Genomic DNA, 144,179 nt, shown 5'->3' with positions numbered 1-144,179 from the left:
GTCCACCTGTCCTGGAATTTTGGGGTAGAGTATGTGAAGACCTGTCAAAGTGTCTGAAATGTCTTATCCCAACCACCCCCTCTCTTTGTTTACTGGGAAACCTGGACGATGTCCTGATTGAAACATCTTTGGCTCACGTGGTTCTGACTGCCATATGCATCGCTAAGAAAACTATCCTCTTGAATTGGAAAAATAGAGATACTCTTTGCATCAACCAGTATAGAATTCTTTTGTTAGATCATATTACACTTGATTTAGCCTCTGCTTCCACTTCAGATCAATCTCTCTGGGCTTCTTTGATCGGTTCCATCACATAGCGATGACGGGGGACCATTGATATTGTCCTGCAGGATGATGTGGGTGAGGGGGTGGAGGGTCTGAGTTTGGAGTATCTGGACGTTCCTTGGAGGTGGGTTCACTGGGGGTGTCTGGGACTGGAAGGCCATTGCCCCCCTCTGGAGGTGCTTGGGTTGCGTCGGGGGGTGGACTACTGGCGGTTGTGTGTGGGGCCCCTTGGAGGTCTTGGCAGTGGCCATGGGTTACTGCCCGGCGGCTGCATTGCGTCTGGGTGGGTCTGGGTGGGGGCCTGGGGGCTCGGGGTGTGGGGGTGGCCTGCCCCGTGTGGGGGATCTGGGCGGGGCCTTGGGGGTCGGGTCCTGACATGTATGCTGCCGGGGAGAAGGCAGGAACATGCAGCAATGCCTGACTTGGGTTCAGGGGCCTCAGGTAGACCTTGGCTCCTCTGCTGTCCCATCACAGGGGAGGGGGAAGTCCAGGAGGGGGAGGACCCAACCTTACCTGGATGTCCTATGTCTTTTATAGTCCAGAAGTTGTGCAAATGCAGGGATGGGCGTAGATATTCTGCTGGGGTGGGGCTGGGTTGGTGCCTTCGGACTCCGTCAGGCTCTGTGATGCTGCTGCTTTGGGTCCTGGCAGGATGGGCTGGGGTCTCCATGCTCTGGGTGGCATTTTGACAACAGAGGTGCCTATTGGGGTCAGTGGGGGAGCTGGCTCCCTGGAGGGCTAAGCCCAACAAGCCATTCCTCCCCATTCCCACACATTTATCTCCTCCTGCTCCCTCACATCATCAAGCAAACATGCACATAGGACCTTGGGGGGTGGACAAGTCAGGGAGTGTGGGTATGGATCCCATTTCCGCATTCCTGTGGCAACCTGCCGCCCAATTTTATCTGCACGTTAAACACTTCCACTAACGACATTCCATGCAAACACACACTTAGGGCCTTGGGAGTGAGCACATCCAACGGCATTTGGCAGGGGGATTTCTCAGCCTCCTCCCAAGTGCTGGTGCTCACTTCCAATTTTAAACTGCACTTAGACACTGAGGGCTATGGGTGCAAGTGGGGTGGTGTGGTGGCATCAGCTGGCATAGGCCAGACAATGCCCGCACTGCCTGCTCACCACAGCCATGGAATACACTTCATCAACACTCACTAACACCATATTAGAGCCGTTGGAGGGATACTAGGGGTCTTAGCACACCTCTGTTGTCGCTTGGCTTCCTGGGGCTGGAGGCTAGGAGGGAGGTCCGGCCGTCCGGTTGGGGTCTGGGGTGGTGGATTGCTGTGCTCAGCATTGGGCGGGGGAGCCTGCTCATCAGCACCCCAGCAGAAAGGGTCGAACTCTTGGAACCGGTAATGGTTGTACCCCATGTGCGGCAGTACCGGGACCAGACTAAATAGGGTGTGTATGGGGAGCATGAGTGGGTGTCCGACATGCATTTTACGTCTTTGGTTGTATATGTATGTGCGAGCATGAGGGAGGGAGTGTGACTGTGTTTGTGTATGACTGTATATGTCAGGTGGGGCCTTTGACTCCTCCCTTCTCCTGGGACTTCTTGTGATGATATAGATCTTTGTCTCCCCTCTCCCTGCCACACCTGGTGTGGAGTGCGGTGCCTTGGTCTGCCTGGGTCGTGGCTCCCGGGTCAGGGGGTTTAAGATTTTTGGCATTGGCCTGCCCGGTGGCTTCCTGGTAGGGTCTGGGTCCCTGGACTCTGCTGGGTCCCCAGCGGGGGTGGTCGCCCCTGGGTCCCGGGTCATTGGGTCCCGGGCTCGGCCGGCTAGGGGGTGGGAGGCAGCGGGCGGGCCTGTGGGCTTGCCGCCGATATCTGAGTGGACTCTGCCGGCTGCTGGTTGTGGCCCCCCCAGGGCGATCCTCTACGCCTCTCGAGGGGAGTGGGGGCTTTTCTCGTTGCAGTCTCCCTGGAGTTCCTGTGCTCTGGGGCAGCTCCTGGATCCCTGGGACTTGGAGCTCCCTCCATCTCCTGCACATCATTTGGGGGCAGATCTGTGGCCCCTCACACTCTCTATTGGACGCTCCTATAGAGAAACCTTACATAAACAAGCGCGTGTACACACACATGTGCTCACATGGTGCTCTCATAAGTATGGACTTGGGCACGTTCAACACAGGTCTTAAGGCTATGGTGGGCACTTAATGCAATGTGATTTATTATCGTGTGATTGTTCAGTTAAACAAATTCTTTTTCATTATATACCCCCCCCCCCCCCCCCCCCCCCACCTTTTGTCTCTTCCTTTTTCTGTCACCTCTGTCTCCGTGTCTGGTCGGAATTAAAAAGCATTCAAAAACAATAACAATAAAGTTTAAAGAATCAGGCATGACATTAAAAGCAGACGCTTTGATGCTCCACCTGAGAGTAAATCTGTAAGGCTTGTCACCAGCATTCAGACATCAATTCTGTTTGCTTCACAGCCAGACAGGACACACGAAAAAAAAAAACTGCATATGGGCCATTTCCAAAACAATGTTTGTCATCATTTGAATCTCTCTGATTTCTGCCTTTATGAGATAACTTGTAAACTGTTTGGAAGTATAACTAGAAATGAGACAGTCGCAGCTGATGTGACTCACGTTGGTTTTATTTTACCCTGTTGTTTCTTTATGGTGGTCACTTTGATCTATTGGTTTTGTTTATGTATTATTCAATATTTGTTACCCTTTTCCTTTTTGTCATGGAATGCCTTCAAGCACCTCTAGACTTCTCCAAGTATTTTGGTATTTGGTTTGGTTTTAATGTTTATCATATGCTTTATTTATCCTTAGATAGATCTTAGGTTCTATTCTATGTGTTGAGTTATAATTCAATTGTCTAGTTTCCTACTGGAAGTTTCAGTTTAACAGTACTCTTTTGCTCGGTGGTTCATGGTTGTGGTTATCTGTTCCCTTTTGGAATGTAAACACCAGCTCAGCTCGTGAAGACTCTGACTCGAGTTCTCGACTGAAATGATGTTGACAATCTAAGCTCCCAAGCCAAATAGTATTTGACTCTTTTTCATCTAACTGAACAGTTTGGCTGTTTCATAGCAACTTTAATTATTTTTCTTTCATTTATTGTTTTAATCTTTTAATCTTTGTTATTTCCTTTGGAGGATATGAGCAGACATTGTGAGGCCTATTTCCCATTATGCTCTTTTAAGATTTAAGTTGATTTCTTTTCTATATATTCCATTGTTTAGATGTATATTTTTACACTTTTGTTTCGGTGCTGGAATACAACACAACACAGTACAATCATGGTCTCCATCAACCAACAAACAACTACCTCAACCATCTTTTGTTCTGTTTTTATTACTTGTGTTTGTTTTGACCAAGCCCCCACAATGCAGCTCTAAAATTGGTCCCAACCCGGAAGTAAGAGAAATTGCAGTTCCACTCTCATCCACTAGGGGCTGGTGTCAGAAGCGAGCAAATCCTCAGTGACTCCCATGTTAAAAATACCAATTTCACAGCAGACATGAACATGTTTACAGCCTGGTACCAAAACATGTTTTTTGTCTAAATTATCTAGTTTACACTATGAGAACTCTGAGGGGGGTGAATTTTTTTCTCACTCTTCTGTTTAAGTGTATTGAAAGCCTAAAATTCTGTATAATTAATGAGCATCCGACACACGTGACCACAGAGCTAGCTCCGTGTAAAGGCCTCAGTAGAGCCTCGGTCTGGCTTGGAAACTGCTCCGGCATTTTGAGTCTGTGTGTTTGTGTATTCTGTTTTGGATATTATTTGTGCAATTGTTGGACAAAATGACTTGCAGTGGTATTACTTGCACTAATCGAGCGTCCAAGGAGTCTCCACATTTTTTTCGGTAAGTTAAATTAAATGTATGTATTTTAGGTCACTGCCGCCTTTAAACTAGCTGAATTTATCGAAGTAGCTAGCTAACTGTCATTTTAACCATGAAATTTAAATGTAAAATACGGTAAAATAATTAATACTGCAGCTCAATTCCCTACCTAAATGCAAAGTTTGAGAGATGTGGTTTACTTAGGTCTGCACTTCCTTCGGGCAAATTTGTCAAGTTCACAAAATGTGGAAAGGGATGTAAGGTTAGAGTCAGCGGCGAATCGGAACATATCTCGAAGCCCTGGCCGACGAAACGGTCCACATGACTATTACCGTCAGGCTCGGAGAAAATTCGGGTAGTTTTTGTGTCATCGGTAATTCTGCAACAGTGACTCTAACTAACACAGCACTAGTTTACAGACAGCATTACAGCATGAAATCCAGCACAGCGTGACCCGGTTCTGTAAGGAATTCTGTTCAGGAGGTCGCATTTCAGGCTCTCCACATCATATGCGACTGACTTTTACGTTATAATAACGACCACACACTAGCAGGGGTGGACCTTTAAAGCGCCCGAGCGCCAATGGCGCTAAATTTTCTCGTCGGGCGGTAAATACATGACGACTTACCGCCCGGGTGGCACCCAAGCTTTATTTGTCATTTACCCACTGGCTTTCACCTACATCATGGCCCCGCCCTGTAGGAAGCCGCCTTTTTCGTTTCGCGTGCGTGAACCTGCGCGCCTCTAGCCACGTACTGCACTTGTACGATTCGTGCACGTACTGCACAATTCTAGTTATAGTCACGTGAACTATAAGTTCACTATTAAAGACGAAGTGGAACCACGCTAGAAACACACAAGCACGCAGGGAGATGCCTCCGCCACAGGGATGGGATTTCTTGATGAAATCTTCAGCAAAACGCTTTAAAACTGGTGAGGAGAAGCGAGACAGTTCGAAACGGTATGAAGCAGAGAAGCATGTGCATCGGTGGAATGATTCTTGGCGGTTTAAAGAAGACGGGAGGCGCAGAGAATGGCCGTGTTGAGCAGCGCCTCGCCTGGAAAACAGACGAGAGCAGACGGAAGCAGCAGGGGGAGTGGCGTTTACGCCAGGGACACACCGGCCGCGGAAGCGCCGAGAAGTGAATCGCTCACGAAATCCGGCCGCTGCTCAGTTCGGATCAGACGCGCCCCAGTCGAGACGCGCCTCGGCTCAGCTGTAGTTTTTCCTCCATTTCCTCTGCCTTTTCTCAGCTCTTTTCCTCTGTGTGTGTGTGTGTGTGTGTGTGTGTGTGTGTGTGTGTGTGTGTGTGTGTGTGTGTGTGTGTGTGTGTGTGTGTGTGTGTGTGAGTGAGTGAGTGAGTGAGTGAGAGACTATGGTGTGAACCAGTTGTTTCTGCCAGTTGAATCTCTTGGATTTCCCTACATGTGTAGCTCGGGGGTGACGATGGCTGAAGATATCGCGTTAGCGTTCACACTTGTTCAATTTTCAATTTTAATTCTGGTGCCTATTAGCAGCTGAAACACATCCTCACTTGCTTGTGGATATCATATATTGTATATGAAAACATGACTGTAATAATAAGTAAAGGTTATCAGCTGTAGCTTCAGTGGGCTCATAGGAAACGTGACAAAAGAACACAAAACACATTTCTCTTTATGGCCTATATTGTTGTCATCATCAACATAACGTGATTTACAGAAAACATGTGACCAACTAACATTTTATGTTCTACCACCGGATGTTTGGATCAAAATATGAACCAATCAGATCTTAGATAAGGTGAGCGCCAGGCGTTTCCCGCCATCCCCTAGGTTTTGCAGCCGAGGGAGAGCAACTGCAGCGCCTTGCTCCAAAATCTGCGGCCGCCTTGATCTCACGAGGTTATCGTTGCCTACGTATGCATGATGTCAGAGCAAGTCGGCGTCAATTCGGTCACAAATCTAACCGGCATGCACTGCTCGCCGATCACCGCTGGTCTAATCTGCGCAGAACTGGCTCCTCTCGAACACAGCCGATGGCTCGAATACAGCAAAGCGGAGTTGGTGATGTACTGCGTTGTATGCCGGAAGTATGCGACGACAAAATTGAGTTTTGTTGAGGGAACAAACAAATTCAAACTTGAATACGTTATTATGTTTGTGAATGTGTACAAAATAAAGGTTTATTACATTTAAAACGGTTCAGTTGTTATTTTGACTCGTTTTGGCAGCTGACCAGCGGGGCCGGTAGATTCTTGGCGGGGCCGGTAGATATTCAGAGTTACCGGCCCGGCTGGCCGGTTGGTTTTGAAGTTAATGTCCACCCCTGACTTAATGTTATAAAGCGCCTATATCTGACAGTTTCTTTTTTATATTATCTGACTTTATAAACTCCAACAACAATGTGCTTCTATTTTTTTTTCCAGGCTAAATCTACCCAAGACATTAGCTGTCAGACTGATTTAGCTGCAAGAATGCACTTGTCCAGGCAGACGTGAAGTCTTACCCGTAGCAAAGGTGAATTATTTTTAATAATCTTCTATGTAAACATTTTATTATTACCTTCTAGTTTTAATCTGTTTTGCAGATTATTGTTACATGTGATTTTATGCTCTTTTAAACATTTATAAATGTGCTGTTTCTTTGTTTTTTACATAGCTACCTAGTTTAGAGCTCCCAGCTGCTGTGTGTCTGGTGACACAGGGACCATGACGGAAATTCATCTTCCAGAAAGTCTGGCTCATCATTTAGCCAGATTTCTAAGGTATAGGCCAAAAATGTTTAGGTTAGTTTTGATAAGGTCTGTGCATCTCTCATTTCATGACATGTCTGTCCCAGGTGGCAGCCAGGTGAGGGTGAGCGTGTTGGGGGGGGGGTGTGTGAGTGATGGTGAGGGTGGGTTACCTGGAGGTGTGGATGACGTTGGAGAGGCTGTGTGGGTGGGAGAAGGCTGTGGGGATGGGGGAGCCTGATGAGCCTGGGTGCGATGCAGGTGAGAGGGGACAGGGCAGAGGCCGGCTGGATGTGCAGCGGGCAGGGGGAAGCTTAAGCCTGGGTGGGTGGAGGTGGATCCAGGGCGGGCAGGGAGAGGTGAGACCTGGGCCTGGGCTGGTCATCAGCGGTGCGCCACAGGCAGCTGATGGCGGTGTGGAGGACCAGCAGTCTCCAGCAGATGAAGGCGGGGAGGAGGAATAGCCTTGCCCAGCAGGTGATGGCGGGGTGGAGGAGCAGGAGTGCCCAGCAGGTGATGGCGAAGGAGATGGCTGGAGAAGCAGCAGCAACAGTGGAGAGAGATCCGCGGCCAGAGACGCCAGGGCACAGAGCACAACACAGCAGGCAGGCAGAGTTACTCTGCCCCCGCGCGTAAGTAATTCATCAGTGCCTGGCAGTGTTAGAGTTGTTCTCTCTCTGTGAGTGGTCTGGTGCCGGGGACCTATTTACTGCCAGAGTTGTTGTGTGCCACAGGGGCCGGGCCGAGGAGGATTGGATCCAGAACGCACACTCGATTGAACGCTTTTTTTCCTTGCATCATCATCAGGGTTTTGTAATACATGTACCTTTTTAATTTGCTTTGGCTGTTGCACTGCTTGCCTTGTTTTCTTAGAACCTATTTTAATCCTTTTAATATTAGTGGCACCTTCCATTCCACCTGGATCGTGTCAGATACATAACCCAAACCAATCAGAATCAGAAAGAATTTTATTGCCAGCGCCCCAGCGATCCAGAGCATAGGAACTTGACTCCACAGTACAGCCTAACCAAGATTACACACACACATATAAACAGGACAGATACAGGCAGACCTCGAGAGCAGCCATAACGGCGCTCATTTCAGTAGATGAAGAGGGGATTACATGAGGAGAGTTCGGGGAGGGAGAAAAAGGCATTAACAGAGCTACGCCGGCAGGGTGTAGCTCTACTATGCAAAAAAACACCTCTACATACAAGCACGAACGTCACAGTTCACAACATGAGACCCGGTAGGTAGGGGGGATGGGCTGGGACCCTGGTTTCCTCAGCGGGAGCAGCCTGTGTGGCGCTCGGCCAACTGAATCCACAGGTGGGAGGGAGGTCACGGGAAAGCACAGAGCACAGTGAGTGCCTCCAACTTGATGACCTCGGTGCGGAGACCACAAACTGAAGGGGGGGGGGGGGGGGGGGTGTTACAGCATTTTTCTGCATTCCTTCCATCGTGGGGGTTTTTGCACACAACTCCAAGGCTGCTTATGGCGTCAGATTCGATAACAAGACTTTGTTTGGGTCAGGCAGAGATAATTTTCCTCTCTGCCTTAAAGTCTGTATTGATCATTCAAATCCTCCAGTGAAGCCAATTCGGTGATTAAACATCTCCACACCGTCCGGTGGCCCTCTCCGAGATGACATTCAATTTGCACACTAACACCGGTAACGCAGCTAAGACATTGTCCAGCTTGCGATTCACCTCGAGTAACGTCCCAGTCTGTGAGGTCTCCGCCCGAACGGTGCCGTCCATGGATGCGGGTCGCCCTCCAATCGCTCCCGTCATCCCAATTTTACGGAAAACCAGATATCCTCCCATTCCAATCAGAAGAAATCCAGTGATCATCAGGCCAAATATCCACACATCTTCGACATCCTCAAAGGATAGCTGAGAGAGACAGATGACATTCCACTTCTTCCAGGAATCGAGCATATATCCCGCTGCATGTGTCCCGTGAGGACAAGCGCGAGCCCCCTCCTCCGTTTTCATCGTAGAAAAAAATCTTATCAATCGCGTTGAATGACCAATTAATTAAATCCATTTCTGAAAAATAGTGATTTCCAGAGGAAATGCAGAGAAGCGCTCTGTAGGTAGACGGGACAAAAAGAGCCTTGGGAAAAAGCAGATAAGGGAGCAAAGCAGAAGCGACCGTACACAAAAGGCTCCTCTTGATAGAGCAAATCTGTTCAGCACATTCAGACAGACCACCTTTCTTCGGTCATGTTGCTGTACAGGACATTTTTAGAGTTTTTCTTTTTAAAGATAAATAGTATTACATTTAAAGAGCAATACTTTCAGATTATCATTTTCCCACACTTTCTGTATACCTGTATTTTATTGTTTTTCAATAAAGAATGACAAATTATTTGTTTGTTTTTTTAGCACACAAATATCTATCTGTAAAAAATATCTACAAAGCTAATATTTACATAACAAGTATGATTGGGTTTTGAAATACGGCACTCTGTTTATTTTAGTAAGATTTTTAAACCAAGTAAAGTTAGTAAAGAACACATTTCTATTGGCTGCTAGGAAACTGTTGGACTTAAAACGGGCCTGTTGTAGAAACAACTTGGCATAAATGATTCTTCCTTCCTATTTTTGTCTTAACTAAAGAAATTCCAGTAATTGAGCAAAAACATTTATTTTTTTACGTCACATTTTATAAAATAACAGGACACAAAGTGTCGGGACATTTAAAATATACTTAAATAATAAAAGGGGCCAGAGAGCTGCAGAGTGAGTGGAACATTGGGTTGTGAAGGAAGAACAGTTCTCAACAGTGTGATATGAGGGTGTAGAAGGTGAAGCCGGTGCAGGTCCTCCTTCTTCATGTTCACCAGCTTCACACTGCAGATCAGGAGCTGCTCTTCCATGTATGGAGTTGAAAAAGAAGGGGAGAAGGTCTTTCCACCTCAGTCCGCCCCAACCGAACCAGGAGACACCGACGTCAGGGAGGCCAAGGTTGTCTCAGAGGGTCTCTGCAGCTCTCTGGGCACCACGCCTCACTCAGCTGTCACAGATGATCCAAATGGCTATGGAGAAAAAAATAACAGGTTTGGCCTAGCTGTTTAAAGTACAAAATCATACATAAAGTGGTCAAGACAGGTATTTGGAACTTACACTTGCTGCATTGTGTAGCTGATGTTGAAGACACACAGGCTGCCATGGTGACCTTTTAACAGATCTAAGAAAAAAAATGTAATAAAAGAATGAAACTTAAAAACTCCCAGACCTCATTTCATGATTGCTAATCAGCTATGGCTGATTTATTGTTTGGATCACAGTGAGTTACACTAATTCTAATATATTTTTATTTATATTACACATACATACTTTTTTAACTGTTATTTTCACATGACTGTTATCAGGCTGTCTTGTTCTGGTTCTCATGATAATAATTCTGTTTCTTACAGTAAGTTATCTTGTGCTTACTTCATCTGTATAATGTCTCTTTACTTTTGGTGAATTGTACTGAGTCCAGAATAAAGGCTAGTTGGCTGTACAAGATACAAACAAGGATTACGTTTTGGAAATATATGAAATGTATTTAGCCTGCTAATTTCTCTCAAATACTAATAACTACAGCATTTTCCGGACTATAAATCGCACTTTTTTTTCATAGTCTGGCCGGTCCTGCTACTCTGGAGCGACTTATATAACAAAATATGTTGGCTACACCGCGCTGCTGCGGGCCGACTCCGACCCAAGAATGAGTTCCCCTGTCCCGCTGGGAGGGTTTCAAACACCGCCTTCCTCTGCTGGAGACCGTGGCGCGCTGCTGCGGCGCATTATTCGGTTATTGTTACCGGTACTTGTCTTGCAATGTGAAACGCTTGGTCTCAGATTTCGTAAGAAAAATAAAATTTCCCCCCAAAATACGACTTATATATGTTTTTTCTTCTTCATTATACATTTAATGGCTGGCGCAACTCAGGAGCGACTTAATAGTCTTGAAAATACGGTACGTGATAAATAGTGAAAACTTGCTCAAAGCAAAATATATTTTCATTATGGAAATAACTTAAAAACTTACCGATATAATATTTTTTATTCACAGAAAGGTACGTCTCATGAAAAAGCGCCACAAACCTCCACCTGAACTCCATGCGGTCGAGGGGTCCCTTACCAAAAAGAAGTACACTGAAGTATACTTGAAGTATACTAAAAATGAATACAGTATACTTCCAAGTTTACTTTCAATGTACTTATTAGAAGTATAGTTATCCGAGTACATTTTTTAAATACTACTAAGTATACTTTAATACATACTTACATTAAAGTTTACTTACATTTAGACTATACTTGTACTTGACTCTATCAGAAGTATATTTCACCAAGTAATGTATAAGTATACTTAATATATATATATATATATATATATATATATATATATATATATATATATATATATATATACTTATATATAATATATAAGTATATATATATACTTATATATAATATATAAGTATGTATATATATAAGTATATATGTATATATATATAAGTATATATATATATAAGTATATATGTATATATATATAAGTATATATATATATATATATATACATACAGTTGTGGTCAGAAGTTTACATACACTTGTAAAAAATATAATATAATGGCTCTACTGAGTGTCCCGTTATTTCTAAAACTCTGATTTTTCTCTGATAGAGTGATTGGAACAGATACTTCTTTGTCACAAAAAACATTCATGAAGTTCGGTTCTTTAATGTCTTTATTATATATATATATATATATATATATATATATATATATATATATATATATATATATAGATAGATAGATAGATAGATAGATAGATAGATAGATATAGATATATAGATATATATAGATATATATATTTGGAACTTTTTATTTTTGAATTAGAACAACAACATTTACATGGAGATGCATTTGAGTTTCTTCTTCCCTTCTCCAGGGCAGTGTTTCCCTGAACAAAGTTCAAATTTCCTTGTGGCCATAAGATCTATCCAACTTACCCAAGTCACCAATCAGTACATATAGTTCTGACAAGCTTTCTCTGTATTCATCGTATCTGCTCTCTTCTACATTCTACATTTTACTTTGATCTAGCTAAATAACTCACCCAAAAGACAAAAAAACATAAATAAAAAAAATAAAAATTAATAATAATAATTTTCACATGAGAGTACTATCTTTCTAACATTTGTTTTATTGGTTCCCAAATTTTTTCTAATTTCCCTAGTCCCAGTCATAGTCTTGCATTAATTTGTTCCATTTTGTAGACCTGTCTAACTCTGTCTCTCCACTGTGCCACCCTTGGTGGTTCTGTGTCCAGCCATAAAACTGTAATACACTTCTTGGCAGTCATAAGCAGAATTCTGATTACGTATGTCTCCATTATGTGTGTATGATTTTTGGTACAGCATTCCCAGTACAAACCATTTTAACTTAAATTGTAATTTCACCTTCCAGGTTCTTTCAATTTCTCCCTAACACCTTCCCAGAATGGTATGAATTTAGGGCAGTCCAAAAGTATATGTGAAAAGTCTCCCACTAGCCCGCATTTTCTCCTTATTTTCGCCTTATTTTGAAATAACTACTCTGTCTGTCTGTCCTAAATAACATATTAAGCATGAAATTACGAATTATTGTGAAATTACACGCACAGGAAGTGCTTTTATTTTGTAGCATTTGCTCAGTCAGTTCTCGAAGCTTCTCAGCAGACCGAGAAGAAGAGCGAGGGTCGGAGGAGCATTAACCGTCGGAGGTCCCGCTTTTGTTCTGCATCTGCACTTGACAGTCACTGGTTCTGCACCACTGAGCTAAATGTAAGTAGCTGCCGTAAAAGTTGCTTAAATGTTTTAAATGTTTTTAAGACGGACATGGTGAGTAATGTTGGCCATGTAGCAAGCTAATATGCTAAGTCATTGCATGAGTTAGCTGTGTTATTAACTTTGTGTGTGACTAAAGTCCGTTTATTTAATGAAATGAGCAGCACTATCTCATTATTAAAGGTTAGCATTACTTTAGATACTTTTTTATTAGACTTCTAGAGACTTATTCCCTCCATTTTTGTCCCCTCCATCATAATTTTTTAAACGTGACGTTCTGAGAAAAAAATAAAAGCGGGAGCTCAGCGCCACCAAGTCAAACTTAAACGTCCACTTATTAAAAGTAAATGAGCAGTGGTCTCTTGTACAGTGATGACAAAATCAGTCTGTGTTGTAAACTATTTCCCCATAGCACCTGTGCGATAGCTTTGCAAGCAGCCTGCTTTTTTTTAACCATATAAGAGGATTGTGACCGCAAGAGATGAAGAAGTGCTGTATCTCGATGCTATGTTCTATTTCGTCTAGTCTTAGCCCTTAAGCTAGCTGCTATTGGAAGGATGATCTCCGCATCAGCCAATCATGAAGAGCTTAAATGTACGCCCACCAATAGTGGGCCCCCTCGTGGTATATAACCGCAGTGACCCCACTGCTCACCTCCTTTTTCTCTTCATGCCAAGCTTGAGAGCTTTATTAAAGAGCAAATATTATCTCAAAAGAGCAAATTATCCGAAGACGACTTACCAGCCATGTCCAGCGACACCAGACCCTGCCCGACCTGCCAGACGGGCTCCATTTCCAGCGGCGACCTGCACGCTAAGTGTGAGGTCTGTCTCGGGGCTCACCACGCTGGCCTGGCCTTGACCCCGCAGGCCTCGTGCCCGTTCTGTGCCGCTCTGCCCGTGGCGGAGAAGATTCGCCGGGTCGAGTACTTCACTCCCGCCGCCGACGAAGAATTTCCGGTGGCTGACTCCTACCCGCTGGACAAGGCTTTGGTTTTCTTCGACGCCGGTCAGGAGCCGGCTGGCTTCAACCGGCTGGATGACGTCACTGACAGCGAAAACTACGATGAGGCGGCGTCCCTCCTAGACATAACGGAGGTCGACGAGCTTCGCTCAGCGGGTCCTTCTGCCCCAGTGGCTTCTCGCTCCTCCCTGCCAGCAGTAAGAGCACTGCTCCAGGAGCTGCCCGCCATCATTTCTGCGTCAGCAGCCCGCAAGGGGCTAGCTGTGCCAGAACCGGCCCTGCCTGAAGCGGATGATTTGGCGGGAATTTTCGGGGCAACTCAGACACGCTGTCCAGACCCTGTCTGGCCGCGCTTCCCCGCTGCTATGAGCTGCTGGTCTGCCGCCTTCTCCGAGCCTGCCAAGCTCAAGGCGCCAGTCTCCACATATGCGCCCATCACCAAGGTCGAGGGGTTTTCCGACCAAGGCTGGCCGTCCGTTCCTCCACTAGAGCCGGATTTGGCCTCGCTGTTCGGCGCCAAGAACCACCTCGCTGGCCCGCGAGCTGTTCCCGCTTCAAAACATGACCAGCTGCTGACGCGGCTCACCGACCTCGCACATCAGTGTGCCTTTCAGACCGGCGCTGCAGGGAATAACATCGCCCTTCTTGCCTTCGGCGTCTCCAAGATGATGGAGGAGCTGGAAGCTCCCGAGGAGTCGAAAGCCGTCATAACTAAGACTGCTGATGCCATCCTCAATCTGTGTGCTGCTGTGCTCACCGGTTCTGCTCGCATCGCTGCCTGGCAGACCCTCATCCAGCGAGCGATCTGGCTGAAGGCCCTGCCCTCCATTCCGGAACATCTGCAAAGGGAGATGCTGGATGGCCCCATCACCACCGATGTTCTGTTTGGTCCCCATCTTAGGGGCGTCATTGAGAGGGCTCAGAAGACGGCCAAACTATCGGCTACGGTGCGAGACCTGGTCCACCCTCGGTCAGCCTCGCACTCCGGCCGTTCAGCCAGAGGATGGGACGAACGGCGCGGAAGCTTCAGACGTCCAGCTGCACCGCCCGCTCCACGGAGCCGGCCTCCCGCTTCGGCTCCACATCAGCGGGACCAGCGAGATGGCAGACAACGGTTCCGGCGGGGCCAGCAGACGCCGTCTTGGCAGTCCCAGGTGCAGGAGCCTCGCCGAAAGCAGCCACGGAAGTGACTCTTTGTGGGGAATGTGTGTGTTACTGATTGTTCTGATGTTGTTGGTTTTGAAATAAAACCCAAAAAACGTCACTCAAAGAGCTCAATCCTACAGTCCTCCGCAGAATCCTCTGCCGAGTTTTCACACATGTTCCCCACACCAAGCACTGCTGCACGCACACATGTTCCTGCAGGTAGTCATAATACACGGCCAGCCGTAAGGGTGCGCTCCATTTGCGCTCTGGCCCCAGCATCCGGCCAGGCCCAACTCGTCCCGCTCTCCCCACGCCGTTGGGTGGGGCGGGATGTCATGTCGCTGTCTCGACCACGCGCGGCGGCACAGTGCGCAGCTCCATCCGCTTGCACTCTGTCGCCCCCGTGCACAGGCCCGGCTCCCACTTGTCCTTCACTCTCTGACTCCACGCTCCGTGGTGTGGACCAGCCTGTTCCAGCTGTTTCGCACTTGCCCTTTCGAGCGCAGCCCTCCATGGGTCGCCCCCAGTTCTCTGGTACGGGCGACGGCGGTAAGGGCGCATGCACAACCCTCAGATGTTGTTCACGTGACCGCGCACACGCGTCCATTGTCGGAACGCGCGCACGAGTGGCGCCGCCTTTGCATCATGAGCAAATGGATTTCGGACACCATTCATTGCGGTCACACACTTCATTTTGAGGCCACTCCACCTCCCTTCAATGGGATCGTGGAGACGACGTTCACATCGCAAGTACAGTCTCAGGCGCTAGAGCTGGAGCTGCGGGAACTTCTGTCCAAAGACGCTATTTCCCGAGTCCCTCGCGGACAAGAACTCTCGGGTTTCTACTCCCGCTACTTCGTATTACCGAAGAAGTCGGGAGGAATGAGGCCGATTCTCGACCTGTCCCTGTTCAACTGCTCCATAGCAGTAATGCATTTCCGCATGTTAACGATGAGACAAGTCCTGGAATATGTGCGCCCCGGGGATTGGTTCACGTCAATCGACCTGAAAGACGCATACTTCCACATACCAGTAGTTCCAAACCACCGGAAGTTTCTGCGTTTTTCGTTCAAGGGAGTTCAATATCAGTTCAATCGCCTCCCTTTCGGCTACTCGCTAGCCCCGCGCACTTTCTCCAAATGTCTGGAGACCGCGCTGCAGCCACTGCGCACGGAGGGAATGAGGGTCTTATTTTACCTGGACGATCTTCTCCTGTGCGCTCGGTCCGAGGACGAGGCGTCACAGCAAACCAGGAGGTTGACAGAGCATCTGTCAACCCTAGGGTTTTCTATAAACTGGGAAAAGAGCTCCATCCTTCCATCCCAGTCGATTGTGTATCTCGGGGTGGAGTTGGACGCCTCCCTAATGAGAGCACGTTTGTCGCCTGCAAGAGCGGCAGATCTCTCCACGGTGATCTCCCGTGTTCAACCCCGCAAGATCATGAGAGCCCGGTTAGTCATGAAACTCCTGGGCATGATGTCCGCAGCCCATTCAGTAGTGCCGCTAGGTTTGCTGCGCACGAGGCGCTTGCAACGCTGGTTCGTCCGCCTCCGGGTACATCCAATACGTCAGAAGAGACGTATGTTGAGGATTCCCCCTTCAGTGGGCGGGGACCTCGCTCACTGGGGGAACCCCTGCATCCTCTCACGCGGGGTTCCCATCGGACGTCCTGCGTCACACGTATCTGTGTTTACGGATGCGTCACTGTCGGGGTGGGGGGGCACGTGCTTGTCCCACACGGTGGCAGATCGTTGGCCCTCCCACACGCACGAGCACATAAATGTGTTGGAGCTTATGACAGTGAGGAATGTGATCAGACACTTCGCTGCCCTTCTCGAGGGCCGTCATGTCGAAGTTCACACAGACAACCGGGTAGCGGCAGCCTACATAAATCGCCAAGGGGGAGTTCGATCCCTCCCACTGTTGCGTGTCACCACAGATTTACTGTGTTGGACACATGTCCACCTGCTGTCCATCAGAGCCATCTACATTCCGGGGGTACTGAATGTAGCGGCAGACATCCTGTCGAGAGGGGGACCCCGCGACTCCGACTGGCGTCTACATCCTGCACTGATATCACAGATCTGGATCAGGTTCGGGGAACCGTCTGTGGATCTGTTCGCGGCTCGCGAAAACGCTCAGTGTCGCCTGTGGTTTTCCCTGAGTCCCCGGGACGGACCCCCGCTCGGGGCGGATGCCTTCTCACACCAGCCCTGGCCTCGAACGCTCCTTTACGCGTTTCCACCAGTCCCTCTGATTCCCCGTCTCCTGGACCGAATTCGGTCGGAACAGCTCTCGGTGATTCTGGTGGCTCCCAGGCGCGTGTCCGCGTCATGGTTTCCGGACCTGCAAGCGCTAGTGTCCGGCTCCCCGTGGAGGCTCCCGTGGAGGGCGGACGCCCTTCTCCAGGCGGATGGGATAATCAAACATCCTCCGGAAATAGGCCAACGGCTGTGGGTCTGGCCGCTGAGCGGTCACGCTTAGAGGCTTCTGGGCTGCCGCATGATGTGGTGGCCACGATTCAGAGTGCGCGGGCGCCCTCTACCATTGCCTCTTACGCTGCTAAATGGGCAGCTTTCCAGAACTGGTGCGCAGAACGGAATGTTCAAGCGCTCTCCTGCCAGCTGGCGGATGTCCTATCGTTTTTGCAGATACTGATGGACAGGGGCCTCGCATTCAGCACTGTTAAGACATATGCTGCAGCTATCTCATCATGTCATCAGGGTTTTGGAGATAGATCTGTTTTCAATCATCCCCTCACAAAACGTTTTCTAAAAGGTGTCAGAAGGAACAGACCTGTGTCCCGCCCGCTTTTTCCCCAATGGGATCTAACGGTGGTTCTGCACGGCTTATCTGAAGCTCCATTTGAACCCTTGGACCAGGTCTCACTCAAGTTCCTGTCGCTTAAAACTGCATTGCTGCTGGCGCTAGCATCAGTTAATAGAGTGAGTGACATAACCGCCCTCTCAGTGGCTCCCGCATGCCTCAGGATCCGGGAGGATGGCGGGTCTGCTGTTTTATGCCCCAACCCAGCCTTTGTGCCCAAAAGCATTAATGCTTCCTTCAAATCCAGGTCAATTTCATTGGCTGGACTTTTTCCTCCTCCCCATAATTCTGAGGAGGAGGCGGCTTCTCACCTTCTCTGCCCGGTGCGCGCGCTTGCACGATATGTGTCACGCACTTCAGGGATTCGTCGCTCACGAAACCTGTTTGTGCACTACAGGGAGTCTTCCCTTGGTCAGGTGCTGTCGGCCCAGCGCCTTTCACGCTGGCTGTGTGACGCCATTTCCCTCGCTTACACATCATCAGGGCGGGATCCCCCTGAGGCACTCGGGGCTCACTCGGCCAGAGGGATTTCCTCTTCGATGGCGCTCCTCAGTGGTGTGTCAATGGAAGACATTTGTCAGGCTGCTTCATGGGCTTCATCCTGTTCCTTTACTCGTTATTATTTACGAGATGTGTCTTCAGGTTCCATCACTCGTTCAGTGCTTGGACCCCAGCAGGCTAAATGAGTGCTTATGGCACCTCATTGGCCTTGCTGAGATGGATTTTATCCTCTTGTGGATGATGTTTTTTAGTGGGGGCCCCTCTCTTATCGTGCCTGCCTCAGTCGTTAGGCCTGGTCTGAGGCTGAACGTCCCCCACTAGAGGAGATTTGATTGGGTGTGTCCAGTGGTTGTGTTAACCAGTGGGGCGTAAACCCATCCAGCTGCGCTTTGTTCCAATAGCAGCTAGCTTAAGGGCTAAGACTAGACGAAATAGAACGTTGGTTACGTATTGTAACCCCAGATTCTATGAGTCTAGTCGCAGCCCTTAAGCCACTGGCCCCACTGGTTATGATGGGAAAAAGAGCCATTGGAGGTGAGCAGTGGGGTCACTGCGGTTATATACCACGAGGGGGCCCACTATTGGTGGGCGTACATTTAAGCTCTTCATGATTGGCTGATGCGGAGATCATCCTTCCAATAGCAGCTAGCTTAAGGGCTGCGACTAGACTCATAGAATCTGGGGTTACAATACGTAACCAAACCAACGTTCCCTCCTTCCCTCCATTTTTGTCCCCTCCATAGTTTTTTTAAATAGTGCTCAGTTGCACATATCTTGAACCGCAGAACGCTGTTTCTATTAATTTCACAGTATTTTAGTGTTGTAATTTTGTCCTTACTGTACACTGTTACTCCAGATTCTTAAATGTTATGTTTTTAGCTTTGTGTGGATAAGTCAAATTACACTTGATTCTCCTCACACACACACACACACACACACACACACACACACACACACACACACACACACACACACACACACACACACACACACACACACACACACACACACACACACACACACTCACACACACACACACACACACAATTTAGATGATTAATGATTTAGCTTCATATATATATATAGTGGAGGACTGCCTAAATTTTGCAGACTAACACAGATCTACCTTGTGATTCACAATGTTTTCTCTACTGATTATGCTTCCTGGTGTAGATGTGTAAATGTAGAGCGTCTGCGTTCCTATGAGCTGTCAGCCACACCGGGAAGCCTGTCTATGAATCTGCGGTCAGACTTCAATGATCCAACCCCACTCTCTGCACACAAGATTGATGGCATGCTGCTGTTGACCCCCAAGAGGTTCATACAAGTGAGACCACTGGTGAGTAATTCTCACAATCTGCATTTTTGATGACACATCCTAAATAACATGACTATATATGTATGTATGTATATATGTATACAGATTTGTCTTTTAAAACTGGTGAATATACAATTTACAGGTAATGCCTTTATGCTATGAGTATTAGAGCCACTGATGGAAAAAAAATATAGAATTCTGAGAAAATAAGTCATAAATCTGAGTTTAATCTCAGAGTTCTGACTGGTACCTAAAACAAAAAAAAGGGGGAAATTGGGGAAGATTATGAGGGGGGATCAGAATTCTGACTTAATCTTAAAATTCGGGCTTTTTTTTTGTTTTGATTTTTTTTAACAAAAACAATTCCTAAATAGTTTTTTGTTTGTTTGGTTTTAGGTTCATGAAAAAAGTCAGAATTCTGACTTTAATCCCAGAATTTTGAATTTATCTGACTTTTTTTTTCTCAATTCTTTTCTTTTTCTTCAGTGACTCTAATACTCTTAGGCAATAAGGCAGTATTAGGGCCACTGAAGGAAACAATTGAATACTGAGATAAATGTCAGAATTCTGACTTTATTTATTTTATTTATTTTCAGAATTTTTTCTTCTTCAGTGGCCCTAATACCCCTCCGTATTATGTAATGTTAAACAATTCAAATTAATTTTTGAATTCAGCAGTTTATCATTGGATTTAGATGCATATATCACTGTCTTGGAAAATTGGTCAGAGCAATTTGGTATTGAGTTTGATTAGTAAACTTGACAGTATTTACACTCTTAATCTTCTTAGGAATTACATGATGTCCACACAAGGCGTACCACTGTTCTCCATGCCCTTCCTGTCTATCTACGTGAGGAAACCTCTGGATTTTTGAGGACATGTGTGGTAAGTCCCAGTATTGTAAATTTGAACAAATCATTCTATTTATTTATGCATAAAGACAACACAAGGACAACGCACATGAACATTTTGGAAAAAGTGCCATTGTTTCAACTACAAACCTTTGGCAAGATGTTTAAGCCTGCCACACACGAGAGCAATCAGCTGAGCAAACGGCCTCGAAGGACTGTTTGCTCAGCAGATTGCTCGCCAAGTGCGCCTGATTTTCACTGAGTTTTCCGCCTCACGAGACGCTGAGGTGAATATCTGAGCAGTTAGATATTTTCTGCCTCACAGGGGTAAAAACTCGCTGTGTGTGCACTACTGAGCTGCTGGCTGAGCTGAAATATTCTAGTGGCCAATCAAAGCACTTTCTCCGCTCACATGACCCCAAGATGTATTCAGATACAGCCCCTTACCCTGTCTGCGTGTCTGAAAAATAAACAAAATGGTACCTTGCGGATCGATGGGCCCACTGTTTCCATTACCCTTTCGGAAGGATTCTGGGTCTTCCAGGTGCATCTCTTGGAGTAAATTGGCATAAACTCCTTGCCTGGTCCATCTTTCCAGCTACTGTACCCATATTTTCCTAACCTTGAAACGCCGGTGGCGGCGACGTTTCAACAAAAAAGGATAGGCATTTCCTCCGTTTCCAGCTCTGTCTCTGTGTTGTTTCTTTTCTGACATGCAGACAGGGGGCTGCCATCTTGGGGTCATGTGAGCGGAGAACGTGCTTTGGTTGGCCACTAGAATATTTCAGCTCAACCAGCAGCTCGGTAATGCGCACACGGCGAGTTTTTACCCCTGTGAGGCGGAAAATGTCTTAACTGGTCAGATATTCACCTCAGGGTCTCGTGAGGCGGAAAACTCTGTGAAAATCAGGCGCACATGGCGAGGTATCTGCTGAGCAAGCGGTCATTCGAGACCGTTTGCTCAGCAGATGGCCCTCATGTGTGGCAGGCTTTAAGGCACTGAGAAAAATCAACAATCACTGCAAAGAATTCAAGCAGCTTTCATTAGCATAACACTGGCACACACGGAAGCCATCTCACTTTATTCGTAAATGAGAGCACAAAGCAACAGAATGAACGGCAGTAGGGCTGGGCGATACGGCCTAAAATCAATATCACCATATATTGAAGATCTCACCTCGATAACGATAAGTAGACGATAACTACAGGAATGCGTAGCAACAATATTTGTCCACTAGATGGGGCTGTCTCGTGTATTACAATGACTAAAATTTTACATGACTCAAGGTGCTACAGCTTCTTAAAGGGACATAAATGTGGCCAACTTACACATCTTTTCATTTTTTTATTATCAAATTTATTGACATGGGAAAAATTATCTGGATGAGAGACAAGAAATTTGATAACGATAAATCTTTGATATGTTGCCCAGCCCTAAACAGGAGTCTTATCAGACTGCATTTATTGTTATTTACATGAAAATCTACTGAAATAAAAATGTCCACAGTCAGAGTTTCAGTTCAGATGTGATTAGTGTATGATCTCCCTTTCATTTTTGTAAGGATGATACCAATGAGCCGGACCTCAGGGATGCAGCAATTGTCCTCCTGACAACCATCACAGATGATGCCGAGAGTCCAGTTACGTACGACCCAGTGAGAATCTGTTATCCTAGAGGGTGATGTGATTGTCAACCTCTCCAGCCTTCCTGATGCCTTCCTGGTAATGTTCGGCCTCATCTATGCCTTACATCTAGATTATCCGAAGGGACTGACCAACACATTTGTGTTCACGCAGAAAATCTTACTTGGTCTTGATGAGTCTAAACTATCACCCAAGCTGCAGAGTCAAAAATGACCTGATGTTAGATGTGTAACTCAAAATCTGAAAGAGTGGTGGATTCAGATGGCTCACTCTGTTAGAGCATTGTCCACATCCACAATGTAATTTACTATTTGTCTGCTCTTTAATTGTTGATGTTAAAGTAACACACCACCATTTGGGCAAATATGTTCATTTTCCACTTCTCCTTGAGTTAACCCTCCCACTGTCCTAATGGGTAGGACCCCGCAAGGAAAGTTGACCATTGAGCAGGGTTGATGGTTTATCCCTTGAGGTCCACGAGGCAGGGGTGAGGTGGTGCTCACTCCTCACCCCGTCACGTGGACCTCAAGGGATAAACCATCAACTCTGCTCAATGGTCAACTTTCCTCTCGGGGTCACCCATGAAGACAGTGGGAGGAACAGTTGAGTTTTACCTTTTCTCTGTTCGTCCAGCCGTTCTGAGTCTGGCAACTCCATTTGTGGCTTTAGTTTAGCGTGAATAATTGAATCGGATTAGCCCATAGGCTAATCCGATTCAATACTCAACTAGTTTTATGCCAAATGGCATAAAGTACTCACTGACTTACTTGATAGTGGTTAGTGTAATTCATATTTTGTTAATGTTGAATCGATGTATATCCTGATGTTGCTTTAAACCACCTACTCAAAGAAAGACTACACACTGCTGTTGCCAAGTTTTCAAAAGTGTGCGTTTGTAATTGTTTCTTTCAAATTTTGTTTTATTTTCTGTTTGAGTTGGCTTAATCAGTAACTTTAATTTGATCATAATTTGAAAATATATTTAATATAAACTCCAAATATTTAAGTTTATTTATGGTCTGATATACTCAAATATCTGAGTTTATAAACTCAGAAAATATGAGGCAACTGATTGCCTTACATTTTTTGAGTTCTGCCTACTTATTCGGGTTTACAGTGTACGAACTGTAAAGATTTTGTGGTGTCAGAGTTCACCTAACAGTTCAAGTGTTCATTTTTTTGCTTTGTGTGTTCACAGGGCATGCTCAGTTGAAGTTTCCCTCTGCGCGTTCAAGATGTAAGAAAAATAACACGAAAGAAATGCAACAATGAAAACTTCAAAAAGGCATCAACAACCAAGCAAGTGGATCCATAAAATGGACTGATTTTTAAAGGCATTTTTAAAAAGTCTTTCAAAATGGACAGAATTAACGCGTCATGTTCAGAACAGTTTGCGTTCTCATCTTTGATTAATCCTGGTAAACAGGTCTGTTTTTGTTCTGTTCTAATTCTCTCTGTTTAATAAATTTAAACAAAATGACTTAGCTATTTTATTTACTTTTTTTCTCTGCATAAAGACGAAGTATCAGTAAATAGTGGAAAGTAAATGTATTGGTAGTAAGCAAATAGCAGATGTTAAATGTTACTTGCAGTATGTGTTTATAGAAAAAATAGAGATACTTAAATGTACTAAAAGAATATTACGTCAAGTTTACTGTAAAGTGTACTTTCAAAACTGTAAGTATACTCAATTATATAAGAAGTACACTACAAGTAAACATACATTATAACTTTAAGTATAATTTTAAGTATACATTCAAAGAGAAAAGTATACTCAATTATTTCAGAAGTACACTACAAGTAAACTTATAATGTTACTTAAAGTTTATTTTTAAGTATACTTTCAAGGGCAAAAGTTTACTCAATTTTATTAGAAGTAAACTTATACTGTTACTTTTAAGTATACTTTCAATGAGAAAAGTATACTCAACTATATCAGGAGTACACTACAAGTAAACTTATATTGTTACTTTTAAGTATACTTCCAAGGAGAAAAGTATACTCAATTATATCAGAAGTACACTACAAGTAAACTTATAAGTATACTTTCAAGGAGAAAAGTATACTCAACTATATCAGGAGTACACTACAAGTAAACTTATATTGTTACTTTTAAGTATACTTCCAAGAAGAAAAGTATACTCAATTATATCAGAAGTACACTACAAGTAAACTTATAAGTATACTTTCAAGGAGAAAAGTATACTCAACTATATCAGGAGTACACTACAAGTAAACTTATATTGTTACTTTTAAGTATACTTCCAAGGAGAAAAGTATACTCATTTATATCAGAAGTACACTACAAGTAAACTTATAAGTATACTTTCAAGGAGAAAAGTATACTCAATTATATCTGAAGTACACTCCAAGTACACTTGTGAGGTTACTTTAAGTATACTTTCAAAGAGAAAAGTTTACTCAATTATATCAGAAGTACACTACAAATAAACTTAAATTATTACTTTGAAGTATACTTGTAGTATACTTCAAGTATACTTTTAGCGGCCCAATTTAGTCCCAAGGAGTATACTTCTAAGTAAACTTTAAGAACAAGTATGCAAATAAACTTCTGTACACTTAAGTATACTTGAAATTAAATACTTAAAGTATACTTCTTTTTCGTAAGGGGTGTTCCACAGAGTTAGCTCCGGTTGTAGCTAGGTGGCTACATCCGTTAGCTCGGCTCCCAACTCCGCGTTAGCTTTGGGTTAGCTAGGGTTAGCTTCAGGTTAGCTTATAGGTAGTTCGACCGGGTGTCGTCAGTCGATCCCAGCCTTACAGCCCCACCCTCAGCTCCTCCTCTCTTCCCTTTTATGGAATTGTCTGGGCTGGACGGAACCTGTGACACGGTCAAAATGGCGGTGGTGGCCACCTCCCATTTTAGACAAAAAACTTGTTATTGGAGGCTATGGAAACCCATTGTCCAGTATATATGTTGATGGTTTTGACACAAATAACCTGGTAACTGGATAACGGCTGGTACGCATGTATTCAGTAGTACAGTTACAGATGAATTGGGCCTAAAGGGTCGTTTGTGGAAGTGTTTTTTTCTTGGATGGTTTGTTTTGATTGCTGCTGAGTAGAGGTGACCTGCCATTTTGTTATACTTTTTCACTTGTTTTCCTTTAGACAGGAGCTAGGTTTAGATACATGTCTTTATTTTACTGGTTTGTTCGTTTAGGGCTTAGTCAGTTTTCCTGGAGTATTAAGGTAGTTTGTTTTTGTTTTTTATTTTGGCCTTGGTTCACCTTGAAGCAAATGCAGTGTTTTAAGCTTGTTAGAAATAGATTAATCCTACCCTAACCAAGGTTCCTTGTTAAAACTATGTGGTTTTATAAGGTGTTCTTTTCTTTTGTTTTGTTGTTTTGATTGTTTACACATCATAATGAGGTTTGCTGTTGTTTGGAACACTAAGAGTTTGAATTGAAAGGCCATTAAAGATGAAAGTTTGGCCGGCATTGCAAATCTTTATGATCTCCTTTTGTTTTGATTTGATTTATTGTAGTTTTCTAAATTCTGGGTTAATGAGTTATTTTTGGGTTCAAACCATGCTGCACGACTCTGCCCCCTGTTGACGTGTTCTGGAAATTGCCAGTTCCTGTATATTGTCCTCACGTGTGTTGGGCCTGATTTTAGCATTGGGTGATACCATGTATGTTGATGCGTTCAGTTTCTGGTGACCCCTGCCTCCACAGTGGAGTGATGATTGGACTGATATTAGGTGCACACTCTTACTGGAAGGAATTACCTTAAATATTGGATGGTTGTTGCTGAAAACAAGTCAAATTCCACAGTGATCTCCCACAATTTTCTTGTGCTTTCTCGCCGCAGGCCGTGAAATAAGGAGGTTGGGTCCTGATGAAGGTGCTGATGCAAACAGATGAGGCAGCTGGAGGTCACTCCTCATCACTCCCGCTGCTGTGAAAATGCTGAGGGGCCACCTGGACTCAACTATCCCAGCGCAAGCTCACCGATGACAACAGATAAGTTAACGAACTGCTTTAAGCTTGCAGGGTCCACCACACAGCTGCTGATGATGGTGGTCGCACTCATGGCTCTGCCCTGGAATCGCCCCTCAGCACCTGACGGAACGATTGAGACAGCAGCAGTTGTGGGAGTACTGGAATAGGAACTGAATCAACAAATTGAGATTGAGGCTCCTCCTGAGCCCATCTACATGGTACCGTGACTTGCCTCCACCGAAGGCACCTGGACCTCAAGCACCAGTGCCCAAATCTCCCGACTGGTTTCATGGCTCCCCGACCATGATGACACGCCCTAACCATCCAAGCCATTAAGGAAAGTGCACCATCCCACACTGCCACAACATCAACAAAGTTGCTGGACACGCCCTTTCTTCAGCCTTGTAATGACTGGACGACCTTTACACCCCCCATGGAACACAAATGAACATGTTCTCGCAGTCCCCTCAGTCATGGGAACGGGACCCCTGAAGGATACATCTGGAAATGCGAAGGCTCTCTACCTGAACCTGCCACACAACTGGTGTGGAATTTGCAGCCTGGCTCGCCTGCACCCCGCCTCACATGAGGTCACAGAGGACAGGGCCGTCCTTACGAGGACATCAGAGCTGAAGTAAGAGAGTTTAAGTCTGTTATGACCAACCGCCCCTTCTCCACCGACGAAAGCCGCGCCCCTCACAACGACGGCCCCAAAGGACTCTTCTGCATCACCTTTCCCCACTCTGAAACCACAAAAATGCAACACCATCCTGAAGAGGACACTGTTTTGCTCAAGCTACAGTTTCCAGTCCACGGACAAGCCCTTAGACCTCCGCTCTGCCACAGTTAGAGCTGCGTACATTAACTTTCCCCCTCCAGCAACTTCCTGAAATCCAGAGAATCGACTGGAGGATCCTGAAACTAAATGGATTAGCTGACTACTGGTAGCTGGTATCAGCTCAGGTTCAAATGTCTTACACTGTTATTTTTATCCTAGTCATGATTTGCTTGGTTATAAGCTGTGTAATCCCTTGTCTGAAGAATATGGTAAAAAAGCTAATGACAACTGCTTTGGTTCAGTACACGCTGCAGCAAAGAGAGGAGCTGGAAGAAGAAAAAGAATACATTGCCTAATAAAGCTGGTTTCATTATGATTTCAACAATGTAAACTACAAATTCTGTAACCGTTGTTGATTGATGTCCTAGTTATCAGCTCAGTTGATTTTTTTTATCTTTTATCTTTTTACTTTATCATGATAATTACTATTATAATCATCCATTTTATTACAGCTTGCCACCTATTGATGCAGCCTTCTTTTGTTATCTTTTTGTGTGTTAGACTTTGATTTTTACAGCTACAAACATGCTTACCATAATCGTAGTATTGTTATTGTTGTTTTATTACTCTGCCAATTATAGAGGATGAATCTAACGTTTACAGGGAGGAATGTTAGATAAAAACTGATGTTAACATTATTGAACTAATATTAATGTCTTGACTGTTAAATATCTGGTGTCTTATTAAACGTAGCTTCATCCTTTTTCATCCTGTTGATAGATACCAGGCTCCAGTATGTCTTACAGGGAGGAGTAGATTTTACGAGGAGTATGACCTTGCCTTGGCACTGACCTTTATCAGTAAAACTCCCTTGAGAAAAGTCTAGCAATGGCTTTGTTGATTTAGGGTGCACCTGGAGAAAGTTTAGACTACCTTTTACAGCTTCCCGCCTGAGAGTCTAAGGAATGTCAAAATGTGTGTGCGTTAATCTTTGTGAGCTTAATAAATGCTTTCGGAGGACGTCAGTCTGATGAGAGTGAACTGAGACCCGTGCTCAGTATGTATTCATTTCCTCTCCACTTTGCAAAGTCTAAAATGATTGTTTATCATTGATATTGGTGTTGATTGATTGATTACTATAACCCCCTGTGCTTTGAACTTTCCCTAAGGTAATCTTGGATTGATAAAATTACCCATCACTACTCCCCCCATTTGTCCAGATCTGGGCTAATATCAGATTTTAACCATAGACCCTATCAAATAAAAATGTTTTAAGCCTAATCTTAAAAGTAGACAAGGTGTCTGCCTCACAGACTAAAGCTGGGAGCTGGTTCCACAAGAGAGGAGCCTGATAACTAAAAGATCTAACTCCCATCCTATTTTTAGATATTCTGGGAACCACCAGTAAACCTGCAGTCTGAGAGCGAAGTGCTCGGTTAGGAACGTATGGAACAATCAGGTCACTGATGTATGATGGAGCTTGATTGTTAAGAGCTTTATATGTGAGAAGGATTATCTTAAAATCTATTCTGAATTTAACAGGCAGCCAATGTAGGGAAGCTAAGACAGCAGAGATATGATCTCTCTTTTTAATTCTCATCTGAACTCTAGCTGCAGCATTTTGGACAAGGTGAAGACTTTTAATTACATTCTGTGGACTTCCTGAGAGTAATGAATTACAGTAATCCAGTCTTAATGTTATAAATGTATGAACTAGTTTTTCAGCATCACTCCTGGAAAGGATGCATCTAATCTTAGCAATATTCCGAAGGTGGAAAAAGAAAATCTTACAAATCTGTTTAACGTGGGATTTGAATGACATGTCCTGGTCAAAGATAATGCCAAGGTTCCTTACTTTGTTCTCGGAGACTAATTTAATGCCATTCAGGTCAGGTGATTGGCTAAGCAATTTCCTTTTCTGGATTTCTGGTCCAAAGATGAGAAATTCCGTCTTGTCTTGATTTAAAAGCAAAACGTTTAGAGTTATCCAATTTTTTATGTCCTCAAGACAAGCCTGTAATCTACCCAACCGATTAGGTTCATCAGGGTTAACGGATAGATAAAACTGAGTATTGTCAGCATAACAGTGGAAGTTTATCCCATGCTGTCTAATGATTTTACCAATTGGGAGCATATATATAGTAAAAAGAATTGGTCCAAGCACTGAACCCTGTGGTACTCCACAAGTAACCCTGGAGTATGAAGAAGATTTGTCATGTACATTTACAAAATGAAACCTGTCAGACAGGTAGGATTTAAACCAGCCTAACGCTGCTCCTTTGATCCCTACAACATGTTCAAGTCTTTCTAAAAGAACATTGTGATCAACTGTGTCAAAGGCAGCACTGAGATCTAACAAGACTAGAACAGACACAAGATTCTTATCTGAGGCCATGAAAATATAATTTGTAACTGTCACTAATGCAGTTTCAGTGCTGTGATACTCTCTAAAACCAGACTGAAATTCCTCAAACAGATCATTAGTGTTTAAATGCTCACATACTTGGATGGCCACTATTTTCTCCAGGACTTTGGATAAAAATGGAAGGTTAGATATTGGTCTATAATTCATTGGGTCATCTGGATCCAGAGAAGGCTTCTTATGTGAAGCCACGGCCGGCTAGGGGGTGGGAGGCTGCGGGCGGGCCTGTGGGCTTGCCGCTGATATCTCCAGGGACTCTGCCGGCTGCTGGTTGTGGCCCCCCGGGGCGATCCTCGGTGCCTCTCGAGGGGGGCGGGGGCTTTTCTGGTTGCAGTCTCCTTGGGGTTCCTGCATTCTGGGGCAACGCCTGGATCTCTGGGACTTGGAGCTCCCCCCGTCTCCTGCGCATCTTTGGGGGGCGGATCTGTGGTCCCTCACACTCTCTGTTGGACGCTCCTATAGAGAAACCTTAAATAAACAAGCGCGTGTACACACACAGGTGCTCACATGGTGCTCTCAAAAGTATGGGCTTGGGCACGTTCAACACATGTCTTAAGACTATGGTGGGCACTTAATGCATTGTGATTTATTATCGTGATTCTTCAGTTAAGCAATGTTGATTATATATATATATATATATATATTGTTTTTTTTTGTTTTTTTTTTTCATCAAGTTGACGCAGTGATAGATAGATCTTGTTGTATTGTTGTTGTGTCCCTTTTTTGTGTCCTTTTGTTTTTTTTTTGTCTTTTTCTGCAGGTTTAGAAGCAGACTCTTGTTCATTGTTTATTTTTTTGGAACCCCCCCCCCCCCCCCCCCCTCCTCTCTCTCCACCTTTTCTCTTCCTTTCTCTTTCACCTCTGTCTCCGTGTCTGGTCGGAATTACAAAGCATTCAACAACAATAACAATAAAGTTTTAAGTATCAGGCGTGACATTAAAAGCAAACGCTTTGATGCTCCACCTGAGAATAAATCTGTAAGGCTTGTCACCAGCATTCAGACATCAATTCTGCTTGCTTCACAGCCAGACAGGACACGGTAAAAAAAAAAAAAAAAAAAAGAAAACAAATCCAGGACAGTGTACAGTAATAACAATAATATGTGGTGTTGCTCACCTTATGTGCTCTTATAGAGTATTAATTTGTGCCTGCCTCATGGTGTAGAGTCCATATTTTGCTTAGTGTCCTGCAATAATGCAGGTTATTAGTTAATTTACTTTTGGTAGCAAAAACAAAATATTTAATGTAAAAGTTATTTACCAGGTGAATCAGCTCACACGTCACCACCAAGTGTCAGGGGCAGAATCAGTAGCCTCCTTCATGATGTCATGATGTAATCACATACTTATTTAATTGTTAATATCTAAAAAATTCTGAAATGTTTAAATTTTTTTTATACCTTGAACAGTTCACTGAGCTTGCACTGTCACTGAGGTGGAAGCTGGAATCAACAGCAGACACCTCACATCTTGGTCTTTTCAGGGGTGTGGACGCTGCTCTGGGACTTTCTGGAAGATGAATTTTCATCATGGTCCCCGTGGGTCACAAGACACACTGCGGCTGTGAGCTCTATTCTGGGTAGCTATGTAAAAAACAAATAAGCAGCACATTTATAAATGTTTAAAAGAGCATAAAATCACGTGTAACAATAATCTGTAAAACAAATTAAAACTAGAAGGTAATAATAAAATGTTTACATAGAAGATTATTAAAAACAATTCACCTTTGCTACAGGTAAGGCTTCACGTCTGCCTGGACAAGTGCATTCTTGCAGCTAAATCAGTCTGACACCCAGTGTCTTGGGTAGATTTAGCCTGAAAATAAAAGAAGCACATTGTTGTCGGAGTTTATAAAGTCAGATAATATACAAAAGAAACTGTCCTATATAGGCGCTTTATAACATTCCTAGTGTGTGATCGTTATTATAACGTAAAAGTCAGTCACATATGATGTGGAGAGCCTGAAATGTGACCTCCTGAACAGAATTAATTACAGAACCGGGTCACAAGCTGGATTTTACGCTGTAATGCTGTCTGTCAACTAGTGCAGCGTTAGTTAGAGACACTGTTGCAGAATTACCGACTGACTAGCTAAAGGAAGTGAACCACGTCTCTCAAACTTTGCATTTAGGTAGGGAATTGTCTTTAGAAGATGTTAAAACTTTTATTTAGCTTACTCACCTCAGACTGGAGCCCGCCATGGTGGGGGAGCAGAGTCGGTGGGCTGCATCTAAATCGCGGAAGAGCCACGGTGGGCACAGCCTCCCTCTTCAAACGGAGACGTGCAGAAACGCGGGTAAAATGCTGGTTGCAAACTACAGCAGCAGGCGGGAGCTGACTGTTTTCCAGACACCGATTGCGTGCAACCACTGGCGCCTAATTTCTAAGTCCAGCGGAAAGGAGTGCAACCCCACAGAACCACCGAACCCACTACACTACACCTTCTCACCATACTAACACGATATGGAGCACTAAACCCGAACTACTTTCCTAATTACACTAACAGCCAAACACTAACTAAAATACAATATCCAACAGCCAAGCTAAAACTAAATAAGTATGTATAACACTAAAAGCTATGCTGAAGATTAGGATATGCTAATGCTATACGCTAATGCTGAACTACGGCTAACCTCCTACATTAGCTTGCAAATCCAACTCCCAACTCGTCACAAGGCGTGGCCGAGACGCTCGATGCTTTTATAACTTTGACACAGAGCTGCTACGTAGTACTCTACTGGTTTACGTAGTATCTTACTCTTTAGCCATTGGCTAAAATTTATTCAAAATGACTCAAATTCTATGTTTTAAGCTGAAGGTGGCACTATACTGTGGTATTTAGGCAGAATTTTTAATTTTTAAAGAAAATGCACCAAAATGCTAAAATAATGAATACACACATTTAAAACACTATTAGACACTCATTTATACAGTTCATCAGCAAAAAAAAAGTTAATTTAGACGTTACTTGCTCTTTAAGGTGCATTTTTGACATAAGATGTAATGCCATATGTTTTGTTCTGTACTTTTGAACAACTCTGTTGGTCAATAAAGGGAGAAAACGAATTTCTCCACAGTAGGACAAAGGTACATCTACCGGTAATCTTAATAAAAACAGATTGGCGCACGGCAGTGACGTCATTTAAAGCGCTGGTTAGATTAGCCGCGGCCAGTCTGTTCACGCCTAGAAATCCCAGACTAGCTCCAAACGAACAGGGGAATCATGTTAATGATTCCTAACAAAACCTTTCGACATTGAGATGTTTTGGTGCAGATAATGTCTTATTTCGAGGCTGCACCATGGGTTCCCGTCCGCACCCGTTATATGGATGTACACTGATGGCGATTCGCCGATGGATCTAAATACCCCGGGGAATCCAAGTAGCACCAAAGTTGTCAGTGTGAGTAAACAAATGTACTGCATGCTAGAAATTAAGTCCGGGTTGCAATAAACGGGAGTTTCCTTTAAGCACATAAGCGTGAATATACAACTACGTGTCGGACTTGGTATGCTAATTAAGTTGGGCTGTGAAGCGCCTCCCAAATTCGCTGTTTATGTTTTTGTTTATTTATTTGGCAGACAAAACTTGGATCGGAGACAACTCGCGTGGGAAATTGCAATGTAGCCATGCGGCGTCTTCTTCTTCTGTTTGTCTGGGAGGCAGAGGCTGCTTTACGGCATCTGGCTGTCGTGCGTGTCGGTGTACTTGAAGAAGGCTGTGTATAATAGTCCATAATATCGATACCACAGGGATGGAATATCTAATTTAGATACCACTTTTAGTATCGATTTATATCTAGGTATCGATTTTTTTGACAACACTACATCCAAGTAGCCTTTATTCAGGACTCAGTACAATTCACCAAAAGTAAAGAGACATTATACAAATGAAGTAAGCACAAGATAACTTACTGGAAGAAACAGAATTATTATCATGAGAACCAGAACAAGACAGCCTGATAACAGTCATGTGAAAATAACAGTTAAAAAGTATGTATGTGTAATAGAAATAAAAATATATTAGAATTAGTGTAACTCACCGTGATCCAAACAATAAATCAGCCATAGCTGATTAGCAACCATGAAATGAGGTCTGGGGGTTTTTAAGTTTCATTCTTTTATTACATTTTTTTCTTAGATCTGTTAAAAGGTCACCATGGCAGCCTGTGTGTCTTCAACATCAGCTACACAATGCAGCAAGTGTAAGTTCCAAATACCTGTCTTGACCACTTCATGTATGATTTTGTACTTTAAACAGCTAGGCCAAACCTGTTATTTTTTTCTCCATAGCCATTTGGATCATCTGTGACAGCTGAGTGAGGCGTGGTGCCCAGAGAGCTGCAGAGACCCTCTGAGACAACCTTGGCCTCCCTGACGTCCGTGTCTCCTGGTTCGGTGGGGGCGGACTGAGGTGGAAAAACCTTCTCCCCTTCTTTTTCAACTCCATGCATGGAAGAGCAGCTCCTCATGTCCTCTTCATTCACTGCGGCAGCAATGACATGGGGGTGGTCAGCAGTGTGAAGCTGGTGAACATGATGGAGGACCTGCACCGGCTTCACCTTCTACACCCTCATATCACACTGTTGAGAACTGTTCTTCCTTCACAACCCAATGTTCCACTCACTCTGCAGCTCTCTGGGCCCCTTGTATTATTTTAAGTATTTTTTTAAATGTCTCGACACTTTGTGTCCTGTTATTTTATAAATGTGATGTAAAAAATAAATGTTTTTGCTCAATTACTGGAATTTCTTTGGTTAAGACAAAAAAGGAAGGAAGAATCATTTATGCCAAGTTGTTTCTACAACAGGCCCGTTTTAAGTCCAACAGTTTCCTAGCAGCCAATAGAAATGTGTTCTTTACTAACTTTACTTGGTTTAAAAATCTTACTAAATTAAACAGAGTGCTGTATTGCAAAACCCAATCATACTTGTTATGTAAATATTAGCTTTGTAGATATTTTTTACAGATAGATATTTGTGTGCTAAAAAAACCATAAACTTAAATAATTTGTCATTCTTTATTGAAAAACAATAAAATACGGGTATACAGAAAGTGTGGGAAAATTGATAATGTGAAAGTATTGCTCTTTAAATGTAATACTATTTATCTTTAAAAGAAAAACTCTAAAAATGTCCTGTACAGCAACATGACAGAAGAAAGGTGGTCTGTCTGTCAGAATGCTGAAAGCCAAAGCAAATTAAAAAGGGACATTCATTACAAAACCCTGATGATGACGCCAAGGGAAAAAAACGTGTTCAATCGAGTGAGCGCAGGGCCCCAAGGGACAAGGCGGTCCAGTCCAGCCCTGCTGAGCTCTCGACCAAGGAATCTCCAAGGCAGTCGTCGTCGTCTGGTAACCACAGGATCGCCGCACGGTGGATTCAATCCGCCTCCTCCTCGGCCCGGCCCCTGTGGCACACAACAACTCCGGCAGTAAATAGGTCCCCGGCACCAGAGCACTCACAGAGAGAGAGCAACTCTAACACTGCCAGGCACTGATCAATTACTTACGCCCGGGGTCAGACTAACTCTGCCCTTCTGCCGTGTTGCGCTCTGTGCCCGGGCGTCTCCCGCCGCGGATCTCTCTCTCCGCTGTTGCTTCTCCTGCCGCTGCTGCTGCTGTCCGTGCCGCCGGTGGATCTCGTTCCAGTCCTTGTGGAGCTCGCTGTGTCCGTCTGGCTCCAGCCGAGTATTTTCCTTTCCCCTCACGTTTCCGCATCTCCACGTCTGCTCCCTTAAATAAACAAAACCCTCCGCCCGTTCACCTCCCGCCCTGCCTCTGTTCATTGTTTGCCAGTCCAGTCCACACCCCGCTCCCAGGTGTGGGTAATTGGGGAGAATTAACACAGATGGGATGCAATGTTGCAGCAATCACTAAAAACACCCAAACAGTTAAAAATCAACCTAAAAGCACCTAATCAATTAGAAAACATGCAATATAAAACATAACATAAGAACATTAAACATAAGAACAACATTACCACTCTGTGACATATCGCCGCATTAGCATGTAAATGCTGAACCAATCTGGAATAAAGAGGGATGCTGACCAGTAGAGGTGGTTCACCACACTTTGCTTCCAGTCTCACATCCTGGGCCGTCTTTCTCTTCCCCAGCTCTTCGATTTTCTTACCAGTTCATGGACAGCCAAATAGACCCACATTTAAAATAGAAAAAAAAATCCTGTAATATTCACTATATACATCCCCAAAGATTACCTTTTCCCATGTGCCAGGGGTCAAAGTAGTGACTGATTTCCTTTTTTTCCTCCCGCAAATACTTCTGCACCCCTGTGTGGCGGTCAGTCACAACTTGCTGCACATCGACCCCTCCCTCCAAAAGTGTGCTCAGACTTCTCACAAATCCCTCCTTCTCCATTCGCACACTATTTCCAACTTCATTGCTCTGAAAATAAACATAATTCTCCATTAATCTGTGAATAATTAACCATGAAATGTATTGGAATCATCAGGTAATGTTGTACCTGTACGAGTTGGATATCAATAACTTTGTTTCTTTTGAGATCCATCATGGTGTAGCTGCCATATTTGGCTGAGTGTCCTTCAGAAATGCAAGTTATTACTTAATTTACATTTGATAGCAAAGGAATAAAATAAATAAATGTAAGCGTATTCACCAGGTGAATCAGCTCGCACATCACCACCAAGAGTCACAGGTCCAGATTCAGTTGCCTCCTGGATGAAATCAGCTTGCTCTAGCTGCCACTGCCAGCTCACTGTTGGAATTAAGACCTTTGCCTGATGTCGACAGAATGTCTGCTTGGACAGTCCCTGCACATTGAAGGCACCCAGGAACTAAAATATGAAAAGTTACGTCATGAAATGAGAGATGCACAGACCTTATCAAAACTAACCTAAACATTTTTGGCCTATACCTTAGAAATCTGGCTAAATGATGAGCCAGACATTCTGGAAGATGAATTTCCGTCATGGTCCCTGTGTCACCAGACACACTGCGGCTGGGAGCTCTAAACTGTGTGGCTATGTAAAATACAAAGAAGCAGCACATTTATAAATGTTTAAAAGAGCATAAAATCACGTGTAACAATAATCTGCAAAACAAATTAAAACTAGAAGGTAATAATAAAATGTTTACATAGACGATTATTAAAAATAATTCACACTTGCTACGGGTAAGGCTTAACTTCAGCCTGGACAAGTGCATTCTTGCAGCCTACTAAATCAGTCTGACAGCCAGTGTCTTGGGTAGATTTAGCCTGGAAAAAAAATAGAAGCACATTGTTGTTGGAGTTTATAAAGTCAGATAATATACAAAAGAAACTGTCAGATATAGGTGCTTTATAACATTCCTAGTGTGTGATCGTTATTATAATGTAAAAGTCAGTCACATATGATGTGGAGAGAGCCTGAAATGCGACCTCCTGAACAGAATTCCTCACAGAACCGGGTCACGCTGTGGTGTACAGCTGGATTTCATGCTGTAATGATGTCTGTCAACTAGTGCTGCGTTAGTTAGAGTCACTGTTGCAGAATCGACTGACACAAAAACAACCCAAATTTTTTCCAAGCCTGACAGAAATAGTCATGTGGACCGTTTCGTCGGCCAGGGCTTCGAGATATGTTCCGATTCGCCGCTGATTCTAACCTTACATTCCGTTCCACATTTTGTGAACTTGACAAATTAGCCCGAAGGCAGTGCAGACCTAAGTGAACCACGTCTCTCAAACTTTGCATTTAGGTAGGGAATTGAGCTGCAGTATTTCTGCGGTCAGGTCTCTCTACGAGTCCGAGAGCTCCACAAGCGGTCAGCCCCGTCTGAGAGCTCCACGAGCGGTCAGCCCGCGCAGCAGCTAGTAGGCGCCGCATCGGTCAGACATGCACCGGGCTGACCGCCGGGGAGAACCGGATGGAAGAATGGAACACAGAAGTGTCCCTCCAAGAGCTCTGTCATATTTCAACCCATTTTTTTGTTAAATGCACTGGGTTTTACCCTTTTACCCATCGACATATGCCCTATTAATTATTTTACCGTATTTTACATCTAATTTTCATGGTTAAACAGTACATGCTACATGTTAAAATGACAGTTAGCTAGCTACTTTGATAAACTCAGCTAGTTTAAAGGCGGCAGTGACCTAAAATACATACATATAATTTAACTTACCAAAAAAAATGAAGTGGAGACTCCTTGGATGCTCTATTAATGCAATTAATGCCACAGCAAGTCATTTTGTCCAACAATTGCACAAATAATATCCAAAACAGAATACACAAACACAGAGACTGAAAATCCCGAAACAGTTTCCAGGCCAGACCGAGGCTCTACTGAGGCCTTTCCACGGAGCTAGCTCTGTGGTCACGTGGGTCGGATGCTCATTAATTATACAGAATTTTAGGCTTTTAATACACTTAAACAGAAGAGTGAGAAAAAAAATCACCCCCCTCAGAGTTGTCATGAGTGTAAACTTGATCATTTAAACAAAAAACATGTTTTGGTACCAGGCTGTAAACATGTTCATGTCTGCTGTGAAATCGGTATTTTTAACATGGGAGTCAATGAGGATTTGCTCGCTTCTGACACCAGCCCCTAGTGGATGAGGGTGGAACTGCAATTTTTGGTACTTCCGGGATTGCTTCAATTTTGGAGCCGCATTGTGGGGGCTTGGCTGCAACTAACAACTATTTTAATAGTCAACTAGTCAGCGACTATTGAAACAATCAGTCGACTAAATGGATAATTATTAAATTTTTCTTAAACTTAGCATGAGATTGCTTTAATTGTGTGAAAAATGATGATAAATCCAAGAAAGATGGGTACTTCAATGGAAAATGCATATTTTACTGAACTTTGCTGCTGATGGGCCAATTCATACTAAAGTAAATAAAAATGCCCTGTCTAACACCAATTAGGCACAGTGCTCAGTCAGTACAGACATAAATGCATAAATAAAATTAAAATACTTTTGTCAGGCACAGTTAGGATTAACATTAAATCTCTTTTTTTAAGCGAAAATACGTTTAAAAAATGTACATCCAAAACAAAACGTGTTGGTTTTCGTGTTATTTAAATCATACTGAGGTGAGTCAGACTCTGTTTTGTTCAACTGTCCGACGTGCTTTCTCGTTAAGTGTTCAAGCATCACCGAGGTGCTGCCGTGATACGTGAGGACTGCGTTGCAAATAATGCATGTAAACTTTTTATTCGCCGAATCCAGGCTAGAATGCTCCCAAACTTTAGATTTTTTGGCACGCGTAGCTTCTGTGTTGGACGCCGCCATTTCTGTTAGTTGGCGCTCAGCTATTGCGCATGTGTGACTCTCGGCAAAGATTGTAATGAAGTGTGATGCCTCACTCGGTCGGAAAAATCATGGCGACAACGTCAACAATGAAATTCAATGTCGACAATTTCTATTGTCGATATTTGTCGACAACGTTGACGAATCGTTGCAGCCCTAAACTAAGATGGCAACAGCATTTCGTGCACCTGAGTGGCCAATAGGGGGGAGGGTCTATCAATATATATGTCTGTGTTGTGCCCACTCCCCACCCCGTGCTACAAGATGCAGCAAAGACCTTCCAAGTACACCTGGCTGCAGCACACAAAGGGCAGCGTCGGGTCAGTTGTCAGACCCATATGAACCACGGCTGTTACTAGTGTGACAGTGTGAGCGTCCTGTCACAATGTCCCGATTGATCATGCGCCCTGGCTACTTGGCCAAGGGGATGTTCCTTTGGCTGACTGGTTAGAGCGTATGACTCTCACCCAGGAGTCTGGGGATTGAATCCCGCCTGGGCCCTCGTTTATCCACCTTGCCACATTTGGCGTTGTTGGCAGGATCCATGTAGTACTGTCAAGTAGGTCTATGGATGTGAAGTTTGTGGCACCCTGCGTGGGAGCACGAGGACGTGCTTGTGGAAAGAGGGGGGGAGATGTGACAGTGTGAGCGTCCTGTCACAATGTCCCGATTGATCATGCGCCCTGGCTACTTGGCCAAGGGGATGTCCCTTTGGCTGACTGGTTAGCGCGTATGACTCTCACCCGGGAATCTGGGGATCGAATCCCGCTCGGGCCCTCGTTTCTCCATCTTGCCACACTAGTTTGCAATTGTTAATACTCTGTTCTATGTTCGAATTAAGCAAGATAAATATAATTTACCACATGACAAAGTCTGACTTTATACCCCAAAATGAAAACGTTCCTTTCAGCAAATCTCTGCCTATGGCCGCTCTAAGCTTTACTTTTTCTCATCTCTGGTAGTCCGGTGGCGTTATTGATGGACTTTTGTTTCATTTCGCCCTCTGCTGACGCTGGTTCGGCTCTAGGTGGTGTCGGCAGTAATTAATTTAGCTTGCTGAAACAGATTTTATTTATTTATACTTCATTTTTTTATTATTATTTTCTGCAAAATATTTTAGGATCTTTGAAGTTAGTTGTTTCCAAGCAGCATTATGCTCTGCTCACACATGGACTCACTGACTAAATAAAGAAAGTAAAGAACAATCAGATTAGTCCTTATATTTTAAACAATTTACCAGTAAAGAGTTGAAAACATAATACTGGCAAGTGTTGCTAAAAAAGAAAAAAAAAGGTTAATACCGTGACTGGGAGGCAAACCAGTGCAAAACTATACTCCGCTCTAACACTGTAACCACTACACCACAGAATACAATACAGTATAAGTGGTGCCTAATGGCATTTGGCATCCTGGGTGTCTTTGTAGACAGGATATATTGTTTTTACAGCGGCGTTTCAGTAGAATTAATTTCAGAAGTAATATTTCAGAATATAGAGGTTTCAGAACCGAGACCAGACTAGCTTCAGGGTGAGGAGAAAGGCCTGGTAGTGAGCTACTTTCTCCCAAATCACAGGTAAAATCTTTACATCGACCACATTTCAGGTTGAGGCAGGAAAATGCATGAATGCAGCCAAAAATGGTTTGGAGGCATTTCTTATGAAGAAATTATAGTTTTAGCGCCCCCTTCAGTTCCGGAACATAAAGAGCGGGTCAATTGAGCCTCTGAGTCCTTCTCCACCCACGTATCAATTTTAAAAAATGCAACATTAGTAGGCGTTGCCTGGAGGATCGAGAGGGCGGAGCCGCGGCAGTGACGAAGACGATGGCTAACTAGACGATGCTAGCTCCCTTCACTCTGAGCAGTTATTAGAAGTGGAGGACGTTTCTCCCCCTCCTTACCCAGACACTCGAGAAGAAAGGGACCAAGTCTATTTGGAGGAGACAAGCGGACCTGAGCCTTATTGTTTTGAGCTTGTGAGTTGCCTGAAACTCCCAGAACCGACCCAACAGAACCACCTCTGAATGGTAAGTAGCCGTTAGCCATAGCATTGGATTAGCTGCAGGGTTTGTCTCCACGGCCCTAGAGCTAGTATTCAGCATGTTTTAGAGGTTTATCTGCTTCAGCACACCTGGTTTTAATCAGCAACAAATAGCTGAGCTGCTTAACAGCTAATCTAACCCATTAAAGCAGGAAAATCCACTGAAACATGCTGGATAGCAGCTCTCCGGTAGCCCTGGGCTCAAGTTACAGTCTGCTGCATAAAGTTATGAAAATACCCCATGAGAAAATTATTCTGTAATGTGTTCAGCTCACTAACACTGCCCTGATTTATTTATTTACTAATAACAGCTGCTCTCTTGGTTCTAGGTCCTCTGGTGTCTGCAGCTGGTCTCTGGTGTCGTCAGGATCAGGAGCTTCCGGAAGAATGTGCCTTTCAATGACTCTTTCTCCCTTATTTGTTATATTAATTAAATAAATCTCAGTTTATATATTTCCTGTTTTTGTTCATGTCCATAAATACTTAAACATGCTTGAAATTAAAACAAGCTTTTAACAGTGAGGTGCTAGTTTAATTCATCACAATAGAGCTAGTTAAGCATGCAACAAAAATGTGATAATCAATGTCATTTATAAATATCCATTAAAATATCAAAACAAATCTAAATGAGATATTTGGCAGCACAAAAAACTTGTCAAACACAATATTTATTATAATAATTGTAGGCAGACAGGAGACAGAGCTGATGGAGGTTCTCAGTCATCAAAGGATGGCTGAAGGCTTTCCAGGAACAGGAGATGTGGTGTTGTCTCTTCTCTCTCTATTGTGCCAGATGAGCTGATAGGTTACAGGTGTGTGAGGACATCCTCATGCTGTCATAACCAGATGACAGGAGTTATCAGGTGATCAGCCAGGCTAATGATGAGATGCAGAAAGAAAACAAATCCAGGACAGTGTACAATAATATGTGGTGTTGCTCACCTTATGTGCTCTTATAGAATATTAACGTGTGCCTGCCTCATGGTGTAGAGTCCATATTTTGCTGAGTCTCCTGCAATAATGCAGGTTATTAGTTAACTTACTTTTGATAGCAAAAACAAAATATTTAATGCAAAAGTTATTTACCAGGTGAATCAGCTCACATGTCACCACCAAGTGTCACAGGGGCAGAATCAGTAGCCTCCGTCATGATGTAATCACATACTTATTTAATTGTTAATATCTTAAAAATTCTGAAATGTTTTAATTTTTTTTTTTACCTTGAACAGTTCACTGAGCTTGCACTGTCACTGAGGTGGAAGCTGGAATCAACAGCAGACACCTCACATCTTGGTCTTTTCAGGGGATGTGGACGCTGCTCTGAGACTTTCTGGAAGATGAATTTTCATCATGGTCCCTGTGGGTCACCAGACACACTGCGGCTGAGAACTCAATTCTGGCTGGCTATGTAAAAACAAAGAAGCAGCACATTTATAAATGTTTAAAAGAGCATAAAATCACGTGTAACAATAATCTGTAAAACAAATTAAAAATAGAAGGCAATAATAAAATGTTTACATAGAAGATTATTAAAAATAATTCACCTTTGCTACAGGTAAGGCTTCACGTCTGCCTGGACAAGTGCATTCTTGCAGCTAAATCAGTCTGACAGCCAGTGTCTTGGGTAGATTTAGCCTGGAAAAAAAAAAGAAGCACATTGTTGTTGGGAGTTTATAAAGTCAAATAAAATACAAAAGAAACTGTCCTATAAAGGCGCTTTATAACATTCCTAGTGTGTGATCGTTGTTATAACGTAAAAGTCAGTCACACATGATGTGGAGAGCCTGAAATGTGACCTCCTGAACAGAATTCCTTACAGAACCGAGTCACAAGCTGGATTTCACGCTGTAATGCTGTCTGTCAACTAGTGCTGCGTCAGTTAGAGCCACTGTTGCAGAATTACCGACTGACTAGCTAAAGGAAGTGAACCACGTCTCTCAGACTTTGCATTTAGGTAGGAAATTGTCTTTAGAAGATGTTAAAACGTTTATTCAGTGTACTCACCTCAGACTGGAGCCCGCCGTGGTGGGGGAGCAGAGTCGGTGGGCTGCATCTAAATCGCGGAAGAGCCACCGTGGGCACAGCCTCCCTCTTCAAACGGAGGCGTGCAGAATCGCGGGTAAAATGCCCACAGAGCTACCGCAACCATACTACACTACACCATCTCACCATGCTAACACGATATGGAGCACTAAACCCAAACTACTTTCCCAATTACACTAACAGCCAAACACTAACCAAACTACAATATCCAACAGCCAAACTAACACTAAATAAGTATTTATAACACTAAAAGCTATGCTAAAGACTAGGATATGCTAATGCTATATGCTAATGCTGAACTACCGCTGACCTCGCTTGCAAATCCAACTCCCACTCGCCACAGGGCGTGGCCGAGACGCTCGATGCTTTTATAACTTTGGCACGGAGCTGCTACGTAGTACTCTACTGGTTTACGTAGTATTTTACTCTTTAGCCATTGGCTAAAATTTATTCAAAATGACTCAAATTCTATGTTTTCAGCTGAAGGTGGCGCATTACTGTGGTTTTTAGACAGAATTTTTAATTTTTAAAGAAAATGCACCAAAATGCTAAAATAAAGAATGCACACATTTAAAACACTATTAGACACTCATTTATACAGTTCATCATAAAAAAAAGTTAATTTAGACGTTACTTGCTCTTTAAGCGTTGCGTTTTCCAAATATGGTATGAGTCTGAAAACTGGCCCGACCCCGCCCCTTTCTGCGTGCTGCAGCCAGGTCCTTCTGTTGAGCGAAGGAGCTGATTGGCTGACAGAAAGATATCCTGTCACATCGGCAGCTGGTTGGCTGGCCGAACGCAGCGGATCCGCCTGTTATCTTTTCTCAGGATGAAAGTCATTTTCCATCCAGACTAGACAGAAAATAAACAAAGAAACAGAGAACCGAGAGCCTGGAGGAGGCTCGGCATAGTCCGAAAGGCCAGCAGAGCGATACGAGCTAAATACGTTAACCACATCCGGTTTGTTTCACCGCCAGCGCTTTAAGGTAGGTCTCCGTTAGCTTTGTTCCAGCTCGGGTAGTTCGAGTCCAGTCTCAGACACCGGGGGATTCTGGGTTTCTTTACCCAGGCCTCTGTTCAGACACCTGTGTCTCTAGCTATAGTTGTATACTACTTCTCCTTCTCTAGTGTGCTGTAGAGAACTCGGGTCCAGCTGGAAATGTGCTGCTGGGCCATAGAGATCATGCCTGGGTTAGCTGAGCACACGAGAGGGGAGAGTCAACACAGGCTTCACATCTAGTTCCGCTGCCACATGCATACAAACTTCTGACACGAGCTGCAGAAAACATTTATTTTTCAGACTTCTTCTCCTTACCGAACCAGCATGCTGGCAGAAAAATAAATGCCAATTCCTGCATTCTGCTGCATTTACACAGGTTGTTAAACACAGTGGTTAATTTGAGCCGGATCTTGCTGGAACAAGATCCGGGAACTATCTTATTTTGAAAGGACCGTTCAGGCAACTGTCTGCTAGGATCCGGTGTTGTGCCCAAAAGTGATCGTCTGCCAGAAACTGATTGCCGTCCGCGGGAGCGCGCGCAGCTGCTTAAAGCTGCAGCGCCTGGATTACTTGCGTTGCCAGCTACTTCTGTGCAACTGATATAACGTATAACTGCTGGGTAATCTTTAAGGGAAAAATAAAACTGATAATATGCAATTTCCAACCTGCCAAAAAGTGATTGTGAACTATAACTTGTCAATGTAATACTATTTCTGCTTCAAACTTGGTGAATGTCATTCAGAACCGTCATGTGTGACCTATTATATCTCAAACAGTCCATTAGAACTGCTGAATAAACTTTAAGGTGACAGTAAAACTGACAATGGGCAATTTTTAAGCTGCCAAAAGGTGATTGTGGCCTATATCTTGTCTCTGAAACAATATTTCTGCATCAAACTTGACTGATATCATTCAGAAGGATCATATGTGACACATTATATCCCAATCAGTCTCTAATGACTGCTGAATAACTTTTAAAGGATCATTAATACCCATAATATGCCATTTTCAGCCTGCCAAAAAATGATTGCGCCCTATAACTTGTCACTGAAACACTATTTCTGCTTCAAATTTGGTGAATGTCATTCAGAACCATCATATTTGACATATCTCAAACAGTCCCTTACAACTGCTGGATAATCTTTAAGGGTAAAATAAAACTGATAATATGCAATTTCCAACCTACCAAAAAGTGATTGCTGCCTATAACTTGTCACTGAAACAATGTTTCTGCATCAAACTTGACTGGTATCATCCACAAGGGTTTTATGTGACACATCATATCTCAAACAGTCTCCAAGGAGTGCTGAATAACTTTTAAAGGAACATTAATACCCATAATATGACATTTTCGACCTGCCAAAAAGTGATTGTGGACTATAACTTGTCAATGAAATACTATTTCTGCTTCAAACTTGGTGGATGTCATTCAGAACCGTCATGTGTGACCTACTATATCTCAAACAGTCCATTAGAACTGCTGAATAACCTTTAAAATAACATCGATACCGATAATATGCCATTTTCGCCTGCCAAAAAGTGTTTAGAAAATAAATTCTTACCTTTTATAAACCTGACTCTGTCTGAATTGATACAAAGTGTGTTTGATCCCTGAAAAAGCAAAGAATCCTAGAATCGTCTGATTAAACCTTCAAAGACCAATCAGGTTGATATTCTATATTTATATAAAAAATCACCGCTTATTGGTCATAAGTAAACGTAATATATTAAGCTTAAAAGCAACTATATTTAAACCTACATAAAAATCTCAGCTGATTCTGTTTACAAAAGCAAGACTTATTGCCGTTTTTACTTTTCGTAGCTCAGTAGTAATTCCCCACATGATCATGACATCACCCTCTGTTGCGGCAAGGCGTAATATGCATTCATAAGTCTGACATTGTGGCAAAATTACTACCAAGTTAGAGGAATGAATGTATCAAAATTCCTGCATGACAATGCCACCGCGGCACATTCATAAGACACACCTTTGCTGCAGTATTACGCTGATGTTCCGGCATGGTGGGTCTTATAAAAAGGGCTTGTGTCTCCCACTGCCACACTTAACCTTATTGTGGTTTTGTGATTGTCCCCACAGTCGTCATGAATCACAACCCAAGCCAACACCTGTCTGAAGGTGGGAAGGAACCTGTTGGTGGCCTGCTGTGTGGCCTTGGTCTGGGATCTGACCGGGGGATGTGCTCCCCGGACAGCCTTGTTTACACCCCCAGCCCTACCGAGGATAACACCAGCTCTAGCCCCCCGCTGCTGCTGTCTCCTGGGCTGGGAAGCCTCGGGCTGGGCTCTCTGGTTGAGGGAGCTGGAGCCGACTGGGAGAGCAGAGAGGAGCTGAGACTCCGAGAGCTAGAAGAGGCTCGTGCAAGAGCGGCTCAAATGGAGAAGACCATGAGGTGGTGGTCAGACTGCACTGCCAACTGGAGAGAGAAGTGGAGCAAGGTGGGTTCATCTTCAGTTCTCCTCATTGTTCCAAACGCTTTAATGTTGTCTTCAATTAGGATAAAGGACCTTTAGGTTGGTGTGGTCCCTGTTTCAGGTTCGTGCTGAACGAAACAGAGCACGTGATGAGATCCGTCAGCTCAGGCAGCGGTTGGACACCTTGACCAAGGAGCTGACCAGCGTACGGAGAGAGCGCCAGGAGCTCACCTCAGAGAATGAGACGCTGCGCCAGGAGACACTGCGCCTCCGGGGCGACATCCCACCTCACCCTGCCACCTCTACGTCTCCCTCCTCCTCCCCCCTACACTCTCACATCACGTCCTCCTCTTCTTCCTCATCTGTTCCTCCTTCCTCCTCTGCATCTTCCCTCTCTTCTTCTAAGGCCAACGCGAACTTTAAACCTGACGGGGCTGTGGATGGACCACCAGGATCTCCAGAACCAGAACCAGTGAGAGATGTGGATCTAAACAGGCAAAAGATAGGTCAACAAAAGGTGAGGTTCCAGCATTTTTGTGCTCCCAAAATTTATTTGCTCTGAGTATGACTAGGGTGACTGAGGTTAAGGGAGGATCTGTCAGGATCTGCTCTGGAGTGGTTCTTCTCTCATCTGTCTGAGCATTCCTTCTTTGTGGCCGTCTCCAAGTTTAGGCCCTCCACCACATTCCTCTCTGGTGTCCCACAAGGTTCTGTGCTGGGGCCTCTGCTCTTCCTCCTCTATCTGCTTCCTCTTCAGCACATCCTGAGCTCCTTCAAAGGAATCTCCTACCATCTTTATGCAGATGACATCCAACTGTACATCTCCTTTAAGCCCCATGAGATGTCTAAGCTGCAGCTGTTATACACCTGCTTAGACTCTATTAAAACCTGGATGGCTGGGAGCTTTCTTCAGCTGAATGAAGATAAGACTGAGATCCTCATCTGTGCCCCAGACAAGCTGGTTCCCAAAGTCAGAGACTCTCTTGGTCAGCTTGCTTCTCACACCAGACCTTTGACCCAGCTCTCACCCTGGATTCTCATGTCATTTCTCTTGTTCGCTCTTCCTTCTTCCATCTCAGGAACATTGCTAAGCTGAGTCCCATTCTGTCTCGCTCTGAACTTGAGAAAGTTCTCCACACCTTCATCTCCTCACGCTTAGACTACTGTAACTCTCTTTTCACGTGTCTGAGCAGAACCTCCCTGAACCGTCTACAGGTGGTTCAGAACGCCTGTGCTCGGCTTCTGACCAAGTCCTCTAAACACACCCACATCACCCCGCTTCTCCAGCTTCACTGGCTGCCAGTCAACTTCAGGGTTCATTTCAAGATCCTGGTTCTGGTCTATAGGGCCTTACATGGACAAGCACCATCTTACATTGGTGATCTTCTTAGTCCCTACACCCCCAGCAGGTCCCTGAGGTCCAGTAATCAAAGCCTACTGGTTGTGCAGCACCAGGCTAAAGACCAAAGGTGACAGATCATCTGCTGCTGTGGCCCCCAGACTCTGGAACTCTCTCCCCCTGAGCCTGAGATCAGTGGGCTCAGTGGTCTCCTTCAAAAAGCAGCTGAAGACTCACCTGGGGTCTCATTTATCAAGCTAGCTTACGCACAAAACGGGGTCGGAAAACTGCGTAAGCAACTTTCCACGCAAACTTTGGGATTTATGAAAGAAAACTTAGCGGAAAAATGTGCGCAACTTTAAGTTGACTAAGGACCTGGCTTATGCACATGTTGGACATGGAGAGCACCTGCAGTGCTGCTGCTGAGAAGATACAATTATGAAATCCTGCAGCATTATCACTTGTACTGCTTCGTTTTCACACAGAACAAGACCCCCCACACGAACACACATGCACACACACATGCACTCACACACACACATGCGCGCACACTCACACACACACACACACACACACACACACACACACATGCGCGCACACATACACACACACATAGCCTGAAGCGCAGAATAAGGAATGCAGAATATCAGCAGGGGGGCAGATTGAGACAGGATGTCATGCATCTGTGACAGTGTGTGTGTCCTGTCACTGTGACCCGATTGATCATGTGTCCTGGCTACTTGGACAAGGGAGATCTCCATTTGGGTGACTGGTTAGTGTGCATGACTTTCACCCGGGAGTCTGGGGATCGAATCCTGATCGGATAATTTTTTTTATATCCGCCACAGATTTCTCTGAAGAACTCACAACATTGACGGCTTCAGCAACGCCGTGCCACTCTGTGGATTTTCTCTTATTTGTTTTGTAAAAGCACTTCCTTTCATTTCTCCACCTCACCCACATGTACCTCAACTTCTGCTTCTGTGAAATTGCGCTTCCTTGACCTACGATCGTGATCGAAATGCTGCAACAAGCCGGCTTATGTATATGCATGAGATCCACAAGGCACTTTGCATTGACTATTTATGGCAGTAAGTGGGCGTGGTGAGGGTGGGATGTGACTAAAAGCAGCTGAGAAACATTCTCGTCTGTCTCTGATTTATGAAGCGGAGATTGCGTGCAGCTGTGCGTACTCCATGTTTGATAGATCTCAAACCTACTTGGCGTAAGTACTTTTTTTTTTGCTGAGCTTAAGTACGGTTTTAGTAAGGATTCTACGCAATGTTTGATAAATGAGACCCCTGTTCATGCTTTGGTGTGACCTTCATCACCCTCTCCATGTTCCACCTTTACCGGGATCCATTGATTTCCCTCTTTCCTATTCATTTTATCTCTCTCTTTCCTTACTTTTTTTTCTCCTTTTACACATATTTTTAATCATTTTAAAAATCTTTTTTATACTTCCATACATCCATTTTCATCCGCTTATCCGGAGTCGGGTCGTGGGGGGTAGCCTAAGTCGAGAGTCCCAGACTTCCCTCTCCCCAGCCACTTGGGCCAGCTCCTCCGGGGGAATCCCATGGCGTTCCCTGGCCAGGTGAGAGACATAGTCCCTCCACCGTGTCCTGGGTCTACTTTTAGGTCTCCTCCCGGTTGGACGTGCCCGGAAAACCTCACCAGGGAGGCGTCCAGGAGGCATCCTGACCAGATGCCCGAGCCACCTCAACTGGCTCCTCTCGATGTGGAGGAGCAGCAGGTCTACTCCGAGCCCTTCCTTGATGACCAAGCTTCTCACCCTATCTCTAAGGGAAAGCCCAGTAACTCTGCGGAGAAAACTAATTTTGGCCGCTTGTATCTGCGATCTCGTTCTTTCGGTCACTACCCAAAGCTCATGACCATAGGTGAGAGTAGGAATGTAGATCGACCGGTAAATCGAGAGCTTCACCTTCTGACTCAGCTCTCTCTTCACCACGACAGACTGGTACAACGCCCGCATCACTGCAGATGCAGCACCAATCCGCCTATCGATCTCACGCTCCAGCTTTTCCTCACTCGTAAACAAGACCCCGAGATACTTAAACTCCTCCACTTGGGACAGGACCTCATCTCTGACCTGGAGAAGGCGTTCTACCCTTTTCTTACTCAAGACAACGGTCTCAGATTTAGAGGAACTGATTCTCATCCCAGCTGCTTCACACTCGGCTGCGAACCGCTCCAGCGAAAGCTGAAGATCACATTCTGATGAAGCCAACAGGACCACATCATCTGCAAAAAGCAGAGACCTGATCCTCAGGCCACCAAAACGGATGCCCTCCACACCTTGGCTGTGCCTAGAAATCCTGTCCATAAAGGTTATGAACAGAATCGTGACAAAGGGCAGCCTTGGCGGAGTCCAAGTCTCACTGGGAACGAGCCCGACTTACTGCCGGCAATGCAGACCACGCTCTGACACCGGTCATCCAGGGACCTAACAGCCCGTATCAGAGGGCCTGGTACCCCATTCTCCCGGAGTACCCCCCACAGGCCCCCCCGAGGGATGCAGTCACACGCATTCTCCAAATCCACAAAACACATGTAGACTGGTTGGGCAAATTCCCACTCAGCCTCCAGGATCCCCCTAAGGGTATAGAGCTGGTCCAGTGTTCCACGGCCAGGACGAAAACCACATTGTTCCTCCTGAATCTGAGGTTCAACAATCCAACGGACCCTCCTCTCCAGAACCCCTGAATAGACCTTACCAGGAAGGCTCAGGAGTGTGATCCCCCTGTAGTTGGAACACACCCTGCGGTCCCCCTTTTTAAATAAGGGGACCACCACCCCGGTCTGCCAGTCCAGTGGGACTGCCCCCGATGTATCTGTGTGTGTGTGTGTGTGTGTGTGTGTGTGTGTGTGTGTGTGTATTTCAAATGAATCCTTTTGAAGTTGCCTGACATCCAAAAGCTTTCAAAGTAATTGACAGCTCCTCTCAAGTTCCCACACCCTTAATTATGTTCAATTACACAGAATAGGAAGTCGGGGCTTCAGTTTCTTGTTCAACTATTCTTTAATGTTCTTTAAAACAACACAACTCCACAAAAAATAGGCGTTCCTCTTGGCTTTATATTTCTTGCTTGATCGTGCTGCTTCCAATAGGGCCTTCTGCGTAAGTGCATAGCTGTAGAATTCCTTACAACTGAACTCAAAGTTGGTCTTGACTTGAATTTCTCTCTTGATAAGCTCTACAAAGCAACGGTTCCTCTGGACATTCCACGCTGCCGTCATGAGGGAAAAGACTCTCTCCACAGAAGCATTGGTTATGGGAATGCTGAAGAGAAAGGATGCAACAGCAAAAGCCACACTTTTCCAAAACAGGAGCTCTTCTTTCTACAATGGCCTGCTGGCGTGGCAGAGTCACATGTAGTTCATCCATGTCCACTTCCTCCCTTATTTGTAGGACCTCCACAGCATCAGTGAGCTGAGAGAATGTGAACCTGCTCTTCAGTGCCAAACATGCGACATCCTTCTGATAGTTGCTGTCTGTGAAGTCATACTAGTTTTCCAGGTAGTTGAGTGCAGTTTGGTAGGAGTTGGAAAAATCCTGTTTGATTGTTGCTGCCTTTTGCTCAGGAAACTGTTGGATAATAGTAGGGATGGGTACCTTTGACATTTGAATCGATCCGGTACTAATTCCCGGTACCTACGAGTCGATACCGGTACTTAACGGTACCAATTTTCGATACTTTTGAGTGTTTATTATTTTAATTCTCTTTTATAATTAAATATATATTTTTCTCAATATATAACCATATATGATAAATATCACGATAAATAACATACAAGTTTGTATTTTAACATCGTCCTTGTAGTTTTATAAGCTGATAATTAAACTGAAGCAAACATCTTTACTGTGAACTAAATTTACTGTGTATCTTCATTCCTTTTGCCGTCCTTTTTCATTTGATTTTTCCTACTGGGAAGTTAGAATTTCCGAGGAGAAAGCGAACGCACCATTAGCTGGTAACAACGGTGGCAATGGAAGCTAACATATCAAGTTAACGTTATCTTTAACAGTTTATTTAGCTGCTGGAGCAGATTAAAACGATGATGCCTCAAACTTAGATCGTTGTCGCTGGTTTTACCTTCACCCATTCACCTGTCGCATTTAGTAAAGTAAAGCCAAACTTTAGAGCGCGTTCATGTTCTTCTAGTCGGAAATTCGGAGTTCCGAGGAGAAAGCGAACGCACCATAGCGAAACGGAAGCTAACAAATCAAGGTAACGTTATCTTAAACATTTTATTTACCTACTGGAGCAGATTAAGATGAGGATGTCTCACTTAGATCGTTGTCTGTCGCTAGTTTCATCACCCAGTTACCCATCACATTTAGTGAAGTGGACCCAAGCTTTAGCGTGCGTTCTTTCTACCATGCTTGCTCTGTTTACAACGGGCTCGCAGGGACCGGCGACATAACGCTCTTGCGCATGCGCAACTGTCTTGGCAGTACCGAAACGAGGCACCGTTTGAAATGACGTGAATCGGTGTTCGGTCGGTACTATGGAATTCGGTCGGTACCTTAAAAAGTACCGAATTCGGTACTCATCCCTAGATAATAGCACTGGTCTCCACTCCAGTAGACTTCAATGCTGACACTTACATCTTCTTCAATTTGTACAGCACAGTCTAATAAAGGCAGGTTGTTGTTGTGAGCATCCTCCCTAGTGAACTTGATGTTCTTGTCCATTGTGTTAATGTGCTTCCTGCCTGAGAATTTTGACCCATGTGTCGTCCACATATCTGAGCCAGTGGCTTTCTGTTGTTCCATTGTAGTAGTTCAAGGCTCCGGTATCCACTTCCTCCAGCTCTCACAGATTTCAGTTGTCTGTTTCCACCGTTAGGAACATATTGAGGAAATGGAAGACCACAGACACGGTTCAAGTTAAGAGAAGAATGGTGAGAACAGTCAAAGTCACCCTACAGACCAGCACCAAAGACCTACAACATCATCTTGCTGCACATAGATTCACTTTACACAAGGAGATGCTGTATGTGAGAGTGATGCAGAGGAAGCCTTTTCTCCGCCTACAGCACAAACAGAGCCTCTTGAGGTTTGCCAAAGCTTAATTGGACAAGCCGGCTGTATTTTGGAAAGGGGTGTTGTGGGCTGATGAAACTAAAATAGAGTAAATTGGGCAATACAAGAAGCATCATGCATGGAGGATAAAGAACTCGGCATTCCAAGAAAAACACCTGCTACCTACAGTAAAACATGGTGGTGGTTCCATCATGCTGTGGGCTGTGTGGCCAGTGCAGGGACTGGGAATCTTGGTAAAGTTGAGGGACGCATGAATTCCACTCAATATCAGTAGATTCTGGAGACCAATGTCCAGGAAACAGTGACAAAGCTGAAGCTGCACCGGGGCTGGATCTTTCAACAAGACAACAACCCTAAACACTGTTCAGTATCTACTAATGCATTCATGCAGAGGAACAAGTAGAATGTTCTGGAATGTTCATCTCAGTCCCCAGACCTGAATATTATTGAACATCTGAGGTGTGAGTTAAAGAGAGCTGTCCATGCTCAGGAGCCATCAGACCTGAATGAACTAGAGATGTTTTTAAAGAAGAATGGTCCAGAATACCTTCAGCCAGAATCCAGACTCTCATTGGAAGCTATAGGAAGCATTTAGAGGCTGTTATTCCTGCAAAAGGAGGATCTAGCTTATATAGCTTAGCATAAAACACAGTAAGTGAATGGATCCAACTAGCATTGTGAGTAAAAATGTCCTTAAAATCACTCGGTGGTGATCCCAATTATGCTTAGTGACCTAAATAATCAGTCACATAAAGGAATCGCAGGTGCCACTTTTGTGTGACCTTCATCATCCTCTTCTTATTCTGCTCATCATCATCCTCTTCTTATTCTGCTCATTCTACTTTGCCTTCCTCAGGATCCACTGATTTCCATCTTTCCTACTCACTCTCTCTCTCTTTGCATTTTTTAACCACAATTGTCTATGTTTGCTTATGTTAAACATACTTTTAATCCTTTTCTAAAATCTTTTAAATATTTTCAGTCTTGTGTTTTTGTGAAGCACCTTGTGAGTTTGATCTTGAGAGGCGCTATAGAAAAGATGGCTTTCTTTTTTTCTTAAAGACTACCTTATGACAAAGCACCGCTGTAAGCCTCCGCTGGCTGCCCCAAAGACAGCTTCTGTAAACACAGATGCACGCGTTGTTAGCGAACCAAAATAAAATCCACACAAAAACACACACAAGCTCCAATCTCACCTGTGCAAATGCAATGTGCCATTGTGTGTGTGTGTGTGTGTGTGTGCGTGTGTGTGTGTGCGTGTGCGTGTGTGTGTGTGTGTGTGTGCTCGTCTATACATCAAAGCAAGGACCAACGACAAGCTTTTTACCAGCGAATTGAGGACAGTAGCAAAGCGAGGACATTTTGCTGGTCCTCACTTGCTGGTCACAGAGCTTTACTTGTTAGATTTAGAGGTTTGGTGTGAGGTCGGTTTTGTTAGGTTAGGCTAGGAATAAACAGTCACTAAAATGAATGGAAGTCAATGACGATCCTCACAACCAATGCTAGACAGGAATGTGTGTGAGTGTGTGTACTTGTCTTTATAGGTTTAAGGGGACATATTTTAACTGTAACCTGTAATGTGTGGACATTTTACATTGTGGGAACATTTTGCTGGTCCACACAATGCTAAGCACCCTAAAACCTGGTTTTGGGGGTATGTTGTGAATAACCTTTCATTTTAGGTTGGGAATAGAACCCAGTTGGTTAAGGTTAGGGCTAGAGTATGGGCTAGGCATTGTGGAGTCACAAAAATGAATGGAAGTCAATGGAGGTCCACAAAAACATATAAATACAATTGTGTGTGTGTGTGTGTGTGTGTGTGTGTGTGTGTGTGTGTGTGTGTGTGTGTGTGTGTGTGTGTGTGTGTGTGTGTGTGTGTGTGTGTGTGTGTGTGTGTGTGTGTGTGTGTGTGTGTGTGTGTGTGTGTGTGTGTACATGTATGTGTGAGGGTGTGCGCGATTCCGCGTAACCATGTAGCACGAGACCAACAGTGTTTGGTCACCTAACACACTGGTGAGACTCGGTTATTATGTATCCTCAAGGTCTTTAACAGAACAGCAGCCTTTCACTCACCTATTGGTCCTTTATCCTCACCTTTATTTCCTCGTGACCGGTCCGAGCTCTGTTCCATCTGCTCAAGTAAAGAGAAATGGTACATCTGTTTACTCCTGCATTTTAATACCACCTATTGATCTGCATCTGTACAAATAAAGTAATATTAAAGACCTGCCTGTAAAATGTCACTCAGAGCTCCAAAAGACGGAGTTACATGGGTTTAAAGCTTCTTTCCAGAGTATTTCTCCTATCTGATGGCACCATCTAGTGGCTGACAAGCATATCACACTCCTTCTGTTTGTTTAAGATGGTGACTTCTCTTTTCTGTTTATAACTGTGCTTCTGTAGTCGACAAACGGAGCTAAAACATGTTGTTTCACGAGTATTATTCTCATGTCATGTTGTGTTTTTATATATTTATATTTTAGAGACTTTCTTGTCCGTGAAAAGTTCAACTCTGCATCAGCCGAGGTATTCCTTAAATTTGAAGCACGTAAGCGGTAGTCTAACGCTATTGGTTAGTTCTGGTCGGCGCTCAGTTTCCTATTGCACGGAGCTCAGCAGGGCAGGGGGCGTGCTTAGCAAAAAAAAAAAAAAAGACGCATGGCTTACATTATATCACTTTACATGATAAGACAATCACTTTTACGGATTTCTGACAAATCATACATAATTTCTGAAAGAGGCGAACTCCGGAAAGATACTTTAAGACAAAGACATTTGGGATAAAAATGGCATGAAATGTTTTTCTTTCAATAAATAACTATCCATAGTAACAACGTGTTTGCACCATGAGGCATACGGTTCTGCTACCACTACAACCTGAATCTGTAGGCCAGGGACACCGTAAAGGAGGGAAAGGTTAGGATGATTGTAAGGGCCCACGGCTGTCAGGGGATACAGAAATGTTTCAAACTTTAATAATAAAAAAAAACTTTAAAAATCATAAATACTTTACTTATCAGTATTTTTTCTTATTGAAGACATTAAACAATCTTCATATCATATGAAATGAATATTTATTCAGAGGTCTCTACTTTATTTTCACAAATTCATTTAATCAAACAATAAAACAGCAGCCCCATGTTTGTAGCTAAATGCTTTTAGCTATAGCTAATCTGCAGCATTTGTCACAAGATGGACTCATACAATCATGAATTAAAGAGAAGAAAGAAAACAAATATGCACAATAAAATGACAGAAAAATATCAGTTTAAGACACAGAAAAGTTATAACAAAGGGAAAAGCAAATAACGGTTAAATCTATGAAACATGTGAGCAACGCTGCTGCTGGGACAGCCAGGAATTAGTTTGCATTTTAAAAGGAAGCATATTCCAAAGCCCTGCACCCTGACAGAGTAGTCCAAGCAAAGGTGGTTTTACGGTACCTTGTAATTTCCACAAGAGGCTGCTCTGGTGCAGCTGGTTAGCTGAGTCACACAGGGGTTTTGGTGCCATTTTATTTGTGCACTTAAAGTTATTTTTAAAACACTCAAACTAATACAATTTGTGAATGTCTTAAGGCTGTAATTTGACAGTATGTTACAATGATGATATCTAATTGTTTTTATTTTTCTACAATCTTCAGGGCCTTGTTCTAAAGCTGTTCCAGGGGTTTAAGTGGGGTCTGGTTAGTCTGTGACCATACCGTAGATACAGACAGAAGGTCATTGAGTTTAAAACATCCGTGCACATTCCGACGTCAGGCAGTGTTTTATGATCATAAAACAGGTAATATTTGACCTGACAACCTTGCAGTTTTTTTTACATGACTTTTAAAAGTCTAAAATGGCCATATGATCAGGGTCAGAGGTGATTGTACCATCTAACGCAAGCGCATATTTGAATTCAGCATTAGCATTAGGATTTGCTAGGCTATGCAACTGCTTTTAAATAGATTTTCTATTTCCCTTTGCATCAGAGAGTACATTTATATAACAATCAGGGTTCGAAGCCCGTGTTGTTTTTTCATTATTCTTCGCTAAAGTGATATGGGCACAAGAGCCAGAAAATGCCATGAAAAATTTAACGTGGCAGTCTGATAGAAAATCCCGACAGCTACTCGGTTTCAAAAACTCATACCCAGAAGCACCTAGGTGGTGCTATTGCGAAGGTCAATGTGTTTTAGCTAATAACTCCCAAACCAAAGGTCCCACACACAAACATTTTATATGTGCTTGATCCTTGGATGATTCTGCATATGTTTTGCATTGGCCACGCCCATTTCCGCCTAACTAGATTTTATCTAGATCGCAAAAACAACAAAACCTATTTTTAACCACCAATCCGTCACTTTTCGTCGAATCAACTTGAAACTTGGGATATATGATCTATAGATAAACATCAGTAATTCTGATGAAGAAAATTGCAGAAATGTTTAAAATTGCTCAAATGACACATGGTCAAATTCTGTGTGCTAGCTAGCACATGACCTAATTGATGATATCCACCATTTTCTGGATTAAACGATGAGACTCTGAATTCTAATAAAGTATGAGCAGTAATCCCTAAGTATCTAATTTTGTTCTGATTAACCAAGAAAAAGGATCAAAAAGTTTGTTTCAGCATAACGGCTTCATGGATTTCTACAAAACTTGGCACAGATGTTCATTAAGCCATATTTTTAAAAAAAATGAAATGGTAATGGCTTATTGGCCTAAACATTTTTAGCCCTTTTACTCATGAAAAATATGTATTCTATCCAGAAACTTACAGAACATATTCATAATAGTGTCATCCACAACCACAAGACATACTTTCAATTTTGCCCTTCGTGGTGCTGTTGTTGCCAAAAAATGCTTTGGGCAGTTTTCTCCACATGCGTTCAGTACAGAAACACATTTTGTTATCCTGGGTGTTCATTGAGTCATACAAATTTAGAGGAATATTTTGAAAAGGTTTTACAGTTATGCACATTAGTAGAATATTACATTTTATGTAAAATATATTTTCATTAACACCTCCCGGCCGTCGAACCCAATCAAATCCAAACTTGCCTGGGAAGAGGTGACGAGTGGCTGACCATCAATGTTAATGTTTTTTTTTTGATATTTTATTTCATTTAGGAAATATGAGCTTTCAAAATCAAACATTTTAAATGAAAAAGTTTTTTTGTATCACTTTAAAAGGTTTTGACATTTTTCAAAGCTCTTCATATCAACAGTACCAAAGGTACTGTACTCATGTGTATATGTTGATTTTCAGCTTGATCCAACAATGGGGGGTGCTACAAATAGGAAGAATTTATACTGTCAAAATGGCTAAATGGACCTGGTTTATGATTGTGTAAAATTACAAAATTGAAAAATTTACTAAAAGTCATTATTTGCGTGTAGGAGGTTCTCAGGTTTAGTTAACTACATAGTAATAGATGATATAACGAAAATCGCTGCTCCGTGAAAAAGTTTACTCTTCCTATTTATGAAAATGTTTTTTAGGCTAGCAGTTGTAGCGTGAATTCCATTAAGTCAAACTTCTTGAAATTTGGCACAGAGTTTACCTTTAAGTTGTTTATGAGACACATAAAATGTTGTCCTGATTTGAGCACCCCCTTGTGTTAAATATTAAACACGGGTTTTAAACACTTTTTAAATTCTCCACATTTTATTTATAGCTATACTATGTTAGAACGTTGTTAGGAGGCATGAAAGAAAGTGTATTTGAGCTCATTTGTTCCCAAACTTGCCATTGCAGCTTTAAGAGCTAGCATTTCATAGCTTGGTACGCTTAGTGCCAGAGGGCATTTTAATGTCATGAGATGAGGGAAAAAAACAAAAAAAAAAATATAATAAGTGCCAAAAAAAAAAACATAAAACATCCTGGACTCATACTGAACAGTGACATCAGACAAAAATCTGTTTTCTCTATAGAAAAACTTGAGTGTGTGTGTGTGTGTGTGTGTGTGTGTGTGTTGGAGGGGTCCAAAGCTGCTGAGTTCTGTACTACACACACACTCCCATGCAAAGATGAGCAAAGCTAAAATCTTCAAAGGCAAGTTGCTGGTTGTTGAGATTGCAGCGACTGAACCTCACAACTATGTGTTGTGTCTCAGAAACACACGTGATGTTCCCCAAACACACACATGCACAGTTCAGAGCTCCACATAAACCGTGACCCTATGTTTGTCTGCTTGTAGCCAAGGCGGTTATGAGGCCACGGTGAGTACGGCCCAGACTCATTTCCTGTGTCGCTGCATTGTTCCGTTTCCCACATACTGCAGAAGCCTTCCTCATGTGGTCCTCATGTGGTTTGTTTCACCAAACAGCGCCCTCTGCTGTTTACAGCCTAGAATTACAGCAAAGCCTCACCAGCCTGTTTCTGGTTGTTGCACTTTCTGTCTTTTTTCATGATTGTTTTCTAACATCGGATCTTTCTGGAGAGAAACCTAATGCTTGTTTAACAAAAACCGTGACCCATGACGTCAGGCTTCAGTCACATGTCAGCATATTACATTTTCAGAATTCAGCTCTGCCCTGGTTTTCATATCTAACGTGTCTCTCTGTCAGGATATGGAGCTGCTGGAATCAGTGTTGCGTTCAGGAGCAGCTGGCCTTGACTCTGAAGAGACGTGGGACATTCATGGTGTTAATCCAACCGGATCGCGCTCGTCCTCTGGTCTGAGCCGGCAGGAGCGCAGCAGGCAGCTACAAGAGGACGTGAGCGTGGTGGAGAAAGACTCTAGCAAGCTGAACGCCCTGCAGCTTCGACTCGACGAGTCCCAGAAAGTCCTTCTGAAAGAGAGAGAGTAAGATGAGACACTCCTGTTCTGGATGTGTTTAGGCCGATTCACACGGCAGGACTGTCCACTGATGATCCTTATATAAGATCCCACACATCCATTAAAAAATACCAGCTTTCAGTGTGAGGTGTGCAGCAATACAGCAGAAAATACACACTATGCACAAACTGCTTTCACTCTCCAGCATCCCTCACTCATGGGAAAACTTGCAAAATGAAGTGTGAGTTTGGAGCAGTGCCGGCACTCTGCCCACGCGCGTCACACACCGTGTGTGTCCAGGAGTGCACCAGTAAATCAGCTATGGAATAAGACGCCTTGCAAACTGAGCAGCGTCAGCAACAGCCAGACCAGGCTGGAGGAGAGAGAGCAACAGAAACGAATCATTCAAGGCCTCGCTCGCACCCAACACCCACCCACCCACACACACCCACACGTCCAACAATCACTGGCAGGGTGGGCTGTAAAGGCTCCCATGTTGCCGGGTTGGAGTAAAAAAATATGGCAGAGGAACGTGCAGCTCGCTTTCTGTCCTTTCACATGACATTAGGCCAAACCCGAACAGGCAGAATGCTCGTCTGTCCAGGATATGAGGCCAAGACAATACACAGATGAAAGCTATAATTTATGACTGGAGCAGGTCCAACATGCCCTTAACAAACCCCATGTGGCAGCAGTAGCTGACATGGTGAACTTTAGAGCCACTATGGTATCCTGGGGGCCTAAGCTTGCCATGTATGTATGCGTTTTTAACATTAGCATAAAGAAGGTCGATTATCTTATTGTCTCTGGTGTAGCACTTCACATACCGGGCAAAGGTGGGGAGGGTGGAGGAGAGGGAGGCGTGATTAAAATCCCAGCTGATGAGATGATTGAGTCAGGGTGATGAAGATGACTAACGTGCTGTTTCACTCCCCCCACAGAGACAAGCTCGCACTGAGTAAAAGCATTGAGAGGCTGGAGGCTGAACTCAGTCAATGGAAACTTAAATACGAGGAGCTCAGCAAGAGCAAACAGGAAGCCCTCAAACAGGTATGACTCTGAGAAGCTGATGCTGTACCACTGGGGTGCAGTCTGTGGTGAAAGATCAACCCAGTATCAAGTCGTGCGTGCGTGTGTTTGCTATATCTCACGTTTAGCTGAACCTGCTGAAGGAAATGCATCAGGATGAACTTGGCCGCATATCTGAGGACTTGGAGGATGAACTGGGAGCTCGGACAAGCATGGACAAGAAGCTCGCTGAGCTTCGGGTTGAGGTGAGGAGAACAGACAGACTTGATCCAAGGGGTTCACATAGGCTACGTAGATGCTGATGTGGTCCTGATGTGAAAACTGGGCGGTTTCATCTGCTCTCTTGTTCATTCAAAACCCAGAGGACCCCAGGGTCCCCTTTTTAGGGAGTGGGATGCAAAGTTAGAAGTCTGCTGCTTCCTACCAACCAGGCCATTTTCTACAGTTACTGTACAGTTTTCCCCCCAACACCGTTTTGGTCCTGCTAAGACCGTTCCTGCTGTTTAAAGCTGTTATGGCGAGGTACTGAGGTTGGAAATATCGCTGCATCTAAAACCAGCAGCCACCTAACCAGACTTCTTCTGACTCTAGATCAGGGGTGTCCAAACTTCTGCAAAGAGGGCCAGATTTTAGAAAGTGAAGATGCCTGGAGGGCCAGGGTTCCTTCTGACATTGTTTTCCATAACAAAGTACATTTAATGAAGCACAATTAAATAGATTTAAAAATCTGAAACAAAAACTAAATAAAAATGAGAAGTAATGGAAAAATGCTGAACTATTACGACCTTGGTCAGTGAGTCACCCTGCTTTTCTGCAGGACAGGTGTGTCTTGTTACTCAATAAACTAGACTGATACTCTGTTAAGAACTTCTCTTTTATTCCGCCATGACACCATCCAACTCCAGCACAAAAAGGGGATTCCTCCGGAAACAACCACACACTTTCAGAATAAAAGCATATATGCCAACAGGACATTTGTTTAACATAAAAGCATTACTAACAATCTCACCTATCCTTTTAAAAGAAATTATATTTATCACTTACACCTATAAAGATGTGCTCTTTCAAAAAACGAACAAAACCAACTGACTGTGATATGTAAGACCGGATAGGTTTAATACATTTTTTTATTTATTCAACAGTCCATTGCCCCTCACTCAGCGTTTTCAGTAGCTGAAAGCAGGATGCCCCCTTTTTTGCGAGACAGTCTGCAAGTTGAGCTTTGGCGCTGTGACACAACACTTGCTCAACCTTTTGGGTTTGAATGAGCTCCCTTATGCTGCTCATTTCAAGGCAAAGTCTTTTTTCAGAGACCGACTTCTAGGGATGGGTACCGAATTCGGTACTTTTTAAGGTACCGACCGAATTGCATAGTACCGACCGAGCACCGATTCACGTAATTTGAAACGGTGCTTCGTTTCGGTACCCGTCCTTCATAACGAGAACTTGCCTAGACAGCTGCGCAAGAGCGTTATGTCATCGGTCGCTGTGAGCCAGTTGTAAACAGAGCAGCATGGTAGAAAGAACCAAAGCTAAAGCTTGGGTCCACTTCACTAAATGTGATGGGTAACTGGGTGATGATGAAACCAGCGACAACGATCTAAGTGAGACATCCTCATCTTAATCTGCTCCGGTAGGTAAATAAAATGTTTAAGATGACGTTAGCTTGATATGTTAGCTTCTGTTTCGCTAATGGTGCGTTCGCTTTCTCCTCGGAACTCCGAATTTTCGACTGGAAGAACATGAACGCGCTCTAAAGTTTGGCTTCACTTTACTAAATGCGACGGGTGATTGGGTGAAGACGAAACCAGCGACAACGATCTAAGTGTGAGGCATCATCGTTTTAATCTGCTCCAGCAGCTAAATAAACTGTTTAAGATAGCTTGATATGTTAGCTTCCATTGCTACCATTGTTATCAGCTAATGGTGCGTTCACTTTCTCCTTGGAAATTCTAACTTCCCAGTAGGAAAAATCAATTGAAAAAGGACGGCAAAAGGAATGAAGATACACAGTAAATTTAGTTCACAGTAAAGATGTTTGCTTCAGTTTAATTATCAGCTTATAAAACTGCAAGAACGATGTTAAAATACACACAGTTGTATGTTATTTATCGTGATATTTATCAAATATGGTTATATATTGAGAAAAATATATATTTAATTATAAAAGAGAATTAAAATATTAAACATTAAAAAGTATCAAAAATTGGTACCGTTAAGTACCGGTATCGATTCCTAGGTACCGGGAATTAGTACCGGATCGATTCAAATGTCAAAGGTACCCATCCCTACCGACTTCGTTGGCTTGAGTGCATCGACAAGAGAATGGTTGTCAGTAATACAGATTATGGGGACAGCATGTTTTAAGTCTCCAGTTGTCAACTCTGAAAACAGTGTAGACAGGAAAAGTGCATTATCAATTCCATCAGACATTGCCAGTGTTTCGCCCGCTAGTGTGCTCCGTACAACTCTCTTAACTCTTCGTGACTGCCAGGAGAGTGGTGAGAACTTTCCATCCTTCCCCATGAGGACAGTGAGATGTCCTCCTTGTGTTCCTCCGTCGGGAAGATTTCCAAAAGAAGCATCACTGAAGACAGCAATCTTGAGATCGCTGTCTCTGCCCAGTTGTCCAAAGTTCAAAGTTACACTCTTTGTCTTCAGCTTGCACACTACTCTGTTAGTTTCATGAATTGTGTTGGCAGTTGCATCCTTCATGCTTGACGCCAACATGCTTACGTCAAACATTATATCTGGCCTGGTTTGTCTTGCTACCCAAAGAAGTTGACCCACTTTGGATCTGAGTTGATCCTTTTCTCCTGGTAAGAGAAGTGACTCTTGTTGTACAGTGCGTTGGGGCTCCACATGTATGGGCTGCAGTTGCTGGATGTAGGTTTCCTGGTGTCTGTGTACCTTTTTGTCAATAGTCACAAAATCCATTCCCACATAACTGAAGTTGTTCTGCTCTTCACGACCAACTTGAAATGCAGCCCTTAGCTGGGGTATCACTGTTGAAGAGAAGCTCTCTGTTCCTCCCCAAATTAAGTCATCCACATGACAAGCAAGTACTCCAACAACATAGCCTTCTTGACCCGTCCAAAAGAAAACAGCAGGATCAACCTTTGATATTTTTCCTCCAAGTCTCTGTACAATCTCCTTTACACGATTGTACCAATACAGTGATGCATCTGCTAATCCACACACACATTTTTTTAGTTTCCAGTCTGCCGTCGGAGTGTGCTACTGGTGGAGGTCTGATATAAAGATCACGTGACAGTTCAATTCCTTGTAGAAATGTAGATTTAATATCCATCGAGTTAAGCGTCCATGTTCTCTGGCAGATAACTGCAACATGCATGTGAAGGGACTCTGAAGCACATGTCGGTGAGTCCTTTTGTAGTTCTGACTCTTGTAATTCTTCAAATCCTCTGGCCACCAAACGTGCTTTAGGTTTTAGTCCATCAGACGTCTCCTTCACAGTGCAGACCCATCTTGTGGAGATTGACTTTTGCCCTTCATCTCTAACCTCTACAAAAACATCATTGTCCTTCCAACTTTTTATCCCGTCTTGTTTTGCATCATCAAATGCTAAATCTCCCATCACAAACACCTCCTCACTTGTACCTGTTACATCCACTTCCATGTCAACCTCTACCTGGAAATCTTCCAGTTGTTTTATGTCAACTGAACTGGTGTTTCCTGCCAAAGAGTTAGGTTCCACAAGAACCATACTGTACCAGTTTCTATATTTGCCTGTGGCTTTTCCTGCATGGCCCAGCACTTTAGCTGTATGAAGGCCTCCAGTTTCACGATCTTTGTATTTTATCACCTGTCCAGGTTTCAAACAAACAATCTCGGGCTGCACATCACTCTGTGCGTTCCTTTCATATTCTCCTCTTGTTGTTGCAGGTTCTGCAGTAGTTTCTCCAGCATCCTCACCAGCTGTTACTTCTGGTTGTCCCAGTGTGTTTGTGTGCTTTGCAGCCTCCATGTCATCAACAAAGTCTCTTGTCCTCTCCTGACTTAGCACAGCATTTTCTTTTATTTCTGCGTAGTTTTCCAGTTGTAAATCATCTTTCTCGTTGTCCACCTTTTTCAGTCTGAGTTGATGGACTCTGATACACATTCCACCATGTCTGACAAACACCACTGCACCATCTTGTCCAATGACGACTCCTGGTCCTTTCCACTCTGAGGAATCCACTCTCTTATAATAGACTTTGTCACCAACTTCATACTTGTCATCTCCATGTCGAATCTGTTTACGCAAAGCTCGTCTTATTCTTTCTGAACATTCTGCTTCTGTAAATGCTTTTCTTGATGCATGCAGAGCCGAGATGTGATTTACCACCCATTCGCTTTTTGTTGTGCCTTCCAATGCAGGTGTTTTGTCAGTCAGCACAGATGGTAGGTTGGGATTCTGTCTGAACACCAGCTGATATGGACTATAACCATGCACGCTCTGCATAGTGTTTTTAGCCATTATCGCCCAGTCCAATGCAGTATCCCAGTCACAGCTTGTGTCCGTTTTCACTTTCATTACGATTTCCGTGAGCGTCTGATTATGTCTTTCAAGTAGCCCATTGCTCCATGGGCTGTATGCTGCTGTCGTCTTTACTTCTATGTTGAAGTTCTCTGCCGTGTCCCGGACCTCATCATTGTTAAACTCTCCCCCATTGTCACTGAACAGCTTTTTAGGTGGACCATGCACACTTATCCATACATGAATGAAGTGTTTAACAATTTCAGATGGCTTCTTCATGGTTAGTATGCTTCCTGCACTAAATCTTGTGAACTGATCAATGACATGGAGGTACCACATCCCCGGCTTAAGTTCATGTAGATCAATTGCCACAGTTTCATTGTACTGAGATGCCAGTGGAAGACCAACAACTGGCTTTGGCCTGGTTCTGCCGTATCTCTGACATGTTTCACATTGTTCTACCACCTTTTGCAGAATAGATCCACACTCTTTGTCTTTATTGCCTGAACTTGTCAGCAGTCTGTTAAGTTTTTCAGCAGATGTGTGCCCAAACTGCTTGTGAAGTTTAATCAGCATTTTTGTCTTCTCTGCAGAAGTCATTGTTTCTGTGAGTGCCAGTATCTGTTCTTCATCCTTCTTTACATTATCCGTTATGACATTGTCATGATAACTAGACTGTATATTGTTATCCATTATGTTCACACAGCAGTGACCGGAGCTGGTAAAGTCAAGCTTCACAGGTTTGTTAAACATCACTGCGCTGTCATTTTCCATGTTAAGCACTGTTCCTGCCTTTTTCATCGATTCTTTAATTAAAAGCAAAGGTATTTTTGTTGGGACAACTTCTGTTTCGATCTGACACTTAGTCTGTCCAACATTTGCTGGTATCTTTACCCTTTTGATGGATTTTACTATTTTTCCATCTCCAAACTTGAAGGGTCTACTGCTGTGCACTTCTGACATCTTTAGTTTTTTTACTTCAACTGGAGTTAGCTTGATAATATAGCTGTCAAGCCATTCTTGTCCACATACTGTTTTGGTGCATGCTGTGTCTATTATTGCCGAACCAAGGCACTCAGTCATAAATATTTCCGCATCTGAGGGTGCCTCTTTTGTATATAGAGCAATGTTGCACTTCCTCCACCTTCTCTGACTCACCAGCATAGGTAAGTTTAGCTTGCTCACCTTTGTTTGAACAGTCTTTTGCCCAGTAAAATGTGCTCTGACAGTCTGCACATCTTGATCTGCGTCCATCCCTGTCCAGTGGATTAGTTCCAGGGAGTGACGCCTTTTGTTTATCGTGGCTGATTCCAAGAGTAGCGCGGTTTGCTTTTCTGTTCTGTTAAGTAGGCAGTTTCTTGATTAATTCCCACAGCTTGAGTCGACTTCCCTCCGAAGATCCTTTTTAACGCTGATTTCATCAAAACAAACGTTAAATCTTTGCATGCAGTTAGGGCCAGCTGTCGATCTTTTGCATCCAAACAGGCAGTATCCAACAGCTTGAGAGCTAACACCGCATCCGGAAGCTCCATCTTGTATTTCCGCATCTGCAAGTATCTCTGTTCAAAGTCAATGATATAGTCCTCCATGGACACGTTGCCATCTCTCATGATTCGGTCAAAGTTAGTGCATGCTTCATAAACACGGTCCTTTTCTTCTTTAAGAAATAAATCACCAAGTTTTCGAAGTAACGTCTGCATTCCGTCATCTTCATTCAAATCATCCACCGATATTTCCATCGCAACTTCTCTTGCTCTTCCAGATAGTGCCAAAGCCACCGCGAGCGCTTGTTTATTTTTCTCCAAGTCCGTAACCCGAATCCAAATGGCGACTTTGTTTTTCCAGCTTTCATAGGACTTCTTTTCATCGAAGCCTGGTGGGACTCTGTAGTTGTTAGCCATCCTCTGCTACCAATGTTACTCAATAAACTAGACTGATACTCTGTTAAGAACTTCTCTTTTATTCCGCCATGACACCATCCAACTCCAGCACAAAAAGGGGATTCCTCCGGAAACAACCACACACTTTCAGAATAAAAGCATATATGCCAACAGGACATTTGTTTAACATAAAAGCATTATTAACATGTCTAGTCTGTGAGTGCCTGAAACAGACCTGTATACAGATATGAAAATGGGTCAAGGGGAAAAAAGGTGCCAGTAATTTAGGACGTTTCAGATGTAAAAGCATCCACCTGGTGCATCTGTGAAAGAAAATAATCAAGCAGAGTTCTTTAATAAGCTAGAATATAAAGAATCTAAACATTTTCTCATTTCTTCCGGCTCTTGGAGAGTACAAACACTTTTTTCCTCCTCTCCTCCCTATCTTATCCCAAGGCGCTTTGTCTGTCTTTGGGTGCACGACGCTTCTGCATTTTTTCTGGAAACTGGAAATTATTAAACATGGATCTGGTCAGTTGGTCTCTCAACGCAATTGACAAAATTTTTTCAACGATAAGAGCGGGAGAAGGGGCTCCCGGTTGCCCCTCTGGGACAGAGCCAGCTGGGCATATCATGAACTCCTGGAAACAGTGGAACCTGATCTGCCTCTCTCAACTGTCTGTAGAGGATTCCGAAGACGTTTGGATATTCGTGGTGTTGGTGTCAGGTTTCTTGCCTTTTGGCCTGAGCGGTTACCTGGCTTATTGGAAAATTAATGAGCTTTTGAGGAATATTGGCTCAATCCCGGAGCTCAGGGATGGATTACACCGTGCTGTGAACACACAAACTCATATAATTGTCAAGATGAGTCATACGCTTGGAACTTTGGCTGAGATTCAGGCTCTGGCACAGAAGGTGGATTCAATCAAGGGGCGAGTTGACGGGACAGCACGATTGGGAATAGATTAATTACGCCATTATTGGATTTAGAGGGGTTGGAGACCAACAGAACTTAAAGATAGAGAGGAAATTATCTCTGGCCCCAAAACAAGTTCTTATCTGAATCTGGTGCCTGTGAGGCTGAAGTGATCCCCCCCCCCCCCCCCCCCCCCCCGAAGAAATGTGGAATGCTGCCGTCGCCATGGCAGCTCTCTCTCCCTATCCCAGCCTGGGCGGGACTGTGACCGGTGAAGGCCGTGGAACCGTTTCCAGGAGTCACTGTGCTCTCTAAACCCAACTACCTCCCTCCCCTGTCCACACGGAGGTAACAAGTGCTGCTCATTGCGGCTGCGTGCATTGATGTGAGGACAGTCAGCAAAGCTACCCTCCCTGTGGAGGGTAACTCTGAAGTGCCTTTTTTCCTCCATCTGAACAAATCCTCATGTAAACCCCTCTGACCTCTATTAAGGTAGCACGACTCGGGTTGCGAATGACCACAGTCGCCAATTCTTGTCTTGTGTCTATGCCTATGTATGTATGTCTGATCTCAAAATTGTGTGTATTGAAACTCTAATTTCCCTCTGGGATTAATACAGAATCTTTGAATTGAATTTGAATCGAATTGAATTGAATTGAACTAAGCATTAGAAGAAATAAGACCAGCCTCTGTTCTGTATAACGTGGGAAGTAAGCCGCTGTGGTTTCTGCTCATCTGGAGGCAAAGACTGAGACATGTTTAGTAGAGCTGTGGCGACGCATCGATGACGTCGACGGCTCGATTCTAAAAATTTGTCGATGTCAGATCTGGTAGTCGACGCACCACGCCCACTTGTTGCATCCCCAGGAGTTTGTAAATAGAAGAGGAATCTGCCTGTTTTTCCTCTACGTTGCCCTCTTCTCCACCTTCACTAACATCTCCGCCAAATACCGAAGACTCGGAACAATGTCCGTCCGCTACGAGATTCCTTTCCTGTTTTGCCCGCCTTCGTCTCCCGGCAACGGACAACAACTTCCGGGGTCAGATGCGCTGCTTCGTCTCCATCGCAGATGTAGAAAATCACCGGGAGCGTTTCTCCCTTCATAAAGGAGCTTCTTTTAGACATTAGGAGAGCTGTTTTGGTGGTAGCAGTCTCTCCTCCGTGCTGGTCTGTTTGCTGCTGGGTATTTTTGGTTTATTTAAACTTGGTAACTTGAACTTAACGTTGGTAAAGCTACTGTTAGCATTTTCGCTAACAGCTTCTTGCGTTTGGATAAGCTGTTATGTTTTGGTTTAGAGTTCATCGTTTTTGTGGTGCAGATCTCCCTTTTATTACATTTAGAGTGTTGTGGGTTTTCGGTTTAGTTTAAAATATCACCTTAAGTTTGGTTTAACCGCCCAGTTTAGAATTTGGACCTTTGGAGATCCTTATTTTGGTCCAGAACCCTGTAATCTTTGCCCAGTGGGACATTCCAGGTTATTTGTACTTTTGTTTTAATTTCCCACATGCAGAATTAGTTTTATTATTCCCAACCTGTGGATGGAAAGATTTAGGTTTTTTTTTTTTGTAAGTCAACCTGATCATTTTAACTTTTAAATCCCATTATTGTCCCTTCCTTTTTGTACATGAGCCAAACTCCCCAGGAAGGATCGTAATACCATTCGCCTCACGCACATAAGTGACCAAATCAAAGCAGCATGGAGACACTCCGTCTCCAACCACCTCTCAGGCAGCAGCCTGCTCTCCCACGTTCTATATGTCACCAGAACATAACCAAAGCAGTGTTATACAAAATGGAAGGCCTGTAGTGTTTATTCTCTTACAGTAACAATTCATCAATTTTTTGGAGGAATTTATTTGAGATTTTTTGGTTTTTATTAATTGTGCAATAGAAAATTAATCGCTAGATTAATCATCGAAATAGTCATTAGAATAGTCGACTATTCGATAAAATAATCGTCAGAATAATCATCTTAAAAATAATCGTTTACCCCCAGCCCTAATGTTTAGCCACATGTCTACCATGTCCTCAGTCCAAGGACGGTGACAGACAGAGAGAGGATATCAGGTGATAAGGGTGTTTGTCTGGAGGTCTCCCACAGGAAGGTTTAGGACCCCCCCCCCCCCCGGCTCTCACCTGATCTCGGATCCTGATTGGTTCTCATTCTGATCCAAAAATCCGGTGGTAGAATGCTAAATGTTAGTTGGTCACATATATTCTGTAAATCATGTAACGTTGATGATAACTCTATAGGCCAATAAGAGAATTTCCTGTGAGCACACTAAATCTCTACAGCTGATAACCTTTACTTATTATTACAGTCATGTCCTCATATACAATATATTATATCCACAAGCACGTGAAAATGTTTTCCAGTTGCTAACAAACACCAGAATTAAAATGATAAACAAGTGTGAATGCTAACGCGCCATCTTCAGCCATTGCCACCCATGAGCTACACATGTAGGGAAATCTGTCCGACTTAAAAGCCGACTTTCAGCCACTCCCTCTGCTGCCTCGCTCTGCTCTGCTCTGCTTTCCAGGCGAGGCACTGCTCATCTCAAACAAGGCCATGGACTCTACCCGCCAGCATCCTTTCAGACGCCAACCTCACACCTACAACTCCAACTCCCAGCATTCCCTGCACCAGAACTTCCATCACCATATCACCTCACAAACCTATATCAGGAAGTCCCCGTCAATAGGGAGCCTAAGTCACCAAGGCCACGGGTCCCTGGTAGAACGAAAAAATTAATGTAAGTCAATGGGGCTAAAGGCGCTATTTTCTAATTCCGCTTGCTTTGTGCCATGGATTTCACACATGTTGTCGTCGTCGTCTTCCTCCGCTTATCCGGGTCCGGGTCGCGGGGGCAGCATCCCAACAAAGGGAGCTCCAGACCGTCCTCTCCCCGGCCTTCTCCACCAGCTCCTCCGGCAGGACCCCAAGGCGTTCCCGGACCAGATTGGAGATGTAACCTCTCCAACGTGTCCTGGGTCGACCCGGGGCCCTCTTGCCAGCAGGACATGCCCGAAACACCTCCCCGGGGAGGCGTCCAGGAGGCATCCTGACCAGATGCCCACACCACATCAACTGATTCCTTTCAATCTGGAGGAGCAGCGGTTCTACTCCGAGTCCCTCTCGAATGTCCGATCTCCTCACCCTATCTCTAAGGCTGAGCCCGGCCACCCTACGGAGGAAACTCATTTTGGCCGCTTGTATCTGCGATCTCATTCTTTCGGTCATTACCCAAAGCTCATGACCATAGATGAGGATTGGGACGTAGATCGACCAGTAAATCGAGAGCTTCGCCTTCTGACTCAGCTCCCTCTTCTCCACTACAGATCGGCTCAGCGTCCGCATCACTGCAGATGCTGAACCAATCCATCTGTGGATCTCCCGATCCCTCCTACCCTCACTCGTGAACAAGACCCTGAGATACTTAAACTCCTCCACTTGAGGTTGGACCTCTCCCCCGACCCGGAGTTGGAAAGCCACCCTTTCCGGTCGAGAACCATGGTCTCAGATTTGGAGGTGCTGATCCTCATCCCAGCCGCTTCACACTCGGCCGCGAACCTACCCAGCAAGAGCTGAAGGTCAGAGCTGGATGAAGCTAGGAGGACCACATCATCCGCAAAAAGCAGAGACGAGATTCTCCTGCCACCAAACTCGGCACACTCCACACCACGGCTGCACCTAGAAATTCTGTCCATAAAGGTAATGAACAAAACCGTTGACAAATGGCAGCCCTGGCGGAGTCCAACCCTCACCAGGAACAGGTCTGACTTACTACCGGCTATGCGGACCAAACTCACGCTCCTCTGGTAAAGGGACTGAATGGCCCTTAACAGAAAGCCACCCATCCCATACTCCTGGATTGTCCCCCATAGAGTGCCCCTGGGGACACGGTCATAAGCCTTCTCCAAATCCAAAAAACACATGTGGATTGGTTGGGCAAACTCCCATGCCCCCTCCATCACCCTTGCAAGGGTATAGAGCTGGTCCACAGTTCCACGGCCAGGACGAAAACAACATTGCTCCTTCTCAATCTGAGATTCAACTTTCGATCGGACCCTCCTCTCCAGTACCTTGGAGTAGACCTTTCCAGGGAGGCTGAGGAGTGTGATCCCCCTATAGTTGGAACACACCCTCAGGTCACCCTTGTTAAAGATGGGGATCACCACCCTGGTCTGCCACTCCACAGGAACTGCCCCCGATGAGCACGCAATGTTGCAGAGACGTGTCAACCATGACAGCCCTACAACATCCATAGCCTTGAGATACCCAGGACGAACCTCATCCGCTCCCGGGGCTCCGCCGCAGTGTAGTTGTTTGACTACCTCAGCAAATTCTGTCCCCGAGATTGGACAGTCCATTCCCAGGTCTCCCGGCTCTGGTTCCTCCTCGGAATGCGCATAGGTGGGATTGAGGAGCTCCTCAAAGTATTCCTTCCACCGTCCGACTATAGCCCCAGTTGACGTCAGCAGCTCCCCATCCCCACTGTAAATAGTGTGAGCGAGTTGCTGCCTTCCTTTCCTGAGGCGCCGGCCAGTTTGCCAGAACCTCTTTGGAGCCGATCGATAGTCTTTCTCCATGGCCTCACCAAACTCCTCCCCCGCCCGAGATTTTGCCTCGGCAAATGCCACTGCTGCACCCCGCTTGGCTATCTAGTACCTGTCTGCTGCCTCTGGAGACCCACAGACCAGCCACGCCCTGTAGGCCTCCTTCTTCAGCCTGACGGCTCCCCGAACCTCTGGTGTCCACCAGCGGGTACGGGGGTTGCAACCACGACTGGTACTGGCCACCTTGCGACCACAGCTAGCAACAGCCGCCTCAACAATCGCAGAGTGGAACAAGGCCCACTTGGAGTCAATGTCCCCCACTGCTCTCGGGACGTGGTCAAAGCTCTGCTGGAGGTGGGAGTTGAAGACCGTCTTAACAGGTTCTTCTGCCAGGCATTCCCAGCAGACTTTGGGTCTGCCAGGTCTATGCGGCATCTTCCCCTGCCATCTGATCCAGCCCACCACCTGGTGGTGATCAGTTGACAGCTCCGCTCCTCTCTTCATTCGGGTGTCCAAAACATACGGCCGCAGGTCAGATGATATGATTACAAAGTCTATCGACCTGCGACCTAGGCTGCCCTGGAACCAAGTGTACTGATGGGCATCTTTATGTGCGAACATGGTGTTTGTTATGGCCTAACTGCGGCTTGCACAGAAGTCCAATAACGAAACACCACTGGAGTTCAGTTCAGGTGGGCCGTTCCTCCCAATCACACCCCTCCAGGTCAAGCTGTCATTGCCCACGTGAGCATTGAAGTCCCCCAGCAGGACAATGGAGTCCCCTGATGGAGTACTATTTAGCACTCGTCCCAGGGACTCCAAAAAGGGTGGGTACTCTGAACTGATATTTGGCCCATAAGCACAAACAACAGTCAGGACCCGTTCCCCGACCCGAAGGCACAGGGAAGCTACCCTCTCATTCCCTGGGGTAAACCCCAACACACAGGCAGAGAGTCTTGGGGCTAACACAAAGCCAACCCCAGCCCTCCGCCTCTCACCCGGAGCAACTCCAGCAAAGGAGAGTGTCCAACCCCTCTCAAGGACTTGGGTTCCAGAGCCAATGCTATGTGTCGAGGTGAGTCCGACTATATCTAGCCGGTACCGCTCAACCTCTGCCACAAGCTCCTGCTCCGTCCCCGTCAGCGAGGTGACATTCCATGTCCCAAAAACCAGTTTCCTTGTCCGGGGATCGGACCGCCAAGGCTCCCGCCTTGGTCTGCCACCCGATCAACATTGCACCGGACCCTTCATGTTCTTCCTGCGGGTGGTGGGTCCACAGTTGGATGAGCCCATGTATCCGGTTCGGGCTGGGCCCGGCTAGGCCCCATGGGCGAAAGCCCGGCCACCAGGCGCTCGCTCACGGGCCCCAGCCCCAGGCCTGGCTACAGGGTGGGACCCCGGTAACCCTCTGGGCTGGGTTCTCCGACTCTTTGATTTTACCTCCATGAAAGATCTTGTGAACCGTTCTTTGTCTCACCCTTCACCTAAGACCAATTTGTCATGGGAGACTCTACCAGGGGCACAAAGTGCCCCAGACAGCATGGTTCCTAGGATCATTAGGGCACTCAAACTCCTCCACCACGATAAGGTGATGGTTCAAGGAGGAGGATTTCACACATGATGTCTGTGAATTTGAAAGACACATTTTGATACCAAGAACATGCTTATTTTTTAACAGGGGGAAATGCTATTTTAGGTTTTCTTGTGAAAATAAGTCCAGGACTACAAATGTGCTTCACGAAAGTGATGTCATCGAACCAGACATGGAGAAAACTGAGGGAAAAGGGCTGTAAGTTCAGCAAACATCCCAAAGGAGGAACGAACCACCATAAATCTGGTCATTTGGTAAGTAACAGCTACGTTAGGGGAGAGGAGATTATGTGGTGACGTCACATATGCGACGTGCCGATTTCTAGTTTGTAGTCATGCAAATTACGAACTTTTACAAGCCTATAAATCTCAAAGTACGTGACTGGCGTGGTCGAAACACCATCATTACTTTTCATTTAAATTGCAGTACAACATATGTGTGATACAGGGCGTAAGGCAAAGCAGATTAGAAAATAGTGTTTTTAGCCCCAGGGACCCGTGGTCATTTTGCCTTGGCCCCCAAAATGCCCTTGCTGCCCTGGGCCCTTTAGAGTTCGTGGGCCCTGGGCAATTGCCCAGTTGCCCATATGGTTAATCTGGCCTTGCATTTAGTGTATTTAAGATCTGAAATAAGTCATAAAATAATACACATTTATGAGAATTCATTATTAAGTCACTTAAGATATAACATTGTAGAAGGGTAGGGCAAGGAGAGGCCGGTGGTAGATCCTTCAACACACATTCTGAAGGAGAAACAGAGGCTTCCAAGCTCCAACAGATCAAAGGAATGTAAACTATAAAAGTTGTGTCACCTAGAGCATATGCGTGGACATTCACGAACAAGGAATGAGTTCTGGAGGACGACATTCCCCACCCGAGGCTAGGCAGAGGCGGTCCAAAAGAGGACGAGACATGAGAGTGAAGTCTGAACCGGTGTTGTGATTATTGGGCATCTTCTTTCTAAATCCTGAAAACCAGTCAATGGCTTAACTCTTCACAAACTCAATCAAAAACACGTCAACTTTCTTCACAAAAATCAAGAAACAAATCAATCGATCAAAGGCAGATAAAATATCTAATAATCTGTTTATGCTCTGGCCACAACATGAACAAACCTAGATTTCAACAAATAAAAGAAACGGAGCTTACTTCAGTTGTCCGATGGCGTTTTTGGTACGAAGATAGGAAAGCCGTTGTTCTATTTTGAAGCAGATCGCGCGGTTTGATCGCTTCTTCTGAACTATAAGAGAAACAGAAGAAGAAGTTAGAGAAGGGAGAGGAAAAAAAACTTGTTTATCAAACCCGAACAGCGAGGCGTCCCTCAGTGTTCAATCGGCGTTCTCCGTTGATTTGATGGTTTTCCGCAGCTTTTTCGCGGCTCTGCGTTCTCACACATCCGGAGTCGTAGCAGCGAGCAATCTCTCAAACATCAGCTGAAGCTGAGCACAAAGAGAAATAGGTTTCGTTTTTGTCTCTCCTTTATAGACTCCACTGTCCGGCGGGAGGAACTCTGTGAGTTCCAGCTCATGCGCAGAATTTGTTTTCCGGGGGTTCGGCTTCTCTTTGGTGACGTCATCACGTTGCTTCCGGGTGCAAAGAACCATGGGACATGAAGTTTTAGCTGGCACTGATGTTTAATATGCCTTATTCCTTTACGCTTCAGGGCATTTTTGGCACAGGCTTTTGGAGAAAATACTGAGTAGCAATTTCTCATGAGGGCAGACCCTCAACACCGGTGTCCAGAACAGCATCACAGGGGAGCACCTGCTCGAGGCGCACAGGCACCCAAGCCTTTCCAGCTCCCCCTTGTAACTTGAGTTGACCAACAAGCACCTTGGCAGACAGTTCAGCTGGGGTCTCCAGACCATCCTCGTTATCGGCTGGAATCGGTCACTGGTTCATCAAGACCAATGGTTCATTCTCATCCTGAAATTCAGAGGCAAGGAGCGTGACTTATGGTTGGAGGTTGGACTCAAGATCTGAGATGGAATCATCTGAGGGGAGTGGCATAACATGCACTGGCAAGGAAGAGGATTCTAGGGCCAGAACCCTCTTCTGTACATCCTGTCTTAGGTTGGACAGCTCATGTTTCCTGTCAAGCCTCATTTCAGTGAGAAAGTCACATCAACAGTTCTGCAGCCACCCCTAGGATGTTATGAAAACCTTTAATTTTGGATAAAATAGTGTCATTAGGGAAACTAGTAAAGAGATTTAATGAAGCAGCCGGACCAAAACATGCCAGAAACGGCGGTATAACTCCGGGTGGGTAGGAGAGGGTTAATTATTAGAAATGGAGAAATGTTTATGCAGCGCTGAGCTGTGTAGGAGGAGGAGAGGTGGAATTTTAAAAGCAATGGTTTCAAACGCGGCACTTTGACTCCAAAGCTTTAACCCAAAAGGATTTCTATTTTATTTGCAGACTGGCGCTGTGGTGAGCTGGCAGATAAAGGTGTTTTAATTGGATTTCATTGTTGCTTGTCAATGTTTTTTGCCTCTCGTCCTCCTAGCCCTTTTGATTTTAATGCTTCATCTGGATTTGACTGCTACCCTCCTTAATAAAGGAACTTTGACTTCATCTCTCTCTCTCTCTCTCTCTGTTGTCCATGTGTGACTCAACACGCTCGAATAATCGACCCAAATCCAACCTGACCTTTTGGGTTGGCTTACTCGGTTCGGATTGTATGATTGAAGAAGAGCCATCTGGAGGTCTATACAGTGACAGGAGACCTCCAGACATCTCATCTGGAGGTCTCCTGTCACTGTGTAGACCTCCCGACGAGGTGTGTTTGTGTGGCTTTATTTATTTATTCTACTGTTGATGGTGTTTGGGGCGTCACACATGAGGTAGCAGAAAAATTATACTGCCACCGTGTGGTGAAAAAGTGAACTGCACATTTAAAGTCATGATTTATTTATTCAGACTAAGAGAGCGAGCTATAAATAATACATAATTAGACTGAAGTTGCAGGCCACATGAGATCTTGCAGGCTGGACTTTGGATGTGCCTGCTCTAGATGGATGAGTTGCTGGTAAATGTTTTGAGTAAACGTGCCTTAACTGAAGCGAACAGATTCATTAAAGCCAACAGCCAGAGATGTTAGGTTTGATTATTTTATCCTACCTGCACCTGCTGTAAGCCCCTGAGTCATCACGATGGGCTTCCTGTTATCACCTCTGTGTCTTTGTATTTTTTCATCAGATGGAAAGACTGCAGGTGGAAAACGCTGCTGAGTGGGGGCGCAGGGAACGCTTGGAGACAGAGAAACTGGCCCTTGAGAGAGACAACAAAAAGTTAAGAGCCCAGGCTGAAGACCTGGAGGAGCAGTTGACTAAGAAGCGTCGGCAGGCTGCTTCTGCCTTGGACACAGACCTCAAAGCTATCCAGAGTGAGCTGTTTGAGAAAAACAAGGTGGGCAGAAAACCTGATTTGTCACAGCATCAACTCAGAAATCCTTTGGTTTTGATACATGAATACAATGAAGTCCAATAAAATCCAAGTAGAATCAATATTTGAGATGAAGAAGGTAAAAACACACAAGAATGAGATCTGAAAAAAGGTAAATCTAAAAATGTCACTGGTATTTTAACGTCCTACATCATGCAAAATCCATTTTTTGGAGCGTTTGACCATGATTAATGGTATTTCCTCATGAAAAACACCCTCAAAGTGGTTTGTTCCTGTCTCAGCTGCTTCTTTCCATCAACTATGTCCAACTGAGCTAACCTAATGGCTGAATAGGACCAGCTTTGCATCATCATCTCCTCCCCACTCAGATAGGGTTGAAATCCCTTTTCCCCTGGACTGTAAATACTAAAACCTAGTCTCTACATGTAGGAAGCAGGGAAATTAATCTTCACATTTGTGAAAAAAGTTTTTTTTTAATCTATTCTGCACTTTAAATAATGCCTAGAATCCAAAAACGACATCTTTGTGTGTGCGAAGTGTACTGTCCACTCTCTGAAGAATCTGCAGATGTGATTGGATTTTATCTTCAGAAGCTCATAAACTGAGCCAAAATGTGACCATGATTTTAGACTGCTTGTAAACCACCACCAGCACTGGAGTGGGTTTTCAGAGGAATAACTTCTTCAAACCATTATTTCAACGCTAAAACCATCCAATGGATTGGCCAGGGCGGTGAGTAAAAGCAAAATGCTAACTGCTAGCCCCTACATTAATAGGCATGTTTCAGTTTTTCAGTGTTTCAGTGTATTGGAACTCCAGGGGGGTAGCTGAGTGGGAATATGGTGTGAATCTGTGGTCTCCAGGGCCCTCATTTATCAAACTTTTATAGAAACTGTCCAATATTCTGTCCTACGAATGAAATTTAAATGTGTCGACGAACAGTAAAAATCCTGATTTATGAAACATGCTGTGACCTTTTGTACACATGTTCCTTCGCAATCGTCTGATGATAAATCCCTCCTGTGCGTACCCAGGTGCTTGTGTCTGTTCACCAGCATTTACATACAGAAATGCCCTCAATTGATCATAGTTGGTCATGCTAGGTCCATGCGAGGGAATTCCCTGGGTGTCCCCTAAAAAAACTTGATTGACAACAAGATTGAGACACTGGCTGCTGAAGTGCTAAAAAAAGTTGCAGATGTTACAAATGCGGTTGGGACAGAGGAGAGGTCTCCGTCAGGAATGAATAAAACATGTAATATGATGAATCTTAATGTAGCGGGTTGACATTTACATTTAAGCAGTTGTTCTGTTTAAAGTTAGTTTTATCTGGAAATGTTGTCTAAGAGTGCAGCCTCTTCTGAACTGTCATTCAGTCTGGTTACCGTGACAATGCATCATGATCGGGGAGCAGAGGAGGTTTTGAGGGGTTCTCGTAGTTGTGATATTAAATATGAACTGGAATCAGATTTGTGGGGTTTGTCTGTTGATCTGCAAAGGGTCCCAAATATCTCCAGAAGGTGTCCTTCAGGGAGATCAGTGCTTTCATGGAGGAAACGTTCCCTCCAGAAATCAGGCCAAGCCAAATCCTCCAATAATACTATAAGAAACTATCTTTTATATAGTGCCTCTTAAGCTGAACCATGAGGTGCTTCACAAGGACAATAACATTAATTAAAAAGATAATCAATAAGAAAATTAGCAAAGATCCTCATAAAAAATTAGAAGAGTCACGGGCGATTCTAGCATCAGAGGTTTAGGGGTGCTGAGCACCCAGAGATCTGCCTGGTCAGATAAATTTCAACATTTTCTATATTTTAACAGAATTTCATCCTCACATTCATGAAATAAAACAAAAACACTGTTTTCACTAATCAAATTACGGTTTTAAACGTCACAATCTGGTCCAGGTTTACAGAGTCTGGGTCAGTGGTTCCCAACCTTCTGTCCTGGAGGATCCCTAGGCTGTGTGGTAACCTCACCATCACAGCACAAACATGTTGTAGAAGAAGAAGAAGAAACAATCTCCTGTATAGCGCCTCTCAAGATAAAAATCACAAGGCACTTCTATGTGCTGAAATCCCACTAATGGTGGACCCCAGATTGGGAAGCACTGGTCCAGCTGTTGTGGTTTTAAAATACGAGCAGATTAAAGATGAAAGTTGAACGAGTGGAAAAACTGGTTGGAAATGCCCTTTAATATTTGGAAACTTGAATTTGAAGCCAGTTTTTTTTAGCTTTGTCTGAATTTCCACAACAGAATGACACTAAATGACCAGTGATATTTTTAGATCAGTTCTTACTTATTTTCACCTAATTTTCCACTAATGTCAACATCCCATTGAAAAAAAAATCCAAACTTTTTTTTTGATAATTTTTCTTTTTATTCTTCTTGATTTAAAAAAAAACTAACAAAAACAGAATGGTGTTTTTTATCTCCTACAGCAGATTTTTAGGGGAGATGAAACAAAAATCACTGACTTTGTTCTCTGAAAAAAGTTAGATTTAAACTTAATGTTTTGACTTTTTTTCTCAGAAGTCGCAGAATAAATAATCAAGTCTTTGATTAAATGATTTCCACTGTTCCCTCATGTTGTTCTAAAGGGTTTGGCTATATACACAAGCACCGTGTCTGTGTTGTTACCGTATTATTGGGCTTCTGTAGCATACCAGCCTGTCTGGTTACTGAGGAACCTGAGCAGCTTTAACCCTTCAGTCTTTATTGTAACAGCAACTCATCTCCTATTGGTCCAGGATTACTCTTGTCATTTCCTTTTGGTTTGGAGGTTCGTGAGCGGCGCACGCTCCGGACCTGTGTCAAAGTCCCGCCCCCTAGCTTGATTGACAGACACTTTTTTTTGCTTCACAATCAGTTTATGCAAGATTCAAAGATGAAATGGGAGACAGTCAAAAATGCCAGACGGTGTCTCAATTAGCAGGACCTGAGAAAAATAATGTAAATCCAGGACTGCCCCACAGAAAGCAGAAAGCTTGGTCACCCTAACAGCAGCATATCAGCCAATCAGGAAGGCTCAGAGTCTGATAAGGTGAGCAGGATCAAACCATTTTTGAGACAGGGGTGATTTGCTGTATTATTGTTTTTAAAACATAATAGTTTGACCCATTGTATGGTTTTCAGATATTACTAATGTGTAAAATCACCGCAAACAGTAAAAATAAGTAGATCATTAAATGAATGTCAAACTTTATGGGCTAGGGATGAATTTAGGGGTGCTTCAGCACCCTTAAAGTCCATCTACATCAACCATTTATCTACATATACTGTCCATCTACACCTACCACTAGGGCTGCAACAAATGATATTTTGTATCATCGATGAATCGGATGGAGTCATGACTCTATATATCAATCAGTCGGATTGAACGGGAAAATTTAAAAAATTGCTAGGGAAACTTTTTTTTCTTTTCTTCCTTTACTTTAACAACAGAACATGATTGTGCTCTTTTAATGGAACCCACCTTTTACTTATGTTACATTGTTACATATGTAAAAATTATCTGGTTATGCAAACCGATTGTTGCTGCAGCTGTCCGGGTGGCTGATCTCAGGCAATTTTGGAGGTGAACATGCTGGATGTGAAGGTCATGGGCTGCTGTGGTCACATGTGGTCTGCGGTTGTGAGGCCGGTTGGATGTGCTGCCAAATTCTCTAGTGCCTTTGGAGACAGCTTATGGTAGACAAATGAACGTTCATTTCATGAGCAACAGCTCTGGCAGACATTCCTGCAGTCAGCATGCCAATTGCATGCTCTCTCAACGGTTGCGACATCTGTGGCATTGTGCTGTTTGATCAACCTGCACATGTCAGGGTGTCCTTTTATTGTGGGCAGTCTAAGGCACACCTGAACATTATTCATGCTGTATATCAGTGCCTTGATATGCCACACCTGTGAGGTGGGATGGATTATCTTGGTAAAGAAAAAGTGCTCACTAACACACATGTAGACAGATATCTGAACAATATGTGAGTCATGGGTGTTTAGTGTATGTAGAGACATTTTCAGATGTTTGAGTTCAGCTAATGAAAAATGGGAGCAAAAACAAATAGTCTTTGGTTAAATTTTTGTTCAGTGTATTAATATCGATATTAACGAATGTTTAACAGATTTACTTCACATAAATCAATTTCCCTCTGGGATTAATAAAGTATTTTTGAATTGAATTGAATTAACTGGAATCAACCTCTTCTGAGTGTCTTAGGAATGTGGGATGTCTGTGGGTCTTAATTAACACCTATACAAATTTCTTAGATCCGGTTTGTTCAAGTTTATAAACAACAATTTCATTAAAAGTGAACTCACTTCACTTATTCCCCCAGTTCCTCCAGAACTCCGAGTTCAAGGCTAGCTCACAGCTCATGCTAAATGACCATTCTATGGGAAGTCAACCTGATTTTTCTGTGGAATCATTTTAGCGGCATAAAGGACCATCCTGTTTTGAACTGACAATTGTTGTTTGCTCAATACACCACCAACTCATCAGACGGGAAACCGTCCGCCAGAAGCCACCTGGGAAGTATCTTTTGACTAGTCGTGTGTGTTCTGAGGGGCCCTATATTCATTTAATATTGTGTTAAATTACATCAAACAAACAGCCAAATGTATTCTATAAACCCAGACATCACACCTTTCTGAGTCACTTAGTGAAACTCTTACAACACACCAGGTCATGTTCCGTCAAAGTTCATTCATTATCTCGTTTTATATCACTTTGAATCGCCATTCATTATTTGGCTTTCATCACCATTAATATAGTAATAATTTATTTTTATGAACTATATTTTTGCAAACAAATTATTGTAAAGTGTTGTTTCCCTGGCATACCCAAGGAATATTAAAGGCTCAATAATGTTGATAATCCATATTTTTATGGAATATTACATTTTATTGAGTACCTTTATATTCTATTGACAATTTGTTAAAAGTCACCACTTACAAAACGTTACAGCAGCATTTTTTCTTTCCAATATCTTGATTATAAATATTCAGCAGAATAAAGTAGAAACCGTGATTAGATCATACATTATAGAAAAATGTTAAATAGTAAATATATGGTATGTAGTAATAAGAAAAATCTAAACAAAGCATGGTTTCCACTGTTTGATGTGGGCCAAGCTTTTATAGTCTTAGTAGATATTTAATTTATCTTAATTGCACTGCAGAGCAGGTTCACAAAAGCTTCCAGGAAGAAGCTCTTTCTGGGGAGCCATTAGACACTGGCAAGAGTGAGGGAAGCTGAGTCAGCACCATCAAACATGCAAGTGCAATTAGGGACAGTGGTGCATTAGTAATGATCCCATTAGCTTCCAGTACAGTTGTTACGTTGCTAGTTCCAGTGCAGAGTTGAGGAAGTATGTTCAGACAGATGTTTCCATGAAGAGCCGCTGCAGAAACATGGCTGTTTGGTCTTGTACTGACTTTGTTTTGCTAAACCTTGAAGTCCCTCTGTGTGCTGTTTGCAGTGGACTCCCATAGCCCTGTTCATATCTGCCTATGTTTCTTCTTCTCCTCTTGTTGTCATGGTAACCTTCTGTATCCACACCCCACTTCAGAGGCAGCCTGTCTCATTGTATCTTAGTAACGACTGAACCAGGTCATGGTCACATATTCCACCCAGTTAAGATTAGGATTAACATTTAAAGTGTTTCAACTCAAACTGGCATGGCGGGTTGCTTCTCTTCAAGCTAATCGAAGATGGAGGTCCAAATATATTTCTATATCACATGTCTAACAGTTCATACTGCCCCAAAGTGCCGTACAACAAAACACAAATGGTAAAAAGAGGAACGGCCTAAAAATGTGGTTAAAATAAAAACTAGAGAAACAGAAAAATAGTAAGAATAAATAAGTCAAACCCTGTCTAAAAGAAACTCCAGTGCATGAGTCAGCTTGCGTCAAAGCCACATCAAAAAGATTGTTTTCAATATAGATTTAAAATGCTCAAGACTATGAGCAGTCCTTATATGCAAGGACAGGCCTTTGCCCTGTGTGTTCTGTCTGGCTGTTGTAATGATAATAGAGGGTACATTGCTTTAAGTAAATTGCTTGAAAAGCTATGACCAATAGCTGTGATACTCTATATAAATAGAATATCCCCTGCTTGTTCTTAGGATGATTAATTAGAAGATCCTAGGATTCTTTTAATTATTAAGGGATCATGCACACTTCACTTTGATTCAAGAAACAGTCAGGTTTATAAACAAAGTAAGAATTTGTTTTACAAACACTTAAGACTTGACAAATTGTTTAAACTATTATTTACAGTGAGTGGATGCGAACTAAAAGGTTGGTGTCTGGAACCTATGTGTGAATATAATGTATTCAGAGTCAGAATCATTAGAAAGCTGAGTTCTGGATGGAGAGAATTTGGTTTGCAAATAAGCTAGAAAGATGTTATTATCAGAACCACATTCAGACGCTATCTCGCTGTGTCTACCTCACCCGTTCTGGAAGACCCCCGTTGGATCCGAGATGTCCCGGGACTGACGACCCCACTGCACCTGGCTCGTAGATAAACCTCGATGTGCCCAAATCAGTCCTGGGATGTCTCCCCAGGTCACAACGATTGATGAAACCAAGCGTCTTAAAAAGAACTCTGAAGGAGTTTTGAGTCAGCTTTGTTCTGCAGGAAACTATCTTGTTGTTTCAGCTTCGCAGGTGCAAAAAAGGTTAAAGGTTTTGACGACATGTCAAAATCTTTCTAGTTAAAGAGGTGCTAAAGATAGCCGGCCTGAAGCTCGCTCTAGAACTGACTAATTACCCAAAGCCATCTGGTTTTAAAGAATTGATATTATGGTTTGGCCAGCCAGTCAGGGGCTGACAAGTTTAAGAGATGTTACCAAGCATCTCTGAACACACCCTCTGTGATGGAGACTCTGAATGTGGGCAAAAGGTTAACTTATGTGTCATGCGTTAACTCAACTTTACTTGTGAGTGCAAATGTTATGACCTCGTCAAGTAAACATACTAAAACAATCATTGAGCACAGATTAATGATTATTTATAATTAGCAATAACAAAAGTTCATTCAATGATTATTTTTAATTATAAAATCTTCTTCTCTTCTTCATCTGGGAATAAAGGAGTTTATTTTAAATAGTTCCTCTGTGATGGACCTTGGAGGAGAAAATTTTTTTTGTTTATCATTTATTATCTCTGCAGTCCAGGGGTACATGCAGACTTCGAGTCTCCTGTGAGGGGAACAGATTGTAGGATGTGTCATAGCCAGGGTAAGTTGACCTGGCTGTGCATTTGACCTGTGGGATCTCAAAATCAGGCCATTTCGTGACGTTACACTGTGCAGCAATCAGAAAAACTCTTAGTGCCCAAAACAAGCCTTACAGTTTTACTCTCACAGGTGGAGGGGTCATTACAGTTTTACTCTCACAGGTCTCACGGGTGGAGGGGTCGTAACAGTTTTACTCTCACGGGTGGAGGGGTCGTAACAGTTTTACTCTCACGGGTGGAGGGGTTGTAACAGTTTTACTCTCACAGGTCTCACGGGTGGAGGGGTCGTAACAGTTTTACTCTCATGGGTGGAGGGGTCGTAACAGTTTTACTCTCACGGGTCGAGGGGTTGTAATAGTTTTACTCTCACGAGTGGAGGGGTCGTAACAGTTTTACTCTCACGGGTCGAGGGGTCGTAACAGTTTTACTCTCACAGGTGGAGGGGTCATTACAGTTTTACTCTCACAGGTGGAGGGGTCGTAACAGTTTTACTCTCATGGGTGGAGGGGTCGAGGGGTTGTAATAGTTTTACTCTCACGAGTGGAGGGGTCGTAACAGTTTTACTCTCACGAGTGGAGGGGTCGTAACAGTTTTACTCTCACGGGTGGAGGGGTCGTAACAGTTTTACTCTCACAGGTCTCACGGGTGGAGGGGTCGTAACAGTTTTACTCTCACGGGTGGAGGGGTCGTAACAGTTTTACTCTCATGGGTGGAGGGGTCGAGGGGTTGTAATAGTTTTACTCTCACGGGTGGAGGGGTCGTAACAGTTTTACTCTCACGAGTGGAGGGGTCGTAACAGTTTTACTCTCATGGGTGGAGGGGTCGAGGGGTTGTAATAGTTTTACTCTCACGGGTGGAGGGGTCGTAACAGTTTTACTCTCACGGGTGGAGGGGTCGTAACAGTTTTACTCTCACGAGTGGAGGGGTCGTAACAGTTTTACTCTCACGAGTGGAGGGGTCGTAACAGTTTTACTCTCATGGGTGGAGGGGTCGTAACAGTTTTACTCTCACGGGTCGAGGGGTTGTAATAGTTTTACTCTCACGAGTGGAGGGGTCGTAACAGTTTTACTCTCACGGGTCGAGGGGTCGTAACAGTTTTACTCTCACAGGTGGAGGGGTCATTACAGTTTTACTCTCACAGGTGGAGGGGTCGTAACAGTTTTACTCTCATGGGTGGAGGGGTCGAGGGGTTGTAATAGTTTTACTCTCACGAGTGGAGGGGTCGTAACAGTTTTACTCTCACGAGTGGAGGGGTCGTAACAGTTTTACTCTCACGGGTGGAGGGGTCGTAACAGTTTTACTCTCACAGGTCTCACGGGTGGAGGGGTCGTAACAGTTTTACTCTCACGGGTGGAGGGGTCGTAACAGTTTTACTCTCATGGGTGGAGGGGTCGAGGGGTTGTAATAGTTTTACTCTCACGGGTGGAGGGGTCGTAACAGTTTTACTCTCACGAGTGGAGGGGTCGTAACAGTTTTACTCTCATGGGTGGAGGGGTCGAGGGGTTGTAATAGTTTTACTCTCACGGGTGGAGGGGTCGTAACAGTTTTACTCTCACGGGTGGAGGGGTCGTAACAGTTTTACTCTCACGAGTGGAGGGGTCGTAACAGTTTTACTCTCACGAGTGGAGGGGTCGTAACAGTTTTACTCTCATGGGTGGAGGGGTCGAGGGGTTGTAATAGTTTTACTCTCACGAGTGGAGGGGTCGTAACAGTTTTACTCTCACGAGTGGAGGGGTCGTAACAGTTTTACTCTCACGGGTGGAGGGGTCGTAACAGTTTTACTCTCATGGGTGGAGGGGTCGAGGGGTTGTAATAGTTTTACTCTCACGGGTGGAGGAGTCGTAACAGTTTTACTCTCACGAGTGGAGGGGTCGTAACAGTTTTACTCTCACGAGTGGAGGGGTCGTAACAGTTTTACTCTCATGGGTGGAGGGGTCGAGGGGTTGTAATAGTTTTACTCTCACGGGTGGAGGGGTCGTAACAGTTTTACTCTCACGGGTGGAGGGGTCGTAACAGTTTTACTCTCACGAGTGGAGGGGTCGTAACAGTTTTACTCTCACGAGTGGAGGGGTCGTAACAGTTTTACTCTCATGGGTGGAGGGGTCGAGGGGTTGTAATAGTTTTACTCTCACGAGTGGAGGGGTCGTAACAGTTTTACTCTCACGAGTGGAGGGGTCGTAACAGTTTTACTCTCACGGGTGGAGGGGTCGTAACAGTTTTACTCTCATGGGTGGAGGGGTCGAGGGGTTGTATAGTTTTACTCTCACGGGTGGAGGGGTCGTAACAGTTTTACTCTCACGAGTGGAGGGGTCGTAACAGTTTTACTCTCACGGGTGGAGGGGTCGTAACAGTTTTAAGCTTGGTTTATGCTTGACGCATTCACTTTCCGCGCTGTGATGCGGCTCGCGGCTGGAACGCGCTTCACAACTCGCAGCGTTTATGGTTCATGCGGCTCGTCTCTGCGGTGAGCCAATATTCTCCCAAACTGAACGGGGCAGCATGGAGCTCTACAGCATGCATCCAACACTGCACCATAGTAGAAGTAGAAATTACTGTTTACAACATGGTATTTCAGCATTTTTAAAAGCGTTCTCGTCTTTTCCGACAGTGCGAGCTATTTCTCTCCAAGAATTATTAACAACATGTTGATCACGGTGATCTCTGAGAGCTGAATCCTACAAATGTCTGTATTTACGAACCTCTGCCTTGCCGGTCCGCCATGTTTTTCCGCGTCCGACCGTCCGCGTGGTTAGAAATTTTCCGAGGTGCGCGTTGCGGAAATCTTGGGCCGTGCGGAGACGCGGTGGAGGGGCGTGGTTGTTAAAATGACGCAAAATGACGCAACTTTTCCGCGCGGAGCCGTGCGGACCTCGCGGACGCGTCAAGCATAAACCAACCTTTTCTCTCACGGGTGGAGGGGTCGTAACAGTTTTACTCTCACGGGTGGAGGGGTCGTAACAGTTTTACTCTCACGGGTGGAGGGGTCGTAATAGTTTTACTCTCACGGGTGGAGGGGTCATAACTGTTTTACACTCACGGGTGGAGGGGTCGTAACAGTTTTACTCTCACGGGTGGAGGGGTCGTAACAGTTTTACTCTCACGGGTGGAGGGGTCGTAACAGTTTTACTCTCACGGGTGGAGGGGTCGTAACAGTTTTACTCTCACGGGTGGAGGGGTCGTTACAGTTTTACTCTCACAGGTGGAGGGGTCATTACAGTTTTACTCTCACTGGTGGAGGGGTCGTAACAGTTTTACTCTCACAGGTGGAGGGGTCATTACAGTTTTACTCTCACTGGTGGAGGAGTCGTAACAGTTTTACTCTCACAGGTGGAGGGGTCATTACAGTTTTACTCTCACAGGTGGAGGGGTCGTAACAGTTTTACTCTCACGGGTGGAGGGGTCGTAACAGTTTTACTCTCACGGGTGGAGGGGTCGTTACAGTTTTACTCTCACAGGTGGAGGGGTCATTACAGTTTTACTCTCACTGGTGGAGGGGTCGTAACAGTTTTACTCTCACAGGTGGAGGGGTCATTACAGTTTTACTCTCACTGGTGGAGGAGTCGTAACAGTTTTACTCTCACAGGTGGAGGGGTCATTACAGTTTTACTCTCACAGGTGGAGGGGTCGTAACAGTTTTACTCTCACGGGTGGAGGGATCGTTACAATTTTACTCTCACAGGTGGAGGGGTCGTTACAGTTTTACTCTCACAGGTGGAGGGGTCGTAACAGTTTTACTCTCACTGGTGGAGGGGTCGTAACAGTTTTACTCTCACTGGTGGAGGGGTCGTAACAGTTTTACTCTCACTGGTGGAGGAGTCGTAACAGTTTTACTCTCACGGGTGGAGGGATCGTTACAATTTTACTCTCACAGGTGGAGGGGTCATTACAGTTTTACTCTCACAGGTGGAGGGGTCGTAACAGTTTTACTCTCACTGGTGGAGGGGTCGTAACAGTTTTACTCTCACTGGTGGAGGGGTCGTAACAGTTTTACTCTCACTGGTGGAGGAGTCGTAACAGTTTTACTCTCACGGGTGGAGGGATCGTTACAATTTTACTCTCACAGGTGGAGGGGTCATTACAGTTTTACTCTCACGGGTGGAGGGGTCGTCATAGTTTCATGAATAAGTTTCCATCATTTGCTTATACAAGTTAAGCCTAACTAGCAAATGACTGCAGATAAAAATTGGAGCATTTTATTGTTGATGATATTAAAATATGGTTGAAGATTTATCCTTTTTCTCTGCCTCTTGATCAGCTGGTCTGTGGGTCTGATGACTGCTCAGCACGGGGAAGGTTCAGAGCCCAAGTCCCTTTTCATCAGTGCTGTGCTAACAGAGCTGGGGCTGAAAGTTGCAAAGAGCACAACAGCGGTGTCATGTACATTTAGGAAGCCACTCAAGATGGGGGTGTTTAAAACAGCCTTTATTTGAGGAATTATATTACTTAATGTTCGATGACCCTTTTTCCATTTACAAAAAAGTGGACGGGGATGAGAATAAGCTCCTCTAAATCTGAGACCATGGTCTTGATTCGGAAAGGGTAGAATGCCTTCTCCAGGTCAGGGATGAGGTCCTGCCCCAAGTGGAGGAGTTTAAGTATCTCCGGGTCTTGTTCACGAGTGAGGGAAATCTGGAGCTTGAGATCGATAGGCAGATTAGTGCTGCATCTGCAGTGATGTGGGCATTGTACCGATCTGTTGTGGTGGAGGGAGAGCTGAGTCAGAAGGCGAAGCTCTCAATTTACCAATCTACATTCCTACCCTCACCTATGGTCATGAGCTTTGGGTAGTGACTGAAAGAATGAGATCACGGATACAAGCGGCCAAAATGAATTTTCTCTGCAGAGTGGCTGGGCTCTCCCTTAGAGATAGGGTGAGAAGCTCGGTCATCCAGGAGGGTTTTGGAGTAGACCCGCTGCTCCTCCACATCGAGAGAAGCCAGTTGAGGTGGCTCGGGCATCTGGTCAGGATACCTCCTGGACGCCTCCCTGGTGAGGTTTTCCAGGCACGTCCAACCAGGAGGAGACCTAAAGGAAGACCCAGGACACATTGGAGGGACTATGTCTCTCACCTGGCCAGGGGACGCCTTGGGATTCCCCCGGAGGAGCTGGCCCAAGTGGCTGGGGAGAGGAAAGTCTGGGCTTCTCGACTTAGGCTGCTGCCCCCGCGACCTGACTCTGGATAAGCGGAAGAAAATGGATGGATGGATGGATGGATGGATGGATGGATAGAGGGAGGGAGGACGGATGGACGGACGGATCTGTGCCTACCGATGATGTCACCCTATAGCAACGCCACACAAACCATGTTGGGACCCATAGTGTTAATATTAGATTCTGCCAACAAAAAGGCTCTAAAACTATTCATATGTGAATATTTTGCATATTTATTTCAAATTTTCATTTTTCTGCTGCAACTACGTTTTATTAGTAAGAAATTATTATACCTTGTGTTTCCAGCATTGCTAAAGCTTTATGCGCACAGTTAATTAAGGATGCTTGTTTCAGCTGTGAGATTAGACCATAGGACCAATGAAATAAAATCTTGTCATGGACTCCATAGAAACTTTCAGAGAATCCACAAATAGTGGCTTTCACCTGGTTTTGTTACTGACAGATGTATGCGAGTTTAGAAAAGCAGCTGATGAGACAGCGTGTCTGACAATTTAGTTTTTCTGACAATATTAGAGCATGTCAGTGATGGCTGAGGTGTTTTTGCAAACACTGGATACTTATTACCCCTGGACAGGGTATTGTTGGGGTTATTATGAGCGAATAATTAGTAAGTTTTAACTTACTTTTGGATTCTTCAATAAATTCTGTAAATATGGGAATATTTACTGATTTATTAATTAATTAAGATATTCTTAGATATCTCCGGGGCACCATCCCTTTAATTAGAAAGGGAAATGAATCCAAAACCTTATCAGTCTTTCTTGAAGTTCGTATAATCCTTGGAGCAGAGACTTCGCTTCGACACAACAAATCTACTGGAGGCAAAAATCTGAATTTTATAACATTTAATTAACAATTTGTCAAATGAATAAACAGTGGAATAAATGAATAATAACCATGTGATATAATTGAAGATGGGTGTTTGCGTGTGATGGAGGATGTATGAATGGGGTCCTTTGTTCTCACAAAGGAGTGGTGTGTGTGTGCGTGTGTATGGATTCAAAATGGAGTCTTGAATACAAGATGGCTGACCCCTTTGTCTGGCTAAAGTGTGGGTGGCAACTTGCACTTTAACTTCCAAAGCACTTAGAATCAGAAGTAACTTAACCTTAAAATCACTCAAAACACTTCAAAATGGTCATGAAACAACACAAAAGGTTAATCCTGAATTAATATCTTTTTAGTTTAACCGCTTGGCCATAGCAGAAACCATTTTAAGATACCAAACAATGATCAATAAGCAGTTTATTCTTTCAAAATGACCCGACGGCCGTATTTGGGAACGAAAAAGGAAAACACGAAGCTACTTTTAAGCAATAGCGCGGTTTTATTGCTTATTCTGGACTATAGAGGAAACAGGAGAAGGAAAGAAGGAGAGAGAGAAATAGATGAGTTTCTGATCACCAGAACAGCAAGGCGTCCCCCGCTGTTTGATTTGACGGTTCTCCGTGGTTTCTCCACACTTCGGCGTCGTCCGTCGGTTTGATGCTTTCCCCGCTGTTTTCCGCGTTCTCCGTGAGTTTGATGGAGTTGTTGATTTCCCAGCCCGGTTCTGTGTTCTCCCTTCAGCAGCTAGCGCAGCGAGCGGTTGGACAGGCCTGATGGGCTTGTAACTTAGCTTTCCAGCGGTTCCGGGAGCTCTACTGGAGCACTTAGACTTCCCGCGTGCTCAAGTTAGTCGGAGCGTACGACGAGCGTGTCCTTTACCGCCAGTTATCCTGGGCAAAAGAACGGAGTTCTTTGTCTTTGTTAATGATTTATAGCCTGAGTTCGCGGGAAAGCTCCATGGGCTCCCGCACATGCGCAGAACGTGTTTCTGGTATTAGGCGGTGACATCATCACAATGCTTCTGTGTGCAAAGCATCATGGGAAATGAAGTTTCTTGGCGCTGATGTGATTATTTGCTTTTCAGAGCAATTTAGCACAGTCTTTTTGGAGAAAATTACTGCAGCAATTTCTCACGAGGGCATACCCTCAACATTCCCCCTTTTGGTTTCGGGGATCGCGCCCAAAGCTCGATCGTCTGAAGCACAGATGGTTTTGTCCCTCATGAACGTAGGTCTCCTTGGTTGTCGGTCGACTTGATTGTCGGAAGCACATGTGGGTTTGTCCCTTAGGACGTTGGTCTCCTTGGACGCCTTTGTCTTTGGTCTTTGTCTTGGATCCTGGTGCCTTTGGTCTTTGTCTTTGTCTTGGATCCTGGTCAGGCACAAAACAAAAGAGGATAGGAAACGGGATAGTCCCCAACGCGCATAACGAGAAGAAGCCACTCACGCAGGTGGTACGCAATGATGATGTCGTCCATGCGAGAGGTAGTAGTGTAGAAGGAGGAAGGTCGGTGGGCGGTTAACTCCACGAGGGGACACAAAGGCATCTCACCGCCGGCCATACAGTTCAGTTTATGGAGCATGCGGTGATGTACGAGGTCCATAGTTCGCAAACGGGCAATGACCTATGTGGTCCCAAGATTCCCCCCTTTTTGGTCCAAAGGGTGGATCAGGACAGTCTTTGGGCTAAAACAAGGACCATAAAACTAAGAGGTACTACAATGTGCTGGTGCGGCAGACAGAGTCATTGACAGACTGAGCTGGGCCGGCACATAACCACTAGTTAATATGTGACCAAGTAAGAAACAAAAATACAGAAAACCCCAAAAAGTATATATATCGTAACATCCAAGAAAATTCATAGCAACCTTGAGGTCTCATAAAATACATTCTTAGGTCATACATTCAGTGTGTAGCTTATAAAGAATATGACATACTGCAACACTCAGATAAATATGTGAGGTAGACTAAAGTGAGAACTACTCTTAGGGTTACAGAATAACAAAGAAAATGTTGCTCACCCCCTTTAGACAGGTGTGGGACATTCACGCTTGGAGTCTCCCCGAACGCGGTTACGAGGCACACCGTAGGTGAGCAAGTGCATCGTATCTTGGAGTTTCTTAACACGCCTGTAGGCGGAATAAGCCATAACGGCCGTGATGAGCCATCCCATCCCCAGGGCAACCAATGTGCAGATTAAGGTGGTATAATCTGTGTCAATGTAGCGTCTCGGGTGTCTATTCATGGGCATCAAAGTAAGTTCACGCGGGGTTTGTGTGAACTTAGCAAGTTTGGTTCCTTCAATCAGTAATTGTTGGTCAATTTCTAAATCGAAGGCAAAGTTATAACCCTGGAAAGCGTCCATGATCTCAATCTCTGAGTCATGCTGTTCGAGGTTGAGATGATGGAGTGCCAGGTATCTAGTTCAAGGTGGAAATGCCTACCGTCCTTTCAAATACCAAAGTTTAGCATAGACTTAAGCCTATAGATGTGAGGTGTCTCAATTATGGGAACGTTTAACAGGAAACCGAGTTCTAATTTTTTTTTTGCATCAACGTGAATGGGAATTGCACTGCCTAGGCTGTACGCTAGGTGGATTTGTGAAAGGTGCACAGTAGAGGGGTAGCAGCTGTCAAGCTAACTTTGAGCAGTTCCAGTGGTACCAAGTACGGGGAAATACGACTTTCAACCAAGCTGTCCAGCGTGGAACTTACTTTCCTGAGCAGGTCCTGCATCAAATCTCTCACCACTCGTGTGTACACAATATCCTGATGTATGGTTTCAGACAAAGTCTTGATTGCATGTAGAGATTCATTAACCAGAGCACAGTGTAGGTTGACAGGTACAAGAGTACCCTGTAAGGTTTTAGTAGGTACATCCTGTTAGCGGTCTAGGAGGAGGAGTTTCTCTTGGTTAGTGAAAGGGACGGTGGGGGCCTTGTTCTTTGTCGGTTAGTACATGTTAGTGGGTTAAACGTGCACTTTCCCCCCTTTCCATTTCCATGCATAGAACTATGTGGAGACTACGTCTACCTCCTGCGGGGAGTCTGGTCTCTGTACCCGCGGGGATGGTTTGACGTAGGGTTTGATTTGGTTTGCATGCACCCATTTGTAGACAGGCTCCTGTCTCGCTTTGGTGATGCGTAACTTGTATGCAACTGGAGAGAGTTTTGCCACGATCTCAAATGGTCCTGACCAGCAGGACAGGAACTTCTTAGCTTTGGGCGAACCGAAAGTAGAATACTTTGTCACCCACCTCGTATTCGCGGCTGGTTGTCTTTTGGTCGTAGTAGGCTTTAGCGCCTTCTACGTTGGTCTCCAGTTTCTTCTGAGCGTGCGCGAACGTAGCTCTGAGGTGTGTTTTCAAGTCTGCCACATACTGATGAGCGGTATAGGCAGTGGCAACACTGACATCCTCTGGGTGATACAGGAGGTGCAGTGGTAGAGTCATGAGTCTGCCGGTCATCAGCTCAAAGGGCGTAACCCCTGTGGATCGCTGGGGAGTGGACCGCATCGCCATCAGGACCAGAGGGAGCTTAACGTCCCAGTCCTTCCCAGTGGAGCAGACATACTTTTTGAGCATGGAGACGACCGTGCGGTTCATCCGTTCGACCTGTCAGGATGACTGTGGGTGATAGGGGAGGTGGAATCTCACTTCCACTCCCAGAAGTTCAAACAGGGACGTCATTACACTGGATGTGAAATGAGTTCCCCGGTCAGAATCAATGCAGAGTGGAAGTCCCCATCGACTGAAAACGTGGTTAATCAGCAGTACAGCGGTTGTGACGGCTGTATCGTTTGGCGCTGGAAGGCATTCCACCCACTTTGTGAAACTGCAAGTTACAGTTAGCATATATTTGTTTCCCCTTGCCGATTTGGGAACCGGTCCAACCCAGTCAATCTGCAGGTGGGACCAAGGGAAGGTTATTCCCCTGCGTTGCAGTGGTGCTCTAGCAAGCGGCTGGGAGGGTTGAAACTGGGCACAGATGAGGCAGCCTTGGACATAGCTGTGTACGTCCTTGGACATCGACGGCCAATATGCTACTTCTGTCAGTGACGCGAGGGTAGCTTTTGCTCCGCGGTGACCTCCAACCGGAGTGTCGTGGGCGTAGGCAAGCATCACTCCTCTGTGGTCGAGTGGAACAACCCAGCGTGGCGGGCTGTGATCGTCACGCATGTAAACTAACAAATCGTTTTGTAGTTTCAGGTGTGCGAGTTGACGCTTGCGCCAGTAGGTGGTGATGGTTGTTTAGACATCGGGCCCTTTTGGAGAAGCTCGCGGATGAGCTTCAGGTCAGGATCTTGATCCTGCATGGTGATTAGGTCCGCGTCCTGTGGTTGTCTGCCTAGAAACACGGGTACCCCAACGTTCTGAGGTTCGTCTGCCTGTTTAGCATGGCGACGAGTAATCGCGCAGACCTCGTGAACAGCCTTGGGTGGAAGCCACTCGTCTTTGAATTCCCAGCAGGTTCCCTGGTCAGCACCGAGCTTAGCAAGGCGGTCAGCTTCGTCATTACCATCTTTCTCCGGACCTAGGGTCCTGGAGTGACCTTGGACCTTTTTCCAGTAGACCATTATGCCTTTCTCGGTGGTGAGCAGATCACACGCCTAGGAATAACTCCGAGTGTTTCACGTCTCTGTTCCTGGCGTTTTTCATGTGGTTCTCCCTCCACATGGGGAAGTGAGAAATGAAGCTGTGTCTAGCGTAGTTTGAATCAGAGCAAAGGACGATTTGAGTGATGTCCAAGGCTGCCGCCTGCTGGAGGGTTATCAACACTGCAGCAATTTCGGCGTACTGACTAGACTTTTGGCCCAACCGGTAGTGATTTTGTTGCTTAGTGTCACAGTCCACCCAAACGACTCCAACCCCAGCACGGAGCTGGCCTTCGTGAAGGTAGGCGCATCCGTCAGTGTAAACTTTCGGAAGCCCTTGGCAAACATTCTCATCAAAGTAGCAATGATTGGATGCGGTTGGGTAGACTGCGGCAGGTGTGTCCAGGGGGACCATGACGGAGTCAGACTCACAGTGCTGGCAGCCTGCTAGCCCTTGTCCTAGCGCTAGCTTGGTGTTCTGACCATACTTGACCTCAATGTTGTATCCTTGGAGCACCATCATCCACGTCGCAATTGGGCTGTTTGACACTCTTCCTTCGCGCAGACGCTGGCTGTTTAGGAAGGTGACAGGCTGATGACACGTTTCAATGATCACTTTCTGTCCACCGATGTAACTACGAAAGTCTTCGACGGCCCAGACAGTAGAGGGGAGAGCTCTCTCGCAGTCTGAGAACTCGAGTTCCACCTTGCTCAGAGGCTTGCTGGCGTATGCCACAACTCTCATGTCCTGATCGTGTTTCTGCTTCAAAGCAGCGCTCAGGCAGTGAGAGGAGAAAGTAGCCTCTATGTAGAACTCTTTATCCTTGTCTGGGTAAGCCAGACAGGGTGCGGACTAGGGTTGTCACGGTATGAAAATTTAACCTCACGGTTATTGTGACCAAAATTATCACGGTTTTTGGTATTATCGCGGTATTTTTTAAACGGTGTTGCATATGTTCAGAAAGCATTGATAGTCCTGTTCTACACAAACTGAAATAGTTCTGAAAAGGTTTAACAGTGTTTATTAAACCTAAAATAACACAAAGCCTTAGCAAAAGTGCAACTTTTCACAAGTAAAGGAACAAATAGCTTCTTTTTCTGGAACATGTTACATTAGTCAGTGCAGGTTTAAATTATACAAATCCAAACATTCAAAACATAAACAATATGTAAACAAATCAAAGAAACACCACTTGTTTTCTCATATACTTGTTTTCTTCATTATCAACATGAAAATCTAAAACTCCAGTCCACACTTGACTTGAGCGCTGTACAAGTCAACCTTAAAAAAATATGTATTTAAAATAAATAGCCACTTTAAACAAATTACTAAAATAACTACTACACTATGTAATCAAATCCAAATGTTCAAGTATAAATGGCATTGAATAAGTAAACAAATCAATGACAAGGAACTAATTGTATATTTCTCTTCATCATCAACAAATAAGATGCTTCATCCAGCAACAGGGTGTCCGTGACACGGTTTAACTGCTGGCAGAGGACGCTGCGGCTGCAGTATATAGTGACTCGTTGCATTCTCCCTCAACCAAAAGTCCTCGCGTCATGCATTTAAGCTAAAATGCTCATGTTGACTTACCTTGCACTGGCTGTAGAGACGTGGGTGATCGTCACTCAGATGAGCCATTAGATTCGAAGTGTTGCTGCCTTTTGCAGACACTTGTTTCCTGCACGTTCTGCAAACGGGATAGCAGTCTTCTATTAACTGTCCCTCAGCATTTTTCAGAAATCCAAAATATGCCCATACTTCCGATTTAGTCTTCTTTGAGGGCTGATGGATGTCCTGGGCGCTGCCGTCTCCTCCTTCGGCCATTATTTCAGCTTCAAAGTTTTGGTGCCGTTGCAAACTAAAAAGTGCGTGTGCGCGCCGCGGGAACTTCAGCTGAAGCGACGGTGGCTGGTAAGGGTCACCGCGCTGAAACCGCGGCCACGGTAAACCCACCGAGATAATTTAGTTTTTTAAAAACTGGACGGTTATTTTTATTGTCAACTTTTTTACCGGGGTTTACCGCTATACCGGTTACCGTGACAACCCTAGTGCGGACGCCAACTTCTGTTTTAGAAACTGGAAGGAGAGTTCTTGGGGTCTGTCCCACACGAAAGGTGTGTCGTTCCGAAGCAGCTCAGTGAGGGGACTCGCTATTTCAGCGTACTCCTCAATGAACTGCCTGGAGTAGTTGCAGACTCCGAGGAAGCTCCTGAGTTCAGTCAGATTAGCTGGGGCTTTGATGTCCTGAATGGCCCTAATGCGTCCCGCTTGGGGCTCAACTCCATTAGGGCCCACCAGCAGTCCAACATACTCCACTTTGGTTCGACACCACTGTCCCTTGAGAATCGTCAATTTAGCTCCGGCGTCAGCGAGCTGTTGCAGCACGTGACGGAGTTCGGCCAGGTGCTCCTCGAAGGTTCAACTCCTCATCAAGATGTCATCGACATATATGAGGTTCCCTCTGGAAGCAGCATCTGACATGGCTTTGTGGAGGAAGATGTTGAACTCGGCAGGTGAGTTAGAGTAGCCAAAGGGGCAGCGGTTCCAAGTATATTGGCGATTTCCAAAGGAGAAAGCCAGTTTATACTGGTCCGCCGGCTCAACCTTCATGGTCCAGAAGCCGTTGGCTACGTCAACCGTAGAGAAGAAACGAGCATCTCTGACTCTGGCTAGCTCTTGATCTAAATGGATCATAGGCCATCTGGAGAGAGGTACTTGTTTGTTCAGTGCACGATAGTCTATGGTGAGACGCCACTTCCCAGTCGGTTTCAGAACCGGCCAGAGGGGAGAGTTGTAAGTTGAGTTACACTCTCTGATGATGTTTTTCTCCTTCAGCTGATCGAGGATCTCCTGGATCGACTCATAAGCAGCAAGGGGAATCTTGTACTGGCGTACAAAAGTAGGAGGGGCATTCGGGTTTGTTGGGATGCGAACCGTGTGCAGATTTGTGAGTCCACAGTCCAGGGAGTCCCTGGATAAGATGGACTGAAACTCATAGAACAGGCTTTTAAGCTCTGCTCTCTGCTCCTCTGACTCCAGCGCATCCGCTTTGTCAAGCTGCTGGCTGACTTCAGCCTCAAAGCCGGCATAAGGTTCAGAGGAGGAGGGTCTCTGGTGTTCCGGGCTTTCAACCGGTGACCCAGATGGCTGAGTATTTATTGCAAAAACCGTTAGACACTGACCGCCGTCAGTATCTAAGGTTGCACTGCAAATGGGTTCCTCAGGAAGGGCTTCATGCCGCTTGATGGTAATCATTTGTGAGGGGAAAGTACTGAATGTGTCTGCACCAACCTGTCTGTCGTTCAAGAACAACGGAAGTTGTCCAATCACGGGGACTGAAAGTTCGAAGTCATGGAATGAGCTATCTATCAGCATGCCCAAGGGCTTTCCTGCCAGCATGTGGATAGGACTCCGGGTCGGATTTTCGACCTACAAGTAGGCAGAACGATTGTTCAGCTCCAAGAGTGGCGTGCCACAGACGGCTAAGTTGAGCTCCAAGAAGTGTGGTGATGGCTGGAAGAAGGCCTGTGTGCCTGGCAGCTTCTGATGCTTCATCAGAGTCAGACGAACAGGCACTCCTTTGACCAGTGGGGGCAGAACCGTGCTGGCCTCAACCACTGCACGGCAGGCCTGTGGAATGGTCTGACCGGACAGCAAGTGTTCAGGGCCTTCTGAGTGAGGCCCAGAGGATGGTGTGGCCCGGGCCCAAAGGACTTGATTGCAAGTGTCCAGCTGGGCACCTAGTCGAACCAGCAGATCTGCTCCAATGAGTGCAGGTGGATCAAGCTGTGGTATAATGCTGAATGTATGTGTGAGCTGTCTTGCTCCGAGCTGGAGAGTCAGAGAGCAGACCTCCGGCGCTTTCAGGAGCCTCTGCGGCCAAGTAGCTGACAAGAGCCGGTGGCTACGTGTCACACTGACCAGCAGGGGGTCCTTCTGACGCAGGTGTTCAAACGTCTGCTGGCTGATGGCTGACTTTTTCCGACCAAAGAGCAAGGCGAGCATCTGAGATGTGGGTGCAGTTGATGGTAAGACCACCAACTATGTGTGGTGCATATGGCTGCAGGCTGACGTTCTTCAGCGAGCAGAGAAAAGATGAATGTGTGTAGAGCGGAGTTCCAGGAGCGGTTTCATGCCTTTGCAGGCGGACATCGTCTGTGGGAGCCGTAGGGAGGGGCATGACCTTGGAACAAGGGTTTTGCTGCTCACTTATGCTGACTTCAAGAATGGAGGATGGTCGGCTGCTATCCGGGTTCCAGGGCTTAGGAGTGTCCACCTGGGCCCACAGTTGACCCTTCTGGCAGTCGATGAGGGGAGCTAGATGTTCAAGCAGGTCCTGACCAATGAGAAGTGGTTCAGTGTCTAGCTGGCAGACATAAAACGGGTGAACCAGAGTCATGTCTTGGAAGGTGATGTCCAGCCACGCCCGGTGAGTGATACACTCCCGGGTCTGGGTGTAGCTGGTGATTTTCAGGTCACAGGGTTCTACCTGGACTGGTTTCCCGAGCGACCGCATGGTGTCAGACACGCGATGGAACAGTGTGGAGCACATCAGGGTGATTTCTGAGCCGGTATCCAGCAGAGCATCAACCTGTATGCATCCACCTACGTTGGTGCTACAGTACAAACGGCGAGCATGATCATGGTTTGTTAAGTCACCAAGGAACTTCAGAAATTTAGTATCAGGTTTCTCTGGGGGGTAGATTTCAGGAGACTCCTGTGATCTACCAGTAGTGTTCCCCCAGCTGATTAGGTAGGTCCTGGCCACGCTGGGGGGTTGAGCCACGCCTAGTCATGCGGACGTTGGCTCTGGGTCTGGCTTCTTAGAAGAAGACTTTGGTGCAGGGGTCTCATCTGCAGATCTCAGCTGTTCCTTCTGTTTAGCTAGGAACTGCTGAAACATTTCCTGGAGGTCGGCTTTGGTCAAGTACTCACCTGTGGACTCGCGTTCGGGACCTACCTGTGGGCGGCGCTCCTTAAACCTTCCACTGTTCCGACCTGCCTGCCGTTGGTTTTGGTTGGGCCACTTTCTGTCTGATTGTCCAGACCTAGGCGGCCAATCAGCACCCCCCTTCCCCTGTTGAGGAGATTGGGACTGCTTTCGCGGTTTAGCAGGTCTAGGTTTGGCGGACTTTGGCTTAGTGCGTGGAGCTTCTGTGCCTTCGAGCTCCAAACGCGGCTCGGCGTCGGGAGCAAGGTGCATGACGCGGTGATGTGCATCAGGCTTTTGGGGCTTCCCGCCGGCTTCCTAAGCCTGTTGAGCGTACCTCCTAATCTCCTGAGTTGTCAGTTTTTTCATCCGACAATACCTTGAGACTTCAGAGCGAACACACTCGTGCAGGTTGTGAATGAAAAGGGATCTGAAGGCAGGGTCTTCCTCGAGCCCAGGGCCGTTTCGACCTTGGAAATAAGCACTTTTGAGTCGGCGATAATACTCTCTGGGGGGTTCGTTCCTCCCGTGTTTGATGGAGAAGGCCCCCATTGTAGCTGACGCAGAGTCTGCATACGTGGCGTATTCCTCCCTCAATGCTCGGCAGAGCGAGGAGTACCGATCTCGAATGTCAGATGGTAGAGTTTCCATGAAACCGTGCACCGTTCTAGATGTGGTTTTCCAAATTAGCTTGAGCTTTTCCCTTGAAGAGGGTGCTGGAAGATCAAGCAGACAACGCTCTATCTCCCTGAGATAGTCGTCGACGTTGGATTCACCGGAGCGTTCTATATATTTAGTTAGCGATTCAATTTGACGTACACGGAGCCCTGACTCACGGTACGGCGCGTCATCCTCTGACTCGGACCCACGGTCTGTCTCAGAGGGCGCTGAATATCGCTGGTGTGCTCTGGCCTCCCAATGTTGACTCCTGGGGCCCAAATCGGGGTCCGGCATGTTGTGGCGGGCTGCTGGCACGTCACGTGGGTGTCCTGGGAGGTCCTCCTCTCGGGGTACGTCTGCGTAGTGCAGCCTGCGTCTTTCAACTGGGGCTTCTGCGTAATACGCTCTGTCATGCAGCTGGTTATCGGCGTGCCGAATACCGGAGTAGCTAGGATGGGTGGATGGTTGAGGTGCAGGTTGGGGTGCATAACCCCAATCGGCACCTTGCACCCTTCGTGGACTGGGGGAGCGGTTTAAATAGAGGTGCCGCTCAGCTGGTCGACTTCTCACTGATTGAGAAGGCCGTGAAGATGAGGGTGGTGGTCCAACCTGGGGTTCGAGGGCGAACTGCCCTCGGCCCCTAGGTGGTCCTGAATGCCCTAAAGTGTGTGTAGGGAACGGGGCCGAAGGTTGGGACAGATAAGCTTCATCTCTCCCCTGCGACGTGCGTCCATCCAGAGAGTCCCACACCACATACTGTCGATTATCGAATGGAGATGTATCAGGAGGTAGGCTACCAGGTACCTTGGAAAGAGGTGGCCTACCTTTACGGCGGGACGGCTGTCCCTCGCTTCCTTGGGTGGAGGAAACCAATTGCTCTTTGGCGATCGTCCTGGGCGGACCCTGGTTGGCTCTGCCGGCTTGCTTTCGTACTGGCGTGGGAGAAGACTCCGGCTCAGCCTCAGAGTCACGGTGTTCCCCCCCTTCCCACTGTCTGTTGTCATCAGCAGAGGAGGGCGGGGTCTTCTCCCCATCTTCCCCAGAATCTGTGCTGGTGTTGTCTTCCTCGATCAGCCTTCCATTTCGCTGTTTTTCAGCTAGCATACTCTGGAGGTTCATGATCTTCTGACCACGTTGGAGTCCTCTCTGATAGAGGATCAAGGCTAACTTAGCCAAGGGGACCTGGATTGGAACTGTACCATCCGGGTTTTTTATTTGATCAATTACAGCATCAAGCTGTTCTTCAGTGAAATCCCTAGAAGGGTAGTCGGGTTCTCGAGCAACCGCGACCAGTTTGGACAATATTTGTCCAGAAAGTAGGCCAGGTTCATAGTCGTGGGCCGCAGCGCCACCTGGTTGCTGGGAGTTGGTCAGTTCACTACTCTGTCCCTCCATTTTAACAACCGAACCAAAAATAGCCTAGTAGAGCTTCTGCAGATAGCTCAAAGCTGCACCTTTTGGCAGCAACTGCTAGCTTTGTAGCAGAAAACACTAAATTAACCTTTGTGCGCACAGGTTTTAGCGTTTTAAGATTGCACAGAATGCCGTGACTAACGTCTAAAATACTTTTCCTTTCAGTATTTTAGCAAAAGCTGGTGCGTTGCCGTAGCAACGTCTTACAACACTTGCAGTGTTAAATGTACTAGTTATTCCTTCAGAATATTAGCAAACAGGGTGTTATCAGTCTTTGAGGGAAGGTTTTAGTTAGTTATAATAGCCATTGTGAGTTAAAGTCGCTAAATTAGCAGTTAATTTTAGCCTAAAAGGGTTAGTCAGAATCACTTACATACTGCACCTTTAATGAGGAACTGAATTTTAACCTAAAAGGTTAGCCAGAATTAATTTACACGTTGCACCTTTAAAGAAGCACTGGGTTACTGGTGAGAGTTCGATGCAGCTTGCTGCTCAGCAAAATCAGCACCACTCTGTTGCTGGTTCAAGGCTGAACAACTGATTATTTTTTAATTCAAGCTAAAGATTTATTTGTTTGTTTGTGCCGGATAGAAATCTCTGTGTATCCCGCCTCACACGGGCTGCACCAATTAATGTTGGGGTTATTAGGAGCGAATAATTAGTAAGTTTTAACTTACTTTTGGATTCTTCAATAAATTCTGTAAATATGGGAATATTTACTGATTTATTAATTAATTAAGATATTCTTAGATATCTCCGGGGCACCATCCCTTTAATTAGAAAGGGAAATGAATCCAAAACCTTATCAGTCTTTCTTGAAGTTCGTATAATCCTTGGAGCAGAGACTTCGCTTCGACACAACAAATCTACTGGAGGCAAAAATCTGAATTTTATAACATTTAATTAACAATTTGTCAAATGAATAAACAGTGGAATAAATGAATAATAACCATGTGATATAATTGAAGATGGGTGTTTGCGTGTGATGGAGGATGTATGAATGGGGTCCTTTGTTCTCACAAAGGAGTGGTGTGTGTGTGCGTGTGTATGGATTCAAAATGGAGTCTTGAATACAAGATGGCTGACCCCTTTGTCTGGCTAAAGTGTGGGTGGCAACTTGCACTTTAACTTCCAAAGCACTTAGAATCAGAAGTAACTTAACCTTAAAATCACTCAAAACACTTCAAAATGGTCATGAAACAACACAAAAGGTTAATCCTGAATTAATATCTTTTTAGTTTAACCACTTGGCCATAGCAGAAACCATTTTAAGATACCATACAATGATCAATAAGCAGTTTATTCTTTCAAAATGACCCGACGGACGTATTTGGGAACGAAAGAGGAAAACACGAAGCTACTTCTAAGCAATAGCGCGGTTTTATTGCTTATTCTGGACTATAGAGGAAACGGGAGAAGGAAAGAAGGAGAGAGAGAAATAGATGAGTTTCTGATCACCAGAACAGCAAGGCATCCCCCGCTGTTTCATTTGACGGTTCTCCGTGGTTTCTCCGCACTTCGGCGTCGTCCGTCGGTTTGATGCTTTCCCCGCTGTTTTCCGCGTTCTCCGTGAGTTTGATGGAGTTGTTGATTTCCCAGCCCGGTTCTGTGTTCTCCCTTCAGCAGCTAGCGCAGCGAGCGGTTGGACAGACCTGATGGGCTTGTAGCTTAGCTTTCCAGCGGTTCCGGGAGCTCTACTGGAGCACTTAGACTTCCCGCGTGCTCAAGTTAGTCGGAGCGTACGACGAGCGTGTCCTTTACCGCCAGTTATCCTGGGCAAAAGAACAGAGTTCTTTGTCTTTGTCAATGATTTATAGCCTGAGTTCGCGGGAAAGCTCCATGGGCTCCCGCACAAGCGCAGAACGTGTTTCTGGTATTAGGCGGTGACATCATCACAATGCTTCCGTGTGCAAAGCATCATGGGAAATGAAGTTTCTTGGCGCTGATGTGATTATTTGCTTTTCAGAGCAATTTAGCACAGTCTTTTTGGAGAAAATTACTGCAGCAATTTCTCACGAGGGCATACCCTCAACAGTATGAATCACACCAAGGCTTCTGGGGGAGCCCAGTGATGGGGGTGGGGGGTGTTCTGTATTGCCTTGGCCCCCAAAATGCCTTGAAACGGTCTTGGGTGTGTGACTGAGTTTAGATGAGTGATCTGACACGTATCAAATGTATAAATATTACATGTATATAACTTATGCACCACTTTGAGAATGTAACCAGCTCAGTGGCCTAGTGGTAGAGTGTCCGCCCTGAGACAGGGAGATCAGGGTTCGATTCCTGGTCAGGTCATACCAAAGACCTTGAAAAAATGGGACCCAATGCCTCCCTGCTTGACACTCAGCATTAAGGGGGTTGGATTGGGGGGTTAAACCACCAAATGGTTCCCGAGCGCGGCTCTGTCTGCAGCTCCCCGCTCCCCCAGGAGATGGGTCAAATATGGAGAACAAATTTCGCACACACATCAGTGTGTGTGACAACTAATGGGACTTTAACTTTAACATGCACCGGACACAGCGAGCGCAACAACAATCAGCGCTCTGCGTCCTCTCCACTCAAAAGAAGCCCTGCTACGCTAAGAGTCCGTTATTTTGTAATATAGGTTGAAACTGGACCTCTATCTGAAAGATATCTAGTACCCCATAATTTGATCCTAGCTCCTGGATGAAAAACCGGAAATGTTGATCAATGTAGGAACCGCTCCAGACACCCCGGACAGAGAGTGAAAAGAGGTCCGGTGGAAAGAGGATGTATTGTCACCCTAATTTAATGGCCATTGGTCGATTGATGTAGTTATTGAACTCAGTTCTGATGAAAACACACACACACACACACACACACAGCAGGCTGTACTCACTGAGGTTATGAGTTTCTGCAGCAGGGACATTTTTGGGTGCAGAGATTGCGCATGGAACCGAACTGAAGCGGAACCCCTCAGAATCTCACTGAAGCACAGCAAGTGTTTTAAAAAGGAAATCCAAGGAAGTTCTAAATTGCACACGGCCACTTCTGCCTTTGATTTTCTTGTGTGGTACTTACAGCATTGGCGCTAAAGTAAAAACTTGTTAGCTAAAATATTAGCTTAACTATTGAGTTGCCGGATCCAAGCAGAAAGTTACTGGAGCGCATCCTTTCAAAATAAGACAGGCTCAAATGAAGCTCTGACGCAAACGACAGTTAGCCTCCTTTTAATGTGGTGAAACGACCAGCTGCACCTTAAGAGGGGTGCACGGTTCAGGGGCCACAAATAGGCGGCCCGCGGGCCAGGTCTTATTGTGTGCCGCTGCCCTACAGATCCTTACTATATTCGGAGTTATAGTCATGTTTTCTGATGTTCCATAATAATTCCCAATAATTATATAATGAACTGAAATAATTTTCTGAACAATTCTGTTGGTCTACTTTTTGAGCAGAGGGGGTGTGTAAACATAATGGTAAAGAATGTTTTGGACAAAATCACATTGATGTTTCTTTTTTCTAATTATTTCAACAGATTGTATTCACAATAAAAATACATATGTAAAGGTCAGAGGTCACAAAAACTCACTGTTAAAAAGATACAGATCTGAAGCCCACGAGGACAAAGAGAACATATTTTTGAGAAGCACCTCTGGATAAAAATCACAAGTTTCCTCACAAGCACATTAAAAATGTCAAAAAGGTGAAAAAAGATAATACTGGGAGAAAATTGTAGTTTTTACTGTTTTATGGTATGATTTATGACTATATTGTAAATGTCTTAAAACTTGATTTGAAGAAAATTGTGAATCGGACTGAAATCTTAATTTCTCCTAGAAAAATCGCAATTGAATCTTTTCCTAAAATCGTCCAGTCATAGTCTCCAGATTGCTACACAGAGCATCCTGCTTGTGATTCACCTGCAGCAACGTCAGTCTGAGTGCTCAGCACACAGCAGTAACCTTCCCTCGGGGATTTTTCCAACAGCCCCGACAGCTCCATACATTTCTGATTTATGGTGGAGATGGAGACGAAGCAGATTAATGTAAACTACCATAAGTCTGCTTGTCAGTTCTTCTAAGTATCTGGGTATCTGGCTTGACGGCACACTTTCATTTGACATTCACATGAATCCATTACTTTCTAAAGTCAAGTCAAGAATGGGGTTTCTATAGCAACAGGTCATCCTTTACTCATTCTGCAAAGCAATCCTTGGTCAAAATTGCAATCCTTTCCATCTTAGATTACGGTGACATATTTTATAGGACTGCTTCCAAAAAACTTCTTCATTAACTCGATGTCATTTATCACTCAGCAATCGTTTCATCACTGGTGCCCTTTTCACTACTCATCATTGTGATCTGTACTCACTCGTTAACTGGCCATCGCTCCATTCCTGCAGGTTGTTACATATGTATCAGTTCATATACACAACAATCATCAGTAGAACACCATCATATGTTCACTCATTTACTTCCAACAACCAGCACCATTTATGTTCCAGTAACTTAATCTCTACGGTTATTCCCAAAGCTTGCACCTCCTTTGGCCGCTCCTCATTCCAGTTTGCTGCTTCCAATGACTGGAAAGAGCTGCAAAATCACTGAAGCTCACTACCTACATCCCATTATCTACCTTCAATAATTCATGGTGATCAATAGTTTCTGATGAATGTGCTTCTGAGTACTTAAAGAGCAAGTCAACCCCCTACCAGAGTCTAACTCCACTCCCACTTAATGTTTGAAAAATGCAACAAATGCTGTTGCCTGGCAGACCAAGAGGGCGGAGCTGCTAACAAATACACACACACACAGGCTCACAACAGCATTGTGACATCATAATGTACCAGATGACATCATAGCATACCTCTTAGCCAATAGCGGTGGCAGATTTAAATTAAAATACAGTGCAGAGTTTTTACCTGACAATGGCACAACACTGCCAGTTTTAGGCAGAATATTAAAATTTTAACTAAGATGCACTGAAGTGTCAAATTATTCACGACACGTGTCTGCAGCACGATTAGACACTCGCTTATTTAGTTTATCAGCAAAAAAAAGTTTATTTGGGGGTGACTTGCTCTTTAAAGACTGCTCTAAGTCTATTTTGATTGCTTGTACATACTGTAAATGAGAACAGTCCGTTGTCTTGATGTCGAACTGTTTTATCTTATTATTGTCGTGTATTTTTATCTTACCTGTTGTTCTTTGATGTAAAGCTAACTGTGTGTGTGTGTGTGTGTGTGTGTGTGTGTGTGTGTGTGTGTGTGTGTGTGTGTGTGTGTGTGTGTGTGTGTGTGTGTGTGTGTGTGTGTGTGTGTGTGTGTGTGTGTGTGTGTGTGTGTTGCTGCCTCTTGGCCAGGTCGTCGTTGAATGAGTTCTCAATCGACTCACCTGGATAAATAAGGATTAAATAAAAAAATAATTATTTATTATTACACAGATATGCTGGTTACCAGATTATTTGTCAGGATCATTTTGACTTTAAGCAACTCTGTTGCCACTTTGTCTGCAGGAGCTGGCTGATCTTCGCCATGTTCACGTGAAGCTAAAGAAGCAGTTTCATGAGAAGACTACAGAGCTGGTCCATGCAAATCGGAGGGTGGAGAGCCATGAAGCTGAAGTCAAAAAGCTTCGTCTCAGAGTGGAAGAACTGAAAAAGGAGTTGGGGCAGGCTGAAGATGAGGTAGGAAGATGCTTGTTTGCTGCAGATGAATGCTGTGATGTAACACATAAGCATACTGCTGCATGTTTGGATGCAAAAATCTGTATGATGGTGGCTTAGGCGTTAGGAGTTCACTATAAAACTCTTGCACCAGGATGACTCTCTGACTTTTCTCCTCACAACAACAATGAAAGTGAAGGTTTAATCCTATCCAGGCATCATTCTTTTGCACAATCATAGCACTAATTTTAGTGAAGTCTAGCTGCCCAAGGCCAGATCGGAGCCGTGGCTGAACGACTATACACGTTTATTAAGGCGGAAATGTCGACTAGCAGAAAGGATGTGGAAGAAGGATAGGTAACTGAGCTCTCTTCAAGTGTTAAGAGACTGTCTTTGTGACCTTCAGGAGGCTGTGAGAGATGCTAGGAGGGTGTGCTCTCGCCGTCACAGACCACGGATGCTTTTTATTGTAATAATAATATCCTCAACATTCACCAACCAGTGGGTATTGAGCCCTCTGTGATGTCTTGAGAAGCATTTTTGAGTTTTTTTGTGGACAAAATAGTAAACATCAGAGCTCAGGCCAGTCCCCTGTCGGACTCTTTCTGTTCAGCTACTTTTAGTCAGTTTGAGCCGTTTACGTCGGACTGCCTTTGGGATTTTGTTAACTCTTTAAAACCTGCTTGGATTTGATGCCCCCTAAGCTATTAAGAGAAGTTTATTCATCAGTTGGTCCTTGGGTTCTTGCCTATTAATCAGAGCATTGTCTCTGGAATAGTACCAGGGAACTGGAAACATGCGGTTGTTCAGCCTTTACTGAAGAAGCTTGGACTCGACTTATCTGCCTTGTCCACTTATCGACCCATCTCCAGACTCCCTTGGGAAAAGTTATTTTCTGCATTTGACCCATCCTTACTTTGGTAAGAAGCAGAGGGGAATTTTTATGGTGGCCGGGTGGCAACTTGGGGTAGGGCTGGGCGATATGGCAAAAATAGAATATCACGATTTTTCCAATATTTTATCACAATTTCGATTTTATCACGATTTTTATCCATGAATAGCATAACTTCAATTGCATATTAAAGAAGAGAAACATTGAATAAATAAACATTTATTCATATTAGGAATAATCAGCACAGTGCTAACACACTTATATTTTAAACTCACACCAGAGATGATAAAAGCCCTGAGAGAAACAATTACAAAAATCAGTTTTTCTCGTTTTTCAAGTAACTTAACATAAATTAAAATCGTAAACATATTTAAAGTGCAAACATGTCAATTGCAAACATATTGTGCAAACGTTAACTTGTTTAAAATACTATGTAGCTCCCAGTTGCTCATGTAGTAGATAGTTAAGCTCAAATATGGCTCTGATGTGCGGCTGGACCAGAGATCGCTTGTGGTAGCAAAAAACGACGCATTCTGAATATTTTCTGCAACTCTCACTTTGCATTCAGCGTACATGCGTGGAATGGCGGTGTTCGAACAATACTTGCGGCTGGAAAACTCGTAGCGCGGATCCAATGTTATTATCATTTTCTTAAATCCCACTCCTACTGTTCGCACGGGACACAAATCTTTAACCAAGTGGTACGTCACTGCATCTGTCACGCTGTTCCATCGTCTGCTGTCTCTGTCGTAGGGAGTGAGTTTTGTGAGTGTTTATGTTAGCGTTTGCTGCCTGGAAGAAGCACTAGGCGCTGCCGCTGCAGCCGCAGGCTTTTTAGCTTTAGCTGCCAGCTGGCTCTCATTGTATTGTTTGGGATGCTTTCTTTTCAAGTGATTAAACACGTTTGTGGTGTTGCCATCACTTGCCTTGATGCTCTTCTTGCAAACTTTGCAAATGACGTTTCGCTGCTCTTTGTCATCTGGTGAAAAACCGAACCAGTTCCATATAATGGACGAGGCGTTCCTCTTCGGAACGAAAACCTCGTTGTCGCTCTCAGCCGCGGCCGAAGCCATGTTTGCTCACACACAGGTGAAAACAAGCGGGGCACTAATATATTACTATGACTCACTCTGATTGGTTAAGGGTCAAACAAAGGCGTGTCATTCGCCTGGGGTAAGTTCCCTTTTCATTCAGAGGTAGAAATTCAACAGCAGAGCTGTGAATCGTGATAAAAAGGTCTCTCAAAAATGACAGACCGTCAGATGTGTAGATCGTAAAACGGTCTAAAATCGTCATATCGCCCTGCCCTAACTTGGGGTTCAGCATCTTGCCTAAGAAAGTTTTGTGACTGTAGAAGGTTTATTGCACTTGGACTGACTTTAACAATCCCATCAAACGTCATCTATTAACATTTCATGTTTGGTCTTTGTCACCAGTTGGACGAGTCTCATAACCAGACGAGAAAGCTGCAGAGGTCTCTAGATGAGCAGGTGGAGCAGAGTGAGAACCTGCAAGTACAACTGGAACACCTGCAGTCCAGGTGAGGCACACGTGCATACTCAGCCTCTCTCTCCCTCCTGTGTATCAGAGCCTGAGACACTTGGAGGACGGCCTTAGTTTTACTTTAGTTATAAATACTCATAATACTTGATAGCAACCCTGCAAACTATCAACTACCAGAACTGAAGCGCTGGCTCGAACGTCAAGGTCAAAGTAAAACCTAACTCTTGTTAGGAACACTGTTGTTTTAAACACCGTTATTCCCATCGCTGCTCCTACTTGAGTAACATTAAGTTCATTACCCAGAGTGCTCAAGTAGCATTTTCTCAAGGTGCGTTAACTGTTGGTTATCATTTGTGTCCCTACTTTTTACGCACTACCCACCTCTAGTCAAAAGCCTTTTTCGTGCACGTTTGGGTGGACATGCTGTTTGTCTGAGACATTCAGCTGGACTCCTCCGTTAAGACCACTGCCCCTCCTGGATGACTCCCCTCTGCTTACACCGCTGCTTTGGATAACTCCACATCTGAGAACGTCACATAAAAACTACCACCGCTTTGCTTTTTCTGTCTTTAGCTTAACCTGTCTCCCTTTCCAGCTGTTTCATGTGGTCTCTGACATTACCCGGCTTTGGAAAAGGGATAAAAAGTTCCCTCCGACATCCAATCTGGGTATCTAGAGACTGATTAGCACCTCCCCCAGCAGCAGAGCTGTTATTTCACACTTTTACCACAACAACATTTTCTTGTGATGGATTTCCTGTTTCTTTTGTGCACAGCAATCTTTACCATAGACCTATGCTATAACTGGCACGTGTGTGTGTGTGTGCTGGATCCAATACAAAGAATAGGAGAGCCTTTAGGCACAGAGGTATTGCGAACAAAACCAGTTGAGTCTCAGCTCAGATCAGGATGTTCACCCGAGCCAGAAACTCTCCACAGTTCACCTGTCTTTATTTTTTCTTTAGCTCACTGTTCTTTGTTTTAAGAGCAGCTGAGTATGTCTCGTGGAGATTGTTTTTTCATGAGGAACAGAAAAATGTGGCATCAGAGGATTACAAACACTCTCCATCAGGTAGAAAAGTGGATTTTTTTTACTATAACAGGAATTATTACACCCATAAAACGGCAAAGGAAAGACTGAATTGATGCTTTTGATTTCATGAAGCTATCTTTGTTTTGCTGCTGAGTTAACATCAATGGGTGATATTAAGCATGTTTTTGGAACAACTTTGCTGCTACTGGTCTAATTTAAGTTGTGTGATGCATAAGAATGGTAATGTGGCATCCCCTAGTGGTTTAGAGATGGGTACCTTTGACATTTGAATCGATCCGGTACTAATTCCCGGTACCTACGAATCGATACCGGTACTTAACGGTACCAATTTTCGATACTTTTGAGTGTTTAATATTTTAATTCTCTTTTATAATTAAATATATATTTTTCTCAATATATAACCATATTTGATAAATATCACGATAAATAACATACAACTGCTTGTATTTTAACATCTTCCTTGTAGTTTTATAAGTTGATGATTAAACTGAAGCAAACATCTTTACTGTGAACTAAATTTACTGCGTATCTTCATTCCTTTTACCGTCCTTTTTCATTTGATTTTTCCTACTGGAAAGTTAGAATTTCCGAGGAGAAAGCGAACGCACCATTAGATGATAACAATGGTGGCATAGGAAGCTAACATATAAAGCTACGTTATCTTAAACAGTGTATTTAACTGCTGGAGCAGATTAAAACGATGATGCCTCACACTTAAAACATTGTCACTGGTTTCATCTTCACCCAATCACCCGTCGCATTTAGTAAAGTGAAGCCAAACTTTAGAGCGCATTCATGTTCTTCTAGTTGGAATTTCGGAGTTCCGAGGAGAAAGCGAACGCACCATTAGTGAAACGGAAGCTAACAAATCAAGCTAACGTTATCTTAAACATTTTATTTACCTACCGGAGCAGATTAAGATGTCTCACTTAGATCGTTGTCGCGTTTCATCATCACCCAGTTACCCATCACATTCAGTGAAGTGGACCCAAGCTTTAGCGTGCGTTCTTTCTTCCCATGCTGCTCTGTTTACAACTGGCTCGCAGCGACTGACGACAAAACGCTCTTGCGCATGCGCAGCTGTCTAGGCAAGTTCTCGTTGTGAAGGACGGGTACCGAAACGAGGCACCGTTTCAAATGAAGTGAATCGGTGCTCGGTCGGTACTGTGGAATTCGGTCGGTACCTTAAAAAGTACCGAATTCGGTACCCATCCCTAGTGGTGATATGTGGTTAGTGCATCAGAAAACATCTCTGTCGCCACAACCGCAGATGTAAATTATTAGAAATATGAGTGATTAATACATTCATAAAGTGAACACATTTCTAATCCGTGTTTCTCTTTAAAAATGTTTGTTTTTGACTTGAAATATAATGAAATAATGATTAAATATTTATGTTTTTGACACATTTTATTTAAACACGTTTGAGACTATTGTTTTAGTGAGGGTTTTTAGATGGTTTGTATCTGCTCGCTCAAACTATTTAGCTGTTGGTTTAAAAAACCAGGAATGTGATTACAAACATTTTAAAGATTTATTATTAATTTGTCTAATGAATCATTTCTTTTATTTTTCTGCCAATAAACCATCGTTTTGTAAGGAAGCAAATGGATAAGAAGCATGTTAATTGTCCAAAGATGAGAACTTCAGTCTTGTCTTGATTTAAAAGCAAAAAGTTTAGAGTCATCCAATTTTTTATGTCCTCAAGACAAGCCTGTAATCCAGGGGTGGGCAATTATTTTTTCCATGGGGCCACATGAGAAATAGAAAATATTGTGGAGGGCCGCAGGCCAAAAGGCTGAAGTCAATTATGCATAATATTAATGGTATTTCTTTATAAAAAGCAGTAAATACCATTGTTTCTTCAAGCTGGTAAGAGTAGACTATATGTTATAAATGAGCAAAAAGGAAAAAGTGAGGTTGGCTTACAAAAATGTGATTTATTCAAATTTCCCAAGGCAATGGTAAACAAAGTGTGCACATTTGGTTTTTGTTAAACATTTGTGACTTATATTAGTTAACAGTTTTAGTCACATTCACTCCAAAACACATTCTGAGTTTCAAATATTGTTGGAAAGAGGTTCTTAGCATTCTACAGACACACAGTATCGTCTGTAAAATAAAATCACTGAACTGTGATCTTGAGAAAGAGGTTTAAAAAAAGTGTCCCAGTTCACTGCTAGTTGCCTACATTTGTGGTCCAAACACCTTATTTTGTGTTTTTAAGCAATTTTTTTCTTATTCAGTGAGAGAAATCTAGTCTCTGCTGGGCTTTAACGAGTGCATCAAAGTCAGGTTGGATGTCTGAGGTGGAGAAGCGAAGCACAGCTGACAAATGATCATCAGTGAGAGAGGATCTTTACCTGGATTTTGTAAACTTCATCATTGAAAATGTTTGTTCACAAATGTAGGTAGAGCCGAAGAAAACCAACATCTTCTGAGCATGTCTCTTCAGGTTTGGAAAGTGCTCCTTAAGAGAAGAGTAGAAATCCAGCAGAGATCCTGAATCTCTGCTTTCGAGTCCCAAACCCTCTTCAGCACTTTCCCCAGGCTGAGCCATCTGACAGCTGTGTGGAGTCCTCCACAAGAGCCACAAACTGTCTGTGATTCATCGCCCGCGCCCTGATGAAGTTTATTATTTTAGTAACAACATCAGTAACATGGTTGATTTTTAGCACTGACTTGCACAACACATGTTGGTGTATAATACAATGCAAAAACACCTATTTTTGATCTGCATCGATTTCTGTCACTTTATCTTGCATGCGTTTCAAAAGTCCGACATTTTTCCCTGTAAAGCCGGACGTACACTGTGCGACTTTTTCACTCGCAGCACTCAGCTTCAGCTCAAACTGTACGACTTCCCCGCAGAGCAGATCTCACGAGTCATGTGCTCACACTGTACGACCCAGTTCTGGCATGCGACCTGACTGCTCACACTGTACGTCTGGTAGCAACACGTCGGCCCTAAAAATGTGCTAAAAATAGCAGTTTTTACTCAACACGTTAGACTTTTTTGTCTTGTCTTGCCTGTTGTCCTTCGGGAGTGCTGCAGGAGGACACACAGGGATTTATAGGGGTTGGATGAGGAAAACGAAATAAAGAAAGTAAATCTGTGTTTTGTGATCAGTTTAATTTGACATGAACACGACAAACACACTTTCTTGACAATCTTTGTGAGTAAAAAAAACGTGTAGAAACAAAAACGAACAGCGTGTGTTATTAGGGAAATAGCGAGCGACAAGCGTTGATGCAGGATTGCGCGCGCATGCGCCGTGAGAGGTTCTGATACTTTTTGGGTCGCAGCTGCTCGCAGCGCCGCTTCAACAGTGCGATACCCTCTCGAGGGACGAGCGAAATATTAAACACACCAGAGTGCGACCTCACGACTGCTGATCGGCGGCTGGTCACGTGGTGTTAATCACCTCTCGTAACCCCCTGTACACTACACGACCGCTCGGCGCAAAACTCGCCCCGATGTCGTGGCTTCTCGCACGACTGGAAAATCGGCTCAAAAAAGTGAAAAAGTCGCACAGTGTACGCCCGGCTGTGACAGTCTCTCCCATTTCAATCCCAGAGTGTCCATGCACGCATTTACCTCTGTAAAAAGATCACTCCCTGTCGTTGTCCCTCTCATCGACCGCATTGCTGCCCGCTCCTCTGTGAGCTTGAAGTCCGTTATCCCCCGGACAAATACGAGCAGCTGGGCTGTGTCCCGGACATCACAGCTCCCGTCTAATGAGAAAAAGTCAAAACTTGCCACTTCACGTTGCAGCTGAAGCTCCAGGTTCCCCGCAATGTCCTCGATCCTCCTGGTCACGGTTCGCTGTTTTTAGCTATTTTGTGGGATATCACAAAGCTGGTCCTGGTTGCTGCATCCCTGGATGTGTGAAGCTTAGTAAAAAAGCCTTGCTGCTTTTGCAACTTTGCTAGCAAAGCTTCGGATGTCCGTGCCCTCTCAGCATCAGACAAGTTCTTGTATTTTTCCGAGTGTTTCTTGTCGTAATGCCGACTCAAATTGTAGTCCTTAAACACGGCAATCTCCTCCCCGCAAACCAAACACACGGTTTTACCTCCGACTTCAGTAAAAAAAATACTTAGCAGTCCAATTTTTGTTGAAAATCCTGCATTCGGCATCTTTCTTTTTTTTTTTTTTTTTTGCATGAGCGGACATTTCTCAGGCTACAATCACCATGTCAACCGCGGGCACTTGTTGCTATACGTATTGCGTCATTGTGCACGTAAAATACAACTTCAAAATAAAAGCAATGCAGCCTTAGCCCATGCATGAGGTAAAATGAGAAAATACATTTATTTTGTAATTTCCAATTAACCTTACGCGGGCCGGTCAAAGTCAACCAAAGGGCCGGATGTGGCCCGCGGGCCGTAAAATGCCCAGGTCTGCTGTAATCTAACTAACCGATTAGGTTCATCAAGGTTAATGGATAGATATAACTGAGTATCGTCAGCATAACAGTGGAAGTTTATCCCATGCTGTCTAATGATTTTACCAATTGGGAGCATATATATAGTAAAAAGAATTGGTCCAAGCACTGAACCCTGTGGTACTCCACAAGTAACCCTGGAGTATGAAGAAGATTTGTCATGTACATTTACAAAATGAAATATGTCAGACAGGTAGGATTTAAACCAGCCTAGCGCTGTTCCTTTGATCCCTACAACATGTTCAAGTCTTTCTAAAAGAACATTGTGATCTACTGTGTCAAAAGCAGCACTGAGATCTAACAAGACTAGAACAGACACAAGAGTCTTATCTGAGGCCATGAGAATATTATTTGTAATTCTCACTAACGCAGTTTCAGTGCTTTGATACTCTCTAAAACCAGACTGAAATTCCTCAAACAGAGCATTAGAGTTTAAATGCTTACATACTTGGATGGTCACTATTTTCTCCAGGACTTAGGATGGAAATGGAAGGTTAGATATTGGTCTATAATTCATTGGGTCATCTGGATCCAGAGAAGGCTTCTTAAGTAAAGGTTTGATTACAGCAACCTTAAAATCCTGTGGTACGTATCCATTTACTAAGGATAGATTGATTATATCTAGAATAGGGGCAGTAACCAAAGGAAATGCATCTTTAAATAATTTGGTTGGGATTGGATCTAAAATGCAAGTTGAAGATTTAGATGAAGCTAATATTTTTGATAACTGAAAGCTCAACTGGATCAAAATGGTTCAAACACAGATGAGGTTCTACAGTCACCTCTGATGCTGCCTCACTTACTGAGGAAGAAGAAATCGCATTAGGGAGGATGCTAATAATTTTGTTTCTAGTAGAATTAATTTTACTTGTGAAAAATCCCATAAAGTCGTTGCTGCTGAGGGCTAAGGTAATAGATGGTTCAGAGCTATGATTCTGTGTATGTTTGGCAACTGTACTGAAAAGAAATTTAGGATTATTCTTATTCTCCTCAATTAGCGATGAAAAATAAGCTGTTCTAGCTTTTCAAAGCTTATTTTTCCAGGATAAGTAGGACTCCTCTTGGTGTGTAGTGTAGAGTGCCATGTTCGCCCAAATTTTCTAGAGTTTTGTTTTAAAGTTCATAAATCAGAATTAAACCAGGGAGCCAACTTTCTGTTCCTAATTACCTTCTTTTTAAAAGGGGCAACATCATCTAATGCCACACGTAAAGAGGAAGTATGTTACGTCCCTTCCTGAACGTCTAGGAGGATGAGAGGACTAACACAGAAAAATAGGTGGAGGTGTGTGTGTGTGAGAGGATAAATAACGAGGTGGTGAGAATAAAAACAAAAGGGTTTATTAACAAAGGGTGTCAGTTTCTAACATCAAAATAAGGCTTACAACAACGGTGATGAAAAGGTGGAAACTAAAAACGTAAGCGCATATTTGCTTACGAAAAACGGCTTTTTGCCGAAGTCCAATGGGGATAAAAACACCAAAATGAGAAAACTGACACTCTGTCAGATAATCCTGCAAACGAGGAACTAAGCCTATTTCCTACCGTAAACCCTAAGCAAGCGTACACCACAGTTTAACCATAGCGAGAATCGCTACCAAGCTCAGGAGAATCACAGACTAGCTCTGGATCTCCTCTACTGTCTGCTGCGCTCCTCTTTTGAAACCCTGTGGGCTGCTTGATGGCAGATTGGGATCAGCTGCTGCCTTCTTTGGCGTGCCTCTCTCCAAGGTCCTGAAATGGCGCTGGGAGAGTAAGCTGCTCCAGAACTGTCCCAAGTGCTGAAAGCTCAGCGGTGGGGACAGCAGGCTCAGATAAAGGTGAAGAGTAGGACCGAGGGGATGAGGGTCGTCACAGTCTCCCCCTAGAAAGCTAAGAAAGAAAGGCATTAGCAAATGATTTTCTTTCTTAAGAAAAAAAGACCTGCGAAGCAGAACTCAGGGAGAAAATGCCCAACAAAGCCAGTCTTGAGTTTTTCACTTTAAAATTGGATGAGTCCCCACTGACTGCCTAACACAACTTCTCTAACTGCAGCCTAGTCTTCATGTGTCATACAGGTGGGCAGATTAAGCACGTTTCTAAAAACATACAAACCAGCAAAGAAGAGGAGATTTCCCCACTTCCTCCTGGGGTGCTCCCGAGATGGTGTCCAAAAGGACGCCAACACTAACCCGCTTGACACAACACTAATAAAAATGACAAACAGGACATACCCCAAAGGGGGTATACCTCTATAACCTATCAGGGATCTCACCTCCCAGCTGACATTATCTCATTATCTATTAATAAAACGTTGCAGCAGAAAAAGTGGATTTTTATTGAATATGTAAAATATTTACAGTTTTAGAGCCGTTTTGTTGGCAGAATTAATCTTAGCTATGGGTCCCAAGGTGGTTTGTGTGGTGTTGCCATAGGGTGATGTCATCGGTAGGCACAGATCTGCGTCCAAATGGAAAATTGGTCACCCTACATTAAATGATATAACTCCTCAAATAAAGGCTGTTTTAACCACCAGCATCTCGAGTGGCTTCCTAAACGTGCGTGCCATCACTGGTGTGCTCTTTGCAGGTTTCAGCCCCGCCTCTGTTAGCACCGCGCTGATGAAAAGGGACTTGGGCAACCGATCACACCTTTTTACAATGCCACGCCCCTTCGTATAATCCCTGCATGTGCACGGGCATGCACACTAGTGAAGGTCAACAACGCTACCCAAACTTTTGCATACCACTGTATTTAATGCTGACAAGCACCTATGACTGTCTGACTAAGATATAAGTATAGATTAAACACCATGTGGTTGGTTACTGTGGTAACAGAGTAGAAGTGACAGGCATGTCAGCACAAACTAGTGTGTGCTGTTAGGTTGTAGCTCAACATGCTGTGGTAGGCAGACCCGTACCTGGTTAGGGTCATCTTCAGCCTCACAGCTCTGTCCCTCTGCTCATGTCTCTTCCTCTGTCTCTGCCTCAGACTGCGGCGGCAGCAGCAAGGTCCTGGACTGTTTGCGAAGATGCGGTCTGCTCGCTTCAGTCCAGAAACCACAGATGGACCCAGCAGCGACGTTGATGAGGAGGAGGAGAACCTACAGCTCCAGATCCCATGACGCAAGCCGAGACCCTGGACACCCAGCTGTTGTAGAAAAACATTGTCTCTGAGTAGAAACTTCTGAGGCTCTTTTAGCTCTTCAACATTCCTTATCACTTAATTATCTGGAAAACATGCAGGATGCCTCATCAGGATGCTAAAAGTGATTTCATCAGTCAGTCACCTTATTACAAACAAGGTCAGGATGTCCCGTTTCCTGAGACATCCCATAATGTAGAGGTAAAAGGTTGAATTCAGCATACATGTATTTAGATCAGACACTTCTCCAAGACTCACCCAGAGGACCGAGCGTGACCCAAGCTCCTGGGGGGTGGTTGTTCAGCTGGATGCTACAAGAAGAGCTTCACCTGTCTGTGTGAAACACCAACAGCTCATCAAAACCTTTCGTTTCATTTTCTTACAAACATCAAACTTTTAGATCGTTTCTACGTCCTCACCTGCACCTCAACTATTGACATGATTCAGCATCACTCCTGCTTGGCTCTCCTCTTCAAGTGTCTTTGACCAAGGAAGGGAAAAGGTCCTTGAGCTGCCCCGCCCTTACAGACTGGCTACAGAGATCCAGAGTCACTGCCGTTAGCAGCTTAGGTTCATGTCAACAAACAAGCCCCTACAGGTTACCAGGCATTAGCTAGCATTAGCTAGCGCTTGACCCAGGTTAAAACACAACCGTCCCTCAGCGAGGTGTGTGTGTTAACGTGTGCATATCAAGCTTTGCTGGTCTGAATCCTTATATAGTTGCATTCTGAACATTTACCGTGTCTAACCCTAACCTTACTGCCACTGGGAGAGATGATAAAACATCGTCTTCGTGAGGAAGCTGAACTGGTTCTGTGCAGGCAGCAGAAGCTGCTCCTCCTCGATGCTCAGAGACACTGGTGGAGGTGGGTGCTGTTTGCAGAGGGAGGAACAGATGTGGTTTCACCAGAACTCCGTGGGTCAGACAGACAATGGCAGAGCTCAGGAAGAACGCACAACCATGATGTTTTCGTTTATTTCCTGATCTTATCCTTTCTTCAGGGACACAGAGAAAAAGTCATTTTCTAAGTGACCTGTCAGCAGGACAGGAATTGTCTCTATGAAGGGGACGATGTCCACAGAAACCAGTCACATCACTGGTTCTTTTATGGCAGGTTGCAACAATGAGACTTGAAATGATGAACTATTTTTCATGTTGCATCCAAAGACATGCCAGTAAGGTAGAAACGTGGTTTATAGTCAGTGAGGGGAGGTTTCTGATGTCAGCGGTGATATCTTCCAGGGTTTCAGGGTCCATGTGTGTCTAAACTCACTTTACTCTGAACTGTCACAGACACTGCCTAGAAGACACAAATCTGTCCAGGATGTCCTCCTGTCTTATATACAAATACACAGCAGCCTTGAGGACAGGGTCAGAGTGGCATCCTGGTAGAACGTAGAGCACAAACCCGATGGACTTAAAACAGAGGATCCAGGTGTGCTTCAGCCTGCATTTTCAGGTCTTCTGCCTTTAATCCACTTCTGATGCTGGTTGGGGACCAAGTTGTTTATACTGATGAAAACTGGTTTGTATTGATTCTGTATTTCTGCTGTTGTTTTTTATGAAGCACATGTACCACAGTGGTTTTGTATTACCTCTATAAACGTCACCTGTTCAAAGCATGCGTGGGGTTTTCCTCTTTTCCCATCAGCTGAGTCCCATGATGTCCCCACCGCCCTCGTACAAGAACAGACACTTAGAAAAGACAAAGTCTAACTTGTGAAATTGGAATAACAGATATGGGTGAACATGCATAGGTTAACCTAGGTTTGTGCCAAAGAAAAATGAAACTCAAGTCTACGTAAAGATGAAAAAAGAGATCCAACAGTACTCAGGGTAAAAGAACAATTGTGAAGTATAACTTCTGTACTCTGACTCACTGACGGCTGTTCTGAGAGGAAGGATCACAGCAAAAGCATTGTATAAGAAAAAGACACATATCAGCAAGGTTGAGAAATTCTGGTGTAAAGGGTTAATTTACATCGAATTAATGACCCATAAGGCATGAGATTCCATAATAAATATGGAATCAAACTTGTGGACCTTTGGGTTACTTTAACCTGAAGATTGGAACTTTTTATTGCAGGGATTATGTAACACTTTGTGTTAACTGAGAGACAAGAGAAGAGTCACCTTTAAAACGTTTAAGAAGATTTATTTCTAAACAATTTTAAACAAGACTAACTAAGTGATGAATGGATCTGGTGTGAATGAGACGTGAGATGAATGGTGTATGTGTGAGTGATGTCATCAGAACTCTCGTATCTGGAGAAGCGAGTCTGAATGATGTTGTGATGTTTTGCTCTTAAGCTATGATCGGAGTTTCATAAACACATGAGACGCCATGTTGTCGCTCCACACATACCCTTCAGGATGAGACCTCCATACAGATCCAGAATGCCAGGTCCTTGGATCCCCCTTCGGTACCAGAGCCGGTGAAACAGCGTCAGCAGTATGACAGTCTAGTCTTTGGATTGTCTCCAGGTAAAAAGTGACAGATGGTTGACAGCGTCAGTGAGTTCAGCTTTTATTCTGAAAGGAACCATTGCTTGGTTGGTAAAATGCAACAGATTTTATCCAGCTTGTTGGTTCTTTGCTTAAAAAGGAAGTCCGGGTGGCCGGTCCGATACTTCTCTTAGAATGCGCTGAACTGCAGTGAGCTCCAGAGAACTCTTCAGAACTGAACTAAGATGGCGTGGGGACTGGCTTTATTAATCTGGATGTTTTGATTTCTGGTCGAATCAAAGTTGGCAGATTTTTTTTTTTTTTTTACCGTGTCCTGTCTGGCTGTGAAGCAAGCAGAATTGATGTCTGAATGCTGGTAACAAGCCTTACAGATTTACTCTCAGGTGGAGCATTAAAGCGTCTGCTTTTAATGTCACGCCTGATACTTAAAACTTTATTGTTATTGTTTTTGAATGCTTTGTAATTCCGACCAGACACGGAAACAGAGGTGAAAGAGAAAGGAAAAGAAAAGGTGGGGGGGGGGGGGGGTCCACAGAAATAAACAATAATGAACAAGAGTCTGTTTCCAGACCTGCAGAAAAAGACAAAAAAAAAGCAAAAGGGCAAAAAAAATGGGACACAACAACAATACAACTAGATCAAGCTATCACTGCGTCAACTTGATGAAGACATATATAATCAACATTGCTTAACTGAAGAATCATGATAATAAATCACAGTGCGTTAAGTGCCCACCATAGTCTTAAGACCTGTGTTTAATGTGCCCAAACCCATACTTTTGAGAGCACCATGTGAGCACCTGTGTGTGTACACGCGCTTGTTTACGTAAGGTTTGTCTATAGGAGCGTCCAACAGAGAGTGTGAGGGACCACAGATCCGCCCCCCAAAGATGCGCAGGAGACGGGGGAGCTCCAAGTCTCAGAGATCCGGGCGCTGCCCCAGAACACAGGAACCCCAAGGAGACTGCAACCAGAAAGGCCCCCGCCCCCTCGAGAGGCACAGAGGATCGCCCCGGGGGGCCACAACCAGCAGCCGGCAGAGTCCCGGGAGACATCATCTGCAAGCCCTCAGGCCCGCCCGCAGCCTCCCACCCCCTAGCCGGCCGAGCCCGGGACCCAGCGACCCGGTACCCAGGGGCGACCACCCCCGCCGGGACCCAGCAGAGCCCAGGGACCCAGACCCCACCAGGCAGCCACCGGGATCTATCAGGCAGATGCCAAAATCTTAAACCCCCAGACCCGGTTACCACGAACACTCAGGCAGACCAAGACACAACCCCTCACACCAGGTGTGGCAGGGGGAGGGGGGACGAAGATCTATATCATCAAAAGAAGTTCCAGGAGAGGGGAGGAGTCAAAGGCCCCACCTGACATATACAGTCATACACAAACACAGTCACACACTCCCTCCCTCATACTCACACATACACATACAACCAAAGACTTACAAAAATGCACGCCGGACACCCACTCATGCTCCCCATACACACCCTATTCACTCTGGTCCCGGTACTGCTGCACATTGGGTACAACCATTACCGGTAACCAGAGTTTGACCCTTTCTGCTGGGGTACTGATGAGCAACCAACGCTGAGCACAGCAATCTACCACCCCAGACCCCAACTAGATGGCCAGATCTCCCTCCTAGCCTCCAGCCCCAGGAAGCCAAGCAACAACAGAGGTGGCTAAGACCCCTAGTCTCCCTCCGCCTGCTACAATTGAGTGTTGTGTGATCATGAGGTGTATTCCATGGCTGTGGTGAGCGGGCAGTGCGGGCATCATCTGGCCAATGCCAGCTGATGCCACCGCACCACCCCACTTACACCCTCAGCCCTCTGTGTCTTAAGTGCAGTTTAAAATTGGAAGTGGGCACTGGCACCCGGGAGGAGGCTGAGATATCCCCCTGCCAAATGCCGTTGAATGTGCTCACTCCCAAGGCCCTAAGTGTGTGTTTGTGTGGAATGTCGTCAGTGGAAGTGTATAAGGTGCAAATAAAATTGGGGGGCAGGTTGCCACAGGAATGCGGAAATGGGGTCCATACCCGCAGTCCCTGACTTGCCCACCCCCCAAGGTCCTATGTGTATGTTTGTGTGATGATGTGAGGGAGCAGGAGGAGAGAAACATGCGGGGATGGGGAGGAATGGCTGGTTGAGCTTAGCCCTCCAGGGAGCCAGCTCCCCTACTGGCCCCAATAGGCACCTCCGTTGTCAAACTGGCACCCAGGGCATGGAGACCCCAGCCCATCCTGCCAGGTCCCAAAGCAGCAGCATTACAGAGCCTCACGGAGTCCGAGGGCACCAACCCAGCCCCACCCCAGCAGAATATCTTTGCCCATCCCTGCATTTGCACAACTTCCAGAATATATAAGACATGGGACATCCAGGTATGGTTGGGTCCTCCCCCTCCTGGACCTCCCCCTCCCCTGTGATGGAACGGCAGAAGAGCCAAGTTCTACCTGAGGCCCCCGAACCCGGGCCAGGCACTGCTGCATGTTCCTGCCTTCTTCCCGGCAGCATACATGTCAGGACCCGACCCCCAAGGCCCCGCCCAGATCCCCACCCGGGGCCGGCCACCCCCAAACCCGAGCCCCCAGGCCCCCACCCACTCACAACCGCCAGCAGTCCACCCCCCGAGGCAACCCAAGCACCTCCAGAGGGGGGCAACGGCCCCCCAGTCCCAGACACCCCCAGTGAACCCACCTCCAGGGAGCATCCGGATACTCCAAACTCAGACCCTCCACCCCCCCCCCCACCCACACCATCCCGCGGGACAACATCAACGGCCCCCCACCCTCGCTATGTGATGGAACCGATCAAAGGAGCCCAGAGAGATTGATCTGAAGTGGAAGCAGAGGCTATATCAAGTGTAATATGATCTAACAAAAGATTTCTATACTGGTTAATGCGGAGAGTTTCTCTATTTTTCCAAGTCAAGAGGATAGTTTTCTTAGCGATGCATATGGCAGTCAGAACCACGTGAACCAAAGATGTTTCAATCGGGACATCGTCCAGGTTTCCCAGTAAACAAAGAGAGGGGGTGGTTGGGATATGATATTTCAGAGACTTTGACAGGTCTTCAAACACTCTACCCCAAAATTCCTGGACAGGTGGACAGGACCACAGTGCATGAATGTAATTGTCGGGAACGTTGTTTGTGCAGTGTGTACAGGTGTCAGATTACACAAACCCCATCTTGAACATCCAATGACCTGTATAGTGAACTCTGTGTAGAATTTTGTACTGAATTAATTGTAAATTGAGTGTCTGATCATTTTAAAAGTTTTTAAACAAGTTTGGGACCAGAAGTTCTGGTCAAAGCTGACTGATAGATCCACCTCCCATTTTTCAATAGGGATTACTATTCTATTGTCTATTTTGGACAGTGTCTTATATACTTTAGACAGTAGTTTGGGGGGTTTGAGATTATAGAAGTCTAATACCCTTGGTGGTGTTTGCAATTCTATTTTATTGAGCTTAAATTTTTGTTTTACTACAGATTTAATTTGGTGGTATTCTAAAAAGCTATTCTTATCTATTCCAAATTGGGAGACTATTCTATTAAATGGGATGAAGTCCAATCCTTCATATATGTGTTCCAGGTATAGGATTCCTTTGTTTTTCCAGTCCGGAAGGTTCATCATTTTATTATTTCGCAAAATATCAGGATTATTCCAGATAGGTGTGCGTCTGCATGGTACTAGTGAAGACTCTGTAATTTTAAGATACTCCCACCATGCTGTCAGAGAGGTGCTGATACTAATACTTCTGAAGCCTTCATGTTTCCTTATGCTTGAGCTAATAAATGGTAAGTCTGAAAGCTCTATTGTATTGCAACGTGTCTGTTCTATGTCTAACCAGGACTCATCTAGTGGGTTATCTTGCAACCATCTTGGTATATATTGCAGCCTGTTGGCTAAGAAATAATAAAAGTTGGGTAAATCCAGTCCTCCTCTGTCTTTGGTCTTCTGAAGTGTTTTTAAGCTAATTCGTGGAGGTTTATCCTGCCAAAGGAATTTGGTAATTGAGGATTCCAGAGATTTAAACCAGTCAACTGGTGGTTTGTTTGGGATCATTGAAAATAAGTAATTTATTCTGGGTAAGACCATCATTTTAATAGTAGCAACTCTCCCCATGAGTGATATTGGTAACGATTTCCATCTTGCAAGATCATCTTCCACTTTCTTTAAAAGTGGGATGTAGTTTAGTTTGGTTAGATCTGCTAACTTGGGAGAGAAATTAATTCCCAGGTATGTGATATTCCCTGACTCCAATTGTGTATTAAGTAAATTGACAAAAGAGAAATTAATTGGTAGAACTGTGGATTTTAACCAGTTTATAGAGTAATCTGAAACTTGTGAAAAAGAGTTTATCAGTTCTATTGAATAAGAGAGAGAGGATTGAGAATTCCGGAGAAAGAGTAAAACATCATCTGCATAAAGACTTATCTTATGTTCTATTTTCTTACACTTTATCCCTTTAATACATGTTGTTTGCCTAATTGCTGCCACTTGTGGTTCGATAAAGATAGCAAACAGTGAGGGAGAGAGTGGGCATCCCTGGCTTGACCCCCTTTGAAGACAGAAGCTAGCTGATATTTGGTCGTTCGTCCTGACACGTGCAGTTGGCGAACTGTATAATGTTTGTAGCCAGTTTATGAAGAAGTTCCCAAAGCCAAATTTATGTAAAAGAACTTCCAGTTAACTCTATCAAAGGCCTTTTCTGCATCTAAAGATAATATACTAGTTTCTATGTTTCTACTGTAAGAGAAATCTATCAAATTAAGTAATCTACATGAGTTTGTGGATGACTGTCTACCCTTAATTAAACCAGTTTGGTCAGGGTGTATTATGAAGAGGGTTACCTTCTCTAATCTTTTTGCCAGGGCTTTACAAATTATTTTGAGATCAACATTAATAAGGGAAATTGGGTGATAGCTGGTAGGGAATGCAGGGTCTTTGCCTGGTTTTAACAAGAGACTCATATTGGCTGAGTTCATGTTTGGCTGTAATCTGCCGCTCTCTTCGATTTCCCTCACCATTCTGAAAAATATTGGAGCCAGAATGATCCAGAATTCTTTGTAGAACTCTACTGGGAACCCGTCTGGACCTGGAGCTTTCCTATTCGTCACGGATTTAAGGGCTTCCTGGAGCTCCGCTGAGGTTAGTGGCGAGTCCAGGACTGTAACTTGGCTGTCTGATAATTTAGGAAGTGTTATCCTGTCAAGGAACTCATCGATCTCGTTATCTGATGGGTTTATCTGTGGTGAGTACAAAGTTTGGTAGAAGTCTCTGAAAGTGTTGTTTATTCTTTCAGGGTCATAAACTATATTCCCGGTTGAGTCTTTAACAGCAGATATGGTAGTTTTCTCTTTATTTATTTTTAACTGGCTAGCCAAAAATTTACCTGATTTATTACTATGTTCAAAGTTTTCTATTCGTAGTCTTTGTGCTAAAAATTGTGTCTTTTTGTCAATAATTCCATGAAGTTCTAATTTAGCTTTACGTAATTTGCTCATTAACTCCTCTTCTGTGGATGCCTCTAAAGACTTAATGATTTCTTCTAACTCCTGAATACGTTTGTTTTCCGTTTTTTTTCTTATGTGATGAGAAAGAGATTATTTTACCTCTCATCACTGCCTTTCCTGCCTCCCAGAGAATAGATGCTGATGTTCCAGGTAGGTCATTATGTTCTAAATATAAAGCCCACTACTTTTAAAAAAAATCTATAAAACCTTCGTCTTTGAGCAGTGATGTATTAAACCTCCAGTTTTTGCTTGGTGGGATTGTCTTCTTATTTACCAGAGTTAATGAGACTGGAGCATGGTCGCTGACAGCTATGGGGTGTATCTCAGTGTCTGAAATGTCAGCCAACAATGAGCTGCTGACTAGAAAATAATCCAAACATGAATGAGAGTGATGGACGTGTGAGAAAAAAGTATACTCTCTACGGTTAGGATGGAGATTGCCACGCATCACAAAGCCCATAATCACTCATGTACTGTTTAACTATATTAGTGGATTGCCAATTGCGCTGAGTCCCAGCTGTACTGAGCCTGTCTGTTAAGGAATTCATCCAAAAATTAAAATCACCTCCAAGTATAAGTGGACAGTCCAAGTGTTCGGAGAGTACAGAGAAAAAATTATGAAAGAATGGAGAGTCATCCATATTTGGACAGTATATGCTGACAATACATAAGCTTTGGTTCTGTACAGATATTTTTAACATTATAAATCTACCCTCTGGATCAGAGACTGTGTCCAATACTGTGAAATTGATGTTTTGTGTATTAAAATAGCTACACCTCTTTGCCTAGAGTTATAGCAGGCAGAGAACATGCTGGGAAACTCAGGTGTTTTAAGTTCATCTGCGGATGTGGCAGATCTATGAGTTTCTTGTAACAATATTACGTCTGCTTGCACTCTCTTTAGCTGATCAGAAATCTTTAATCTTTTCTCTATGGAGCCAGCTCCATGTACGTTCCATGAGACAAATCTTAGTGCACCCATAGATGTGTGTGTGAGTAGCTAAAATATGACACCTTCATGTGAATAAGATGGAATAGGTATATAAATGTATAAAATAGTATGTTAATAAATAACAGAAAAGTTAATAATAATAATAATAATAATAATAATAATAATAATAATAATAATAATAATAAAGATCCAACAGTGTTTGTGGTTGTATTATTTGACGCATAAATTATGATATTGTGCTGTGAATTTAATATATCTGTGTGTGTGTGTGTGTGTGTGTGTGTGTGTGTGTGTGTGTGTGTGTGTGTGTGTGTGTGTGTGCGTGTGTGCGCGTGTGTTTGTGTGTGCGTGTGTGTGTGTCGAGTCTGACGCAGTGTTGGAAAGTTGTGTGGTTGTGCCGTACAGGTGTAAAGGTGCAGAAGCAGGTAAAGAGGAAAGGAAAGTACAGATACAGGTTAAAAAAGAAGAAAGAACTAAAAAAAAAGGTGGTAGGGGTGTGAAGTGGTGATGAACAGGTGATCTTATCATCTAGAAAACGGATTTAGCAGCTGCTTAATCCTGACGTGATCAAACCCAGTGAATCCTGATAAGAATGAGAAATATCTGACCTGATGTTGAGCTAATACAGCCAGTCAGTCACTCCTTGCTCTTTGTAAAGCTTATTGTCCAAGTTGGCAGATTTATAAACACCACAGAGACAATGCCACGCTTCAGAAAGGAATGTTCTGATTGGATGAGTATACAATGTGTCGTGCGTTTACATTACGTGCAGTCAGCATGTCTAGTGCAGCTAGATTAAAGTCATATTACTTATTAAAGCATATTAATCATAACATTGTTATTTCACAGATTGGTCAACATTATATTATTGACTACAGGGTGTCCGCGGGGTTTTAAAAAGTATTAAAAAGTGATAAATAAAAATAGTCAAATTTAAGGCCATTAAAAGTGTTAAATTTGGTCACAGAGGTAATATTTTTTCCAAATTAGGTATTAATTTTTTCAGACTATCAGGTGTCGTATTCTGAACATCGACATAGAAATATATTCCGAATGAAATGTTATGAACGATTATAAAAACAAAACAAGCCGATTATTTGCTCCTCCCACTTGCGCTGCCCTGAGTTGCAAATGAAGCGCTCCTCACAGTGTTGCCAACTTGGCGACTTTGACGCTATTTCCAACAGCTTCTCAGACCCCCTTCTTGACTTTTAAAATCTTAAAAGTACCTAGCGAACACCTCAGAAACATCTCTGGTAACCCTTAGCTACTTTCTGGATAACTATCGTTGACATTTCCTGCAGGTTAGCTAAACACTCCGCCTGCGCTGCGGACCGTTCTTCAGGACATTGGGAAAGGGAATGATGTAGTGATGTGTCAGTCGCTAAAGAAACAGCTCTTGGAGCCGGCTTCTTGTTGGAGTAACCAGAGTGAGTGACACACACACCGTACCTGCGGACTCCTGAGCCGCTAAAAACGGCTAAATGTGCGCGTGCGCGTGCAGCTTGCCCCTGATAGCTGTGAGACCGGGTTGGGGGGTGGGGGGTGCAGCTGTGGTTGTGACAATTATTACATTAACTGATGGACGACTTGTAAATAAATAGTTTATAAATAAGGTAGAAATGAGTTCCTCACGCTGATAATTAATAACTAATCTCTCTGAGGACACGGTGCTAGTGCACGCTCCTAGAGCACCTTGACAGGACTCAATAAATGTTATGCAAAATTTTGTGAACATCAATTTGCATGTATTTGTTATAAATGCCACTGTATAATTCTTGTTGTCAGTATTTGCAAGATATTGTTATTTGGGTCTGTACTGGTTAGACTTAAATGAGTTAAACCAAGGTCTATAGCCCTTGGATCATAAACTATGAGCTATAAGTATGTGACAGTGTGAGTGTCCTGTCACAGTGTCCCAATAGATCATGCGTCCTGGCTACTTGGCCAAGGGGATGTCTCTTTGGCTGACTGGTTAGAGAGTATGACTCTCACCTGGGAGTCTGGGGATCGAATCCTGCCTGGGCTCTCGTTTATCCACCTTGCCACAAGTATATTGGTCTTTTTATACTGGGAATCGGAAGTTATTTTAGTGATCATCTTGCTTCTTGTTTATTTTTGCCCTGATTGTGCCCTGAGCAGTTTTATGACTGAATAAAAACAAAAACAAAAATCTACATAAATTGAAAAATCGTCTTAAAAAATCGAGATCTCAATTTCAGTCACAATAATCGTGATTATTGTTTTTGCCATAATCGAGCAGCCCTACTTTAGCATATCCGGTCACATAATGATGACGTCATATTCAGTGGTCGTTCTGCATCATTTCAGGCCTCGTGGTCAACTGTCTGGACCGCTGAACAGAAGTGCCTGGCTTATTTTCTAAGTAAAATAAATATGTGCAATACGTTGTCAACATCAGTGAGTCTCTAAGTCTATTCTTTTTGTATGTTATATATGTTAAAATATGTGTAAATAGGTCGCTGATTAACACTTGCAATTAAGTGTTGTGATGGTTTTAAAAAAATTCTGAAGGTAGTAAAAAAAGTATTAAAAAGTAGTAAATTTTACTTAAGGATTGCTGTATATACCCTGGACTAACACTTTGTTTGATTAGCTTTATTAAATATAGAGTTCTTTGATTTATTAAAAGGAAAGAGTCCTTTTTCTTCATTCTTCTCTTGAGCTGGAAAGGAAGCAGTTTAGAAGCAGATGCGTGACCTTGAGGCCGTCTCATGCAGATTACTTCTGTGTCAGAGGCATCTGTGGAGAGAGGGTAATTTATGATGATAATTATAGGAATAATAATCCAGGCAATAGTATAAGGTACAGACGTATACGAACAGTTAATACAACTAATGCCTTGAAGAACGAATTGATAAGACAGACATGGGAGGAAGTGTACCAGCAAACTGATGTTGACAAGGCTTATGAGACCTTTGTAAGAATATTTATTTCATTGTATGATAAGAATTGTCCCTTAACAAAATGTAGTAGCTCAAACAAAAGGGATAATCAACCATGGATGACGAAGGGGATAAAGTGTGCCTGCAAAAAGAAAAATAATTTGTACAGGTTGTTTATAAATAAAAAAAACTCCAGAAGCTGAACATAAATATAAAATATATAAGAATAAGCTTACCAATATAATAAGAAAATGTAAAAAGGAGTATTATTATAAAAGTTTGAATAATGCTAAACATGATATTAGAGAAGTGTGGAAAATATTAAATAATGTAGTTCGACCAAATTTAGGTCATGATAAATTTCCGAAATATTTTGTTGAAAACAGTATTGTAAAACATGATTATGGTGATGTGGCTGATAGCTTTAATAAATTATTTGTAAATATAGGGCCGTCATTGGCAGAAAACATATCTAGCTCTTCAACATCGCATACACCATTCTTAAAACAAATCAAACCTAATCCTCATTCCATGTTTCTTTCAGCTGTAGAGGAACAAGAAATAATACAAATTGTAAAAACATGTAAAGGTAAAACATCAACTGACAGTCATGGCATTGACATGATGATGGTAAAAAAAGTGATAGAAGGAATTTCAAAACCACTTGCATATATTTGCAATTTGTCTTTTCAATCAGGTGTATTCCCAAAATTAATGAAAGTTGCAAAAGTTATACCAATATATAAAACTGGGGATAAGCATCAATTTACGAACTATAGGCCAATTTCATTGCTTCCACAATTTTCCAAGATTCTTGAAAAATTGTTTAATAATTGACTCGAAATATTTTTGGATAAATACAAGATAATATCAGACTGTCAGTATGGATTTAGACCGAATAGTTCAACATCACTAGCTCTGGTGCATTCTGTGGAAGAAATTGCAACGTCAATTGATCAGAAGAAACATGTTCTAGGGATATTTATTGATTTAAAAAAGGCTTTTGATACAGTTAATCATAAAATGTTACCTGAAAAGGTAGAGAGGTATGGGATTAGGGGTGTAGTGTTGAGCTGGTTGACAAGCTATCTACAACAGAGGAGACAGTTTGTGAAATTTGGAGAATGTTCATCTTCATGGTTGGACATTGTTTGTGGAGTACCACAGGGGTCTGTGTTGGGTCCAAAATTATTTTTATTATATATTAATGATTTGAGTAATGTAACAAATACACTGACATTTGTTTTGTTTGCCGATGATACCACTATTTTCTGTGCAGGAGATAATATTAGCGAGTTAGAAAGGATGGTCCAAATTGAAATGTGCGTCATTAAAGAGTGGTTTATTGAAAATAAGCTTACATTAAATATAGCAAAAACAAAATGTATGTTGTTTGGTAAGGCTAATAAAACTGAGATTAAGCTGCAAATAGATGGATGTGAAATTGAGCAAGTAACAGAACATAAGTTCCTTGGAATAGTAATTGATAATAAATTAAGTTGGAAACCACAAATTAAACATGTATATAATAAGGTTGCGAGAAGCATCTACATTATGAATAAAGCTCGGCAGTACTTGGATTATAAATCACTCCATGTCCTTTATTATTCATTGATTTATCCCTATCTTATTTACTGTGTAGAGGTATGGGGTAACACTTATAAAACATCTATTGCCCCTTGTCTATCATACAGAAAAGAGCCCTGAGAGTCATTCACAATGTTAGATTTAGAGAACACACTAATCCATTATTTATATATTCTAAAATACTAAAATTTAAAGATTTACTTCAATTACATACAGCGACATTCATGTTTAAAGTGCATAGGAAATTATTACCAAACAAATTATTAATGCTATTTATAAAACCAGATAACCTATATAATTTCAGATACAAACTTAACATTAGGCATACATATTTTAGAACAACTATAAAGTCATTTTGTATTTCTGTTGCGGGTGTAAGAGTTTGGAATAAGCTAAGTGAGGATCTAAAGCAAAGTCCCTCATTGCATAAGTTTAAAGAGAAGTATAAAAAAATTATACTAATCAATTACATGGAGGAGGAGGAAAAGTTGTAAGGGTGTTGCATTTGATTGTAATTGTCTATTGTTGGTGAACTGGGAGCTGTGAACATGGGGGGTGAAACAGGAAAATGTAAATTTTGTTTGTGTGATTGAGGATAAAACATGTTATAGGAAAATGGCAATGACACTCAGTGTAGGGAAAATAAATATATTTTTTGTTTTATCTTTCTTGAAATTTGATTTGGGGGGATTATATAAGCTACCAGAGCTTCGTTCCCTTCCCATTGAACATGTTCTACATATATATATATATATATATATATATATATATATATATATATATATATATATATATATATATATATATATATATATGCATATACATATGTGTGGGTTTCTTTTTGGATATGTAACCCAGAAGCTAGAACCTTAATGAGGTATTAACTAATTGGCTTACTAATATGATCCATCCTCTATTTAGATAAAATATAAAATATAAATTAAGGAAATTAACAATACTAATTAATAGATATCTAATTAACTAATAGATAATTTCATAATGAATTATTGGAAGGGTGAATAACTAAAATAACGAGTTTAATATTAAACATCGGTTAAAACAAGAATCTTGAACATCCCTAACAGAAACAGAAGAGGAAAGCTGTATACTATTGGTCCAGGTGGGAATCTGAAATTTCATTGGCTGAGAGAAATAAGTCCCGCCTCCGCGAAATAAAACCGTGCGACGCAGCTGAGCGAGAGGAGAGACAAACGGCTGTGCAGCACGCAGATACAGAAAGCAAAGACTGAGCGGTTAGAGAGAGAGAGAGAGAGAGAGAAAAAAACAACGGTCGAGGCCGTGAAGAACCCTGATTTGGGTGCTGCATAGATAGAGGGAGAGGCGGACTTGACTCCTTCTAATAAGAGCTAGGAACTTGGAACCAACGCAGTGAGTAAAGAAAAAAGAAGAGAAAAAGCTAACGATGCAACTTAAAAAAAAAAGGAAACTTAAATAGCTTATCAAATTAATTCCATTCTTATAGATTTGTGTGGAGACGACAGAGTGAACCAATCCTCTGTAGGAGGGAACCGTTGGAGCGCGTTGGTGAGTGAATGAGATTAAATTCAGTAAATTATTAAATTCAAAAAGCTAATTACAGCAACCGAGGTGACAGCAGTGGGCTGCTAGACGTTAGATCCCAGGAGTTAACATCTCAAACTACCAGTTAACGGTGGTAGGGCATATAGGAGTTAACGGCTCAAACCGCCAGTTAACGGCGGTAGGGCATATGGGATTCCCAGGAGTTAACGGCTCAAACCGCCAGTTAATGGTGGTACGGCCTAGATGTACAAGGTCCTCAGGGGCGTTATAGCTAACGCCATAGAATTAGCAATGCGTCCCTTAACCAAACATTTAATAATAAAAAAAATAGATAAATAAAAATAAATAAAAGCTAACTGATTAGGGAGGAATTATTTTACAAAGGTGGACCAAAGGACCAGAATTTATATTTTGTTGAATTTTGTTATAGAACATTTTATTTATTTATTTATTTATTTATTTATTTATTTATTTATTTATTTATTGTGTTACAGATATACAAGGTGTCACAATGCTGTATAGAAACACAACTAAATGTATCCTTGTTGTCATGAATGTATTTCTTGTAGAATAGTGTAGAGTAATAGAATCTAACTGAGCCTATTGAGCTGAACAATTGTTGTCATATGTAATTATATTTCCAGAGCTACTGAGAATTATTTTAATAGACAATCAAATTGATGTTATGTTAGTTGAACTGTGAACCCAAACATGATTGGCTATGCAAATAGAGTGAAGCATTTGTTTAAGTCTGTAAGACTTTATGCTGTGATGTGACGAGAAGGGTCGATGCCAACTCGCTAACAGTCCTGTTGTTTACAGGCTGGGTTTTTTTTTTTCCTTGGGTTTGATCCCGACTCCTATGATCACTCACTTGGAACGAGAACTGGATTTCTTCCTGACGAGGGAGATGGCGAGCCTTAACCACTGAACGAACCAGGACATCTCAAGTAACTGAAGAGCAGACTGCTCTCTTCTGTGAACAATCTCAACGGTGCGGTAGGAAAAAATCGCACCACCGGACTCTGACTTTCACCCCAAGCGTGGGGATTTGACTTGACGCCGGCTGACTTGTGACTCATATGATCAAATCTCATACCGAGCATTTTACTATTGTCGATTGTTTTCATCTGTTTTTGTGTGTTATCTTTATGTGTTATATTTCCCATTATTATTAAAATTTAGTATATAAACCGTTTCATGCTATACCCGTGACTCCAGTCATTCTTAAACAACCTCCAATTCTCCCCGAACCTAATTATTGGCCCATTTGTTTATTTTTTCTTTTAATTATCTTATTGTATCCTGTAATCCGGTTACATAAAACTTGGCGAGCCAGCCAGGAGAATTGTAGAGTTGTTACCTTAGCTAACCATTGACTGACATCATAAGAGTGCCTGGAGGTCACAGTGGTTTGCCATTTTGGCATTATTGGTACTTTTGAGTGTTTTAAAATGGAAGTTGTGAAAACAGAAAAGGTCAAAGTTTCAAATGCTGTTTTAATCAGTGGGTTAACTGATACAGACCTTGATAACGAAGTCTTTGGGTTTATGGAAGGATTCGGACCAGTTAACAGGCGCATTAAGTTACCAAACTGTGATCAGATTATTGTGGAGTTTCAACATGAAGCCACTGTTAAGGAATTAAAGAAACAATGTTTACCCTATGACAAACCTTGTACTAGGAACCCAGATGTTTTCTTCCATATTCAAGACCTAGCCAGCGCGTACAGTCTAGAAACTAGCACATCTGCCACTGATGCCTATCTGTCAGAGCTCAGGGACATAGCTGCGCGTAGCAATCAATCATTTAAAGACCTTCTAATGGAGGAACTGGCAAAAATTGGGGAATCTTTAGGAAGGGATACCCATGCATCTGAACCAGTCACTGAACCAGAGCCAATGCTCCATAGTGACCAAGTTACATATTCCCTGCCTTTAACACCAGAAGTTAACTATATGAACAACTCAAAGGACAATTGTCCACCTACAGAGACTGGAAAACAAAACCCTTGCATTCCACCAAATCTTTTAAACACACCTGAGGTTCAGCGAGTTATTGTGGAACACATTGTTAAAAGCAGTGAGGTTATCCCTCCGCCTACTTCACAATACAGACTAAAACCGTTCTCAGGGCGAGTTCCACACCCTTCTTTTGAAACTGACTATGATACTTGGCGTAGTAGTGTAGTGTTATGCATAAATGATCCTTCACTCACCAAGTCCCAAATTGTACGAAGAATCGTGGAGAGTCTGTCAGCCCCAGCAGCGAGCATCGTTAAAGCTCTTAGTCCAAAATCCGACCCGGAAACGTACCTTGAACATCTCGATTCAGCTTACGCAGCTGTCGAAGACGGCGACGAGCTCTTTGCTCGCTTCTTAAACACAAACCAGGACAGTGGTGAAAAACCTTCCGATTACTTTCAGAGGTTATACACCTTGTTAAACCTAGTTATTCAGAGGAATGGAATTTCCTCCAGTGACGCCGACCAGCAGCTGCTCAAGCAGTTTTGCAGAGGCTGTTGGGACAGCTCGCTGATTTCAAACCTGCAACTCGAACAAAAGAAAGACAACCCGCCTCATTTTACAGCACTTCTCCTCAAACTGCGCACTGAAGAAGACAAACAGGCTACTAAAGCAGCACGCATGAAACAACACTTAGGGGCACAACGAACTAGAGTGTATTCAAATGTGCAAACAACATGCTCTCAGAGTAAAAACACTTGTGAACTGGAAATAGATGATAACTGTGATGACTTACGCAAACAAATCGCTGAGCTCAGGAGCCAAATTGCACAGCTTAAGGTTAACAACACAGATAAAAAGGCAAAGAAAACTCAAAAAGAGTCAAAACCCCGTGTGGGGACTAAAATTCCAGATGAGCCCAAACAGATTCAGCAGATAACAGCAGTGGTGCCCAGACCAAAGCCTGGATACTGTTTTAAGTGCGGAGAAGATGGGCACATAGCTTCTAGCTGTAGCAACGAGCCAAATCCAGCACTAGTTGCAACTAAAAGACTTGCTCTTAGACAGAAGCAGCGCGAGTGGGAGATGTCAAAGCCAATTGCTCAGTCTCCTCCTTTAAACCGGTAGAAGCTCCTATCGTGGGACAGATAGGTGCTAAAGTAGAACCAAGTCCCTCTAAGGAAAGGACAGAGAGACTTTTTTGCAAGCCAGTTCATGCTCATTCAGTGCCAAAACTTCCCAAAAGATTAGTGGGTGGGCGATGCACAGCTACAGTCTCAGTTAACAGTGTTGAATGTAATTGTTTACTGGATTCAGGGTCCCAGGTAACCACCATTGCCAATTCTTTTTACCAAGAACACTTACCTGACCTCTCAATTAAACCCATCAGTAATCTGTTAGAAGTCGAGGGCGCAAACGGTCAAGCAGTTCCTTATTTAGGATACATAGAGATAAGTGTCACATTTCCAAAAGAGCTCGATCAGTCTGGACTTGAGTTACCTACCCTTGCGTTAGTGGTTCCGGATATAAGCTCAAACTCTGATACACCACTACTCATTGGCACAAACACACTCGATCCTTTGTATGAGCAATTGTCTGCCAATAACTTACCTGATTCCAAGGCACTCTCTTATGGGTACCAACACGTGCTAAAAGCCTTAGCAGTCAGAAAAAAACAAAGCAAATATGGACGAGTTGGTGTGGTGAAGCTTCGAGGGAGAACCCAAGAAGTTCTCCCTGCAAATAAAAAACTGTTACTAGAAGGGTTTATGCAACCCAGCCAAAACAAGCATGAGCCTTATGCACTCATTGAACAACCCACCAATGGTTCTCTACCAGGGGGTATAATTGTAGACTGTTGCCTCATTTCCTTACCTTCACATGGTCCATACAAAGTACCTGTTGTACTAAGAAACGAAACTAACCATGACATCACATTACCCACTAACTGTGTGATCGCTGAGTTAGTTAAAGCCGATCGTGTTATGCCATATCCAGAACCTGACAAAAGTGATCAGAAAGTACTTGCGGCGTGTAGTTCGCAGCAACAGACTTCACCTTCAAACCCTCCTCTCAGTTTTGACTTCGGTACTTCGCCCTTGTCCGAAGAATGGAAAGGGAGGATCACCAACAAACTTAACACTTACTCCGATGTGTTTTCGCACCACGATCTTGATTTTGGTCATACACAACAGATAAGACATCACATCAACTTAAAAGACGAGACCCCATTCAAACAGAAATCTCGGCCGATCCATCCACATGATTATGAAGCCGTGAGAAAACATTTGGAAGCCCTCTTGGAAACCGGTATAATAAGAGAGTCGGAGTCTCCATTTGCCTCACCAATAGTGGTAGTTCGGAAAAAGAATGGTGAGGTACGTCTATGTATAGACTATAGAAAGCTTAATCTGCAAACCATTCGCGACGCATATGCCCTGCCTAACTTGGAGGAGTCCTTTTCTGCTCTCGCTGGATCACAGTGGTTTTCTGTGATGGACCTCAAGTCAGGTTACTATCAAATAGAGATGTGTGAAAAGGATAAACCTAAAACTGCTTTTGTTTGCCCGTTTGGGTTTTATGAATTTAACCGTATGCCACAAGGAATAACAAATGCTCCAAGCACTTTCCAACGGGTTATGGAAAAGTGTATGAAGGACATTAATCTGAAGGAAGTGTTAGTTTTCCTAGACGACTTGATCGTCTTTTCCAACTCCTTGGAAGAACACGAAACCAGACTTTCTCACGTTCTTGAACGGCTTAGAGAATACGGACTCAAGCTATCACCAGATAAGTGTCGTTTTTTCCAGACATCTGTGCGTTATCTTGGACATATAGTATCTCGAGATGGCATAAAAACCGATCCAGATAAGGTGGAAGCACTCAAAACATGGCCGAAGCCTCAGACTTTGAAGGAACTCCAATCTTTCTTAGGATTTACCGGTTATTACCGACGCTTCGTTAAAGATTACTCAAATATTGTCAAGCCACTAACATCTCTCACGGCTGGTTATCCACCCAAACGGAAAAACTTTAAAACACCACCATGTAGATCAAAGTACTTGAACCCCAAAGAACCCTTTGGGAATCGTTGGAGCCAAGACTGTGAGAAGTCCTTTCAAACTATTATTGAAAAACTTACCACTTCGCCAGTTCTTGGCTACGCTGACGCAAAACTCCCATATCTAGTACACACAGATGCTAGTACGACCGGACTCGGTGCAGCGCTATACCAAGTGCAAAACGGTGTCACACAGGTAATCGCTTATGCAAGTCGCGGTTTAAGCTCTAGTGAAACTAGGTACCCTGCGCACAAGTTGGAGTTTCTAGCCTTAAAGTGGGCCATAACAGATAAGTTTCATGACTATTTGTATGGGAACACATTCACTGTCATTACTGATAATAATCCGTTAACTTACCTCTTAACAACGGCAAAACTCGATGCAACGAGCTATCGTTGGCTAGCTGCGTTGTCCACCTATAATTTTGACATCAGATACCGTGCAGGTACACAGAACGTTGACGCGGATGGCCTGTCTAGGAGGCTGCATGATAAACCTGAAGACAACTCAAAATTCACTGAGGAATGCCAACGACTAGATGAGTTCCGATCTCATCTTTTATCCTCTGTCAAAGAAGTCGAGCTTCAACTTCAAGCCGAAGCAGTGAAGGCAACATGCCAAAAGCACATGGTCTTGGATGAGACTGATTCTCCTTGTGGTTTAGTTCAGTCACTTGCCATGTCTGCAGCGGCCATTCCAGACCTATTCCAGTTGGAAGACAATAGTGACAGTTTCTTTGCTGTGCCCAAGTATAACCATGCTGACCTTGTCTCCTTGCAGAGGAAAGATCCAACCATTGGCCGAGTCATTCAGCTGCTTATGACTGACAATAAACCGCCAACTGATACTATTGCAGAACCCCCGGTGGTTCTTAACCTTTTGAGAGAGTGGAAACGGTTTGAGTTTCAAAATGATTTACTGTACCGGAGACGCCAATTAGGACCAGAGACATCATTGCAGTTAGTCTTGCCTGATTCATTACGTTCAACAGTCATGCAAAGCCTACATGATGATATGGGGCATCTTGGGGTTGAACGTACGACAGATCTCATTCGGTCCCGTTTTTACTGGCCAAGAATGGCTAGTGATATCGAAATCAAAGTTAAAACTTGCGAAAGATGTATCCGTCGGAAGGCCCTCCCTGACAAAGCTGCTCCAATGGTGAGTATTACCACCACCAGACCTATGGAGTTAGTTTGCATGGATTTTCTCTCCATAGAACCAGACAGTAAGAACACTAAAGATGTCTTAGTGATTACAGACCATTTTACAAAGTATGCAGTGTCCATCCCAACCAAAGATCAGAAAGCCACCACCGTCGCGAAGAACCTGTGGGAACATTTTTTAGTCCACTACGGGTTTCCTGAGCGTCTTCATAGTGATCAGGGACGGGATTTCGAATCACGTACAATCAAGGAACTTTGTTCTTTACTTGGTATCCGTAAAGTCAGAACGAGCCCTTATCACCCTCGTGGCAACCCCGTTGAACGGTACAATCGTACATTACTCAGCATGTTGGGAACTTTACAAGCCACTGAGAAACATCACTGGCGCGATTTTGTAAAACCACTTACTCACTCGTACAATTGTACAAAAAATGACGTGACGGGATACTCTCCCTACGAGCTAATGTTCGGCAGGCAGCCTCGGTTGCCTATAGATATTGCCTTTGGGTTACCGCATTTGAACAAGCCCTCTATAACTCATTCTCAGTATGTTAAAGAACTGAAGAGTCATCTGGAACAGAGTTATGACATTGTCATAAAAAACTCTCAAAAAACAGCGAGGAAGAACAAAGAACGGTTCGACAGAAACATTCGTGAGTCCACACTAGGTGTGGGAGATCGTGTTTTAGTCCGAAATCTTCGCTTAAGAGAAAAGCATAAATTAGCAGACAAATGGGAGCAAACAGTGTATATAGTTCTCAAACAGATGGAAAACTTGCCAGTATACACTGTAAAACCAGAGAACGGAGAAGGACCCAACAGAACACTCCACAGAGATCTTTTACTGCCTTGTGGTTTTCTCTCTTCATTAGAAAATGAAACAGAACGCGTTACGAAACCTAGCAGACCCAATACAAGACAGAGTTCAGCCTTAGAACCTGACCCAGATGAGCCACTTGACGAAGAGGTAGATGAGTTTTATTACTCTGATCTTCCACAAGTGCTAAACCGACCATCCTATCAAATAGCGGTCACCTTGCCAAATAGGGAACTCATAGCAGATTCAGGACCGGTAAATAATATTCAACAACAAAACACACTATCCTTACACACAGGGGATCGCAAGGAACCAACCTTAGCTGGTAATGAAAATGCTGAATTGTCCTTACTTGACAAAGGCATCAACACCGAAACATTCTTACCTGACAGAATGAGTGAAACTGCGACATTCTTACCTGAAAGAGTGAAAGAAGCAGCAACATACTTACCTGAAAAAACGAAAAAAAACGAAGTATACTTACCTGACGTAGAAACGGGGGATGAAACTAACACAAACTTACCTCAATTGGATGGTGTCCTAAAGTCGCAGCAACGTGATGTAAGTTTTGAACCCATCATACACGATCAGACACATACATCTGAAAAGACCAAAGTCTTAGAGAATAGCTCATCAGCTCTGTCGGAAACAGAGAGCTCACTTCGTCCTGTCTCAGTTGAGAATCAAACCGAAACGGATGAGCATGATACTGTGCAACCAGAGATGTATGTCAGGAGATCTGAACGAAGTAGTCAGCCTCCTCAAAGACTAACTTACTCTCAATTGGGCAATCCACTAGTGACCGTAGTTAGGTCCCTTTTCCAAGGACTTAATAAAGCTTTTATTGACTCTCTTACTCAAGAAGTTGTGTACCCCGTAGAAACAATGCACAGGGACGTGCATGATATTTAATGGGGGAGGATGTAACCCAGAAGCTAGAACCTTAATGAGGTATTAACTAATTGGCTTACTAATATGATCCATCCTCTATTTAGATAAAATATAAAATATAAATTAAGGAAATTAACAATACTAATTAATAGATATCTAATTAACTAATAGATAATTTCATAATGAATTATTGGAAGGGTGAATAACTAAAATAACGAGTTTAATATTAAACATCGGTTAAAACAAGAATCTTGAACATCACTAACAGAAACAGAAGAGGAAAGCTGTATACTATTGGTCCAGGTGGGAATCTGAAATTTCATTGGCTGAGAGAAATAAGTCCCGCCTCCGCGAAATAAAACCGTGCGACGCAGCTGAGCGAGAGGAGAGACAAACGGCTGTGCAGCACGCAGATACAGAAAGCAAAGACTGAGCGGTTAGAGAGAGAGAGAGAGAGAGAAAAAAAAACAACGGTCGAGGCCGTGAAGAACCCTGATTTGGGTGCCGCATAGATAGAGGGAGAGGCGGACTTGACTCCTTCTAATAAGAGCTAGGAACTTGGAACCAACGCGGTGAGTAAAGAAAAAAGAAGAGAAAAAGCTAACGATGCAACTTAAAAAAAAAAAAGGAAACTTAAATAGCTTATCAAATTAATTCCATTCTTATAGATTTGTGTGGAGACGACAGAGTGAACCAATCCTCTGTAGGAGGGAACCGTTGGAGCGCGTTGGTGAGTGAATGAGATTAAATTCAGTAAATTATTAAATTCAAAAAGCTAATTACAGCAACCGAGGTGACAGCAGTGGGCTGCTAGACGTTAGATCCCAGGAGTTAACATCTCAAACTACCAGTTAACGGTGGTAGGGCATATAGGAGTTAACGGCTCAAACCGCCAGTTAACGGCGGTAGGGCATATGGGATTCCCAGGAGTTAACGGCTCAAACCGCCAGTTAATGGTGGTACGGCCTAGATGTACAAGGTCCTCAGGGGCGTTATAGCTAACGCCATAGAATTAGCAATGCGTCCCTTAACCAAACATTTAATAATAAAAAAAATAGATAAATAAAAATAAATAAAAGCTAACTGATTAGGGAGGAATTATTTTACAAAGGTGGACCAAAGGACCAGAATTTATATTTTGTTGAATTTTGTTATAGAACATTTTATTTATTTATTTATTTATTTATTTATTTATTTATTTATTTATTGTGTTACAGATATACAAGGTGTCACAATGCTGTATAGAAACACAACTAAATGTATCCTTGTTGTCATGAATGTATTTCTTGTTAAATAGTGTAGAGTAATAGAATCTAACTGAGCCTATTGAGCTGAACAATTGTTGTCATATGTAATTATATTTCCAGAGCTACTGAGAATTATTTTAATAGACAATCAAATTGATGTTATGTTAGTTGAACTGTGAACCCAAACATGATTGGCTATGCCAATAGAGTGAAGCATTTGTTTAAGTCTGTAAGACTTTATGCTGTGATGTGACGAGAAGGGTCGATGCCAACTCGCTAACAGTCCTGTTGTTTACAGGCTGGGTTTTTTTTTTCCTTGGGTTTGATCCTGACTCCTATGATCACTCACTTGGAACGAGAACTGGATTTCTTCCTGACGAGGGAGATGGCGAGCCTTAACCACTGAACGAACCAGGACATCTCAAGTAACTGAAGAGCAGACTGCTCTCTTCTGTGAACAATCTCAACGGTGCGGTAGGAAAAAATCGCACCACCGGACTCTGACTTTCACCCCAAGCGTGGGGATTTGACTTGACGCCGGCTGACTTGTGACTCATATGATCAAATCTCATACCGAGCATTTTACTATTGTCGATTGTTTTCATCTGTTTTTGTGTGTTATCTTTATGTGTTATATTTCCCATTATTATTAAAATTTAGTATATAAACCGTTTCATGCAATACCCGTGACTCCAGTCATTCTTAAACAACCTCCAATTCTCCCCGAACCTAATTATTGGCCCATTTGTTTATTTTTTCTTTTAATTATCTTATTGTATCCTGTAATCCGGTTACAGATACTTTTTGAATGCTTTGGGTTGTCTATTGATTTGCATGCATGTTCAATAAAGAAAGAAAGAAAGGGTAAATAACCTTCGGTGGAATAGCTCCATCACGTTACATACCCCCATTTTCAAGGGCACGGTGGTCCGTCCAGAGACCACCTGACATTGAACAAACCAGAGTCTTTAAGGACTCCGATGATAGAGCAGGGTGCAATTCCCCAGGAAGAGGCCAAAAGTGGTGAGGTACGATCTCCACTCCGAAGAACAGTCTTGCATACTCCTCGGGAAGCACACAAGTCAGCAGATTATCAAGATAACCCTGTAGACGTAATAATTTGAAGCAGGAGCAAAACTTTATATATCCATGGGTAGGGAATACTTCCAAAATAGCATATTGATCTTTGTAATTGCACGTATCGTGATCCAGCACAGGAAAGAGCAGCAGGTGGGTCAGGTCCCAGTGAGCGAAGTATCCCAGCAGCCATGCCGGAACAAACGGACGTGCAGGTCCTACGAGCCGGAACACCAAGCAGGAGGAGTAGAATCCGGTGACGAGTCACAGGTCCACCCCCAGGAAGCGAGGATCATTGACGAAACTCAGCAGAGGATAGAGAGCACAGCACAGAGCACTTCAATGTAGACACAACAAAATGGTGTCTAATGCAAATCAATAAACAAAAAGAAACCTAGCACTGTGAGTACCTGCAAGTACTATGTGTAGCAATTATGTGAATAGCGTTTAAGTGAAGAAATGGGTGCAATACACTAAGTGTACTGGAAAAAGTGGAGCAAAACGAATAAAGTAATAAAACCCTATACTGCATATGGGAGAAATCACTGCACCAAGTAAAAATGTAATCAAAATGAAGGGCAAAAATGGTTGTA

At 43.8% G+C, this 144,179-nt stretch overlaps 3 protein-coding genes across 3 annotated transcripts in view; 2 read left to right on the top strand and 1 right to left on the bottom strand.

The window, feature by feature from the left end:
* LOC129155106 (arginine-glutamic acid dipeptide repeats protein-like) overlaps positions 1-1,467 on the bottom strand; it is a 3,429-nt gene extending 1,962 nt beyond the window's left edge. The window contains exon 1 of the mRNA XM_054735288.2: positions 1-1,467. This exon is cut by the window's left edge and continues 787 nt beyond it. Coding sequence (XP_054591263.2) covers positions 488-1,051 — 564 coding nt within the window. The 5' untranslated portion in view covers positions 1,052-1,467 and the 3' untranslated portion in view covers positions 1-487.
* A 14,899-nt stretch (positions 1,468-16,366) lies between these two features.
* On the top strand, positions 16,367-27,686 carry LOC139071719 (uncharacterized). The gene is made up of 4 exons (XM_070554630.1): positions 16,367-19,421; positions 20,191-20,286; positions 21,815-21,974; positions 23,095-27,686. Exon 1 carries the CDS (start codon positions 17,089-17,091, stop codon positions 18,265-18,267), a length of 1,179 nt encoding a protein of 392 aa, XP_070410731.1. The 5' UTR covers positions 16,367-17,088; the 3' UTR covers positions 18,268-19,421; positions 20,191-20,286; positions 21,815-21,974; positions 23,095-27,686.
* Positions 27,687-43,090: 15,404 nt separating this feature from the next.
* On the top strand, positions 43,091-120,009 carry ccdc102a (coiled-coil domain containing 102A). The gene is made up of 10 exons (XM_054735287.2): positions 43,091-43,406; positions 45,519-45,877; positions 45,975-46,370; positions 58,824-59,062; positions 59,977-60,085; positions 60,193-60,309; positions 76,692-76,901; positions 107,224-107,394; positions 109,702-109,805; positions 118,234-120,009. Exons 2-10 carry the CDS (start codon positions 45,524-45,526, stop codon positions 118,364-118,366), a joined length of 1,833 nt encoding a protein of 610 aa, XP_054591262.2. The 5' UTR covers positions 43,091-43,406; positions 45,519-45,523; the 3' UTR covers positions 118,367-120,009.
* The last annotated feature ends 24,170 nt before the right edge of the window (positions 120,010-144,179 follow it).

This window comes from Nothobranchius furzeri, chromosome 9 (assembly GCF_043380555.1).
Source record: "Nothobranchius furzeri strain GRZ-AD chromosome 9, NfurGRZ-RIMD1, whole genome shotgun sequence".
In the NCBI taxonomy this organism is placed as follows: Eukaryota; Metazoa; Chordata; class Actinopteri; order Cyprinodontiformes; family Nothobranchiidae; genus Nothobranchius; species Nothobranchius furzeri.
This window is presented reverse-complemented; position numbering and strand designations above follow the sequence as displayed.

Bases quoted from the DNA above. Each gene is read 5' to 3' on its own strand.
- LOC139071719 (XM_070554630.1), top strand. From the start codon at position 17,089: ATGGTTTCCGGACCTGCAAGCGCTAGTGTCCGGCTCCCCGTGGAGGCT.
- ccdc102a (XM_054735287.2), top strand. From the start codon at position 45,524: ATGAATCACAACCCAAGCCAACACCTGTCTGAAGGTGGGAAGGAACCT. The intron at 60,086-60,192 runs GTATGACTCTGA...TCTCACGTTTAG, and splicing joins AACAGGAAGCCCTCAAACAG to CTGAACCTGCTGAAGGAAAT. The intron at 107,395-109,701 runs GTAGGAAGATGC...CTTTGTCACCAG, and splicing joins TGGGGCAGGCTGAAGATGAG to TTGGACGAGTCTCATAACCA.